We start from the raw sequence: 119,201 nt of genomic DNA, 5'->3' as shown, positions 1-119,201 counted from the left end.
TCTTTTAATATCTATCTGGCATAATTCTGGAATGGAGGACAACACGGTTGTCTAGTAACTCTTCTAAAGTATATCTGTGAGGCACTGAGCTGTGATTATCATAACCGCAGTAATACGTCTTAATGACTGCTTTCGTTCGCTGGTACTGTGTGACATTCAGCATGTGTTTAGAAATCCCAAACAAGCATGGTTCATAAAAGAAAAATATATAAAGTTAGAGGCAATAATATAAAAAACTAATAATACCTATTATTAGAATATTAGCTATTACTAATCAGTAATAACTATTCAAAAATGTTATTTTTTAATATATAAACTATATATAAATTTGTAAGTATGTATGTATGTATGTGTATATGTATGTATATATATATATATATATATATATTCCAAATAAATGCTGCTGTTTCGAGCAAACGTATCACGGTTTTCCGAATATTTAAGATGTATTTTTTTGTCATTAATTATGAAAATCTTTAAAAGTATGTGCTTATATATCATTTTTATAAAACTTACCGTGAAATATATTCACTAAGGTAAAACGAGTGCCAACTACCCCCGTATCATGATTAAGATGATAAATGATTAAGATGCATTTAATTGCCAAATGTCCGATGAGCACATTCCACATTTTGAAAATGGCACGCAGAGCTTTAGCTGCCACTTAGAGAGACACAATTATCAGCGAGCGCAGGTCTTCCTCAGCTGACAGGAAAGGAGCGAAATGTCACAGTCTACACTCACACTGCTGTCTGTGTCATGTTGAATAAGAGGATGTGGAAATGCAACCTGACAGCCAAAACAAACAGGTGACCTCTGCAGTCACCATTCAGAATGATTATCATGAAAAGACTTGTTAGCTTTAACAAGCTCTCTTTTCATTCGCTCATGCTAGATAAATAATTAAATCATCAGAAACAGAACCGTGAGAGGTGAGAAAGGGACTTTCGATGCAGCAAAAAAAAGTCCTCAAGACAATATCTTGCCAAGGCTAAATCTCTCTTGATTTTAATGGAGCTTAAGGTTTCAATTAATTTAATTGATCTAATTACTGACTCAAGTGCACATATTTAACATTTGTAAAAATGTTTAAAAGTGGATGATTGAGAATGTGAAGAGACACCTCCATAAAACAAGGCGCTGTGGAGAGTACAATGGAATTTTTCCAATTAATCAAATAAGAGCACCAATTAACTAAGTGAGTACTCTATGAGAGCTGGGTGAAAAGGACAAAGGAACCTTTCATAAGTGGCCAACTCTTCATATTAGTTAAAGAGGGTAGATAGACTTTATAATATAGATGGAGATATATATAAAAATGGGGTTTGAAGACCCTGATCTTAATTGTTATTCAAAGTACTGTTTGAAAATATTTTATGGGTGATAGTTTGTACCTTCAGTTTGGACACTCTGGTTACATGTATAATGTTTAAATGTCATTGTAACACTTTATTTTACAGTGTCATTGTTACATAATTATGTTACATGTAGTTACTAATAATAACTATACATTATGCATAATTACATGCAACTAACCCTAACTAACTAATTCTAAATACATGTAACTTAATATTACTCACTTAAATGTATAATTAATGTGTAACAGTGCAACTTTTCAAGCAAAACATGTCACAAAAGTTAGATTTAAAATGATAAAATATATAACAATAAATATACTGTACTGTTCAAAATGAAGACAAAAAGTATTTAGACATAGTTGTCAAGAACATGTCTATTGACATGGACATAGACCAATAAAATCACCTTTACACCAGCTGGTTAAATGTCATTGCAAAAATGGCTCAGAAATGCTACTTCTGAAAAAAGTCTTTTTTTTTATTAATAAAAATATTTTTAAATAGTATATATAAAAATATTTTATTAATATATACTAAAATAACATATTTCTAAAATATATAATGATATCTTTTTTGTATCTAATGTAATGAATTTTATACGTTTTAAGTGTGATTTAAGTGTCCAAATATTCTTAGGGTTACTGTATATTTCTACATGTTTATTATGTTAACGTAAAAAAATATATTTCCTTATAAATTAATTTATATAGCATTTTGTGAATGCTACAGTCAAACCTTGTGACCTCAAGATCAGATTTGAGACATCCAATCAAGAAAGCATTTGATTGGCTTTTGCTTGGATTTAACAGATGGTGTTTCCATTTTGAACTTTTTGCAGTAGAGCAGAAAAAAAGAGCTTGGAAAGTCAGGCTGTTTTTCTCACATCACTGACATGAGCTGTGGCTTAGAAGAAGAAGACGTGTGAAATAATTCTCCCTCGCAAATTTGCTCACCAAGCTCACTAAGAGACACCGAGCCAAAGCAGGGCTATAGAGACCATGCAGCATAATTATTCACCAGTCTCCCAAGCTGAGCGATGAAATCAGTTGCATTAGCTGTTGATTATTGCCCTACATTTTCAAAATTCAAATCATTTATGTGAGCAAACCATGAATGTAAAGACCAAACAGGCATGTCTAGATTTGTATGTTTACAATATGTTAGCAGATATAGCTGAAATACAGAAAATATTTATAGTATAAGTATATGTATACATTGTATAGTATGCAGGTGTTCTGAATGACGAGTCATAATTTCTAAAATGTGCAATATACAGAGCACGCTGCATGCAGGATCCCATAATGCAATGCACTCAATTTGACCTTACATTTCTATGCGGCAAATGAGCCGGAAATAATACCTACCATATTCTCTTTTCTAACCATTATTTGATCAAACTGCAAACAGTATCATTTATTTTCAGCTGACTATTTTATATAGCCAATGTATTTTTAAAAAGATTATGGTTTTTAAATATTTTAAAAATTCAAATATATTTAGAATCATATATTTTAATGTTATTAACATATTATTTAAATATATTATTCATATACATGTGTATGTGTTAATAATAAACAACACATAATATTAATATTTTATTATTTTATATCATACACAAAATTAGCTTAAAAAAAATTGCAAAATAATTTACAATTAAAAATAAATAATAACTAACTGGACAGCACTTTGTGAATTAAACATGCAATGTAGGTCATGTGACAACAATATATCATAAAAATAGTAGCAATGTACACTGGGTTGGCTAGTATTCCAACTCAAATTTTATTAGATGACCCATACACCACCAGTCAACCCGTGCCCCATATCTGTGACATCATGTACCTAATTTCCCCCTAAAACCAATGGACCTGGCTCGCCCACATCGCCACGAGCAGCGAGGACAGCTAGAGAAAGATCACAGTTCAAAACCAGTCAGACGGAAAATATGGAAAACAGGGGCGGCGGTCAGTGCATCTCACCCCTGATGCAGCAAGCTGCCACAGTTTGACTGACAAACTGACTTTTGGAGAGGCCCGTGCCCATTCTAGTCAGAGTTTATTGAAGGTGATTTTGATCTCCTCCATGCGGCCACAGCAGTAGCTATGCCATCTGTCACCTTGATTGCATGGCGGTCTCTCTGGGGGGAGTGCTATGGCTCCTGATCGTTTACAGATTGCACTGCTTTCTCTTCCATAAGGACCACATGCACAGAGCCAGATGGTGGGTATACACGGTTATTATGAGTCTTTATCTCTGTGCAGGAAGGAGTGGAACCATTAGGCCTCCCTCAGGATCCCCACTCCTCTCTGCAGCCATGCTGTTCCTCCCCAAATACAGTCTTCTTCAGCTGTCAGCATCCTGCGCGCGACGCTAATAAAAAAACAAACAACAATGTGCTCACGCCGTTTAATATGAAGGTAAACACGGGAACGCGCGCTTTGTTTTCGTCCGGAAATAATGAGAGTTGTTGAAGGCTTTGCAAAATCCTGAGGATCCGTGTTGATATCAGTTGCCATGGAAACTGTGACATCAAAATTTGGCATATCAAACCGGTTGGTTATTATGGGAATGAATCTTTTGCCCTGTCTAATAGGGGTGGGCGATATAAACAAAATCTTATATCACGATAGGAGTCATTTTATTTCATGATAACGATATATATCACAATAGTTATTTTTGCTTTAAATAAGGTTTTTATATCATCCAAATTGTTGATACCATTGAAATCTCATAATTCTTATCACCAATTTCAATCTCACAAAAAACTACTGGCCTATGGGGAATATAACTCAAGTTTACTGCAGACAAGTAAACAGTCAGTGATAAAATGACAACAACTAATTACAAGGAACAGGACAACAAACTACAGAACAAAGAACAAAGAAATATACCTACCTTCAGCAGAAATAAGAACTATTAACCTTCATAAATTATATAAAGAAATCAAATGTATAAAAAAACACTGAATTTCTTCACTGTAAATTAAATATATACTTGTATTCTTATTATAGTAAGACAAAAGTGATACAGATTGAAGCATTGACAGATTTTATCTTTTTTGTTGTTTGATGACAGTAGGTTTATTAGGCTGTTGTCACTTTAACACAGAATATACGGATCCCATTACACATGCATTTTCTTTCTCAACTGTTTAGGTTCACTTGAGACATAAATGACTGTGTTTACGAGAATACTTGCAAAGATGGGCCTTTTGACACATAATTATATGCATTTAACCGTTGAAGCCAAATGAGGCGACGAAAAGATCTACTCACGCGCTCTTTAAACACGGGAACGCGCTCAGAAAACATCTCTCAGACATGTAGCGATAGTCCAAAGTCTCTACCGGTTAATTGTGTCTAGCGGTATATCGCCCACCCCTACTGTCTAATATGGCCTTTTGTAACTAGAAAAATAGCAAAATAGTTGAATTATCGCAAAATCGCAAAACATCATGACCATATTAAAGAATGACGAATTTGTTATGGATATTACAAGGGGAAATCTCACAACATTCTCTGATTGAAGATACATTGATGATATTTTGCATGAAAAAAACAAATCTAATTCTAACGAAGAGTTTCTCTCACACAGATGGTTTAATGTCTGCCTCTTTTAGTAAAAGTCATTGGGCATAAAAGCGCCGCATTCAAAACAGACTCAGCCTGGTATGAAATTATGGCAGGCAGTATGTGTTCCAAACCCAGACATATGTAGAAGATGACCAGGAGGGTAAAGGACAATGTGCAGAAAGAAAATAAGACATGTGTAACATCAATGCATATTTTTCACGCTTGTTTAGAACTCAGTTCATTTGCAATACCACTCAGCGAAGCAAGTTAGACAATTTCACACTGAGCAATCCAATTCTTAGACAAACTGTACACACACATCATGCCAATGTCATGTCACATCAGAAAGCAGACTTTGAGAGTTCTCGAGTCTTAAGAGAAGATCAGAACAAGAAGAAACTGGTCAGCAAATATCTTAAAATGTCAATTTCGGTTACACTTTATTTTAAGATGTCATTGTTACAGTGTAATTATATATTTAAGTACTGAGTAATATTAAGCAACTACATGTACTTACTATAGGGTTAGAGTAGAATTAGGATTTGGTTGAGGGTTAGTTGCATGTAATTATGCATAATTTACTGTTATTACTATGGTAAGTACATGTGACATATGTAACAAGGACACTGTAAAATAAAATGTTACCAAAATGTAATATATTTAATATGCAGGCCAGGCAGGTAATATGCAAAATGTGAGAAACACCTCTTTACACCAAAGTATTGGCACTTCTCACAAGGAGTACAAAATGGGATTGTGTGATGTTTTGCTTTTTGTCAATAAACATCAAATAAACATTAAAAGAAAATGAAAAAAATATATATAATATAATATAATATGCCAGGACAGGCCAAAATCAGTTAGTTACTGTAGGTTAATTGATATGTATACTTTCACAGACAGGGCTTAGATTTAGCCTGGATTAGGCCTTAGTTCAATTAGAACATTTAAGTATCTTTTATAAATGTACCTTAGAAAAAAACATTACTGATGTGCATCTTGACACAAAACAATGGCACTGACATAATTATTTTAAGATATATCAGTGCAATTTGCTTTAAGTTAAGACAGCTCAAACATGCATTTTAGTCTGGGACTAGGCTTAAGCCGGGTTATATAAAATATCCAATAATCCTAACATCAACAACCATCTGATTTATGCTTCTAAAAAAGTTTAACCTTAAAGGGATACTCCACTTTTTTCGGAAATATGCTCATTTTACATCTCCCCCAGAGTTAAACAGTTGAGTTTTACCGTTTTAGAATCCATTCAGCCGAACTCCGGGTCTGACGGTACCACTTTTAGCATAGCTTAGCACAGATCATTGATTCTGATGAGTCCAGTAGCATTTCTTTCAAAATGACCAAAGAGTTTCAATATTTTTCCTATTTAAAACTTGACTCTTCTGTAGTTAAACCGTGTACTAAGATCGACGGAAAATGAAAAGTTGCGATTTTCTAAGCCTATATGGCTAGGAACTACTCTCATTCCAGCGTAATAATCAAGGAACTGTGCGGCCGTACCATGGGTGCAGCAGGCGTAGTGATATGACGCAGCGCCTGAAAATAGGTCTAATAGGTTAGACAAACTTAGTCCCGGTCACGTTGGAAGAAGTTACCGAGCTGGGGACTATTTTCAGGCGCTGCGTCATATCACTACGCCTGCTGCACCCATGGTACAGCCGCACAGTTCCTTGATTATTACGCTGGAATGAGAGTAGTTCCTAGCCATATAGGCTTAGAAAATCGCAACTTTTCATTTTCCGTCAATCTTAGTACACGGTTTAACTACAGAAGAGTCAAGTTTTAAATAGGAAAAATATTTAAACTCTTTGGTCATTTTGAAAGAAATGCTACTGGACTAATCAGAATCAATGATCTGTGCTAAGCTATGCTAAAAGTGGTACCGTCAGACCCGGAGTTCGGCTGAATGGATTCTAAAACGGTAAAACTCAACTGTTTAACTCTGGGGGAGATGTAAAATGAGCTTATTTCCGAAAAAAGTGGAGTATCCCTTTAACGTAGAAAACTACAACTGTATCTGTTTTGACAGCAAACAGAGTGGCATCTTGACAGCCTCATAAACCCAAGATACTTTAATTGGTTCGTTTCATTCTCAAGTAAAGTCCTGTTTGGCTCAGCTCAGAGGGAATAAACAGTGTGGAGACCTTGTGCATGTCATTGTTCTTTGCTGTTCCTGATTCCCTGTCCCAGGGCAATGTGGCAATATGTTGCGTTGTTTAGGACAACAGCCGGCTATCTGTGAGCATGAGAGCCCTTGTCAGGCTACAGCACAGTGCTCACAGTGACACGAGCCTGTGGTCACAAATGTGCACACACAAAAAAGCCATTTTATCTTCCTATGTTCATCCATGCCCCTAAAACAAAGTCTCACCGTAGCTAGACAGCATCAATCACTATCATGCAATTTACACTAACTTTGAACGAAATTTCCGATTCACTGTGTTTTCTTACATTTAAATATGTCAGTTTGTATGTTAATATATTAATGCATTTTCACATTTTCTTAAAGTATTATATTTAAATTAATATAACAATATTGACATTATTTTAAAAGCATTATATTTAAATATATATGCATATTATATATATTTTTCTTACAATGAACTTTACATGTTTGTTACACACACACACACATATATGTGTGAACAACAAACATGTAAAGTTAATATATATGTGTGTATATATATATATATATATATATATATATATATATATATATATATATATATATATATATATATATATATATATATATATGAGAAGAGTTCAGATGCAAAAGCCTCCAAGTGCCATCTGAAATTTTCTTCTTGATTGATCATTTTTATAAAGCTTGTATATTTAAGTTCAGTAATTTCACTTAAATGACAATTAATAGGTAATTTGCATTGCCATTTAAGTGAAATTACTGAACTTAAATATACGAGCTTGATAAAAGTGATCATTCTAGAAGAAAATTTCAGATGGCACTTAGAGGCTTTTGCATCTGAACTCTTCATATATACCCACACACAAACACACACACAAACCTACACACACACACCGTACAGAAACCGTAATTAATTTGTTTGATTTTCATTATTTTAAATGTTGAACATGTGAAATGTGTAGTATGACCCAAAAATAACCACCCCACGAAAGAGGGTCAACTGCCCCTTTAGGGTACCATGTTTACCTGAACTGGGACCTAGTTCAGATCTGTGGGTGGCCATGGAAACTGGCATGAGCACACTGCAGCAACAGAACCATACCAGACTGAGGATGTCACCCAGAAAACAGCAACGAAATTAACTTCTGGTGGCTGAGACTGCTCACAAATCTTTTGGCACGAGTCGATTCAGAGTAGGTTTTTAATAAGCAATGAATGTTTAAAAATAAAAATGGAATAAATACTAAAATAGTACTAAACACTAAAAGTGTGTTCCATTTACATATGATGAAAGTAGCCTAAGTTTACAATAAAAGCCAATTTGCATGTCATAGATTTTGTAGTGGATGCATGATTGTGGCATTTAAAAATACTAGATTGATAAATAAAAGAATAATAACTGGATTTGAACAGTCCCCTAAACACAAGTATTAAACTTACAGTATGTGCATAACCCATCTATTTTTATGTGCTATATGGACATGAATGATACCTCAAATCATGAAGCCTGTTGAGAAGAGCTGCAAACAGACTGAATTATAAATGTGAATTATAAAATAGAATTACACAGGGATTCTAACCCCTTCTAGGAACCAGAGAGTTTGGTTCGGAATCTTTTGGACTAGACAACCCCTATAGCAACCACTCAGAGCACCCTAGCAACAGCAGAGCAACATAAAAATTAGTGTTGGTTTAATTAAAAAAAGTATGTCACCTGGTTGCCTTAAAATTGTAAGTTCTTTGAAATAAAAAAAATGAGTTAATACAATGAAGTAGATTGATTTAATCAACAGAAATTCAAAATATTATGTTATCTGAATCGCATAAATTAAGTTGATTTGACAAAATAAAAAAATTTGTGATAAAAAATCATGAAAATACAGTTTTTTACAGTGCACAACATACTGAAATATTTGAGGTGAAACTTTGCCAGGGCAAGCAGAACTTTTTCAGTGAATCTAAAAATCCTAAAAAGATTTGAGCAAAACCTGCTAATCGGAGCAGTCCGGCCGGCACAATGACTCAAGACCCTTCACACTAGAGAGCATGAGCCTTGCTCTGAGGAGCTGAGTTACTTAGGAGAAGCTTTTCCATATATTTGCTCTGGAATGGGCTCATGGTGCACACATACAGTCTAAGCCTCTCTTGTCTCTCTCACCCCTCTGCATCAATCTGTTCCCAAGCTGTTCCCACATTTTGGTGAATTTCCCAGGCTAATTCCTTGGCACAGACAGAGCAGAAAGGCTGATTACTTCAGTGTGAACCCCACAAGCCTTTCCAAGCCTGTGAAATTCAGGCGTTCAGTGGATGAGAATCTCTTCTTTGTCTGCTTTAGGAAGCCTGTGGAATGTGCAGGGCAGAAATTTGGATTTTTCAAATATGATTACAAGCCATCAAACAATCTGTGTTTCTTTGTATTGGCCATAATTACTTTACAACTTAACTAAACATCTTTCCGAAATACAGCAAAAATGTAGATTTTAAATTAAAATATTCCTTGTTATAATATGGCAGATGTCATAGACTTACTGGAAAAAAAAAAAAGTGGCGTGGGTGAAGCAAAAGCAATAATTTGGTTCATAGAAATTAGCTATTTAAATAGCCATATATAATTTGTTTTATGAGTGAAAGAGATCAAATAAATAGTAATAGGCTGGTCATCTGATTTCAATATGTAGTCCGCCATTTGTGGCAACCTAGAAGAAAACAGCTTTTAGTTTGTCACAAATATTAATATATCATATAAATATGATTAATTTAAAGGTACAATTTAAAAAAAAAAAAAAATGAGGGGGGGAAATGAGTATACCTTTAAGACTCTTTAAAAACAACCACATTCATAAAGTGCAATCAGCAATTAATCAAAACTTTCTAAAAGATTTCAATTCTGAAACCTGATCCACTGTCAATTTATTCTTTTTTTTCCCCCTCATAAATTACATTTCCGGGGCTGTGTGCAGATATTACTAGGCCGCAGGACAGCTGTGTCCCATTAAAATATGTGATGGTTGCTGATTTCCTACAGCACATGGTCATCAGGCCAAATCTACAGCCAGTAATTAGGAAGATGAAATGTTTAATTGTGCCTTAATTTTGATAAAATTTATCTGTCACCCATCCTATAATCAGCCATTATGCTTACAAATCAATGTCAGTGGATTTCAGCAGGGGGGCATTCACAATTCTGACAGAAATGTCTGCATGTCACATCACTGCTCATTCCCGCCGCTTCATGACCTGCTATACGCCGTGCTCGTGTGCCATCTCTTATCATAGATCGTCCTTAAGAAATACAGGGCAGCAAAAAAAAAAAAAAAAAAAAAAAAATTCCAGGTGGCTTCTAAAATTGAGATACTGTCGCACATGCTAAAATATGGTAAAGGTGAAGCGTCTACCTTCTGCATTTTTCAGTATTTTTGTCAAGTTTTTCCTGTAAAAATATCTAAACATCCTGAAAGCAAAAACAATTCACTTGAGATGCAAAAAAGTATGAACATTTCTTGCTATACGATTAATTTAATTTTTAAACAAGCAAAACCGTATTTGCCAATGGGCAAGAAAAGCTGCTTTAACCCTTAAATGCATGAATGTTTCGCCAATCATTATTACATATTCGGGTCTTTAGCGACCCGGATCTATATCTAACAGGGATTTATCTCTACCGGTCACGATAATATAAAACTCTCCTTATATTAAAGGAACTATTACAAAAGAATAAAATAAAGCATATTTTTAGCTTGGAAGGGTTCAGTTCCAAGCTGATGTGGCTTGGAACTGCCAAATGAGCTGATGTTTTATACCATTATTACAGTCCTTTTCAGAGCTTATTTCCCCATTTCCCTCTTTTAGCATTTTTTCCCCCTTGTTATATTGTCTATAATGAATTGATTGAGGAATACTAACAAGGTTGATGTCGAACTTAAAAAACATGAATAAGGAGGAGGGTTGTGAAATTGAACCACGGGGCCACAGGACGAAAATTATGTCATGCGGACAGTGCGGCCGAAGTATACTTGGGCTTTAGTCGAAAAATATTTACTTGAAATACCCCCTGAAAATTAAAGGTGATATTTCAGTAACTTAATGATACCTTTACATGTTAACGTTTCTCTAATCTATTAATTTAGTAAGCATTTTATTTTGAGTGTTTTCACTTCAAAAAAAATCTTTATGCACATCTTTCCAAATATATATATATAAAAATATTAATATAAAGAATATTAATAAATTATATTTCAATTAGTTTTGCTGCCCCATTTCTTTATTTTAATTTTACATTCAATTTAAATAATGATTAGCTTTTCATCTACTCACGAACCCCCTCCACTTCCCTCACAAGTCCCCAGGGATTCACAAACCCCCATTTGGGAACACATGATGTAGACATTACAGTAAGACAAAAAATAGCTGCATTTCAGTAAAAAAATTATACAATTATTGCATTGCATTTTAAACGTGCATTCCTAAATCAGGCTAACCGCTAGGTTATGGCTCCAACTTTGTGAATTTTTCAAATGTTTTGGATGATATTAATCTGAAACAATGCATGACACATGACTAATAACTGCTGCTCAAGGCAACACCTCTTAAAATGACATCAACGCCGAATCAGACCAACTAAACTAACTGAATTAGCCTCCTCACATGCTACAGCACAGGAACTTCTTGTTTCTGAGGGACAGAAAATGTCCATCCTCTGTCATTATGGACAAATGGACAGATGGACGGAGGAGGCAGAGGAGTGGGAGAAGGTCATCGGGAGAAAAACAAAGCTTTTCATGCAACATGATGGAGTGTGATATTTCTAGGCAAAAAGCACAGCTCTGCCAAGAGCATCCCAGCCAAGCTCTGCCGAGCTTGTAGCAGTTATCAATGACAGCATGCTTGAGGGGGCACCCGAAACCCAGTGGAGAAAGGGAGGAACGTTGAATGCCTTCTACTTCGGTTTGTAAAGAGGGTAGTGCAATGTACCAGTAGCATTCATGGATCTTTGAATCTGGGGAAATCAAGTGGAAAATATTGCACTGAAACGCAAACCAAGTCAAATGTGTTTGTTCATTGCTCATTTGTTCTAGTATGTTCAACAACTTGTTAGCCAAGCCAATGAGCGTGCAAAATCAGTTGTTCTGACTGAGACAAACCTAGTTCGTTCAATTAGAAATAATGTTAATGTCACATTGAAGAAAAATGTAAACATTTCCTCCACATTGCTTTAAAACGGCTGACAGCTTAATACAAGCATTCCATACAAAACTATGGCAGACAATTTGGTATTTGGACAAAATACTGTAAATTATAGCCTAATATATTAGAATTTTACCTATATTATATAGGCATTTCAGTTCATTTTTTCCATTTCAATTCAAAGTTATGAAACGATTGCAATGCATTTCAAGTCTGCATTCTGCAACATCATTGCTCCAGCTCTTTTTGACTGTTTGGATTATATTAATTAATATATAACTGAATTAGTAGACATCTTTTGTTGATATAGTTTGTCTAAATGAACATTTTTGCTGCGCTGCTTTAAACAATTGACTATAGGAAAAAAGTAAGAATTGCGGGACTCTGCATATTAATGAGCTCTGTGCTTCCCAGGAGGAGCCGTCCCCTCCCTGGAGAATTTCGGGTGATTATCGTCAGTTCAGTCCTGCCAGTAATTCACCCCACGTGTCACATGAGATGCATCATTACAAAAGGTAAAATAGGGCATCAGATCTGGGGCAGGACTCCAGCAGTACAGCTTTATAATCACAGAGTCCAACTGTTCCCTTCCACATTCACTCAGCCACAATTATACGTGTGGATTTTTCTAACTTCTGCAATGGTAGAACATTCTGCTTAACATGTGGCACCCATAATAATTAACACAAAATTAACACATATCATTTTATAGCCCTTCTGCTGCCAAGCTTTGCCAAAACGGGCCCCTTGTTTGTGCAGTGATCTCTGGAGCGCTTCATTACGCCCACCCTGCTTCAACATGTCTTACTCTGACAATGATTTGGAAAGACAAATCCTTGAAGCTGCTATAAGAACATTGCAAGTGTTTTATCCAATCCTATCCTTATATGCATGCATACATACATACAGTATACATACATGCATACATACATACATTCATACAGCATGCATGCATGCATGTATACATACATACATAGTACCGGTCAAAAGTTTGGAAATATTAAGGTTTTTAAAGAATTTTTTTTTTTACCAAGGCTGCATTTATTTGATCAAAAATACAGTAAAAACAGTAATACTGTGAAGTATTATTACGATTTAAATGTACCGGCTTCTGTTGTAATCTATTTTAAAATGTAATTTATTCCTGTGATGCAAAGATGAATTTTCGGCATCATTACACCAGTACACTTCATAAATCATTCTAATATGCTGATTTGGTGCTCAAGAAACTGTTCTTGTTATTATCAATGTTGAAAACAGTTTTTGGAAACAGATTTTTTCCCACAGGATTCTTCGATGAATAGAAAGTTCAAAAGAACAGCATTTATTCACTGTAAAAAATTTGTAACACTCCCAAATCAAAAATTTCAATTGACCGATAACATCTACATTTTTCAATTGGCCCAAGTGAAATTCTGTAAATTCTAAAATTAAATGTACAGATTTTCACTTGGGCCAATTGAAAAATTTAGATGTTATCGGTCAATTGAAATTTTTGATTTGGGAGTGTTACAAATTTTTTACAGTGTTTTAAAGCTGCAGTCCGTAACTTTTCTTTTTGGGTTAAAAATTATCAAAAATAAATTTTGAGCAAGTACATAACCAGCCAGTGTTCAAAACGATCTGCTTGCCTTAGCTCGATTAAAAACGGTAAGCTTGTAATAATGTTTCTAATTCCAGTGGTACTGGTGGATTTCCGTGGGAAATCCGAGCGCGTCATTACGTCACATCTGTACACGTAAAGAAGGAGTAAAGAAGGAGTCTCGGCTAGTAGGCTATATTGCGTGTGAGGATGTTGGAGGTGGAGATTTATAGCCTTTTCTCACAGCACTTGATGTAATTAAACTTATCAATTTGATGGCGGATCCAGAAAGGTTCAAACGACAATCACAAGTGACAACTGGAGATTCACCCGTTGTAAAATGCGAAAAAAAAAAAAAGAGACTGCAACCGGGCCCATGCGAAAACAAGGATAAATATCGGAAGGGCATTTGAAAGGTGGCGTGAACTCCGTATTTTGAAGGGGTTCAAAACGGACGTAAAGACGGCTTTCTTTCTGCTGGACAGGTAAGACATAAGCGATCGATAGATTGTGTTGTTGGTCACACTTCCAAAAAGTAGAATCTGTGATTGCGAATGCCAGTATCCACACCGGAGCTGTGACTGACAGCCGCACATTCTCCTCAAAACATTGGATTCATCCGCGCTGTGCCGTGCCGAGACACAACCCACGTAAAGTTGAGAATTCCGTGAATAACTGCAATTGCAGATTTCGAACAGAGATGGAAAAACTACGGACTGCAGATTTATATAGAACTTTTTTGTAATATTTATTGATTTCATAAATGTCTTTACTGTCATTTTTTTTTTAAACAATTTAATGTGCCTTTGCTTACCCCAATCTTTTTAATGGCAGTGTATCTTGATTTCAGCGTGGAAAAAAAGGCAGCTAAAACTTTCATTGATAATAATAAGAAATTATCTTAGAATGATTTCTGAAGGATCATGTGACACTGAAGACTGAAGTAACGGCTGCTGAAAATTCATCTTTGCATCACAGGAATAAATTACATTTTAAAATACATAACAACAGAAACACGTTAATTTAAATCATAATAATATTTTACAGTATTACTGTTTTTACTGTATTTTTGATCAAATAAATGCAGCCTTGGTGAGATTAAGAGACTACTTTAAAAAAACAAATGTTTCCAAACTTTTGATCGGTACTGTATATTTATGATGTCTTTCAGGTGGGAATAATAAGTGCTGTTAAAGCTAAAACAGAAAAGGTGGTTTTATAGTAAGATATCACTCCTCATCCTGAGAAAATAGAGGGTATATTAATGGTATGCATATGCATTAAAGTGATCAAAAGTGACAGTAAAGTAATTTACAAAAGATAAATAATAATGCTGTCAATAAATGCTGTTTTGTAGCTTTCTATTCAAATAATCCTGAAAAAAAAATTCAACATTGATAATAATAAGAAATGTTTCTTGAGCAGCAAATCAGCATATTAGAATGATTTCTGAAGGAACATGTTACTGAAGACTGGAGTAAATTCAGCTTTGCCATCACAGGAATAAATTACATTTTAAAATATATTAAGTAGGAAACAGTTATTTTAAACTGTAATCTTTCCACAATATTACAGTTTTACTGTTTTTGATCAAATAAATGCAGCCTGGGTGAGAATACTTTTTTTTTTTTTTTTTTCATAAATAATCTTAACCACAATAAAAGCGCATGATTGAATGACTATTGTAGGGAAAAATGTGTGACGAAAACACCGTAGCTGATGAAATTATGCATTATTGGCAACTTTGGATGGCAACTTTAGGAAGTGTCCAAAACATAATCCACAGATCTTATTAACCATTACTAAAAACAAGCTACTGAAATGAGAGACAGTACTGGGAGAGTTACTGTATAGAGGCACATGTGAAATTGCATATGACGGTCTTGCAGCTGGCAAGATAAAACGCTTTAAATTTGGTTCTCTCTAACAGCAGGACGTCTTTTCTTTAGATCACAGAGAACAAGCTAGACTGGATTCATGCTTCTAGGTCGAGTGAGCAATGACGCTCAGACGCGTCAAACCATTGTGGCCCTCGCTCAGATGCCCCACTGATGGCGAGAACTACAAGGGAGGGTGTCTTGGTACAAAGAACAAATCTCCCGCCTGTCCTTGATTTTTGTTCTTTGATTAAAGAAGAACATTTGAGATTTGCATTTTAAAATATGATGATCAAAAACAATTATCGCTCCGTCTGTATGTCTTACAACAAATGAATTAGATTATAAGCCTTCGTGAGCACCAGTTTCTTGTTGCGCTGACAGTATTTGAAGTTTCCTGCGGTAACTTCATTACCCATATTTTGTCCAGAATTAGTGGAGCGTGCTGAAAATTGCTAATGACAGATGTTTCACCACTCTGTCACACTCCTTGTATCATTTGATTTGGAAAGCAACATACGGTGTTCTGGTCTATCAGTATGTCACAGACTGTCTGCAAACAGCTGGTCATAACTCAGTTCAGTGAAAACCATTACTTTCCAATGAAGTGCTGGAGACAGTCCAAATTGTGTTTTGGCATGGCCTCAGCCCTCTAATGCAGGTAGGGAGGGACAGGCCGAGTGCCAGCATCTTCAGCTAAACAAAGCACGGCGCTAGCAGGAGGGGACACAAGTCACCGGGAACGCTCTGAACACGGGGACGTTTCATCAAAAGATGAATGTTCGAATGGGGTTTGAATGAGGTGATAATCTTTGACCTTTAAACAGAATGTGGAGAGAGAACGTCATGCTGGGTAGCGCAGGAAAGTCAAAGCCGAATGTCAACTCAAATGCAACCGTGAGCAGGCTAAACGTCTCCGATGGTTTATTTAATTAAAGACAATGTTTAAAATGTGCTGAGATAAACAGGCTGAAAATAAACTAAAATGGGTTGTGTCCAATTCAGAACTCAACTGAGAAGGAATTTCTGAATTTGATTAGCCAACACAGGATGTAAAATTGAATTTAAGGAAGTAGAATTTAAATTTAAAGTAATTCATGTAACTAGTTTATGTTTAGTTTTTACTAATTACCTTTGATCATAAATCAATCAACATACACTCTCAGAAAAAAAGGTACAAAAGCTGTCACTGTGGCGGTACCTTTTCAGAAGGTACGCCTTTGTACCTAAAGAGTGAATTTAAGTCCCTCAAAGGTACATATTGGTACCAAACGTGTACATATTAGTACCTGAATGGTACATATTAGAACCCTTTTGAAGGGTACTGTCCCAGTGACAGCTTTTGTACCTTTTTTTCTGAGAGTGAATGCAAAATTTCAAGAAACACGATTTTCTTGACTGTGCAAAAATCAATATTTAGATGTAGATTTTTTACCACATTTGTTTTTAATAGGCTACCTTAAAACAATAGATAGATAGATAGATAGATAGATAGTTTCTCATTTTTCCCACCACCATAGTGACTGTGATATTTCACTTCCTGTCATTTATTTAAATTCTGTTGTTTGGGATATTCACAATTTAGGACAGTCCAATTCCATTTAAATTCCAACAGTTGAGAGTAAAGCCAATTCTTAAACACTGGTCAAAACATTTCATAATTGTAAAATTAAAAATTAACACGAAAGCTGAATCTTGAAGATCACAAATAACAATGGCATTGCCCTTGAAAGGAAATGGGCTTTATTATTTCCTACTGCCAGCGAACTGATGCTTGAGGTTTGTAAAGCCAAATCTTCCATCAGTAATATCATCTGTAAGCTATTTACTTTCTTGTTATTTGTTGGTTTGACAACTGTAAACTGACAACTGTTCTATTAGCGCCCCTCTAATAATGATGGCTTGAAGGTCAAGAGCAGCTCCGATGTGTCTGAGCATTGTTAATTCCCCGTGATTCAGGCCAGGATTTAAGTGCCTGTTTTTATTCAAGGCCCACAGTCCTCATTTTCCCTACCCCTTGTTAGCATTGTGGGCTACAAGACTGACAAAATAGATGGAAATTGCATTAATGAATGTTTGCTGCTGTGAATGAGTGAATTCACATGGATAAGTGTGACCCCCTCTTTTCCTGGCTGTTGATTTCCTTTTTGAATTACTGTAATAAGTATATGTCCCTATTCTCAGCCATGTCTCCAAATACATGGTCTGCTCTAACACTAGGAACCATGGTCCTTCCCATGTGATATGTTTGTCATGTTTATCATCGTATCATGTTTATCTGCACATGCTGACTACAAGTGAGTTAATACAGCTTAAAAACGCAGAGATGACTCCAAATAAGGTAAAACACACCTGTATCACTACAGTCAAAGTACATTAGGTGTGATTGCTAACATATTTTCCACAAAATACATATAATCCATTTAAAATGATTCACTTTGCTCCTTAATTTAACTTTAAAAAGAAGAAAATAAAATATTTAGAAGTGAAAGATCACTCCACTTTCAGCATTCGTAAAGGAAATTATGGTAACAGTTTAGAATAAGGTTTCATTATTTAACTATATTAGTTAACACAACGAACAATCTATACAGCATTTATTAATCTTAATAAATGCCCCAGACAGCATAGTCATAGCGTTGGCCCAGATCCGGCCCATATATGGTACGCATGGAATCCATGTCTTTTTAACATTTACTTTTTAAAATCCAAAGTTGTATTTGTTAACATTTATTAATGCTCTGTGAACTTTAACATGAACAAACAAACAATAAACAATTAGATTTTTACTAACGTTAACAAAGACTAATAAATTCTTTAAACAATATATTGCTCATTGATAGTTTATGTTAGCTAACGCATTAACTAATGTTAACAAATGAGACCTTATTGTGAACTGTTACTGAAATTATCTTACATTTGTGAAGAAAATGATCAATACAAATTCTTTAGACTTAATTTGAATTAATTTGATTGTCTATTTAACATAACATAACATAACATAACATAACATAACATAACATAACATAACATAACATAAAAACCTGACCATCACTGTAATAATTGATAAGGTAGGCTGTTGTAATGCTGTAAATAATTCAAAATGAACCTAAATGCCAATAAGCAGTCTTACTAGAAATGTGAGCGTTTGCACTTGAATTGTATTATTTTCATGTGCTTTTGACCCGATTGCTTTAATGATTTACCCCATTCATGTGCTCATCTGTAGTCTCTCTCAAGCATAGCAGGACCATCTCTGTCCTGCCAATCAATGTGACATGCTTCAGGGATTTCCCTCTATTTCACACCGAGCTTGAAAGCTTGAAACAAAAGGTCACATTTATTACCAATAATTGCCTTTATGTGCTTACTGTAATCTGAGAATTTTCATTTATTTATTTATTACTTTCCTTCCTTTTCTTCCACTTCCCCCCCCCCCCAGAATTTGTTGAGTGTGTATGTCCAATGCGGAGGCACGTATGCACTCTTGGAAGGTAATCTAAAAGCGAGTTGGGCCATGACAAATGGGGACAGCTGGCCTAATTGAATCATTTGAGCTAAGACAGCTCAACTTGGTTATCCTCTCTGCTGCCCATAGTGATATTAGCGCGGGAATCATTAGCCATGAAATCATGTCTGCGTTCTCGTCCTGCATCCTTTATGACACGTCAGCCAGCACAGCCTGCCTTGGGTTTTTTTTACACCAATGAGAGCCTTTAAGCACAAACAGTCTGGGTAGATGAGCAGGATACATCCATCATGCATACAAACGAGCTATGTGATATCATTCGCGCATCACAGTTTTTCAAATCCATTGTATAGGAGAGACCAGGGATGATTGTTGTACTGGGTGAGTTATAACAGTCAGTTTACCACTTAGAATTTAGTCAAAGATCATGCATGACATCCTCCTAAAATAAAATAAAGTAAAAAAAAAATTTTGAAAAATATATTTGATTTTGTGATGCCTGTTAAATGACAAATGTGAATCATCTGACTCAACAGGTTCTCTTATTTAATTTGATGTATAACATTTCACGTTAAAGTAAAAGAAAATTGTAATAAATGAATAAATAAAAATCAAGAAATATCATGTCTGAGCAGACGGGATTTCATTTACTTCTACTGGACCCACTAAAAACAAACAAAATTAGCCGTCATTGCACATCAATGTCAGATATGTATTTTAATTGTATTTGAATTTAATTGATTTTTAAATGTAACTTAAAAAAGTGAGGAAACTTGTTGCCTTAAAATTATTAAGAATAATAATAGAATTAAAATGGGGTGGAAAAAACAAAACAGAGGTACAAACATTAAAGCAAAATGTGTTACAACCCTCCCGCACACAGTGATTTGCACAAGTTGCTGTTCTTGGAACAACATTCCCATCAACCAATCTGCTCATAGGAGTATGGAATGATAGGAATGTTTCAGGAAGAACAAAGTATGTGTGACAGCCCTAACGGTCAAACCATTATTGGTTAATGGGAGTGTTGTTCTTGTTTATGTTAGTGTTGTTCTTGTGTTATGCTATTTACATTTACATTTGTTTTCTCATTGCCGTGTTTGATACAAAGGCTGCCAACAGAGTTCAGGAGAATTCTGTGTATGAAAAATATTTAATCTTTTTTTTAACCACGTCACACTCCAGAGCTTGTAATGAGCTACAATTACATTCATTCCTGCAGACCATTTGCTGGTAATGTAATCAGGTGCGTTTCATATGGCGCTCCATAGATGGGCTCCTCAGCGGAGCACCTCGTGTTTCCAGACCTCTCATATCTCCAGGTCTGGTTTTGCGGTCTTCCTCTCTTCCTTTCCACAGCAGACACAGCATCTCCGATCTCCAGTCTCCTGCGCATGTGTTATCTGAGGACGCATGGACCCTTGCATTGTGGCCCTTAGTGGAAGTTCACTCATGACAGAGTGATTTAACGGTGCTGCGTGTGGGATCCCCGCCACGTTCGGGTCAATTTCCATTCCGAGGGTGTGATGTGACCCCAATGAGACGCCTGCTTTAGCACCGTAGCATTAAATGATGTCCCAGATTCCCCTGAGCAGTGCTGTGCAGAGACCTCAATCTCACGGGTGAGCTTGACTGGAGACGCGGTCGACAGGGGTACGTACGCGAGCGCGCGGCCCCTGGGTACGTTCAAGAAAAATTTGCCATGAGCAATTATTGAGAGTTTTAACATGACAGGTCTATTCCAGGTTTAAATCCGGAGCAGAGAGGATAAGCGTACTGACAGTCATGTGAAAGGATGGAATTACCGCCATTCCTGCTCTCGGATGACTCTCTCTATCCTCTTTTCTGCCCTCAGGGCTTCTGTGCAGTGTGCCTTTTGGATGTTTACACATCATTACCGGCATCTCTCACATAGTCCTGCAAAATTCGTGCATCAACAGCAGAAAAGGAGTCAAGCGTGAGAGAGCGGAACTAGTGCTGTAACGTTCGCTTATTGAAGATGATACATCGCCTGACAGCGCAACATCATGGTGTTCAATGTCAATTAGTCATTGTTCTGCAATGTAAAAAAAAAAAAGTTGCTGCCTTAAATTAAGTACAATCAACTTGGATGTTGAAGTCATTGCAACTTAAATTTCATTAAACTGATTTAAAAGATGAGTTGAATCTTGTATAACTTATATTAAAAACGTTTTTTACAGAGTGCCAATATTATAGGGCACATTTTTATTGTGTATATAGCAGTAAAATTATAGATTTGGTTTCCTGAAGTAAAATACCAGTGCTTGCAAGGAAGCAAAAGAATAGCATTAAAGCTGAAGTGTGTAATGTCCGTGCCACAAACATTAACAAATGGAATTGCAAAAATAATAATTGTTGTTGAACAGGTTTCCCAAACACTCTGTAGAAGAAAAAGTTGTTATATAATACAAATGTACAAAACTTAATAGCAGAAAATACTATTTTTAATATCAGTTTGAATCATTTTCAACTATAAGAATTCTTAAATGTACATCATTATCATTGCCTTGTCATTCAAAGATGAGTAGTAAGCCATAAGTGATTATGTATTTAAATTTGTATTAAAAAAAGCCCACTGCCATTTGATAAAGATTAAAGCAGATCATCAGTAAGATTCCTAGCAAAAGAAAGTCATTCCCTTCAAAGTATCAGAGCTCAGAGACAGAGAGAGAGAGAGAGAAAGAGAGAGAGTCTGGTGGGCTGCAGACACGTTAGACAACAGTGGCAGTGAAGCATTGGCAGAAAGTGATAATTGTTTTAATTAATGATAATGGTTTTAATGATTCAACATTTTGGCTAATTGATTATGATTGATTGCACATTACTGAACAAGGAAAGTGAATCAGGGAGGTAATCAGGGATATGACAGCACAGGTCAACACTGCAGCGCGAGAGATTCGAGAACATACAGTACACATGCTAATCAGGCCCAGAGAGATGGCAGTCTGTCTGTCTGCCTGCTTGCACTACACCGTCTGTCTGATCGCCTATATAGCTGCCGTTACACTAGTTATGGCCATCGTCCTATGTTTGGCCATTGTCCTGTAACTGTGCCCACACTTTAGCCAAGCAAGCAACAGAATAAGAAGCTGTATGCAGTACCAATATCTGCCAAAATCGCCTTTGAGAGAGACAGTCAGTTTATACCGCATTATCCGGATGAGTGATTATTATTTATAAATATCTGAAGTGAACGCTGCTATTGACCAATCAGAAGCAAGAATTCCAGGGTGCAGTTAATACGTATCTAGATGGACAATTAAGGGGGCGTTTACCATTTTCAACTAAAAACGGAAGGCTTTTTATGCGTTTTGGCCATTCATTTACGCAACGTTTTGGGGGCCAGAAAATGCAAACTTTTGAAAACGGGATTAAAAGTGCACGTTTTTGAAAACTACACTGTTATCGTCTCTGTGTAAACTACAAAAATGCACATTTGTGAAAACGGTGACATCATGCGTATTACGTGTTCAGTCTATAGGCACGCAGTGTTTCTTTACAAAGTGACATCGCCAACTACTGGCCTGGCATGTATAATACAGCGTTTTTAGTCGCTTCGTGGATCCGGGTGAACGAGGATCATTTTTGACAGCGTTGTCGTTTCTATGCAAATAAACTCAAAGGAAAAAACGTTTCTGGTTTTAGTACCCCAGAAAGCAACATAGTGTCGGCCCAGATCCGGCCCACGTCCAGTACGCTTGACGTCGCTGTCGTGTAAACGTACCCTTAAACACCCAAATTTGTGGATCATTACTAAAGTACATTCAGCTCTAAGTTCTGAAGTGGAACACCTCAATTGTTTAACATAAATAATGTTTTTACAAAAAAAGACTATTTTTTTCCTCATAATTAGTGGGTTATGGCGGTTCATATTTTATATTTTTAATTGTGATCTTTTCTGCTGCCGTTCGGATGCTCATTATATGAACCTAACACTGCTGCCACACCTCTTATGGTGTTAACATTTAGAGTACAGTCGCATCTATCACAAAATCGTTTTGGATAAACACTCAAAAACTGTTGGCAAACACAAGCCTTCATTTTCACATTCCTCTACTCACTATAGGCCTAATGAGCCGCACAGAGTTTTTAGTTTTCACTGGACTGTATGTGCAATTTTTCTCAGTTTTGCATGAAGATGCATGTGTTTACAAGAGTGTGTAAAGTGCAAGCTACCTTTGATAATTGCAGTTGTTTGTGTACTTGAGAAAATGGCAATCTTGGTGCAATAAATGGGGGGCATGGAGGGCATTCTAGAAAGAGGCACGCTTTTAAGCCTCATCACACTGGTGTCCATGACAGGTACCACTCATCCAGGCCACTCTATGTTAATTTGGGGGGCCACTGAGAAACAGAGGAGTTGTTTGAGCCTTGTTGTCCTATGTTACGCCTAGCCCAGGATGTAATTGTGCCTTCACCTGTTCCTCCAATCTCCCTGCTGTTAGCCGCATTTGGAGGACACTCGTCAGGAGAGGAACCCATCAAAACCTGCCTGCCAGAGTTGCCTCAAAAGCCCTGTACATGCAAATATAGCACCCCTTTTATGTCATGTTGGAGAGTGGAGTGACCTTTGCCCTCTGCCCTCCACTCTCAACTACTTATCCCTTCTGCATCTCCCCTCTGGAGGTGGCACCTCTCCGAGGAGGTTGACTGGGTTAGACTTTAATTAATGAAATGTATGATAATGTGATTTCTGTAATAGAATGACATAGTCTAATGGTGTTGTGTGATTATGATTAATACAGCACTTTACAACATGAAAATCCAGCCAAGGGCTAAATGACGGCCCTCTTTGATTCCCGACCTCGACCCACCAAAGAAACTGGACAGACTGACCCGATCAGAACGAGTTTACTTTACAAGTTCAAGCTTATTTCAGATCCTTTGATTTGATATTTACATGGTTAATCTAAAAAACAACCCAAATGTTATCTGGACGAACATGACAGCTCTCATTATCAGATTTTTTTTTTTTGAAGGTTATGCCAAGGATACAGACAAACCGTCTCCTGGAGGAACGCAGAACTTTCACAGGTGTCTGCGGAGGAGCGTTAGTCACCCTCATACCTTGTGAATTCGATAATTAATACTGTAATTCAACTAAAACCACTCGGCGTGAGCCGTAATGAAAACTGATGTAGCTACTCAGCACAGTGAGCATCACAGGTGGGCCCAAATTAATGTGCAAATAGAGCTAAATTGCCTGTGCTTAGTGTTTTCGTCAGCACCATTTCAGTTTGTTGGAACTATCAGTAATTAATTCTGATATAACAAAGTCGTAAATTTAAGGTTAAACGCCGGGATTACCTTCAGACGCAGTGACGGGGGGCTCATTTGAGAGTCCCAGCTGGGATCCAACATCTCACCATTACTGAGAGATCAGATAAACCCTTTGAGATAAAGAACAACTACAAAATGCTGTCAACTGTGGTTAGTGGACTAAGATACTCTGATCCCCATGTAGATAAAAATAAAATAAATTGTGACGGCTTTGTAAAATATCAGTGTTGGCTTTAAAACCATTTTCGGATTATTTGACATGAAGGGTAAAGGTTAATTCTGTTTTGTTTTAGACAAGTTCTGTGTGAAAGACGTGAATCAAAACATTTTTATTCTGCTTCTGCTTCTTTCTTTTTTTTTTTTTTTGCAGCAAAGCATCTCATTTACTGAAAATGGTGTCTGAAAACAAACCACAGACAAATCAGAGAAATAATCACACATTTATGAATATTTAATATCATAGTCACGGCAAATAAGGCAAGTAATTAGTGGTTTCCATAAATTTGCAAATTGTTATTTCATGTTGATGAAAGAGCTTCAGTTTTCCTCATAAATTATTCATACATCAACAAAAGTTTAGCGGAAAGAAATGAAAAGGAATGAAAAGTGAAAATTGCTGGACTATGTTAACACACACACACACACAAATGCTGGAAAATATATTTGACAACAAAATGTTGATACTGAGCTCAGACAATAGCATTTATCCTAGACGTACAGTGAGATTTACATCTTTTTTTTTTTAAGTAGTTTATTGTCATGTGTACAAGTACCGTGTACAAAGCACAATGAAATTCATGCAAAAAAGAAATAATAAGCATAATCAAGTCCAAATTTTTAAGTCCAAAACCTTAAATCACCTACATGGTGAGGAGCAGCCAACAGCCTTTAAGTAGAAATAGTGTTAAAAAAAACAAACACAAAAAAACAAGATAATGTCTTAATAAAAATGTAAAAATGCAAAAAAGGTTTCTGAGAGGGTTAGGACATGAGTTTTCAATCTTTTAGATGCCACAGACCCCGAAAAATGATCATATTTTTGTGAGGGACCCCCATTCTAAAATTCTAAAAAAGTATAAATGTAAAAATTTTCAAGTATAAAGATATATAAATATGCAAAATATTTAGGTTCTATTATTACATTATTACATTTTCTACATTTTTGCTCACTATAGTACTGTTAGATGTATCTATTATATAAATCAAATTTATATTATTATTTAAAAAAAAAATCATGTTTTTTTCTAAACTTTTCCACTGACCCCCTAGACAACATGACAACCTGACTTAGGAGGTAGAAAATATCATTTTCATCAAACCACTAGAAGACCCGACCATTATAAAAATAAAAATTAACATTTTGGAAGCAAATCTTTGAATTTCCACGAGGCCAGATCGTCAATCCTTTCCACATCCTCCAAAGTAACTCATCCACAAACAAGGAACATTAGCGAAAAGAGCCTCTTTGTGATTGTTGTCGGCGAGTGTGTGTGTGTGTGTGTGTGTGCATTTAGTGGGGTGGGGTGCAGGGGTTAATGTTTCGGTGGAGCCGTGAGACGCAGTGAGTCAGAAAACAAGAGCAAAACAAATCTGTGATCTGGAACTTCCCAAGCACCCACTCAGGAGGGATTAATGAGGAGTACACTGCTGTGAAATTACGTGCCCTTTGAGTCAAGAAAATGGCCTTAGTGGTGCATGACCTTGAAATGAGGTGAGACAAACCTCACCTGAACCACAATTAACAACGTTACATGGGCCGAGTTTGACATTAGCAGACAAAAGAATACAAAAGTCAATATTTTATGTGGAAAAATCCGTTTTCAACCCGCATCGGGGCTCATTTCCCAAGGCCCAACGCGAGCAGCCTAAAACCACGTTTGATTAAAAGGTATTACGGAATAGGAACACTTGCTCGCCAAGCGGATGTTTGTTTGTCTTTGTCGACCGGCGGCCGTTTTTATCTTTTGTGTAATTCTCTGTCTGCTGAAATGTGTTTAAAGAGATGAATTGGGATTGGAGGAGCCGTCCTGACATGATTATGAAGGATTCATCGGGAGCCATCTGCCATGGTTATGAAAGGGGGTGAGGGTGGGTTCGCACGGCGAGTGTGGAGAGACAGCGGACCTTCTGTTCAGCAGTCTTCCTGCTATCACACAATAGACAAGCCTTTTGCGTGTTGAATTAACACGCTTGCGCATCCAGCTCGCCTTCGCGAGGGACAGTTGTGGGGTCGGGCAGACGAAGGTACGAATTCGTACGGATGCGGCCAAAAGCGCAGAAAATCTGTGATGCTTTCCCAGAGCGAAGTCCAGGTAACAGAAGGACGAGGGTTCTCGCTGAACATATAGTTTACGTCATATTCACACACCAGTTGGAGGAATTTAAGGAGCAGATGGGTTCTATTGCTCATCAAAACGTCCAGTTGCTCTTCAAAAAGGACGAGGCCGGAAATGAAGCCAGCGTGAGCCTGTTTGATGGCATATAGGAGATATGCTTGAAAATCACACATTGTTTTCTCTCACTATTTAAATTTGTCTTCGGGTAGCAACTGACTGTACAGGCCAACATAAATCTGTCTCTGATTGGATTATTACTGTATTAGCATGACGCTGGTTTTCAGATTCATTTAAGTCTTTATACTTCTGTTTTTTTTAAAATCATTTTAAAAAGAGAGAGGTGGATAAAAACAAGTACACATGCACTGTAGAAACAAGATTCTGGCAAAATACTAAAAAAAAAAACATGAAATGACACAAAACATGAAATGTGAAATAAAACACTATAATGCTCATAACTGACAACAAAAACCTTTTAAAAAATACACTATCAAATGATACTTCATGCAGGGACTTCTGGGAATGTAATATTCTCATATTTTTTACTTACAAAGAAACAATTTTACTAATAGTATAATGTAAATGTACTTTCTTATTATATATACAGTGTAAATTCGAATTAGATTCATACTTTCTACTCCCAAAGCTGTATAAAATACTCCATTCTGCAGTATTTTACAATAAAATTACAGTTAAGGTTAAGCAATTAACACATTTTGTATTGTAGCATTTATATATTGACTAAATATTGATAATCCAAACTATATGTATTTTTGACAAAGTTCGACAAACCAAATATTCAAGATAGCGTCGACCAAATGGTAATGTTTTAAAAATCAGTCACTGAAAACCCATATTGATGGACCACTGTTCTGAATATTGGGGGTGACACATCCAGCTGAATGATTTTAAATGATTTTAACATCAAAACCAAACAGGTGAAATGGATGTAGAGGCCAGAGCCAGATTTACTGACATGATTCTGTTGCATTAATAGTCCAACAACTTTTATTTCTGCTACTTTAGTCAGTTTTGAGCGAGCAGTTTCTCTTTAAAGACCCTGCATCGCGTTTCACTTGCCACCGATGCTGTGGACATAAAATCTCACTATAAAAAGATTTATATCACTCTCTTTAAAACTTGATTTATATCACACGTCTTTAGACCATTTCTCCTCTCAAAAAAACTCAGCGATGTGCACACAATAGACAGGACGATCATTACCACAGTAAAAGGTGGTTGTGGCAAGTCTTTTCATCCTTGTAGGAGAATTAAATTTCACATGACTGAACCTTAAAAATTTCAATTGAATCATATATCGTCAGCTTAGCTCGAGGCAGAGCAAGCATCACGTCCAAAGTGATCATAACTGCTGTGAATTGTGGCCCGTAACCTCTGAAGTAAACGGTCAGAAATCTCAGCGCCGTCTGGGCATCTTCTTGACAGCCCGTTACGAAGATAAACCCAAGGAGAATCAGAAGCAAATAATCCCCAGTGATCCGCTCTCTTCCCTGCATTGTTTTAACATAGTGCCTCCACCTATTACAATCCTGCCATCACTTCACATTACAGGTCAAAGTTATGGTGCTTAATTACATGCCGCCTGCTCCCCGCTTCTAATAACCTGTCATTTGGGGGGAATTTGAATGTCACACCATATTGTGGAGCCGTAATGGCGTCCGGCAGATCCACTGATGGGACGTTTTAGGACAATTATAGGAGATATTCAAATCGCAGGTGGGGTATTGAGTGACCCGCAGCATATACAGATTTTCCGTCACTGTCTGAGACACACACACACACACACACTTCCTCCTCCACACTCAGAACTTGACCCCGTGATCCTCCGCGCTTGACATTGACAAAATGAACGCCTCTGCCGCCGAAATAGTTTAACTGTAGCCTGATCGCTTTTATTATCCTTCTAATCCAGATATCAGCTATTTCATCAGGCCGGAAGATATGCATGTCATGAATTATTTTGACACGGGGACCTTTTAATTTTCTCCAGCAATATTTCATCCCACCAATCAGCGGCTGAAGTCAGCGGTGCCGCGCGGCCGTGGCGGTGTTAGAGGACAGTGCTCTCCCGACGGCTTCAAATCATCTGGGAGCTGTAATGAGCTATGGACACAATTATTATCATCTCCTGTGCTCACACATTTCATCAGCCCAAGGGGGGCAGATGCAAGATCACACGCACAGGGAGCCTTAAACAGAAGCTATTCTATGTAAAAGTGTTATGCTCCATGACATTCTGGGATAAATGTAAACTCTTTTGATGACATTTATTGGAATTATTTTGAGTGAACCTTCTGTTTATAGTAATGCACTTTGAAAATCTAGGGGCCGACATAGCACAGAATTTTCCGTGTTTTGAAAGTGTAGCAATAATATCAAGACATAATGATATAATAAGAGGAGGAGACAAACCACAAAAAAGCTATTTAAGAAACCATAACACTCAATATGGCGGCTATAAGAATGGAAGGTGAATGCAATTTCACCATGTACAACATGATCCTGGATCAACATCTTTGTTGACCCTGGAACAACATTCCAATCAACCAATCAGATAAGAGGGACACGTTTACAGTTTAGGTGAAGCTTAGGCTTACAACCAGTGTCTTTTTAAATAAAGACCACGCTAAATAGATCCGGGGACATTCACAAGATGGCCGCCTATGGTTACGGAAGATTTTAATGAATTTATCTTGAAAAAGCACAAAATGAAGTGTTGACTGAATATCACATGACCCTGGTGAGAGTTTATTCTAGAGTTGGGGTGGACTGATATTATATATCTTATTGTGAACGATTTATTCATGTCTATGTATGATTGTTTTGACATCTTTTGACCTCATAATGTTTAATCAAAATGTCATAACTTAATCTTCTGGTGAAAATGGCAGATTTCTGACTGGTGACGTATGCTGCTTCTCCATTCATTTAGTCCACTTTAACCCCACCACTCCACAATGGACTGCAAGCTTGCATTCATTTTTGTGTGCAACGTCCTACATTTTTTTCTTTGGTGATAATCCATTACACGCTAATGTTCATCAGAATAAGAAAGAAAATACTTTGGCCGTCAACACGTTGCAACTACTTACAACACAAGCAAATACAGAAGTGCGTTGTAAATACTCACAACGCAACCAAATACGGAAACGCAATGCAAATACTCAAAATGCAACCAAAAACAGAAACGCACTGCAAATACTCACAGTCACAATGCAACCAAATACAGAAACGCACTGCAAATACTCGCAACTCAACTAAATACAGAAACGCGCTGCAAATACTCACAACGCAACCAAAAACAGAAATGCAATGCAAATTACTCACAACGCAACCAAATGCAGAAACGCAATGCAAATACTCAGAACACAACCAAAAACAGAAACGCACTGCAAATACTCACTGTCACAATGCAACCAAATACAGAAATGCGCTGCAAATACTCACAACGCAACCAAATACAGAAACGCACTGCAAATACTCACTGTCACAACGCAACCAAATACAGAAACGCACTGCAAATACTCACTGTCACAATGCAACCAAATACAGAAATGCACTGCAAATACTCACAACGCAACCAAATACAGAAACGCACTGCAAATACTCACTGTCACAATGCAACCAAATACAGAAATGCACTGCAAATACTCACAACGCAACCAAATACAGAAACGCACTGCAAATACTCACTGTCACAATGCAACCAAATACAGAAACGCACTGCAAATACTCACTGTCACAACGCAACCAAATACAGAAACGCGCTGCAAATACTCACAACGTATCCAAATACAGAAATGCGATGCAAATACACACAACGCAACCAAATAAAGAAACACAATGCAAATACTCACAACGCAACCAAATACAGAAACGCTCTGCAAATATTCACAACGCAACCAAATACAGAAACGCTCTGCAAATACTCGCAATGCAACCAAATACAGAAACGCGCTGCAAATATTCGCAACGCAATACAGACACACGTTGCAAATACTTGCAACGCATCCAAATACAGAAACGCTGAAAATACTTGCACAGAAACCAAATACAGAAACACGCTGCAAATACTCGCAACACAACCAAATACAGAAACACGCTGCAAATACTAGCAATGCATCCATATACAGAAATGCACTGCAAATAGCACAAAGTTCAACACGCTGCAACTGAAGAAAACACATGCAAATAGAAAAAACCTGACCTGAAAGGTGAGTTTTGGTGTTTATTTTAGCATCCTGAGTATTTGCAGCGCGTTTTGGTTTTTGGTTGCGTTGTGAGTATTTGCATCGTGTTTCTGTATTTGGTTGAATTGTGAGTATTTGCAGCACATGCGTTGTCAAACTTATGAAGATGTTTTCTTAATTTGCTGTTGTTGTTTTTTTCTATTTGCATGTTTTCTAGAGTTGCAGCACGTTGAGCACTCTCGGCCACCGAAATAAAAAGCTTGTATGCTACTTCCATTAGTCCACCTTCAACGGACAATTTAAACAACGTTACAGATCAAATGATAAACATGTTTACTGAAGATTTGTATTTAAAAGTACTTTAACCAAAAATACAAGCTTCAATTGTATTGAATTTATTTAGCTTTTAAACACTCCAGAATGTCTTGTCTCATAGACAAGTCTCTTGTCTCATGTCTTGTCTTGTCTCAACTTCCATTGTAAGTGTGTTTATGTATGTTTTTGGAGGTTTTGACAAACAGAGATGATTCGAAATCATTTTTGGTGGTAATCAACAATCAACAGTGTGCATAGATTGCTTTTTTTATTTATTTAACAAAGAGTATATTGTTTTAAGCTTGCTAATTCCACTCAAATAAATATATACACAATCATAAAATATTATAAAATAAAAAAAAAGAAACAGACTGCCTTAAAATAGTAATCCATAATTTGAGGGACCACAAGACCCTAGACCTGTGTACCATGTTTCTGTCTTGTTGCATCTAACCTCACTGATTTCTGGAGATAAATGTATGTGGAAAAGCTGATCTCATTCCTACATCTGTGATTCTATGACCTTCTCCCAACCAGGTGATGACCCTAGATTTAAAACGAAACATTAAAGAACATTACACAAGACGCCATTCCATCAGCCTTTGAGGAAAAGAAAAATGTTTCAATTAAATCTCCAGTATCAGCACCAGCGCTGATTACACACACACTTTCACATCCTCAAAAAGTTATTTGACATAAATTACGGGTGTCACATCATTTTCCAGCACATAGAATGCAATTTACGGCCGATCCCATTGACTGGGAGCTGAACCTCGAATAAAATCGCCAAACTGCCTGGGCAATAAGATGCACCTTTCTCTCCCATCAGCACACAATCAGTCCGCCGGCCACAGGCAGATTAACAATGCAAATACTGCTCATGATAGTAACGACACATTTATGCACAAATACTGAGCTGTGGTCGATATCTTTCAGAGCCAGGAAGGTTTGGAGCCATTGGTTTTATCAGCTTCCCTCTTCAAATAAAATGAACTGCCTAGTAAGAGGATGGAAGAGATGCATCTGTAATACTCAATAAATTAAAACATGTTTTAGTGGAGTTCACAGCATCACCGTATTTGTCTTCAAGGTGAGTTTAAAGGTCTTAATGACAGTTTGTTTTTCAGTCAAATGTCAAACAATGAAAACTTCAGTTATTTAAATTAGCATATATACACTCTACATCGCATGAGTCTTAAATAACAATATTTCTATAGGTTGTTTTCTACGTCAGTATTGTATTTATGAACCAATTTCAGTGAATTTATGAATGTAAGCGGGACACTTAATGATGTGTCATTGTATTATTCTTCCATTAATATTTTTTGGAATGGGATGACATTTAGCCATGTGTATCATTTTAAAAACAACAAATCCGAAAGTGCCTCAATTTACTCTCCCAACCGTTGAGACCTATTTGACATCAAATAAAGCATGAAATGGGCCTATTGTTTCATGGTTGCCAACTCATAAGTTAGACATTAAAGTGAATATGATAAACTCATATTGTCGGAATGACATATGTACCTTAGGTTGCTGAAAACGTGGCACTTCCTGTTTACCTTTGTAGTAACTGCCAACAGCTGAAATTGTATCAAAGCTCATATATCAAATTATATACATTTCTAAATATAATTTTGAAAAGTTTTAAAGTATTAATTAGTTCTAAAATCTTTAAAATAATGTACAGGTTTGACATAATTGAATTTCTCTCATAATTTGTACTTTTAGGCTTTTTTAAAAAATCTCCAAAGGATCCAAACTAAAATTCTCAAAAAATGATTGTGCAAGTGGGACTTATATGGATTATATATATTATATTATATTATATTATATATATTGACTAAAAAAGTAAATAAATATTCCTACTTGATCTAAATAACTTTGATTGTTGGTTAAATTTGCCAGGATGATTTAGTCACATTACATAACATTTTTGATTAGAATATTATTCTAGTCCATACCATAGAATAATGTTACCATGTGAGCAGTTTTTTTAGGTTTCCTGAAAAGCACTTTTTACAGACCAGGATCTTTTTATTTTATTTTATTTTATTTTTTATCCCATTAGGATCTTTGGTAACACTTTATTTTGATGGTCCCTTTTGAAAATTCTGTTGACTATAAGTAACTTTGCAACTACATTGCTACTAACTTTCATTAGAGTATTAGTAGACTGTCTGCTTAATATCTGCTAACTCTTCATTGTGGTCCTCCAACAGACATTCTACTGACTATAAGTAACTTTACCAGTCTTCTAATACTATAATAAGAGTTAGTAGACATGTAGGTGCAACGTTACGTTATTTAGTCAACAGAATGTGTTAAAGGGACCATCAAAATAAAGTGAAACCGGATCTTTTAGGGTTGTTGGTCGCAAACAATGACAGGAAATTCATAAGGTGGGAAGGAGTCATGTAAAGAATGGGTCTTAGTCTCAATAAACACTTGCACACGGCCCTCATAAAGCTGTCATCAAACACTTAAGCGCTTGACAAGGCAAAACATGCACTTTGTCCTTAACTGTGATCATTTAGTTAGGAAGCAGCACTTCACTGAATGAAAATCATAGCAAACCAGCGCCTCCTAGTGTCAGGACTGACACATTTGCTGTAATAAAAGTGTCAGACGTTTCACCAGAGGCTTGGAGAGGTCTCACTGCGTAGCTCTGGCTTTTGAAAGCCTATAGTACTGACACAATTACCCCCAGCTAAACCTGCCATACGAGCACAGTATGGTAGCCATATGCATGTTTTCTAGGCCCGTTGGCCCAGTTGCAGTAGCTGACCCACTTCACATCACGACAGTGCCATAGGGGTCTTTCAGAGATGAAGGTGTGTATGTTGGAAAAGGTGCATGGTGATGATTGATGAGGTTTCCTGCGGCTTTCTCTCTGCAAGGCCTGTTGGAAGAGCAAAGCAGACTTTGCCCTGATATGCTGCTACACTTGTTTCAACAAATCTATATTGGACTTGGGACTTGTTGATTTCCTTATTAAAGCTCAGTGATCTAACACCATGTACAGAATCCTAGCTGACCATGTCTCTGCTATCAGTGCAGGGCTGGAGGAGGTGGGTGTCCCTTATGGCTCTTTACACCAACCATCATGAACAAAACAGATTTCCTGCCCTCCGCTCTCTTTCTCTTCTTCTACTGCAGGACATAGAGAAATTAATACTAGAAAGGATTAATTAAAGGGATAGTTCAACCAAATTTCTATCATCACTTACTCACCCTCATGTTGTTCCAAACCTGTGAGTTTCTTTCTTGTGTTGAACAGAAAAGAAGATATTTTAAAGAATGTTGGTAACCAGACAGTCGACAGCAACCATTGACTTCCATAGTATTTTTATTTTTTTTCTACTGGAAGTCAATGGCAACCGTCAACTGTTCGATTACTAGCATTCTTTTAAAGATCTTCTTTTGTGTTCAACAGAAGAAAGAAACTCATACAGGTTTGGAACAACATGAGGTGAGTAATGACAGATTTTTTCTTTGTGGGTGAACTAACTCTTGAAATTGATCAAATTGACAGTAAACACTTTAACATTATTACAAAAAAAAAAAAGCTATTTTAAATAAATGCTGCTCTATTCCTAAAAGAATCCTGAAAACAATGTATGACCGTCTTCACAAAATATTAAGCAGCACAACTGAAATGTTTCTTGAGCACCAAATCAGAATATTAGACTGATTCCTGAAGGATCATGTGACACTGAGGACTGTGATAATGCTGAAAATACAGCTTTGATCACAGGAATAAATTAAATTTTAAAACAAAATAGAAAAGTTATTTTAAATGGCAATATTTCACCATAATACTGTATTTTTGACTGAATAAATGCAGCCTTGGTGAGCATATGAGACCACAAACTTATGAATGGTAGTTTAAATTATATTAATAACTGTTCGATTGAACAGACAATGAGTTATTGAAACGAAACCTTACTTTTCACATTTCAAATTTCACACACACCAATATAAGCAATATATGAAAAATACACATTTCTAAAATGCCTTGCCCCATTATTGTAAAAGCAATTTGTTTCTACAAACTGAGGCATGAGTCAAAATTATTTGCTATGGTAATCAACATTTGAAACCTTTAAAGCCATAGTAGTTGTCATTCACGGTAAGATCAGATTCTCAGGCGCTTCTTCTTGGTGTCCGTGAGCATCCAACTTTAATAAAAAAAAAACAAGCAAGTTGATAGTAACAAATTGGTGTCACCAAACCTAATGAAATGCAATTTACAGTGAAAACAAAACACAACAAAGCAAATTTATTTTATCTATTTAATAATCCTTGTCATTACTGTGAACAGTCAAGAACTGTGTGTTCTAAAACTCTTTGTATATAACAGCGAATATGCCCTGTACATGAGAAGCGACTAAAATCTACCGTCTGCCATGGGCTCTGGTTCTGCGTTCCTGGAGTAACAGTGAACAGTAGCTTAAAACGCTTCAAGGAAGGATGATGATGATGATGATGATGTACAGTACAAGAGGAGGGAAATAAAAGTACAGAAAATGCAAACCTCATTTCAATTTGGACTTTGTTCATAAATATAACACTGATGGCCTCTCTCTCATCTTGCACCCAAGAAGCACGCCACTGTATGGAGAATCAATGCTGTACACTAATAACAAATCCTTAATGTGAACAGACATGATGTGAGTTCAAATAAAAAGTATCTTAAAGCACTGCTGATTAAATTGTCAAATTAGGAAAAAATACAAAAGTGTGCAAACACTGATGCTTCACAACAACCAAAGTTTTCCAGCATAATAAGGTGAAAAATGAAATCGATTTCAATAGAACTAGTTACATTTAGAAAAGGGCATGTATTGGTTCGTGTAGACTCGTTTTGATATCGATGCGCGAAACACCCCATACTGAACGCAATGGTGACGTACACGAGAACATCAGTTGCGGGAGAACGTACACACATCCTAAATGCGATACGTGAGGTCAGCCGATCGTCTAAACTGTTAAAAGACACCATAGGTCAGGGAGATCTCAGAGAAAGGGGCGAGGGGTGATGGTCATGCAGAGGTGACAGGCACATATCCTGTCAGATTTGACCGGATCATGCATTTGGCTAGCAGGAGAACCCACACTGAAATGATCATGTGTATGAAAGGCCCTGAATTTATGGTTACCCATTTATGGTATTTAGGAAAACACAGAAAAAAGAAAAAAAAACATTTATAAATGGTCAGTATGGCATAATGGAAAACTGTATTGACGCTTAAAGGTAAAAAAAGAAAAGAAAAGAAAAGAAAGACAACCTTATAATATCAGTTCCTAAAGGGTCAGAGCTACTTCACAACATTTTAGCAGTGTAACAAAGGTTATCTGGTGTTTGGCACATGCTGTAACAAACAACACACACACACACAAAAAAAAAAAAAAAAAAGGTTAGTATTACACACACAATAACAGCCATTTCGTGGCGACTTCCCTTTACTGGAGACATTAAACCGCTAATTATTATTACTGCACACCAACCAGTGCTGGTGTTTTAATGATGTATCATGTGAAATCAGGAACCATCACTACGCATTTCAAATTCAAACCTAAAAAAAAAAAAAAGAAATATCGTCTTGAGAAGGCTTTAGAAGTTCAGCCGAAGCAAATAAGGAGGATTTAAAACCGTGAAAATGAATCACATCAACAAGCTACGTAGTAGAGGCACACACAGAAGGAAAGGGGTTCAAAAAAAGGCATCAAAAATACAGCATGCTTTGAAAAGCACTGATGAATAATAACATTAGGATTATTAAATAATTGAAAAAAAAAGCAGTTGTTTAAAATGTACAAGAAGGCTGAGATGAAGGGTTAGAACACATCAGAATACACCCAAATTCATAGAAATGTAGAAAACCTCAAGGTACGACCCACCCAGCGAAACCCCCGGGCCGTTGTTTAGTCTCAACAGAACCCGCAAGGAGGATCAGGGGCGAATCGTTCGAAAACCTTCTCCCAACCAAAAAAAAAAAAAAAAAAAAAAGTGAGTAAGAGAGAGCAGATACACACAAAACTCTTTCTGTGAACTTCTCCCGGTTGCTCTCAGGTTTTAGTGTCTCGTGGGGTGCGTATGCAGCGTTAACGTGAGTTTGGGAGCAGGTTGGATCGCGTACCATTTACAGCCGCCTGTCATGGTGTTTTTATAAAGTTGGAACACGGTTATAAGTTTATTGCGAGATGCGCTCGGCAGTCTGCAGGCTGTAAAGAGGCGGGGCATGCGGGGAGTCGTCGGGTCACCAGTAAAATGAGCGGGACAGGAAGTTGGCGGCCGTGCTTAGCCAGGTCACACCATCTTGCACCGAGCCCAGTCGCGTCACAGCCTTGTGCTGCTCCTGAGACGGGCTCTCGTCCTCAGGCAGATAATCCGGCAAATTCACGTTCTGCTCGACCACCACATCAGAGTCCTCTTGGAATGGGATTACAATCTGGATGAGAGGGAAGAGAGAATGATGGGAACAATGCCCCATTTTGTTTTGATTGCTAAGCTAGCAGTACAAAATGGAATTAAATATACAAGCAACCAAAAACAAGTAAATCAATTAGCAGCCAAAACAACAAAACAGAAAGCAACCTGAGTAAATGTTTTTATACTTTTTTAACTATTACAGCAGAGCAAATACTTAGATACAAAATATTATTCAAATTGTATAATATTACATTAAATTGATCAAAAGTGATAGCATTTATTTGAAATAGTAAAGATTTCGTCTTTAAAATCCAGTAATCCTGAAAAAGATTGTTTCCACAAAATTAGTAAGCAGTTTAATAATAATAATAATAATGATGATGATGAGGAAACCAAATCAGCATATTACATCTATTTCTGAAGGATCATGGTGCTCTGAATTTTAAAATATTGTATTAAAATGTTGAAATACAAAAAATATAGGTGCATATGATAAAATAATAATAATAATAATAATATGGATAATCATCATAATAATGTTATTACTATTACATACACTTCTTTAGTGAAAAACTAATTAGAAAACCTACAAATATTTTACTTCTAAAATTTGAAGTCCCCCTGTGGTCAGTTTTATCCCTTAAACCCATCTTTGATTACCAAAATTACATATTTAAAAGTTGTTTTCCTGTGAAAAAAAATAATTCATGCCTTAAAATAGCTTGAATGTAACTCATTTAGTATACAGAGCCATGAATAAGCAAATTAGTCCCCGCCTCCACTCACTCACACCAGTTCAGATATCCACTCGCTCAACTTTACTGTAGTAAACACTGCATGATGGCAAGTGGAAATACTGGTTTAATTCAGCCACATGTGTTTGAACCAGAAACTGATTCAGAAGAAGTGGAAGAGTAAATTATACAGGCTCGTATACAAGTCGATGTATCAGAATGGTAATGCGTTATATGTATCGCTCTCTAACACGTCGGACACATAACGGTAATAATTATGGATAGCCTTTTACTTGACTACATTATCAGACAGCTAATAATGTGTTGCTAATATTACACAAAGCATGTTCACGTTCACCATCTCAGAGTCAGTCAGCTGCCTTCAAACAATCAGTATTCCTTAAGAACATCAGTGGAGAAAGGCATAGTTCATCATAACATCGTAATATAAATTCACCAGAACAGTATAGCTATATTGCTAAATGTACACAATTTTTCATATCAACAGAAAAATATACCAGGATGACCTGGCTTCTCTTGAGACCCCTGCTTCGCAGCACTTAATGATATGCTAAAGCCCGCCCCCCTCATGACGGGATTGTTTACAACATATTTGTGAGGTAGAGAACAAGGGCGATGTCTTTTTTTCACTGCAGTTTTAAGGAGAAATACTCATCAATGGTGATGCCTTATGAATTTGCACATGGTTAGTATTAAGTCATATTAAAAACACCACAAACATATAAACAACATTAAAAGCTTGACTTTCACCACAGGGAGTCTTTAACATTTTGAATCTACTAAAGAATGGCCGTTTGGTCAAAATTATTACCATTATTTAAAAATAGCTCAAATATCACCATAGGGTTTAAAAGGTTAAGACATTTTATTTTTAGTAATATATCACTCTAGCCCTAATTACTATGTAGCTTTCTCTTTGTGCCTGTTCAAGCAGAAAAAGTTTGATCAACAAGTCGATATCTCAATCAACTGCGCCACCTGCTGGTTGTTAAAGGAAGTGTGTGGTAAAGCAGTGTTCCAGACCGCAGGGCTGACGGCCACCGGAGGTCATGACTGTGCCGCTGCAGGTAGAGATCGCCCTTCCAATTCAACCAGAGAGGACACATCTTTCTTTAATGACCACACACTGCATGCAAGAGTGTGTATGTGTGTGTGTATCTCCAGGGCCCTCTGACGCAAGGTTTCAGGGGGAGAGGGACATCCTGAGTGATCATGTGATGAGGGGAAAATGAGTAACTCTTCTGAAGGGGAGGAATAGATAGACAGCACCAGCTCCACATGACAAACTGCATTACGACGACAGCGTCGGCTAACATCCTCAGGTAGAGGTAGTCAACAAAACTTAACGCAGCTTGAGAAAGGGATAGCTCATCCTAACCTCAACACTGTTATATTATACTTACTCTCTCATGTCATTTGAAACTCATTTGATTTTACATGGAGTGCATAAGGAGATCAATTTTCAAGATCTTTTTTTTTTTTTTTTTTTTTTGAAAAAGGAAATTATATAATAACGGAGTCTGTCTAGCCCCAAAAAGTGACATGAAGATACTCATATTTGGTTTAACTATCCATTTTTAGATGTGTTTGTTTGATTTACTCACCTCCGATCCGTCTTCCCCCCTCATTACCTGCTGTGCCTTCATGACTTTGGTTGAAGCTATAGCAGTTCCCAAGGCCTGGGGAATGAAAATAAATGCATGAGAATGCTGAAATGGGTTTTCTAACAGCATCTCTGATCCATAAAGAGTGATTTGTTTATTCAGAATCATTTCCTTTGGTTCAGTTGATTTATTATTCTTTTTTACGTCACCAGTCAAAATTGTTCACAGACGTCCCAACCTGGCATCTTAAATGTATTAAAATATTAAAAAAAATTAAAAGTCACTTATGCTCACCAACGCTGCATTTATTTGTTATGTGACATACAGTAAAAACAGTCATATTGTCAAATTTTATACTTTGAAATAACTTTTCTATTTAAATATATTTTAAAATATAATGTATTCCTGTGATGGCATCATTACTCCAGTCTTCAGTGTCACATGATCCTCCAGAAATCATTCTAATAAGCTGATTTGGTGCTCAAGAAACATTTCTTATTACCATCAATTATTAAAACAGTTGTGCTGCTTAATATTTTGTGAAAACTGTCATTTTTTACAGGATTCTTTGATGAATAATAGTTTAAATGAACTAAATGATTTTTTTTGTAAAAGTATATAAGTCGTTACTGTCACTTTTGATCAAATGCATCCTTTCTAAATAAAAGAAAATATAAAAAAAGATTGTGTCCCAAAATCGAACAGTAGTGTACATGTAGTTAAATATTAATGTTTTTTACTTTATTAAAACTCAATAAAAATACAAGACATCTAACCAATTTTTTATTTGAATAAAAACAAACAATATACTCAATCAAGGCATCACTAGTTTCATTTTTCACAGGCATTCTTAAATAGTCTGTAAACAGTCATGTTGTTTCTGCTAGATTGTGATCTCACCTCGGCCTTCAGGTCCGAACGGATCCTCACCACGCATCTCTTCACAGCCATTTGGAAGGTAAAGCTGATGACTCCTTTGATCTTTAGCAGTGCCTCTTCACAAAGACTCCTCCGAGTCTGACATAAACAGATACAGTGTGTCAAATTGTGCAAATATCTGAACGCTGCGATTAAACGGGTTACAGTACAAGTTGTTTGATTGCAGTTACCGAATCATCAAGCCCGTCGATCTGAAGCACCACCGTTTTGGCCCGTTTGTTCGTGGCGCCCAGGAAAAACTGAGCTTTTCTTCGGCACGAGGCGGACGCTCCCGCCTGTTCGGCCTCCGCACTGCTGGAGTTCTGCAGGATCTCGTAGATCTCAGAGGCTAGCAGCTTCGTCTCGCCTGGCGACGTGCCCCTGGACGGACACATCACAGTTCACTGTAGGATTTTCCATTATGACAACAGATGAACAACTAACAATAATGGCCACTTTCGATGAACAAAGAAATAATTGAGCAGTCTAGTCTTTTTAAAAGAGCATGTATTGTACAATTCAGTGCTTGTCGGTGCTGATATTTGAAAAGGTCACCACTCCGGCAGACAAGGGGACATGACACAGATCTGTGCGGGGGGTAATCTGCACACATGAGGGATACAGTAAAGAGCTTGAACCAACTAACCTTTAATACTGAAACAACACTGTGATTCATCCAGAGCCGTGCATTCCGTATGGTTTAATATCACAACGAAGTATAATAGCATATTGAATGTAAAGTACACTTGAAAATTAAGAGATTGATGCATCATAGCATGAAAAGCCTAAACAGAAAATATACTGTACAAAAGTAGTACATAAAATAAAATAAAAAATAAATAAAATGAATAATAATAATAATAATAATAATAATAGGGAGTGGGACAAGCTGAAAATATGCCTATTAGGGCAAGAAGAAATTAAAGTAAAAATAATAGGATAAAAGGATGTCTGTCATCAACTGAAATTGTCTATAACAAGGTCAGAGAAACAAATAAAAAAATATTACATAATAATAATGATAAAGAAAAGTTACACAAACAGCGTGAACGAGTTACATTTCAAATAAAATCTGGACAAAAATGTATGCAAAAATAATAAAACTACAACAATACTATTTGTATTACTCTTATATTATAATAGTCTTATTGTGCTGCGGAATTTTTAAAGCAAACATAAAACTTTAATATTCAGAATATTTAGTTTGACATTTTTTAGAATAAATGCCTAATATTCTCATGTGTATCTCTCATCCATAGGCAGTTTTAGATGACTGCCCCTTGCTAAATATACTGTCACAAAAATTATGCACACTGCACCCTTGGTGCATCTTACCCCCATCTCCCCTATGGATTGGGGGATAAAAAGGCCTTAAATACAGAACAAGAATAAAAACAAATGCAAAGTTATTAACATTTTCTATTTTAGCCAGTCTGTTTCTTGCTGGCTAACTATAGTCAAGTGACCTGTTCGTTTAATGAGGTTAAAAAAAACAGCAGTTCATTGACATCATTTTAGATCAGGCATGACATCAGAATCTTGATTTGCCCTACAGGCGCTAATGGGGGAGATGCAACTCTGCCATCATTCATGCAGAGCTACAGGAACGGGCATCTGCTCACTGGCATGTCTGAGCTGCCAGACCTCCAAGCTTCCCATGTACACCTGAGGGAATGCTGACAGCACCTATATCCTCCGTCCAAAGCCAGTTGTATATCAACTTCTGCAGCCAATAACAGCACATTCATATACAGGTTTTGGAAATGACCAAAAAAAGAGTCAGAAAACACTGAATGTTCCTCATAAAAACAAATACAAGCATTAGCCTAGCTTAGTTCTGAGCTCTGTCGTCTCATCAGGGGTGATGAAGGATTTCTTCACTTCCTCTAGCCACAAAATTTCACAGACTGGGGCGATACACAACCTCTACCCAAAGTCGTTGTGCCGGAAATAGTGACGGGCAGCTTGTGGAACTGCAGGGCACTCCTTGATGGCATCTGTGCTAACTGAAGTGACTGGTGAATGGAAGGGGGCGGGCAGGGAGTCGCCCTGAGAGAAGGATAGGCAGCTCTCTGCCAACCATCGGCACTTCTGTCTGTGAGTCTCCATGTAAACAGAAGGCACTCGCCGTCTAAAAGCCTGCAGACTTTCGCACTCGAAATAAGCCCGAACTGCAGTGAATATATACATATACTTGGATATTGCGCCTCTATAGTTAACCTTGGGGTGTAAAAAACATGCAGTTGTATGAATATTTAAAGCATCAGCTGGCATCTACGCTAGTATTGTTTGACATGTGAGGTAAAAGAAACCCTGAGTAAAAGAAACCCTGTTTTCTCAAGCATAATCTAACAAAGGCTCAACAGTACGGATTTTTTTCCTGTACTAGATCAGATTTTTCACTGGCCTTATCACATCACATATAATATATATATATAATATATATATATATATATATAATATATATATATATATATATGTGTGTGTGTGTGTGATATATATATACACACACATATACACATATACATTTTATATATATATATATATATATATATATATATATATGTGTGTGTGTGTGTGTGTGTGTATGTATATATATATAATATATATATATATATATATATATATATATATGTGTGTGTGTATGTGTGTGTGACATCACAGGAATAAATAACATTTTAAAATGCATTAAAAAAAATTTGAATCTATGAAATATTTCAAAATATTACTGTTTTTACAGCATTTTTGATCAAATGAGCATAAGAGACTTCTTTAAAAAAAAATACTTGTAATAATAATATAAAAGTAGAAAATACTACATTTTTATAGACAAAAAGATAAAACAAACAATTTGAAAAAAATAAATAAAACTTTGTGAAAGGTTTTTATTGACAGCTATAATGTAACTAAATGACAGCTATAAATTCATAAATATATTTGCAAGACAATTGTGGCTTCCTTATTCTCAAAGTAAAAAAACAAACAAAAAAACATCAGTTTGCAATGGATAAAATTTTTATAAAATTAAAAATTTGCATAATTGATAAGTGTAAGAACTTGAAGTACAGAAAATGCAACACTGGCCTGGATAGAGCAAGTCACAATGATGTCACCAGGCCCTAAACTCTCTCACACTGGCCATCCTTACTGTTGAACCATGAGTTATGATTTAATTTCCCTTTCTTGTCAGGAAAATGTATAATAACTGATCATTGAAAAACCCACATTGATCAACCAATATTCTGAATATTGGCACTGAACATGAACTCCTTAATGTCAATGGTGGTATGATTTTCTCTTTTCTCTCTTAGACTGACCTCTGCTGGACATCAACCGATGGCGAACCCAAATCAGGTTGCTTGACAGTTCGCATTACGCTTAAACAGCAAGATCGCATCATCGCTCCCATTTAGTTTCAAAACAGACAAATCCGCTTATGACAGTACGACCTTTTATCGTGCTCTTAAAATCTGCCCACCTCACACATTCACTTCAACTAAAGCTGCAGGATGAGGATTTCTGCGGAAAGTGCAAAGCGAGCTCACGTTGCCTTCATGTTTTGTGGCAGAATGATGGGAGCGACTTACTTCTGCATGACGTTCTGCAGGCTCAGCATCATCCCCAGCTCGCCCTTCATCTTCTCCCTGTTGGCGTGGCATTCTGCCAGGTAGCGCACCGCCTGGAAGGACACAGAGCCATTAAGGGTCACACAGGGCCATTACAGAGGCATACCGCCAGGCACCGCTGTGATAACAAATCCATTAGCACAACACCAGGCCTACTCGGGTCAGAGCTACTGCGCGTGTGTGTGTGCGCGCGCGTGAAAAAGTGTTATTCAAATATTCTCCAAATGTCTTCACAGGTGTGATGTCCTTCTGAAAGAGGTCAAACATACAGTGGGGTACGAAATTCTGAGGGCACATGGAAAACATGGGGTTCAAACCTAGCAATGACGACAATATTTCTAGTTCAGCACTATTTCTAGATCACTAATCAAATAACTAAATTTGTTTGACCAAATCAGCAAAGATGCTCTGTAACATTCTCGAATCATGCTGGAGAACATAGATCATGTCCAGATTTCTCTATCCGTCTTACAGAAGAAGGGAGGAAACACTTCCTGTAGAAGTTAGGCTGAGCTTTGTGACAATATTGGACAGCAGGTGGCAGTCTTGTGACTGTCTTTGGACAGCTGGGAGGGCATGGAGTGATCTGATTGGTTGATATGAATGCCTTTATCAAACAACTGATGTCAGACTATTTGAGTTTAATAATAATAACAACATTATTATAGTTTATTATAATTACAGTGTTATAATATCTAATAATAAAAATAACAGCTATATTAGGTACAAATTATTATTCTTATTATTTGAACAAATTTGAGTTTAATAATAATAATAAATATACATAACAATGTTATTATTAATATTATACAGTGAGTACAATAATAATAAGCCACAATATTAGTTACAGATTGTTATTATTGATATAAATGTTATTTGAATTAATAATAATAATAATAATATTTTTATTATTAACAATAAGCCATTATATCAGTATAATATCATTATTGTTGTTATTATGTATACAATCATATCCTTTTTATTATTATTATTACCATTGGTTACAAATAGGTGGCAGTCATGTGTCATGCATCGGGCCAGCTGGGTGTGCTTTGAGTGATCTGATTGGCTACAACAGGGACATTTAAAAATGACTGGAGGTATAAAGGAGTTCTAAAATCATAATTGCAACCTATTATGCTTTATATTGGGATGTCTGAATCTGAAACTGAATCTAGCAGAGACTGCTTACTGTACACTATAATAAACCATTCATCAGATTTCCAAGAAATGTGGAAACATTGCTATCAAAACATTGCTGTTTATTAGAGAACATCAACATATATAGAAATTATACAAAATATTCATGATTATTATAGCATAACATCGAAGCTACGTTTGAGTTCCTGATATGAACCCTGACTTACTCTACTAACATGGCAGAGAGCATCTTACAGGTCGCTATAGCAAGAATGTCTGCACAATTCTTTCAAACTGGATCTTACCAAGAGCGCCGAGTAGACGACTTGTGGGTTGGGGTGGTCGAGGAAGAGAATGAGGCCTGGCAAGCAGCCTTGATCTTCAACAATAACTCGCCTGTTGAGGGGGTCAGCAGCTAAGTCCCTCAGCTGATTCACCACAGCCAAGGCATCAGGCTCCCCACTCATGGTGCTCCCACACCAAGGGCCATGCACAGAAAATACACTGATCTTAGCTGAGGGGGGATAAAAACCACAATTAGATCATTTCTGATACCATGGAACTCTTTGTTAATGACAGAAAGCACACTAAGGTCTATGATAATAATTAAATAACATAAAAACTGGTTTAAATTGAATTACATAATTTTCAGTCTGCATAATCTTTTAAAAAATACTATTTTTTTATATTTTAAATATATTTTTTAAACAAAAAAAATAAAAAAAGGAACCGGAGATATACTGCCTGACGTCACTCAGTCAACATGCATTTTTGTCTCGCGACACCTTAGCATTGATTTACTGATTATCTTTTTACACGTGGCTTATTTGTGGCTTTCATAGTGCACTAAATGGCCCATGATATTCATATATGATTCACATAGCATAACGAGGCCTTTAACGGGGCCTGTGCTAACCGGCTAACATTGACACGGCATCACAAGACAATGACACTCTTGAATTTTCATATGGGACATAAAACGGCATGTAAAAACTAACATTTGGCGCTGATTGCTCATTCATATTTAGTGTACAGACATCAATACGGCTGTATCTGAATGTCTACACATCTGAATGTATGAACAAAAACAATGACAGCACGCAAGACAGAGAAAGGCAGAATCTAACGGTACTTATATCGGGTCATATATAAAAATACACAGATATGTAGCCAAATAATAATGATAAATGTACAATCAGTGTATTAGTTTCTGATGTTCGTGGTCTCTATCTTGTTAACCTTGTGTGTGTGTTGTGGCACTGTTTGTCCACGCATAACCTTACAGCAAACACGCCCAGGACGGCTCCTCGCTTCAGATGATCCTGTCCAGTCAAAGGATCCCAACAAATGACCTGCTGATGGACACGAAACTGGATGTAGCTCGTGTAATAACGACGAGAGTGAATATGGTTAAAAGTCTTTATGACAGCTGTTCTGGTCCAAATATTTGTCCATTATCTGCGGAGCTTTAACACCCTGTACAACACTTCCTGGAATTAGACAGACTGATTGGAGGATATGGACTATGACATCATGCGTTCTTGACCAATTAGAGAGGGTTTTACTAAGATACATATTAATATTTCATAATAACTGTGCGTGCTTCACATTCAATACAAGAGAGCATTACAGATCAACAAATCAGAACTAAAGCTTGCTAAAATATTTGTGTGTTTGGCTGCTGTTATTTTTTGTATTGTAGGAATAAAATGAATATGAAGCAAGTTATATTTATATTGGGCCTTACAAAAATGCATAATCGCTTCACATTACATGACATCATTTGGTTCTGCAGTGAGCACCACTTGGAAGCCGGTAGAAAATGTCCAGTTCTTATATGAAATGACACTGACATCTACTCACATAGTTCACATAGAACTCACATAGTTCACTGACAACAGGGCAAACGTGTACAAAAATTCTTCCAAGTACACGCATTTTATATTCAGACATAAAACAACGGACTAGGGTAGCAACAAACACATAAATAAATGTTTGATACTATTTCATACAACTAAAGGTTTTAAAATACTTGGTTGCCATAGTCAACCAGACACCACATAGTTTCAAAATAAAGTCATACTCCGTTACACACCTATGCATGCCTCGTGTATTTGAGTCATCGCTATGTCATGATTTGCCAGTTTAATTGCCTATCCACCATTCTAAACCAATGGTTGCCTCAATACTTCTAGAACCCACCCATTATTGGAACATTCTCAATGCCTATTGGCCAATACTGTAAAGACCCGCCCCTCTAACCATGCGAATGCTCCCACACTGTGGAAATGAAAAACCATGGGAAAAACATAGGCTAGGTTACCGCTGGATTCGGTCTGGACAGCATTAGCATAGCACAGCACAGCACAGCCAGAAAGGTCCACTAGGAAGGTCTGTTACACTACGGTTTACATGGTAAGACATCGATATTTCCCTGTAATGTCCTATTAGGAAACCCGACCATTTTTGTAAACAACTAAGAGCGCGTTTAATACAACGCTGAAACAATAACGCGTGGGCTTTAGCGCATTTGATTAACTGTAATAAAGTTTTGTAGACAGTTCACTTGTCCTCTGTTTGTGACAAATACTCTCGTGCAGGAAATAACATCTAGAAAATGTAGTAATTATTTGTTCCCCAGGCAAATATCAAGGTGAACAATGGCTGTTCGCCACATAGCAACTGTTTAGGAAAGTAACGTTAGGAGTGGAGACTCGTTTGTACAAGATACTCCTGAAGATCTTAATTAGCTGCTTCTGTTGTGTTTGATCTGAGCTGAACTTTGCAGAAAGGTACAACTCCAGGAACAGGATTGGGCAACACTGGCTTACAGGGATCATAATGTTTTTATGAGTGGAAACCACAGTACTGTATTAAAGATGAGATCATTTAAAATAAAACATGTATGAGCATAAAACATTGTTTTTGTTTAGGTTTTGATCTGAAGATGACTTACACAGATCCTTGATGATGAGATAGATCTGTGGCTAACGCACAAGATGAGCGGAAATCATAGACGGATAGAAATGGATCTGGTAAGTGCATGGAATCATGTACAGCTTTGGCTAATCTCTAATCCTTATAGATGAATGATTTTCTTTATGTCTCTCTTAGGCTTTATCATCATCATCGAAGCCTTATGGGTCATCCCGGAGTATTGTCAGAAGAATTGCCACAAATCTTCCATTGGCGCCTTGTGCTCGTGTCCATTTTCAGGTAAAGCGTCAGTTTTTGTTAATTCAAATCACCCTCCATCTTTGGCCTCCTCAGAAGTCTTCAGCTTTTCATTTTTCAGTTCTCCCGTACCATACAATTTCTGGCCTCTTCTCTGCTTTGATTCCATTATTGTGCTGACAATAAACACTGAAGAATCACAGGGTTCTGGCAGCTCACAATATCTAATCTATCCTTTTCCCACTGCATAACCTTTAAAATTACAAGTATGATGACATTAAACCCACCTTGAAACTTGTATTACTGTCTCTGTTTCTCTCTTCTCTGCCCTTCCTTCCAGCTGTCCTGTATGTCAGGAATGCAACATGTCTGCTTTAGGTCAGTTCTCCGGTTCATTCTTGAAAAATCTAGGCCAAGGGCTCTTTTAAAAAGCTTGAAGTGCTTATTTATTAAATAAATTGCTTGGCACTACAGATTTCCTCTTCATAAAGAGTTGAATGACACTGTAATGTTCTAATTTGCACTTAGGTGATATTTAAACCGGTTTGCCTGGTGTTATTTACGTTACCGTGCTGTAAAAACATTTTCCGCTTGCTCTGCTGTTGTGGTTCTGACATGGTTTGAGTGCTTGAGTGTCTGTGAGGGTTTGTTTGTCTTTGTTGTGAGACTTGAAGCAGGTGTTGTAATTATTAACTGTCCTTTAAACTGTCTTTGGGCCGCGTAGCTTCATCCGTTCACTTCAGGAGTGGGTTTCCTCAACCGTTCAAACGGGCCAAATGGCCTTGTGGCCACACTCGCTGATGTGGGCTGGATCGAAAGAGAAGAGAGCGATAGCGCTGGCAGAAATAGGTGAAGAGCATTTCTGAATTGAATTAGGAAACATAAATGTTGATGTGTGGTGTTTATCATGTGCGTATCTGCGTGTCCTGCAGGTTTGAGGCGGATTCTGGGCTGTTTTTTCGCACCCAGCACCGCAGGCCCCTGAGACGCCAGCGGTCGTTACCCAGCTTGCACCAGGCTGAACCTGCGCCACAGAGCCAGACGGTCATCAACGATGAAGCCATTCAGAAGATCGGCGTTCTTGAGACTGAGCTGGCCAAACTCAGGGCGCAGATCGCACTGATAGTTCAGGCGCAGGAGCAAAGCGCTCAATGCACAGGTTAGATGGGCAGTTAATGGATGTGTGTGTCCATGGTTTGCAGTGCGTGTGTGTTCACTACTGCTAATGTGTGTGCACTAACTTGGATAGGTTAAATGCAGAGGACAAATTCCGAGTATGGGTTACTCCATACTCCATGTCACTTAAAAAAAAACAAGTTGCAGTGTTACTCTAGCATAATTTATATAGTATTTATTAATATGTTGAAAAAGCTTTTTATTTTTATATGTAAAGTTTACATCCTAATTTGATCTTTTTTGTCATTTTTATACATATTTTTCTGTTTAGCTTTACTATTTCAGTTGTAGTCTGCTTCAACTTGTTTCAGTTAGTTGCCATATGTAGTTTGTGTGAAACTGATTTTTAATAGTTTTAGTTAATAATTACAGCACTGGTTGGTTGTTCTTTATGCCCCAGATATACATGACTTGTCAACACAAGCTTTTGAAATATGTCGAGACTACAATTCATAACTTAACGCGAGTACGCATCTTACTGAGCAAGTTAAAGTTAGTTAAATGGTCAAAATATTTATATTTGCGCAACTGAATAGCACATTTAACATTAACTATCACCCCAATAATGCCTGTGCATGTGCAGCCGTTCACACTTTCCATGTGCTGATATGACTAAGTGACATGATGTTAGCTGCTCATTTTGTTCCAGGGCCAAAAAACGGTGAAATTTGGATACGTTTTTTGGGCCACTAAAGCTTTTTGCAATTATTTAAAATAAATCTGGTCACTGCACAATAATCTAGAAACAATGTGAATCAACACCACATAACTGAAATGGCAAACTTTGCTTAACACAAAATTTGTCAATGCGTGGTCTAGCATTTGCGTACTTGCTTAGTGTGTTTCTGACCACAAATCTATTTTAAGTGTATAGATTTAAAATTCTGATACTTTGGTATTAGTCGGTTTTACTTATTTAAAGTCGTAATTTTTGTATAATTTCAGCTCCAGCGCCAGGTGGTCCCCCTGTACCCCAAGCTCCACCAATGGCTCCTCCTCCACCACCCCCTCCTCCTCCATGTCCTGCCCCAGGCATGCAGAGAAGCTATTCCGCCATTGACCTCATCCGAGAGCGCCGTGGGAAAAAAGCGGGGCACAACACGGTACTGGACTCAGAACCCAAAAAGCCAGAGCTTCCCAGCATGCTAGATGTGCTGAAAGACATGGGGAAAGTGAAGCTGCGCTCCGTTAAGAGGCGAGTATTACTGTTTGTTTCGGTCTGTGATATCATATACAGCTTACCAATAGGGTTAATTTGTCCTTTCGTTCGCAGTCATCAAGAGGACGGCCACACGAAACCCAAACCGGTTGAGCCCACGGACGCTGCAGCGTTAATCGCAGAGGCCCTGAAACGCAAGTTCGCTCACCGCTATCGTAGCGACAGCGAATGTGACGGCACCTTTACCTTGCCGGCCCCTGAGAATAAGACCCATGTGGAAACTCCGCTGGTAAGAGAAATCACTTGAATTTTTTCTGATGTACGCGGTCTTTATGCTGTAATGATTTTGTGATTCTTTTGCAGTTTGGACAGCACATGTTGAAATCAACTGGAAAGAAGAAACCGTTCTAGGATGAGGCTGAGCCACGTTTCTTCGCTGTGGGTTAATGGAGTTAACCTGATGACTCTTAATTTAGCTAACTTTTCTTGTTAGCTCTTAAATTTTATTCGTGTTCACTTTTAAGAGAGCATGCACATGCTAAAACACTACGCAGTCAATCTGGTTTCCCTATTGATATTTTTGTAATTTTGCACTTTGAAAAGTTCATCTCTGTCAGTACATGTTGTACCAGTCAGTTACATCATCAATGCCAGTTACATGGAAACATGTTTTTTTGTTTTTATGTGTTTTTATTTGTGAGTTTAATTGGATTTTAAGTTCAACAGTGCAAGTATTCGACCTTGTTGAATTCCTCTTGTTTGAAGGGATAATGTTAAACGAAAGCACCAAAGTGTATGGATGGATTTTTTTTTTTATACAAGTAGTTTTATGTGTATTTTTAACATCTGTTTGCACAGAAGTTCTTTCTACTTCAAAGGTACAATTCATAATTGCTGGAATTGTAAAATCAGTTTTTTTCTGTCATGCTGCTACCACTATAACAATTATGAAGCACTTTTGTGATCATAAATGAGGCTTAGGTGGTGCCGTCAGTAGTATTTGCTCTCTAATGTTGAGAGCTAATTTAAAATGCCTATTTAGGTTGTAATTTATTATTTTTGGAACATTTAGTTATTTAACCAAATCACTTGAATAATGTAGTTTTGTTTCATGTGAAGCCAATGCACAGGATAGTATGTATAACAAGTCTATTGCCATTTAATCATAATTTAGTGTATTAGCAGAATTGTGACAGTGTTTGTACCTTTAAAAGGTTTGTTCTTTTGCACGTTTGACCAAGTCTAGCTGATGAAACCAGTGCATACAAGATTTCTCATTTCAAGGGTTTATACTGAATTTAAAGGGATAGTTCACCCAAAAATGAAAATAAAGAAAAAATAAAGAATGTTTGAAACCAAACAGTTGATGGTCCCATTGACTCCCATAGTATTTTTCCCCCCATCTATGGAAGTCAATGGGACCATCAACTGTTTGGTTACAAACATTCTTCAAATATCTTTTGTGTTCAGCAAAAGAAACTCATACAGGTTTGGAAGGGATGAGTAAATGACAGAATTTTCATTTCTGGGTGACTCCAGCACATAGGAGCAGTACCTCAGCGGAGATGCATTTCGTTTCATTATAGATTGTGATAATCCAAATGGTTGGTTTTATTATTTCACACTACAGAACCATTATGAATGGGCTTTCAGTTCTTGAATAAACCTAAAACAATTGATGTCTTGTCATTTGTGTAATGGTGCTTCTGTTGGGCTAAATTTCAACCACAAGATATTCAACACATGATTGGGTCTGGTTTGTACAGAACAGCATGAGCTCATGCCATCCGGTAGAGAAACATTTTGTGAAGATTTATTCATCAAAAACGCAACTGCAACAAGTATGTATCAAAAGGTTATACGGCAAAGCCTTTACAAAATGGCTTGACACATAGGTCGTCTCCCCAAAATGGCTGTTACAACAAACTGTAAACAGTTTTTTTTTCTTAAATCAACAGTCTTACAGCACTTACAACAAAAATACAAATCACCTAAAATAAAGCACCTCTTCTCTTTCCGAATATAAAGAGAAGCACAAAACTGTCCATTCTGTACAGAATCCAAAACCATACACAAAAAATGGAATGTTCAGTGTTAAAAATCAAATTAAACCAATACTCTCCTCCATACTGTATATAAAAAAAAAAAAAAAAAGTCCACGACGAAAGGCAAAGGGTCAGACAGTGCACTAAATGGACAATGTGATGGGTTTAAAATGAAAATGACAGCTGGTTTGGTCACTTAGCTTTGTGCATAGTTTTAAGGCATTGTGTAAGCGGTCTTCCGAAGAGACGAGAGTGGCTTTGAGACATTCTGAGAAGGACTTCTTATCTTCTTTTACAAAATACAGAGGAGAAAGAGAAAGAGGGGGTGGTGGCTACCTACAAAAGGCACCTGTACTTCCTTGTTTCTCCCAATAAGCAGGTCAGTGAAACCCTGAGCGAAATCCATGGAGAGTCCGTTCAGCTACACGTCCTGTGACAAGATCCTTCTTCCATGGTCGAAAGGGTTCATCGCTGCCACCTTTCACGGAGTGACGTTCCTTCAACACGGGGGGGCACTGTCTAAAACACAAGGGAGAGAGACGCAATGGCGCACAAACGGCATTCGTATGGCATCTGACGCGTCACACCGGCGGGGTTGCAGTCTGACAGATTTTTGTTGATCATCAGCAGTAGGTTTCGAACAAAATGTACAAGTGGTTCTTCACATCTGTGCTTAAAAGGCAATAATCACAGAACTAACATGATTCAGTTAAAAAACAACATGTGTAAACAGTCTTCAGAGGCAGCAAAAGGACTGGGCTCTTCACATTTGTATTTTTGTACACAAGGAGGAAGATTGATTTGCAGAAGCACTGGCACACGCTCACACACACACGCTCGCACGCATTCAGTTTCACACACATTGTCTCTTGGTGCAGTTGTAAAAACCTCTCCTATAAATACTCAAGGTGTTTCAAATGACTTTCAGAGCAATTCATTGTTTCAAAACGGCACTTTAAAGCCATAGGAGGGGGTTCCTTCCAACCCCCACATTCCCTTACAGTCTTTAATCAAAGCATTGGAGCTGAATTAGTAACACCCAAAAGAAAAGGAAAAAAACAAAAATAAGGTTAAATAAATAAACCACAATAATTAAAAGGAAACAAAAAAAATGCAGCAGTAGCCAAATGAGGTATCTATGTATTGCTCTATGTCGAAAAGGGTAAATGAAATTTAAAATTAAATAAATTAAATCCACAAACAAACGAAAAGAAGAAAACAAATCATCAGTGGTTGGTTGGAGATGGGTGGGTGGGCGAGCAACTCAAAATGTGACGCAAGATGTTTGGCTGAGGGCAGTAGAGGTGTTCTTCCTGTTGGGGTGTCATGACTCTGGGCTTCCCTGAGATAAGGCTCTGGAACTGGGCTCTTCGGTGGCTCGGGTCGGCTCGGACTCCCCCTCTTCGGAGCTCCCTGACGCCTCGGGCTCCATGGCACTCCAACTGGCCTTGTTCAGGCCCAAATGACCGAGCATGGTCTGAGAGAGCCGCGTGTCTGAAAAACGCGCCCACTCTGCAAACAGAGGCTCCACCACGTATGTCATGAAACCTGGTAGCAGAAAAAGAGAATCAGAGGTAGATATCACTAGATCAGCCAGACCGTAGAAATAAAGAAATATATTATAATATAATAAAAAAAAAATTAGGATTATTTTATTATATATTTTTGGACACAGAATTTTAGATCTCTTTTTATCACTCTATAAATCAAATAATACTGTAATATATAGTATTATACAATACAATAATAATAAAGTAATTAAAATCTACATTTGAAAATAAATAAAGTGTAATAAAATAAACACAAAATAAACACTTTTGGATGCAAAATTGAACAAAATCTCTATTGACCAGCCAAACCAACCCAACCAACATGCAATTATTATAATTTAAAATATTTTAATTAATTAAGAAATATCTTACTATTGCAATAATACATACTTTTGTACTGTAAAAAAATAAAATAATAATAATATTATAATACAATTATGTTAAAATAAGAGCATTCATTTAATTGTTATTATTATTGTTTGTTAATAATTTATATTATCATTATATCATTTTATTTTTACTTTACAGAACAGTAAAATTACAATATTAACATTTACGGTTCGTTCTTAATTTCTTTGCTTGCAAACGTAAAACCATTGAGGTTTTATTTTGAGCTATTGTATTTACTGTGAAACATGCAGTGCGACAAGACTATACATTTATAAAATATGACAACCATTGCGATTTAATGTTTGCACAAAGCCATATCACATTCTCACAACCATGCATTAGCAAAATTAATAAAAAACCAGGCAACTGGAAAGTAACGCGGTTTCAACACTGTTTGGTGCTTTTCTGTCCCGCGAGCTCATGCAGTTTATTTAGTAGCGATTTCAATCATCATACAGTAAACACCTCCCCACCTCAAAACATTTTTTTCTCAGATTTATGCAATTCACATGGGTCATACTTTTCAGGTCGGAAAAGTAAGAAAAAAAAAAAGAAAAAAAAAAAAATCACATATCACATTATATTATTTTTATTACTAGTCTCTTCCTCCCAAATTCAGGGCGAGCACTGAAATGACATAAATGATTGTTCCGGTTCTTACCGATTTGAACACTGGCTATGGTGTTGGCTTCACTGTCACACAGTGGACTGATTTCAAGTTTATGCTTCTTTTCAATGTCACCTAAATAAGAAGACAATGCCAAAGCACAAAGATTAACTTCTGAACACAGCGAACTAGTAGCAAAAGCAAAGAGTTTGGTCATCATGAGTACTTGGGTACCTTGGTGGAAAAATTCCTCTGTGACCTTCTCACTCCACTGTTTGCTGAGCTCCCACGGTCTACATGGGTTACAGATATCTGCACACTTCAGGGCCATCTGGAACACGTGAACACATGTGGATTTGTTTTGAAGTGCCTAAAAGTGTCTTTCTTCATTTAAAAATATGATGCGCGATACCTGTGGTAACGGGACTCACACAGATCTTATCACATCACAACTTAATTAGCATTATAGTAACTAAAACAAACTAAAATGTATTCATTTAAAAAAAAAAAATTTCACTCAAACAATTTTAATACAAATTATTGTCTTGGTTTTGTTTAATAAAAATAATTCATATTTAAAAGATAATGGTCCTCAGTCAAACGAAAGATTTTGGTAACACTTTACAATAAGGTCCTACTAATAATGAATAAGTATTTATACATTTTTGTTTACATAATTAATTAAAAAAAAAAACACAGATTTTATAGATTTTTTAATCAGGTTGATAATAAATGTTGAAATTAATATTAACTAAAATTAATAAATATTTTAGAATAGATTTTCATTATTAGTTCATGTTAACTAATGGATTCAACTAATGTTAACAAACGCAACCTTTTACAATAAGGTTCCATTAGTTAATGCATATACTAATATTACCTAAAATAAACAATACATTAGTTACAATACTTATTAATCTTTGTTAACATTAGAAAATAAAAAAACTATGTTTTTTGTTGCTTCATGTTAGTTCAGGTTCATTAACCAATGTTAACCGACAAAACATTTGATTTTAATCATGTATTAGTAAATGATGAGATTAACATTAACTATGATTAATAAATGCTTTAGAAATATTTTGCTTGGTTAGTTCATGTTAACTGATGTAGTTAACTAATATTAACAAATTAAACCTTATTGTAGTTACCGTAAAGTGTAACCCAGGTATTATTTGCAATAATCAATTAAGATATTATGACTTATTTTCGGAGATTGTATCTTGATTAGCAGTGTATTTAGTTCAGTTCCTTTAAAGCAAACATCTCAAATGTATTCTAAAAGCCATTTTGGCATATCAATTGTACATAGAAATATATATAAACTGTTTTATTTATTTTATTGAAATGGATATTGAATACCAAATTCCCACCTGCAGAGAGAAATGCCGATGAGAAGACTGTCCTAAACACAGGCTGTTCTCATCCAGATGTGTCCTGAACCGGGACAGGTACTCATTCTGTCGGCTGATATCTGTGGCCAGAATCAGTGATCCCAGCTGCCTCTCTATACCCAGACTGTTAGAGACCAATTAAAGTCAGTCAATCATAAGTAACAGAATCATTTACAAGTCTTTTATACTCTAGGGGTCAAAAAGAGGACGGAAATGGAACGTTTAAAAAAAAAAAGGATGGTTTGTTTGTGGTGTAAGAAGCTCTAGGCTATAAAAGAAATGCTGAGACTGACCTGTCCTCAGCAGGAAGATGTGAAAAGAGATCGGTCTCTCTGAGCAGACCCACTGCAGACCTCCAGTGATGGTTCTCCAGAACTGAGGTATTCTACAGAGCGACACACACACACACACACACACATGTCAGTGCTGATCGTCTTTGAAATATTTACAAATACAGTAATTTACTTAGAACATAAAGAGGATTGTGGAGCTAATGATATGCTTAAATCCCATTGGATGGTGCTCTAACCCGGTACAAAGCTGCAAGGTAATGGTTGGTTTTGATGAGGAAAGGCTGGTTGACTCCAGGGTGGTCCAGATCGTGTGTGGCCGCTGCCAGCAACCCTAAGAGGATGTCGAATGATGTGAGGGACTGGGCGAGCTGTGAACACAGACACACAGAGACAACCGTAAGGCTGTAAGTACAGTTATGTAACAAGGGAATAATGGTACATTTAATAAAAGGACAATCACCTTGGGTTCTCTCAGGTAACAGTGCATGGCCTGGGTGACATCAGCAGCATGGACTGCATTATGGTAAGGGTTTTGATTGTGGTAGTCTTCTTGAACCAGAACTTGAAACCAGAGGACAACGGTGTATCAAAGTAATTCAGCAAAGTAATTGGAGGTCACAGCCAACCCAAGTTTGTTCAAAGTATGGAAGGATTTTATATTAGATGCTTCAAAAAAACTCATAACCAAAACATTTAATATGTCCTTCTGCTGTTTAAAGTAGTTCAGATGTTTTTCCTAGCACATAACCTTGACATTTTATTGATTATATTCTTGAAAATATTATAAATTCATTATAAAATGTAAAATACAAGTATTTCCATTTTGCAAAAAAAGTTGTTGATAAACTACATTATTATTATTATTATTATTATTATTATTATTATATTATAATATATAAATAAGATTTAAACATTATGGTTATTTTTTAGCAAATGTTGACAAATATTTCTTGAATGAAAATTAAATGTATAAATAAAAAAAGTTTAATATTTTGAATTAATCATGTTGTCAAATATTGCATTTATGTTTAAAATGAATGATATTTCGCTGAAATGTTACATAACACATTTTTTATTAAAACAGTAAAGTAATTACAAACGTGTTAAAACACCTGCAATTAAGTTCATATACATTCATACATTTATACAGTGCTATGCATACGTTTAGACACCCATGCTAAAGTTGACTAAAAAGAGGAATAAAAAATCATATTTTGGAAATTGAACTTAATGCCTTAATTTAAAAAATGAGGAAAAATCCAACCTTTAAGGACACCAATTTTCTTTGTGAATGAATAATGTATCGTAAATAAATAAATGTTCTTCCTTAAAATACAGGGTGCATAAGTTTGGACACCCCTATGTTAAATTCCCATAGAGGCAGGCAGATTTTTATTTTTAAAGGCCAGTTACTTCATGGATCCAGGATACTATGCATCCTGATAAAGTTCCATTGGCCTTTGGAATTAAAATAGCCCCACATCATCACATAGCATTCACCATACCTAGAGATTGGCATGGTTTTATTTCAGTTAGCCTAATAGCTAGTTTGATTTGCATTGAGAGATGATCTTATGGAAAGTACCCCATGCCAATCTCTAGGTATGGTGAATGCTATGTGATGATGTGGGGCTATTTTAATTCCAAAGGCCAATGGAACTTTATCAGGATGCATAGTATCCTGGATCCATGAAGTAACTGGCCTTTAAAAATAAAAATCTGCCTGCCTCTATGGGAATTTAACATAGGGGTGTCCAAACTTATGCACCCTGTATTTTAAGGAAGAACATTTATTTATTTACGATACATTATTCATTCACAAAGAAAATTGGTGTCCTTAAAGGTTGGATTTTTCCTCATTTTTTAAATTAAGGCATTAAGTTCAATTTCCAAAAGATGATTTTTTTATTCCTCTTTTTAGTCAACTTTAGCATGAGTGTCTAAACTTATGCATAGCACTGTATTTGTTTTACAGCCTTCCATTTGCACACTGTTTATAGCAGATTACTGTGCAAAATGTGTAAAGTATTTTCAATAAAATAACTTTTTTTTATTCTTTTTTTTAAATAACATAAAAAGGGGGGGGGGAAACCATCAAATTAATTGATCAAAAAGGTAGTTAGTATCAGCCCTAAAGCATTTTTATTCTAAAAAAGAAATTAAAAACACTTACCTAGAAATCGACGCACTTTAACCATGTCTAACTGGAAGAGCTCGATGAGGCCATACTGGTTCAGCAAATGAAATGTCAAGAAGACGAGACTGTTTCCTTAAAAACAACAAACAGCACAAGAGGAATGAGGGCTTGGGCAAGGCAATGCTTCATCCTCAATATTGCACATGCATTATTCAACCAGCAGGTGGCAGTGTTCACAACAAAAAGTTAAAGGGATACTCCACTTTTTTTGGAAATAGGCTCATTTTACAACTCCCCCAGAGTTAACCAGACAGTTTCTGGTCTCATTGACTTCCATAGTAGGAAAAAATATATACTATGTAAGTCAATGAGACCAGAAACTGTCTGGTTACTGATATTCTTCTAAATATCAGAAACTCGGCTGAATGGATTCAAAAACGGTAAAACTCAACTGTTTAACTCTGGGGGAGTTGTAAAATGAGCCTATTTCCAAAAAAAGTGGAGTATCCCTTTAAGTAATTATACACTGGACTGCTATAGTGGAGGGAAAGCACAAGACTCACAACACACACACAAAAAACAGAAAATATTTACCATTTGTAAGTCTGTCAAAGAGGAATATGTCAAAATTCCAGCATCCAACCTTTTCAAGCATACACTGTGAGAAAATGACAGTGAGCACAGATGAAAAATCAAGACCTGATTTAAAAAAAACACTACAATTATTGAATATTCAGGGTAAACTAAAGTCACTGCATCTGAAATTGAATACTTCCCTACTCTATAGGATGTGAAAAACAATATGCCAAAAAAAGTAGTATGTCCGAATTCACAGTATTCGAAAAACAATAGGTGAAAAGTACCCAATGACCTCCTGCTACTTCTGGCAATATTCTGAAGCACGCATTCGACGGACACTTCATTATCCCATGAGGCCACAGGAGAGGATTTGCGAAAGCTAATGAAGCTATGCAACTGATGAAGGTAGGTCATGTGACTAATAACATGGTGGATGTAGTACATCTAAATTTCATTCATACTACCTATATTCATTCTAAGTTCAAATTCAAACGTAGTACAGACAGTATGCGATTTCGGACGCACTGAGTTTTTAGCATAGTGTGTGTTTGTGATCCCATACCTTGGCTTGACCGCAGTAGTCCTCATCCAGGATATGGAGGGTGTTGAGGTGTGGCGCTCCTCGTAGCAGACGTGACGAAAGCAGGTGTCGCTGGAAACTAAAGAGCCTCCGGATTCTCCGAGCTGGAATCGACCCTGCTGACTCAGCACGGGCTGCTCACACACACACATACACACAGAAAAGAGAACATGGAAATTCCATGATGCAAGATGCCGGATTCTCAATAATTAGGCTGAATTATTAGCATCTTCAATAATTAGGCTGAAACTGCCTTCACATTTTTAGCATTTAGTGTCTTTAGCTTTGGTTCCTGTCAAAATCACCGCCCCAGCCCAGCCCCCATGACTGGAACCCCTGCTATTTTAAAGTTTGGTTGCTATCGTTGCGATTGTGTTGCTTAGGCAGCCTACGAGAGGTCACGCCTGACCGAAACACAAAAGGCAGGAACAGTCCGAAGAGAGTCTTTAAAACAGGGTTTCATTTCACCATCGCAAAAGAGCAACAAATCTTTCAATGTGCCCTGTGTACATTCTCCTAAATTCAGTTCACCTAGTATCAACACAGAGAGGGACATATGCACCACGAGAACTGCGTGTGCAAGGCTTAGCCTTCCCTTGGCCACGGAATTGAGCCTAACGTGGCATTTTCTCACTCAAACCACTGCCTGCTGCTGCTTCTGATTGCTTTTAGAGGGAAAAGCTGCTCATAACTGCTGGTCTAGGATCAGTTTCTCCGTAATAATAGCATGTCGGCAAGCGATCCAGTGCGTATCTGTGTTTGCGCTCTGGAGACCGGCAAAGGTTTCTATTTACGCGTTTTTGCAGCGTTGAGCAATGTAGCCAATCACTGAAGTATTTGTTGACTTTAACGCAATGGCCAATCACAGGTGTTTAAAGGCCCCCTGAAATAAAAATTTACGTTTTTTAGCTTTTAGTATGAATATGTTAGCCTTAAGGTTATGAATAAGCTGGTGTGTTCCAAAACAATGACAAAATTCACATTTAGGAGATAAAAGCATTCAAAACTTAGTCTCTCACTTCCGCTAAAATGGATCACGGATTTTTATGACATCACCGTGGACGTCAGCTTCTCATCACATCTTCCGTCCAATCAAATGCTCTCTAGAATCTAAAGCGTCCCGCTCCCTATGCTATGAATATCACCTGGCCAAAGAGACCATTGATACGTCGCGGAGCAATATGGGTTGGAGATGGGAACTGTACGTTGGTTAAGAATGAAATGGCTAGAAATTATTCACACCTCTACTATTGAATCCAACGTATCATCAGCGCTCTGATTCGCTTCCATGGTGCTGTCAAGTACGACTTGCAGTCTGTGAGGTAAACTAAATGCTATTGGCTATTTGAAAAGGGGGAGGAGCCATTCAATCTGTCCTGCCTTAGCTTCCTGTTTCAGTGGAAATTACGTCAACGCATCATACAAAGCTGCGCGTTCCGACGCACTTCAGTGGGCCTTAAGGTTAGGATCCACTTTCCACTCAAAGTTTTTCTTCTGCACACTCGCAAATCCTCCAATTTTAACAAAGTGTTGACATGTAAATAAGAGATCCATTGTGCAATGTAGACACCTTCCTTTATTATAACGAAACTTCGTGAGATCGAATCACCGTGATGAAATAAGATAAGTGACAGCTTTTTAGTGATTTTCTACGCGATATATAGTTCAGAATTAGAATAAACGTACACTCAAAAGAACTCAAACTATTCACTTTACTCATGTGCAGTGTGTTATGGGATGAGCAGCTCATTCTTTCATTTTGTCCAATTTTTTTTTTTTTTTATCAAAACTTTTGACTAATTTCAGAACCGGTTTAAAGATTCAAACACTTTCAAATACCTATGGAGAAAAGGAAAACTTTCAGAACAAAGCGTCCCTGTAGCACTCTGCTCCACAGAGGTAGGCATGTGTGCATGTGCTGGGCGGTCTTAATTTGGTACTTACAGTGCAAAGTGCGGAAATCGACGCCCAGGTATGGGTGCGAGCCTCTTCGTTCAGGTTCAAAGCCTACCTGACTTCTCACTCTCACATCTCCTAGAAGGCATCAACACACAGGTCCTCAAGAGATTTGTTTGCAAACACAACGTACAGCAGGTTACAGGCCTGGCTACAGGGGGACAGAGACACAGACATACACACACCGCCGATGGATGTGGAACAGGGAAAGACAGGGGGACAAGACCATGCATCGCCATGCCAGAGGGACTTATGCATTAGTATTCAGACGGCTAGGAGCAAAGGAGGACGCATGGAAGAAAGACAAGCTTGTGCTTCAGCCCAGGACAGAATGGAGAGGAAATCAGAGGGACTTCAACGAGGCTGGCCAAAGCTCTAAAGTCACATCTGTTAAAAAGTCATTCAATAGGCCTTTTCATCAAACTCTGGCTGTGTGTGTGTGTATTTGCATGGAGAGGGAGAAGGAGGGGGTACGCATAAACTTTTACTGAGTAATGGCAGCCTCCGACATGTCAGTCACTACTGATTGGAGTTCATGTGCAGTAAAAAAGTAGTCAACGTGTAAATAAGTCAAACAAATAATAAAACAGCCTCCCACCAGTATATTTACTTACTTGAAAACAGCTGTTTGAATATTACACAAGCCCCTATCAAAATACCAAAACTGTGAATTACAATTACATAAAAAACACTATTAAAATGAATAAGACAAACATGAGTTTTAAAAGAAACAGAAAAAAAACAAAAACAGTAATAGATACGGACCGACCTTACAAGTGTGTAGCACAATTGCACACATGCAACAGGCGAATCAGACATTTAAATAAATAAATAAAAACCAGACGGAAGCTATTCGGACATGCAGAAGAAAAGCCGCAGAGGTCGAGGAAGCAAGACCACATCCAAATTATGGAACCGAAAGTGCGCTCTTTTGTTTTGCGCCAAACCTCTCGTACGCAACCAGAACTCATCTCCTGACCCACAAATATAATTAGAAGACATTTTAACGTGAGAAATGCCACTGATTACACTGTGCCCACTGATGCAGGTCTTTAAGGAGGAATGGTGTGGAAGAGTTATTAAAGGGATAGGCCGTGAAAGCGAGTGAGCGGGGGGGGGGGGGTTTGTCTCTCCTGGTGGTGAGATGTGTTGGTTCATACCTGGTGTAAACACGAATGAGGGTTTGATTGTTTTGTTTGTCACAGCTTAAAAACAAAACAAAAAAAGAAATTACGATCAAATATTAGGTCAGGGTTAGCTTTACTGGGTTTTTGGCTACATGCTGATGTTACTGAACGTGAAGATACTCCAGGTTAAGATGTTCTTCTAGTGTATCGCTAATTCATGGTACAGTGACAGAAAGCAAAGCAGTCATACGGAAGTGGTAAACTCGGACATGATGAACTAGTCTGATTGTGTAAACGCCAGTCAGTCGGATTTAATGTATGTGAAACCACCGCATTCTGGCGTGATGTGTATCATTTCTGATGCGTATAATTTCTGATGCGTTTCATCCCAAAAGGGTAATTGCTCGAGGATGAATCACACAGAACACATTTGGTGTACTGTACACACAAAGTTTTTAAAGGGGTCATATAATGCCATTTTTGTACAAGTTAATATGATTCTTTAGGGTCTAAATGAAAAGTTTGTAATATACTTTAATAAAAAATTCTCATTAGTATTGTAAGAAAACACTAATTTTACCCGGTCAAAAACAGCTCTGTTTTCAGCACGCCGTTTAAGTGCATGTGTCTTTAAATGATAATGAGCTTTGCTCACCCCGCCCCTCTGTTCTGTGGGGCGTTTTGTGACACAACACACGTGGAGTGTTGCCTTGACAACAGTTGAGGGTCTATTTTGGAGAAAGAGTGGCAGCGGGAGTCTCTGAGGACACATCTGTGCAACCGTATCAATTTGAACCGGAGTCGGACCCGGAACAAGATGACGGGCCCGAAAAAGTTCGACAATTAAGGCTCGAACAGGACGTTTCTGAATGGTTGGTTAACGTAATGTCACTTTGATCTATCTTTGTATGTACTGGCAGGGTAGAGTAGTGAGATACGAACGCTATGCATTTACTGATGTATACGTTAGTTCATTGACGGATTGATGTTACAGCTAATGGTCATGAAAAACTTTTTTAATGTAAATGTAGGCTTGCCAGTGATGCATAACGTTATCTATGCAGTGTTAGGTACAACTGTCAGGGCTGAAGCACTGACATGAGGTCTCGGCAGGAATGTTTCTTAGCAAAACCAGCTTTATACTGACCCTCGTTTATAAAGCAGTCTGGTGAGAAATGATTCGCGCAAACATGAGAGCATTGACGTTGATCGTGGGGAATATTCCCTTCGAAAACAAAACTCAGGCACTGCGTCTTCAGCGGTTCAGATTTAGGAACATCAAAATGACTGCTGTGTTCGTTATTGCACCCAAGAACAGAACACCACAATCGCTTAGACGCCATTCTGCTCCAGCGTATCAACAATGCGGACTGTGATGACAGCTCGCTCAGGGCGGGTCTGTGTTGAAACGCTGCTGTCAATTAACAATCGTGGGAGGGGCGTCCGACCGTGTGCTCAATTTGAGACGGGAAAATATATAAGGAGATTTAAAAAAAACACTGGATGGATTTTTATCATTATATGATGGTTGTGTACAGGCACTGCCAACACACACTTCAGTACAATCAACTTGTAAAAGTGCATGTACCATTATATGACCCCTTTAAGATTTGTTAGGGATGCACAGATACTGAAATTCTGATCATTATTCTTATATTACGGCCAATACATTGTTATTATAAATCTATAACATTGTTAAAGGGATAGTTCACCGAAGAAAATGTATCTCATCATTTACTCACCCTCAAGCCATCCCTGATGTATATAACTTTTTTTCTTCCGATAAACGAACAAATTTCTGAGTCCACATAATGCCATAGAATGGGTGTCGCTCGGTTGACGCTTAAAAAACAACATAGCGATCGTGACGGTAATCCATACAACCTCAGTGGATGAATCAATGTCTTTTGAAGCGAAATGTGTAAGAATACTAGAAATCATCACCAGTTTTCTGTCATACAAGTGTTCTTGAGAGGGACGTTGCAACACGTAACTTCATAACGCACTTACATTTCTGTCAAACCGAACTTGTAAACGCCTAGGACAATTGGCTGGAAATGAAGGTGTATAGTTAAAAGAGTTTAAAATTAGTATTCTTACATTCACCAATAATTATTTAAATAATACAGCAAAACATTACATGGACGCACAGAGATTGATTATTTTCCTTAAAATCTTCATTTGTGTTTATCTGAAGAAAGTCAGTCATATATATCAGGGATGGCATGTGTGAGTAAATCATGAAAGATTTTTCATGTTAGGGTGAACTATCCTTTAAAAAAATAAAACAAACACGACTGTTACATGCAGACGGCAACTCTCCGACATGCACAGTTAAAGAGAAAGTGCTCTTGAAGGCTTACATATTTGTGCAGTAATCTATTGCTATCTCTTTAAATTAGGAAAACTTCATTTAAAAATATATCCGATAACCAGGTGATAAATATACAATAATTACCAATCAAAAAAAAACAAATTAACATAAAAAGAGTAATAAAAACTGATTCCAGGTGATATATAAATGCAGAAATATGTGCAGTTTGCTTCCGTTTCATTTCCCACCCCATCTACTTTAAATTATTTCCACATGCATTTTGCTGTCCATTCACAATACTTCTGCATTTAAAAAATACCAAAGCAATACTAAAAGTTTCACCTGTGCCGATAAGTGTGATGATATACTGCAATATAACTACTTTTTTAACAGTATCTTTGTCTAGTTTCCCCATAAACTGTCTAAATATCCTAAAAAACGAGATGGATTTACTTGAAATCAAAATTGCTAAACATTAAACAATGACTACAAGCATGAACCTAAAATGCTTCATAGGTTAATCTGACATTGGATTACGTAAATTTTTCGATTTGCAGTTTGTTCATATTATGCAGCATTTAAACATCAGGCCTTTTCAGTTCTTTCAGTGCTGTCCTATAACCTCAAAGGGTCCCCAGGGTCAGCAATCAGGCAGAGCCAGGGTTTGATAAGTATTAAATCAAAGAAAATTTCAGGGAAACACTAAGCAATTCCCAGTTGAGGAATGACTTAAGCTGTGGATGTAATGACGAGATTATCAGCGGCTTTTTGACTGATGTTTGAGGCTCTTCATCCCCTCTGTTACACAATCTGGCGTATAACGTGCTGCGCTCAGTAACTTCCAGTGCAGAGTGGTACATCTACCCTGTGTCTGCATTTGTTTACAGGTTGAGTGCGTGTGTGTGTGTGTGTATTAGACAGGGAAGATGGTGCTTACCTAGCATGCGAATATACAGAGCTGTTTGATCAGAGCTGTCATAGGAGATTGCTCCGCGTCTCTGTGGGAGAAGAGATGCAGATGAACGTCAGTATTTGCATTTACTCAAACACGTGGGAAAAAACTAATATAAAAGCCAAATGCTCAGCAGTGTATATTCAAATAAGGCTCAAATAACCACCAAAACCTCAAGAAAGAAAATCAGCTATTGTTTATTTTCTTTTATACATTGTCATATTTTGCTGTTCTTTGAAACCATCAGTCATCTGACACACCTTACATTTTCGTTAAAAAAAAATCCCATGCAAATATGCTTTTATATTATACATTTACAACCGATTTAATGTAAATGGGATTTTAAAAATGGAAAAAGATGGTTTTAAAGCACCATGACAAATAGAAACAGCACAAAGATAAACAATCCAAACTTCCTGATGAAAAATGAAATATCATGGTATAAGACTGATAATCATTTATTAGCATGGTAACAAACAAAGTGCCGTAACAACAACATTTCAGTACATCTACAAGTATGCTATTGAACACACTTAAGGACACACCGATATTGATAATCCACTAATTATTTTATATTAATATTATTTTATAAAACACTGATCAATGGCTGATATTAAAATAGTGTATTTTGTATAAATAAACTGACTAAAAACAGCATCAATTAAATTAAAATACAACATTAAAACATACAGTATGAAAAATAGTATGATGTTTATTTGGATTTTTTTCCTAACATTTTATTTGCTGCTATTTACAGTGTTACTAAATTCTAAGGTGTCTTTTAAAGATGAACTTTAAGGGAACATTAGATGGTAGGGCTGAAGCGATTAGTCGACATTGTCGACAATTGACAAAATATCTTGTTGTCGAGTAGTCGTTTGATCTCACGTGACCTAATGTAAGGGCCTGCAATATCGCGATTTGACCGCTACGGCGCTGTAGCGCTAGAGTGTAATGCAGCCGTTACAAATGCTATAGAGCTGGTAAGTCCCGCCCCTTCCGCTAACCCCACTGGACCTCTAGGTTGAAAAATCGTCAATGCAAGTGAATGTGAGAAAATAATTATTTTCTGGTCCCGTTTGAATTTTGCCATGGATGTGAACATATGTTGTCTGTGAATTTTTAATATCATTTTTCGTGTGAGTGCAAACGAATCCGACCTAGCAAGGTGTGTGAAAGTTTCACAAAACTTCAAACCAAGAATGCTGTCGTGTGCAATGTGTGCAATACATGCAAGGCGGAACTTGCTTTTCACTGGACAACAACATGCATGTTAAAGCACCTAAAGAGGAAACAAGAGGAGCCGGTGAGAGGTGAATGTTCTCAAGCTGGAGCTAAACAACTAGCAGTAAATTTCTTTATTAGAGAATGCAATACAACTAATAATATTAATAATATTAACAATAATAATATATTTACAGTAATGTGATGATTTATTTTTGCATAGAATAAAGCTTGATCGAGCTTAGGAGTCAGGGCTGTTTTTATTATTGTAACACTATTAGGTATTACAGTCTTATCACTTGCCTGTATTTTGTTCCATATTCATGAAGACTTACAAAAGGAGATGTTATGAAGAATATCATGTCAGTTACTTTTTCATACTGTAAATTAAAAGGTGAATGAGAATGTCTCTGTCAGCTCAATTGTCATGTCAATTTTTTTATTCTTATAATAATTTTTTGCAGATTAAGTTTGTCTGTAATGCAGCTGATTCATTTGTTTCTTTTTTTTTCTATTGAAAGAGAACAGAATATTTAAACAATGCTTAGAGAGCATTTGTGTGTGATTGGAGTTGGACAGAAATCTGAAAACTTAAAGAGAATGACCTGTTTAGTTGGCTCAAAGTTCATTAAAACAACCATTTCAAAAGCTGAAGTGATTTTCTTTTTTATATTATAGTTAGAATATGTATAACTCAGTGTTTTAACTAATTGAAAAAGCTGAATAATCGTTCCAAACTTACTGATTAGTCGGTGAAATAATCGATGATTAGTCGATTAATCGTTCCAGTAATCGTTAGATTAATCGATTATCAAAATAATCGTTTGTTGCAGCCCTATTAGATGGCAGCAAAGGTAATCTCAATGTAAAAATAATAAAAAAACATACATCTAAATATCCAATAAATAGAGTATCCCTAAACATGTACATACATATATATCAGATTAAAACAATGGCATGAGTCCTCACTTTAAGTACTCTATTTAAGTTCTTTAATTATTCAAGTAGTCATGTAAATGAAAGAGTGTGATAGTTGCCCTATATCTCTAAACGCCTCTAATATGAGTGATTGGCCAATCTGTGACTCAATCCTTCTATAATCACGTGAGGGAAACGCACATGCTGGAGGGTTAAACGTGAGCTCAACTCTGTTACCAGCCCAGCCTCCAGTGCACACACACACACACACACACACACACACACACACACACGCTGCAATTTCCCAGCAGCAAGAGGAAGCTGGAGCGGAGAAGCTTGCTTCACTGAATTAAGCGTGCATCATCTGTCCAGTGTAATCTGTTCTCCTGTTCATTACACTTCCATACAGGGCCATTCAGAGATTAATTCATGAACAGAGTCGCACCACTGCTCATTATGCAGATGCGAGCGTGATTGGCCGCCTGAGAGCGGTGGGCGGAGCATTCCCTGCCCACAGTACTCCAAAGAGGCCTTTGTGTGCCGAACACGTAGTTTTCGCACTTGTCGTTTCTTAAAGGTAGCACAGGTTTATCTTTTAAGATGTTACAGGCACTCCTAGCACAAAGCACAACTAGAGGACAGCATAAGGGCTTGTAATAAAACGCTTTGTGAGAGAAAGAGAGGACTTGATGAATACGTCAACCTTTCTATGTCATATTTTCTTTGTCTCTGGCAAGTACTCATCCATGTGAACTAAAAAAAACATGCATAAATGAGAAGATGAGAAGGAGAAAGGTTCACTGTGAAAACACAAGACCTGGCACATTTTGTGCCGCCATATAACCAAAAAGAACACGTGCATACGCAGACAAAGACAAGCACTTCAGCGCAGCTTTTAGATGGCTGGTCAGGGTGTCCCCAGATGGCATACAATTCAGTTTCTGACGTCAATGGACTGAACCAATTTGCATACTTGATTTTTATCCATTAACAGCCCTCCCGCGCCTCGAGCCTCTGCCCAATAAAACTGCAAATGCACAAAACTAGAGGACTGTCACTAAAACTGGAAGATGGAGCTGAAGAACCTTTCATCCATGCGACGATATATCTCAACGTTTATATTCAGGTTTTCAGTCCAATTGTTTCAATCAAACAGCAATTGTTGCCGAGTGCATTCAACATATTTTGCAAATAAAAATAGAGTAAACATATTTAAAAAAAAATGTAATAATAATAAAGCTAATAAATAAGTTGTTTAATCATTTAGTCAAAATCCCACTGTTTTTACTAAAGGAATTGAAAAAAAACATTTGAACATTCTTACTAATATGAATCAATATAATCATTCATATTAGAAACAGCAGTATTTACCAAAATACTTATACAACAACATTTTAGTACATGAAAAATGTCAGACATCAGATAGAGAGAGATTAGAATAATTTATATTCTAATCGACATTCAGCTTTATTTCAAAAGTGAAAATATAAATATAAATATATACACACACACACAGTATCACACCAATGGTATGTAGCCATTAAAACCCTACACATGACTGCGAGAAGCAACTACAAAGATGATTTTAGCACAATATGCTCATGTAATCCTGTGGCAAAATGCATTTATTAAAAATGAAAGACAGAGGGTCCGGTAAGCTCCAGGCAGCACTATTCGGTCAGGGTTTTAACGCTGCTGGAGGCTAGTCTGCAGTTTGCGAGGCGAACAGGCCTTAACTGATGCCAGTGCTTTGAGTTAAGTTAATAACCAGTGGAACAGATGAACTGTAAAACTGCTAAGTGAATATACAGGCTACAAAAACAACTGTACCTTGCAGTAACCCTCATACAACACTTTGACATCCCCTTTCTGCAATAACCACCATCAGGCCGGTGAAAAACAAGCCTCGAGTCATCCGTTATTGCCACGGCAGTATTTTAGTATCAACAAGCTCAGTGTTTACACACATTACTTGGTGTTTTTTGCGTGTGAGTAATTTCCACCAGTGAGCTGAGCAGAGCATGACAAACCACCCAGCCGTGCCCATATGGGCTCAGCACACGAGCGGCATCAGCGCAGCCGGACATGGAGCGGGAACGGAGGAGTTGAATTTCTTGGAGAGGCCAATGCCGCTTGTACGCCAGAGAGGCGTGACAGTCTGTGCTGTTTTGCTGACTTTCAGCTAGCAGGCTAGAAGACCAAAAAATTATAATACAATTGGGAGTTTAGCAAAACCGACAAAGATATTTCAGGAAAGCTGACTTCGAATCTATATCAGAACAATTTCCTGAATTAAGCTCACAACAGGAAACACATCAAGAAAAAGAAAAAAAGTCAGTCTTCACCATAGACTGTAAAAAAAAAATACAGTCTTCACTCTTCCTTTCATGGACAATTTAATCTTTATTTATATTTTGAGTAGCTAAATAACTAGCTCAATTAAAAAAAGTTGTCTGTTAAGGGGTTAATGAGCATTCTTTAACTTTTTAACTACTACAATGTCTAAACACATTTTAATGTCGCCCACAATGCTCAGTCTAGTTTTTTAGGGGGGTAACAATGTATAATCAAAAATATTTTTTTAACATAACTGGGCAGAAGTAAAAATATACCAGAGCCTAGATTTTTTTCTTCTGTACATTAAAGGGTTAAAGGCTTTGAATTATATTACTACAGTAAGTTTCTTTAAAATATGTATTACAGAATACATATTAGCCACAATAATCTGCACTGAACCATATTATGTTTCAAAAAGCCGCCTAAACACTGTTGCGTCTGTCTGACAAGACTCTCCATTGCCTGAGGCGAACCTGAAACTCAAACCCATCCAGCTAGTTTGTTCAACAATTCATTCTTTTATGTGTCATTCAATGAACTTTCTTAAATACCTCATTGAGACATGTACAACTAAACTATTTAGACGATCAACATCTCGTGCCTCAAAAATGCATTGTCACGCCTACTTCTCCGTGATACTAGCTATTTACAAAGCAAATGAATGGGCTTCATCTAATCGTAATAAAACAAACAAGCTCATGACTGGACAAGCAGTCAAGAAAATGAGATCTGTGAACATCTGCCATTTATCTACCATTACGTAAAAGCAAAACATTTCGTGTTTTATCTCTAGAATGAATCCTGGGCGTTAACTCTGTTTACAAGATGGATTATTGTGATATGTTTGGTTTCACAATGCGGACAAACAACTGCTGTCACCATTTACATAGTTTAATATGTCAAATGTTTGACGTGCCTTTTTACCTTCCAACTTCCAACTACACTTTCAGCATTGTCTGATCCACTGTAATTGTAAAGATCTTTCAGGTGGAAATGCAAAATATATCAAGACCATGACAGTTATCAAACATTATATAAATGTATTGGTATCAACTGATATTAGATATTTCATTTAATTCAGAATAAAATAAAGATTCACCCAATCAACTTTGTACATGCATGTTATAGATCTTATTGTGAACAATTTATCCATGTATACTTTGTTTTTTTGTTGTTTTTTACCTTGTTAATCAAAATATCAAAACTCGATCTTCCAGTAAACATTAGACTTCTCTCTGGTGTCATATGCTGACTTTCTCCAATCATGTAACCCTGCTTAATTCCCAGGCCCTTTCCTACAATCAACTGCAAGCTCGCATTCATTTTTGGTGCAACAGCCACATCTAAATATCCAATCAACAAACAATGGATAAAACTAAGTAGCTGGCCAGATTTTTTTCTTTTTCAATAACCTGTTACTATGGAAGCTTGTTTCCACCACGGAACAAAAATTAAAAGATAATTGCGTCTTTTTATCTCACAATTCGGACTTTTTTTTTCTCCGAATTTAGATATAAACGCGCAATTGCGAGAAATAAAAAAGGTCTGAATTGCGAATTTATGTCTCTCAATTCTGACTTTATAACACGAAATTTCTTGTTTATCACAAGTCTGAGAATAATCAGAATTGTGAGATAAAAAGTCGCAATTAGCTTTTATTTTATTTTATTCAGTGGCGGAAACAAGCTTCCATACATTACGCTCGGATATACATCACAATACTTTTTTTTTTCGTGCAACTTTCCTTTCATTGTGACTAATCCAATTACTCAAGTAATAATTTTATTCCAAAGCAACTAAAAGTATTGCAGTGACTGTAGTGCAACTACAGCTAATCGTTCCATTTGGGAAACCAGATGTCCTGCTCAAAAGAACCACAGTATGATAACAAAGTTTACTCAGAAACTGCCAACTTCATAATACCTATTGCTTGGAAGTTATCCATCAACTTTTATGTTACCAACTCCACTTGATTACCATTAATTATCAAATCTGTGTGTCCAAAGGCTAATAAATATATGTACTTCTTGCTACAGCTAACCTAGGGACTGCTTTGATGGTGGTAAAAGGCACGATTGCCACCTTTTATGAAGCTCTTGAGGAATTTTAGCAATGCTTTGAGAGGTCTATTTGAACAGGTTAGCAGGCCTACAAGCCAATTATTGACACAGTGTTTGGATGCGAAACAAGTTAAAGGCTTGTGTGAAGAGGGATGGAGCCCAATCAATTCACCAAGAGACTTCACAGTAACACGCCACAACCACAGCGGACTCAGTTCCACACCACCGTCTCCCGCTGGAGGTTCGACTGAGGCCTTCAAACAGGGGGGAAACACCATCACCACTTCCTTTAAACTAGTCCAGGAAAAGGCAGTGGGAAAATTATTCAGCACTTTGTTCCTCTTTGTTTACCGCATGGATCGCCTGAGAGAAACACCGTTCAAGATGAACTTTGTAATTTATTAAAATAACCAGTCAGACCAGACCAACATGTGTAAATGTCTATAAATCAAGACATGAGAATTAACTACACAAACTGAAACCGTTTCGCCTCCACTTAGGTTAGTCAGCTAGTCAACTTCAGCACATAATTGAGGAAAATCATTTTAAATATGGTAAAACGGAGCAGATAGTAGTACATTTTTAGATTAAAGTGTGATTAGCCAAAATATTGCATAATCCACTGCGCAATGGGTGAGGATGTAGTTAAAGATAAATAAAAATGTACCCCATCTATTTTCTAAATGCATGTTATTAATCTCATTGTGAATGATTCATCCATGCAAATTTTAATCAATTTCATTCATCTATCTTCCAGTGAAACAGACTTGTTTCAACAAACTTGATGTTATCTGGACTTCTCCAATCATTTCGTTCGCTTAAGCCCCGCCCCTTTCTTACAATCAACCACATGCTCACATCCAATCAACAACCGATGGAAAACGCCTCTCCTGATCCTACATCTTTTTCGATAATCCGTTTCATTAAATTTGTCCATCACAATACAGAAGATCTGTCCCTACTTCTGTTTTATTGCAACTTTAACAAGTTAACGAATGACAAATTAATGCGAGCATTGCAAGCATTGCCGCCTCCGTGTTTATTTCTGAAACAAAATAACACATTTTACCATATCAGAATTAAACTTCAAAAGCCTAAATAGTTTTGATTAGTCTACACAAGATGTTCACGGTGGTATAAGCAAGAGTAAGACATTCTGCAAATCAAATACACAAAACCAAACAATTAATTTGCTCTTCCCAAGGTGACTGCTATGGCTTGAGCCATGGCGATAGGGTCTGTGTGCATTTCGGTGGGGTTTCCTCACTGACTTTTAATCACTACTTAATAAGCGAGCCCCACGTGAGTAACTTAAGTGAAGTTCTGTAAGTCTGAAGTTCTTGATTCACTTCGATTTCTAGACGAAGAGTTTGGGGCTATTTACAGTCGGTTTTTGCTTCAAAAAAACAGACGAACAGTTGTCAAAGGTTATCGTGTAATAAAAGCTGAGCCAACAAGGAAACCCACCCAAACCTACCTTAGAAAAAATCCATCTGACAAGGACCGTGATTATAGACCAAATCAGAGCTATTCCCATTGGACCTTGCGAAAACTGTGGATCATAGTCTCTATGTCAGTTTTCGTGCAGGTGTTGCAGTGTATGTCAGTGTGTGGGTGTATGGATTTGCGTACGTGTGTTCGCATGTGTGCACGACTAGATGACCGGAGACCAGCTCAAGGCCCAGACAGAATGTGTGCTGAGCTTAGTGCAGCTGTCTTAGTTGTACACACACACACACTTAAACGAACTGTCCGTGTTAGCCCTAAATGTCTCTTTCTCTCTCTCATACACACTCTCACACACAGCCACCTAGCAACAACCAACCAGACCAGCAGAGCCACTGACGCACATGGTGGGAGGGGCTGGCAGCAGGAGAGCATGTTAGAGTCTCCTTATCAGCAGTGCAGAGAGCAGACTGTATGCTTTATTTTCTAAACTTCTCAGCCACCTTGTAATCTATCACTATCATGAAGCATATTTATTTTCATTTGCAGTCCTCAAGGACTCACCTCTCATAAGAACCTGGTCTTCATAAGTCTCTATTTGGGGCAAGATTTATTTATTTATTATTTTACATCTAGTTTATATGTATGTATGTATGTATGTATGTATGTATGTATGTATGTATGTATGTATGTATGTGTATGTATATATATATATATATATATATATATGTGTATATGTATGTATATGTGTGTGCACGTGTATGCATGTATGTATGCATGTATATGTATATATATATATATATATATATATATATATATATATATATATATATATATATATAAATAAATAAAAATAACATACACACACACATTACATATTATATTATTTATATATAAGCAATTATAATTATTTTGCTAACTATAATTTATCATTAATATACATAAACAAACTACTCGTTGTGTGAAACAGTTGTCACAAGAGGAAAATTATCCATTATTATGAATATAACATTTTAAATGTTTTAAATTTTTTAGGATAATTGATGTTTTTAACGCTTATGAAAACGCAAACTTAACTTGCAATTTTACTCAAGTACCAGACCATCAAATAACAGGCTACATTACTCTGTGTTCGTTTATTGCTGCATTAATTTAACTGTAATAGTTCAAATCAACGAACTTAAAACTTTAACAAACGTTCATGCTTTAATGTGAATGATTGATCAGTGCAAAATTCAAAAAAATAAAAATAAAAATAAAAAAGTCTGTTCAACTTCGCGCAGTTTTTCATCAAAAAACATACAAACATGTTCCACCTCTGAAATGATCTTTTTGGGTGAATTTTTCAACTCTTTGCATCTAACTACCACTTATATGCAAATCACTTTCACTGTGCACAGATAGACCCCAAGTGGCACTCAAGAACCTGCCCTTTTGGCCTCTGACTACATACGTAAGTGCCCTTTTTGCAATACATTTTTTCATTTTATATTTTTTGCTTTTGTTTAAATTTGGCTCGTGGCATCAATTCTCAATCAATTCTTATTGTGTGCGCAACAACTTATTCTTAATAATTCTCTGAGACCGCATAAGCCCCTCCCACTCTCCAACATCCCTTGTCACAACCACCACAGTCACACTTCCCAGACCTGCCTTAATTGGTGACAGCCAGGTAACGATCGTGTTGGTCCTAAACTTCTGCAATGTTTGCCACCGCTGTGAAATTAAACCACTATTACCATTTTAAAACCTCTCAATACAGCCAGCCTAACTTAATAGGCAATAGCACTCCATTAAGCTTAACAAGCAAGTTAGTCTGGTGTCCAAATTCCAAGATAAATTGCCTTCATATATATATTAATTATAACATAATATATTTAAGCAATATCAAATGAGCAAGACTGCTATTTTCTCGAATATCAGCATGATTGCAAAATGTGATATTAATTTGATATAACAGTTCAATAAACAAATTGACGATCTTGAGACGCAACGTTGTCAATTCTGACAATGACAATTATTACGAGAAAGCAGAAAAGTTGCATATCTTAGCAACTCTTGTTTCGTTCTTGAATGATTCACCGTTTTTGAGCTAATCAGGTGAGTCAATGATTCAATGACTCATTCATAAAGTCATGGATACCTGCCCCCCAAAATGTGTGCAACTTTTTGGTTGAATATTCACAATACAGTAATAAAATGTGTTGCAAAAAGCATTTCATGTTGACCTTAATGAAGAATAGTGTCATTTTCAACAAAATAATGTGAATCCATTAAGCACGAGCCAAAAGCATAAGCCTAATGATTGAAGTTTGGGGATTTTAAGTGTGGCTTGGACTCATTTTAGGAACAGGTGTAACACAAGCTCCCTCTCTCAGACCAAAGTTGGCCTCTCTTAGCAGTGACATCACCACATTTATCTGCGGAGAAGCATTTCCATAAATAGCAGAACGGCGAGTTGGATGAGCCGAACCCCCGCAAACCACAGTCACAGAAAACAGACTTTCCTTGCATCTCAAAGACACTAATGGCCCCGTTTCACAGAAGTGAGACACATTCGACCCTGCTGATAGCATGCATGGAATGAGCACCGCAATCGAATATCATTCCTATTTAAACATCCTCGCTTACAGCCCGGGAAAACCCCACCGCTGAGTCCAAAACCCAACATCCTCTCTGCTTTGAATGTTTCTCCCAGTACAGACTTACTGGCACTCATGTAAATGTGAGATCAATGACATGGGAGTTGCACGCTGGGTCACATGTCTAATAAACAGCACAGCTGACGATGTGCGTATTTGCATTTCGAGAGCAAAAGAGCCTAGCGCTTGAGAGAGGGGCCATCGCAGCTGTGGATTCCTGAGTCAAACACAGGAAGTGTAATGATGGAGAGCATGACGTGGTCCTCATGAGGCTCCTGTTCCTGACCCCGTGCTCTCGGCTCTCAGGCCCGGGTCCAAACAAAAAAACCCTGACAGCACGTCATGAGGGGAGTCAGGGGTTTATATACTTGGCTTCATTTTTGTCAAAGTAATTCAGCCTGTTCGGACAGAAAAACCCATTCAACATTACTGAGTGATCTTGATTCTGTTCCAAGGACTGCCCCACAAAGTCTAATTACAGTTGTTGTCGATCAGCTCTTATCTGCACCACGTTTACAATCTTCCTGTCTGAGAAGCTTTTTGAGTGAAAATTTGTGAATCTCTCAAAATAAATGTATATCAATGGAAAAGGTACTATCATACCATTTTGAATTTGAAGTAATTACTCATGAACAGACTGCTCAATTGTCATGGAACAATGTTAATAAAAATGTGTTTATATCAAACTTGCATTAAAGTCCATTGTATAAAAATCATCCACATGTTTTGACACTAAAGCCTATCCATGGTCCCTAACAGGTGTAAATGTCTACTTATGGAATAAAATTTTCTTTGCTTAATATAAATGTTTTTTCTTTTCTCCCCCAGCACGTTTCCACATTTTTTTTCTTGAAAGCGATAACGGTCAGTTTATAGTCAAATTATTTCTTCCTCATGTCTAATTGCAGCAGAGAGAAAAAAAAAAAAGGAGTGGGTTCATGACAGTTCAAGCAAACAAAAGAGGAAGCTAGACAGATTCCCATTAAACCTTATCCGACATTGTACTTCTAAACTCGCTCAGATTAAAGGAACAGGCCTCGAAGAGGGCTCATAAATTCAAAGCGTCCTCATGAGTTATAACACCATGCTGTGAAATGCTGGATAACGGTAGTGCACATTCCTGTAAGTGCCAAGCCATAAACTCTGTTTTTACTGCACAGGCTATAGAGCCGGTCAGGTCGCAACATAAACTAACGTATTACTTAAGTACACCTGCACTTTCTTCATGCTGATCCAAATCTGTAGGACTTCCTTCTTGAAATGTGTTTTTTTTGTTTTTTTTACACATTGAAAGTCAATGGGGTCCAAAGTTGTTTAGGGCCCCACTGACATTTATTGCATGGGGAAAAAAAACAGTTGAAAGTCTTCAAAATATCATATTTTGAGTTCTGCAGAAGGAACAATGCCATACACTTTTGGAACAAAACGGGGGTGAGTAAATTATGACATTTTTGTGTGAACTATTAAGCAATACCAGTAAACAGAATGTGGAACATCATGTGGTTGCCTTTCCCTTCTATAGTTAAACTTCTCAACGCGTTGTGTAACAGATCTCGGTGTTCTTAATGTCAGATCCAGTAGTCTCTCTCTTAGATGGTAGCATAATTCGCTGATGGCCGTTTTGTGGTGTAACAAGGATTAATGTGACAGGAAGTGAATCAGTGTTACATTATTTGTGACATGACATTCAACGGTCATGACGTTGAGGCAACAATGGAGTCGACAAACCAAACCAGAGCACAACGCAAGGGATCGTTTTTTCAGAAATGCTACCCACCCATAATAAATATGATCAAAGAATTTTTTATTTATATATTAATCGATTAATAATCAACATTAATATATATTATATTAAGATAAAATAAAAAAACACTTAAATTTAATTGAAAAACCACTATCACCTACAACCATTATTCTGATTTGGAGTAATGAGTGACATCATAAATAAGAATTGCACAAGAAAAGTACAGTGTGCTGTACATTTTTGCAGAAATGCCACCCAAACTACATTTCTCAGAGGCCCATACGTAAGGGAAATGACATCAAGGAAGCAGAAGAAAAACTTTAAAACGCTGAAAGCCTGTCAACAAGGGTGGAGATTTGCGTCACTTCTAAATAAACACAATACTTTAATGCACAAGATCCGCCATCCTGATGTGCCTCAATTCAAATGGCATCTTTTAAAACTCACTGACCTGAACCACAAAAAAAAACAAAAAAAACAGAAACCACAAACTCTGAACGAATGCAAAAGCAACTGACTGTTAATGGTGAATGTGAAAGCACTCTAGGCAGTGCAAGGGTTACTCACAAATTTACACACACCAGCAGCAGCAAGTTGTGAAATACTGAAAACCGAACAGCTCCCTCCACATTCTTACCACATCCTGAAACTACGTCAGTCTAACAACATGGCACAAAAAAAACCTTATCGCATGAGTGAGATAAACAAACTCCTTCAAAAAAAAAAACCCTCCTCACCCTGTCTGCACCACCAAACACGGCTGATATGACCTCCAACAAATGCACTTCAAGCAAGCATGTCGGCCTTCCAGCTACACACACACACACACACACACACAATGATGTGATCTACCTTTGGCTCTCCACTCGCAAACTAGATGCCAATGGTGTCAGCGAGAGCCCACAGATATAGAGGACACACCGGAGAGCCGCAATGCTTCACATGGCGTTCGGGAACGGGCTCTGCCTAAATGGCAAAAACATGCTGTCGACCTGCTGATAAGTCATTGACGCAGTAAAGTAATGCAGCACATGAATAAGTGTGTGATTCACGAGCGCACGCACATCAGAGACACGGGAGGGGAAAAAAACTCACATGCACCGTACAGCTGCCTTAACCTGCTAGAAAGCACATCATAACCTGGCACGAGACTCTTGAAAACACATGTTGCAATACAAAACACAATGAGAACGGCGTTTTTTTTCTTTCCCAGGTCTTTGTTCTTTCAAGTATGTTTCAGTCGCATGCATGTGTAACACATAGACCGTGACTGATAACACAACGCAACACCCTCGGCTTTTGGGAAGACGTTCGTTTTGTTCATTTACAAAAAGCGTGTTTGAGAAAAACAAGTGTGGGAGAAGTTGAGAGGGGAAAAAAGAGTGAAGAGAAGAATGACGATAGAGAGCGAGAGATCCTGGCCATCTGTGATGTTGGCTGCAACCCAAACCACTGCCCCCAGAGTCCAGGCACATGCTTAACTACCTCCCTCTGCACTGGAAGCCTAACAAACACAGCAGCGAGGGGCACCTACACACACAAGCGTTGCAACAGTCACTTATGTTTTATGACTGCACAAACACAAAAATTCAGTGTTTACAAAAAGATAATTGCCCTGCCTCTACAAGGCTGCAAAGTGTGCATATAACCTTCTGAAACATTACCGTTCCAACTCTGAGGAACCGTTTGTGACATTCAGCAATCTGTTGAACGACGGGCTTTAAAGCTGATGGCACTTTGTCTTATCTGTGCAGAAAGCATTCTTAATTTTAGTAAAAAATAGTGTAAAAACCGCTGTGGCTTTCAACGTTATTCTGTTTGAACGACCCAATGTGGTTTTGGCACCAGACAAACTGTTTGGCGCTTTAAAACCATGAAAATAAAAATTTTGTTGTGTAGCTTTTAGTCTGTGTTTTGATGCCATCCATATTGCTGATGGTGTACTTTACAAATTAAATACCGTACAACGCGACGTACATTCACATTACATGTTTAGCAATAGCAACGCAGTAGGGTTATGCTCACATGACAAACGAAAATGTATTATTTGCATACGTATTAAAGCTTTGCCAGTTAAGTTCTGACATAAGCTCTGAGCGCGAACATCCGAAGCACGGACACACTAGAAGCCTGTCACTATGCATGTGAGCACTGAACTAAGTTCTCTTTTGTGTCTTATTGTGTTTAAACTGTCACATACACGCAAGGTTTACATAAACGGTCGCTTATATCTTAAGCAAATGTAAAAAGTTCAGAGGTGTATCAATTTAGATCCGTGCATTCGGTCTTAAAGTGACGGCCGCCTAATAAATCTGCTGCTGTCAGTCTCAATGTTAATCAAACAACAAAAGACAAAGAGAAAAATCACTCTCTTGACTGAATAACTTTAGTAGCTTTAATAAGAATCATTGTATATTTAGTTCAGTGACATCTATGTAGTGTTTTATTTTTACACTTGTTTATTACATTTCTTACTTGAATGCTACTGTTACAGTAAATACATCTACTGTTGCTGAAAATATTAATGCACTGTTTATTTAATTTGTGTCTTATATTGAATTTGTCCTTTTATTTGTCGTTTGCATCTTTGTTCTTGTTTAAAAAATATATATAAAATAATAATAAGATTTTGGTCGTATCACCCACCCCTATTTTTTCCTAAATGGTTTAATATTCTTTTTTTCCTCTTGTTACCTTGTAAGAAAAATAATAATAATAATAATAAAAATAAATAAAATAAATATATTTTTAAATAGGCTCATTTTAAAATGTTTAATTTTTTTACAACTAAATTAGCTGTACTTTCATGCAAAATAATCTTCAAAGAATTGTGTTAAGATTGTGGATCATAATCCTGCCTGAAAAAAATCATGATATAATATTTTTGCCATATTGCCCACCCTGACTACAACTACTACTACTAGTAGTAGTAGAAGTAGTAGTAGTAATAATAATAATAATAATAATGTTTTCTTTTTTCTAATTATTACTATTGTATTTGTTTGCATTAAATGTAAAGTACAATAATATAATAATAGCACATTAAATATATTTTAAAATGTTACACAATGTCATTTACAATATTAAAATTGATTTCAATAATAATTATTATATTATGATTTTAACTGCATAAAATGTATACTAATAATAAATATTATTTTATTATTATTTCAGTTTCTAATTATTTTTCTAGTAGTTATTTGCATTAAAAAAAGTAAAAAAAAGTAAATGTGCATACAAATATGCCACTTACGATGATTATTTATATTAATATTGATAATATTAATACTTAATATTTCTACCGTTATTATTAATTGACTTTTAAAAACATTAAACTACTACTACTACTACTACTACTAATACTAATACTAATAATAAATAATAAATATTTCCGTTCCTAACTATTATTATTTGCATCAAATGTATACTGTAGAAAAAATAATGAAAGATCGTATAGCAATCAAATGCCCTATAATGGCCAACGAGTAATGGCAAATAGCATGGTTTCTTGAACGTAACATCACATTACTAAAGCCTACATCAACCCAAGAAAGAAACCGGAGCTTGTCAAGCAATTTCACAGGGTCTAGAATGATTTAAAATGAAAATACATATGACAGGACCAGAAACGGTGACCCTAACTTGGTGGAAAGCTGTGCTACACGGTGCTGATCTCATCTTTTCATGAAAATATTGCTCTAAGCCGCTGCACCGAAAGCTGGGCAAAGAACAGGCTGGCGAATGTTACCAGCTTATTCCTAACTACAGACATTCAGAATATGCGTCCCTTCCATACGGAGGGAGCACAAAGGCCTGGACTTGTCAAGACTGAGGGCCAACAGCCGCTCCGGGTCTATCCCACATTCCACCCACGGATGAAATTCCAGCGAAAATCCAGGCAGAGCTTTGCTGGGTTTCAGAGCAAGCTCTCTGGGAGGCACTTAGTCAGGCATTGTGTTTTTAGAGAAGGCGGTTGTAGCTGCTGGGCTTTCATGCATGCAGCCTAACAGACAGGGATAAGAGACAAATGCTTTTTGCACAAAGCTTGCCAAAGCAATGCCATTAAGAGAGGCAAATAGGTCTCAATGCATTCTGGGTCAAACTCCCAATGGACCTGGAAATTGTATTAAAAACCAAGGGAAACAATTTTTCTGCTGGCAAAACACCTGTTATGATAGAAAATCTATGATATAATGCGGACACTGTTGTTCGTAATAACCCAAAACATTCAGCAGTCGCTAGTTTGACTAGAAAAGCAGCAGCCAAATACATTTGCATATGTTTGACTTTAGAGATGCTGATAGCATCAGACAACCAGGGGCAGTTGGGGCAATACACTGGACAGAAGGGTTATCTAATCTAACTCTCAATACAAGCGGTCGCTTGGTGACATGACCCTTATTATTGACTGACTACATCTTAAATTCTAGGCCTCAAAGCCCTGCAGGGCTTCTTTCACTAGCGAAGCATGTTATCTCCCACTGTGTGAGCTTGCTGCAAGACTAGTAAATTTATCAAGTACAGTGAGTAACAATCCTTTGACCTGGAGATATGCATTATCTCAAATTAAAGATTAAGTACAGGCCGCTAAAGATTACAGTTCATCTTAAAAGCATCGCTTATGCACGCACTGCCTTTATATTTGATATCTAACACATGATAGCATTGTATTACTCAATGTGCAAGCAACTGTTTTCACAGTTCCATGACATAAAAAGCAAGAAATACATTATTATGGCCATTTTAACATGGTTGAAAGATGCAATGCTGCATAAAGCCTCTACTGTATCATTTCGATACATGCATTATTTATCAACATGATTAAAACTGCTGAAAAAACCTGTTGCACACCATCTATGCCTTCTGCCCTCTGATTGATAGTTCATAGACCTTTTAGAAAAAATGTAAAACTTAGTAATACTTGTGTATCTTGGCTGTGAAATCTAATGGTTTTGAATAACTTTTAAGTAGTCATGCTTTAAGATGAACATTTACTCGACTGAAGCAAGGTTTCTTGCTCTCTCTTTTTTGGGGAAAATCATGTTAAAATGTATGTCAAATATGATACAGCCGGCGTTTGAGGATTGTTTATTTGCATCGCTCAATCATCATTGCATCGAAATTTCATATTTTTAGCCATATATGTAGTAACATCTGCACCAGATTGCATCTCTCTGACTTTTTTTTTCTTTTTTTCTCCTGGAGTGAGATCCATATTCTCACTATATCATACTGGGTCATGCAGGCCTGATGCATCAAATATGCTACAAACCATAGAAAACGTTATTCTTATATATTAATTTTGTATATGTATATTTTAGGTCTTTTTTAATTATTTTGTCTATAGGTTCTATAAACTGTTCCAATTTAAAAATATATATTTTGTTACTATTATTTAATACATCAGGCTTTACAGGGTTAAAAGCAGAGAAACACCTCCAATTCCCCCAATGGACACTGAGTAACAAGTTGCAAGAGGGCTGTCCAAGAGAATCCCCAACAAATTCAAACATTGTGTGTGTGAGGGGGAGAGTGACACACTTTCAGCCTGAAAAGACTGTCAGCATGTGGCCCAAAGGGACAACAAAACATATTTTGTGTTGCCAACACCGCAGTATGACAGCGACAACAGACAATTAGGGAAAATAACGCTCTCTTGTCAAGCCCTGACACTTGGGGACTTCAGAGAATCTGAGTAAATAAATCAAGACCCTGAACAAGTACAAGAATAATTAAGCATGGAAATAGATATTGGGCCTCGTCTCAAAACCTTGTGAGCTGCCTACATAGGGTTGTGCGCCGAGAATCAGTTGCTTTAATAAAAAAATACATTGGATAATTTTTAATGACGTTCGATTGCGTTAATGGTCCACGAATGTGCACAAATTACACTTTGCTAAAATAATCTGCGTTTCCTAAATCTGCATCGTGAAACGATGTCCAATTCCCCAAAGAATGACTCTTATGATCCGGTTCCTTTTTAGAATCAAAAGTACTTAAGAATCAGTCGGAGCCGTAGCTGAATTATTAAGATTTCGCTATGTCCGACTCGAAAAAACAAAATATGTTGTACTTAAGGCATCAGAGACTGTTACTGACAAGTTGATATATGACAACGAGTAGCCAAAGATATTGACAATATTGTATGAACGAACAATTTACCAATCATTAAAGAGTCATTTGATGACAGAGCAGTAAAAGCAGCATGAATTACCCTTCATGAACAACACTAACAGAATCGTTAGTTGAACCGTTAACGAATCGAATTCGGAACCTTAATTGATAAATTCCTTACACACAGGAAGAATTTGAGCATCATTTGAACGTTCCGAACATGCGAATATTTTGGATGCTCCAAAATGATTCGAACGAACGGTCTGATTCTCTAGGTAGCAGCTCTCTAGGTTTTGACACACAGCCCAAATGTTTTGTTCTTTACCTGTGACAGCTGCCTCGGGTCGGGGGCTCCGAATAAAGAGGAACTGGAGCTGAAACTAATGGCTCCCCTCCGGCTGAGAACATGTTTGGGAACCGGCCTGTCTAGAGGCAAAACCGGTAACTGATAACATAATTCCATTGAATAATATCAACGCTATGGATCCGGATCAAAAATAATTCAAACCCGCTGAAAGAAGTAGTAAAATAATCAAAGAAATCAAAAGAAGGCGGAGGGGAGAACTTGCATGGAACTTGAGCGCTGTTTGGAACTCTCAAAAAGCACGGGAATCCCCTCTCCTTTAAATTGCAAATAAAAAAAATATCAGTTTAAATGCTCAAGAGGCGAAGTGCTTCATTTTGTTCGGATCTATCTGGTTCTCGCGCACACCGCCGTCGTTATTGATATGGTCCATATTTCCCCACGCGCGTGTCTCGTGCTCCATTTCACTCGATTTTTATTCATCAGGCTCGTTTTTCTTCCTTTCTTCTCCCTTTTCCCATGCACAGATCACGGCCTGCGGAACGACGAGGCCTCTCCTCTATCTTTTTAGTATCTTTAGAAAAAAATGCTTCCTCATTTTTTAAACTCCGTCCAGTCGTGAATCATCATCATCGTGCAAATGGCTCCGCAGTCTCGTCTCCCAAATTAAAACAAAAGGCATGACCACTTCAAACCCCGATGCTTGTAGAAAACTGAGAGATCCTGCGAATATATAAATAAATGTACGTGAAGTTGTATCCGTTTAACGACGGATTTCATTCAAGCTTTGCGGTGCATGAACATTTATTCTCGCTCTGTCTTTTTCCTCAGTGCAGACACACAGATAGCACCCGTAATTCAACACACACTCAATGCAGCACTGTATATCAACCAGAAAAAAGTGGCCTGGGTGGAATAAAAACACGCCCCGCGACCACGCCGTGCGTGTGTTGGCACATGCTGTTCGGTCAGTGTCAAAAAGAAAACGTAAAACGGGAAATAAATTACAAGGATAACATACGACAGTCTCAGTTCGTCCTGAACATTGCAAGCTGTTTCCGAACATGCACCACCTGCGAAAGAGATGGGGTTGTACAGAAAGCGTTCGCAAAACGTCCTCGTCTTAATGAGCCAATAGGCGTGCTGCAGTTCATGTAAGGCCGCTTCCCATTGGACTAAATCGTACAGCGCTATTGAGACGGCGAATCTCATTGGCGATGCTTTCTAGAATCATTTATGCACTCGTTCAGTGACTGTACGGACCTCAACAAGGGTATTCCACTACAACGGGGTTTGCCCTGCAGCCGGTCTACATCATTGCCAGTGATTACCTTTTCTCTGTATGAGTCATCCAGTTCTTCGTGAGCAGTGAGCCACTGTTAACTTCTCTCAATAATAAAACCCATGAGTAAACGGTTTTTTTCTTCTTCTACTTTTTAAAACAATTTAAAGGACCCTGCTAATAAACATATCTTAAACCAACCTAAGTTGCTTTCATAGCCTGATCCAGCTAGTGTTCAGCTGGTTAGCTGATCACCGAGACCAACCGACTAAAGGGTGCCTAAAACCACACTGGGAGACCAGCTTAAACCCATTTTAGGCCCAGCAGGGTATAGAAACCTGCCAATCAAAGGTATATAATCCAGTAAACTAAATGTCATAGTTAGGCTATATGTTATAGTACCTATAAATAGCGAATGTATGTGATATACAAATAAACGTGCTTCTTTCTTCCAGTTTTGCCTTTAGGTTTTGTTTGCTTAAAGGGTTAGTTCACCCAAAAATAACAATTTACTCACCCTCAAGCCATCTTAGCTGTATATGACTTTCTTCTTTCAGGCAAACAGAGTTATATTTGTTAAAAAAATACCCTTGCTCTTCCAAGCTTTATAATGGGAGTGAATGGGACAAATTTTTTGAAGGCCAAAAAAGTGCATCCATCCATCAAAGTAATTTATACGGCTCCAGTGGGTTAATAAAGGCCTCCTGAAGCAAAGCGTTTTTGTAAGAAAAATATCCATAATTATAACTTTATAAACTGTAATCACTAGCTTCCGGTAACGTCTGTCCGCACTTTAACGAGAAAGTCGAGTTCCGGCATATGATATAGGCGTAGCGTAAGCTTAGGTGAGAATAGACGCCTCTCACGGTTCAAACAAATAGGGCATCCGACATTTCTCTTTATAAATTCTCGTTTTAGACTTTTTAGACTCGCCTACGTGTTTGAGGATACGCCATTCGTCAGATCAGAGGTCACTCTACACTGACTAGACTTGCGTACAGCTGTTACTAAAGCTAATACAATTACTAAAGCTGTTACGGAAGCCAGTTATTAAAGTTATAAATAATATATATATATATATTTTTTTTTTTTTTACAAAAAAGCATCGCTTCACTTCAGAAGGCCTTTATTGCCCCCCTGGAGCTGTATGGATTACTTTTATAATGGATGGATGCGCTTTTTTTTGGGCTTGAAAAAATGGTACCATTCACTCCCATTACAAAGCTGGGAAGAACTAGAATTTTTTTTTTTATATAAATGCAATTGTGTTTGGCTGGAAGAAGAAAGCCATATACACCCTGGATGTTTAGAGGTTGAGTAAATTATGGCATAATTGTACATTTTTTTTTGTGAACTAATAACCCTTTAAGACAGAGGCTTACCAGAGAACCTTGTAAGTTTAAACAATAAGAGTGCTGTCAGGCATTACCAGGTAATTGCATGACAACACTAGTCAATAGCAGTCTCTAAGTATCACATTGTGTGCTGAGGTACAATTTGCATGGAAACGCACTTCAAAGTCATCATCATGAACTAAGGCTTGTTCCAGTTTCAATAAAACTATTAATGTAAATAAGCATAAACTTACGTTTACCAACTGAAATTCATCCTCATGGTGATTGTGTGGGCCAAATAGTGTAGTAATACATGTTATGTCATTTTGTACAGTTATCCTTTCTTTTGCAATCACATAAGTAGTGCCTATTTTTACCTATAGAGGGAAAATAATCTTTGCAAGTTCGACTCACTCTCTTTAATTCATCAATTTATGTCGTAAAGCTTTGCAATGTTAGCAAAGCTTTAGCAAATGTTTTAACTCGAGTTGCTGGAGACCAGGGGGACAATAGTGAACTGTGCCATGGCAACAGAGGCCATATGCCAGTAGTGAGTATAATTGCTCCATCCCACCCCCTCCCCGTCGCTCACAATACAATTCTACAGAACCAAACCCCACACCATGCAGTCCTAATCCGTTTCTATCCTGAATAAACGGTGCCAAAGCGCACAGATTACTAGAGTGCTTTACCCCGGTGAACTTCTTGGAAATATGATATAAAAGCATTAAGATTTAAATTATTATTATTTTTCTAGAAAAACGCATTGTTGTTATAACTAATGTTGATATATGAATGGTTCTAGTGTGATCTATGTGGTCGCTACACTCAAAAATAAAGGTTCCAAATGGAGGTTTGTGAATGATGCAATAGAAGAACCATTTTAGGTTTCCCAGAGTAAACAGTTCTTAAAAGAACCATTTTTTTAATACTCTGAAGTACCTTTTTTCCCACTGTATAAAACCTTTTTGTGCAATGGAAAGATTCCATGGATGTTAAAGGTTCTTCATGATCTATTGATTCAAATAAAGACCCTTTATTTTTAAGAGTGTACATGAAAATGCTTAAAGGGATACTTCACCCAAACAATTTGTCATCATTTACTCATTTCTTTCTCCTGTTGAACACAAAAGATATTTTAAAGAATGTTGGTGACCAGACAGTTGACTACTAAGTCAATGGGTGCCGTCAACTGTCTGGTTGCCAACGTTCTTCAAAATATCTTCTTTTGTGTTCAACAGAAGAAAGAAACTCATACAGGTTTGGAACAAGTAAGTAATGACACAATTTTCATTTTTGGGTGAAGTATCCCTTTCATCCTTCGCTCTTTAAATCTAAATGTTGCTAGAAAGAATTAAACATCAGGACCAAACAGAGAAAGCAAACACAACACACTTAACAAGATAAGACGTCTGGCATCATGCATATCTGCCAGTGTAGTTATTAGCGGATCTGTTCATTCATTTACTTTTACGATACCGTTTAATCAGTGTCAAGGACTGCTTCCCGTCCACTACCGGTGGCCCAGCGTGTTGCTCATTTGGGAGTCTCACATTTCCTGACTGAGGGGCAATCATTTCATTAATGGTTTGTTTCTGAGGCTTAGTTTGCCACAAATGACATTCCCCAGGCAGACGTGCTTTGCAGGAACAGCCTCCCGAGGAGACAATGATGAGGGGTGGCGAGCAGCACACCTGCTTAATTCCCCTCGAGACTCCATGTATCCACTTGCAACACGACCTGTGCTATGCAGCAGTCATCAGGAGATCATAAACAAGGGGAGCGCATAATTCCACACTGCTGGTTGACGTCAGTGATGATTTCCCCCCTTGTTTTGACTGCTGCATGTGTTTGGGATTGGGAATATGTGATTAGTTTTGTCATATTTTCCATAAAACGTCTATGCATAATTTAAAAAGATGTAGGAATATGAAATCGTTCAGCATTTAATGGCATTTTTAAAAGGGTGAGTAAAAGGAGTGTTATAGAAAAGTAACTTTTTTTCCATTAACCACTGGTAGAATAAAAATTCATGCTCAGATGCCATCTTGTGGTGATACAAGATAAGTGCTAGATTTTTTTGCTACACAACAGGGATTTTCAGGCGGCCGCAAGGGAGTGTAAAAATTTTGAGAAAAAATTCAAACTAATAACAATAATAATAGATAAATAAATAAGTAAATAAATAAATAAGTAAACAATACATCTAACAGTACAGTACTATAGTAGGCTAAGTAGAAAAAAGTAATAACGTAACAATAGAAACTAAATATTTTCAAATATTTATGATGTTAATTTTTCACTGTATAAATTGGGTCTTTATAGACTACATGAAAATGTATAGCTGCCTTTTAAAATGTAGAATGTGGTCCCTTGCAATACAACAACAAAAAATGTGTGGATAAAATATAGCTCAGTGAATAAATTGGCATTATATTTGGCATCATCTCTGTTCTGATAAGATTTTCATATTTTGTATCCATTTAGAGTTACAAAATTAATGTTAAAGGATATCTTTAGTACAAATTCCGTAGGCCTCCTCTATAATTTAAGTATCGTTCTAGATATGCATTTACTTATTCAATGAAAAAAGCCTAATATTCACATACATTTTTATAAAACATAAAAAATGGTCACAGAGTCGAGTGACCTAGGACTAAGACCTCATTTCTTAGTTTAGAAACAGTTCTGTTTGTTCACAAATGACATTACGTGAATCAGTCTTTAGTTTCTTCCAATATACAGTATCAAAATATGAATGTCAGAGTTTATTTTAGCGAATGTGAATATATTGCTTAAAGGGATAGTTCATCCAAAAATGAAAATGTTGTCATCATTTACTCACCCTCAACCAGCCCTTTAAATATTTGAGCAGCGCATGCGCACATCTTCTGACGTGAGTTAATATGGCGGTTATGCTTATTAGTCTGGACATTAGTTTTTATAACTTGAGACCAAACTAATTATAAGACTTTCCTGTTTTACAATTTTTGTTCGAGCAAAATTTGCAGTTTTTTAAAATTTGCATTTGGACGTTTGCAGAAATGCGCCGCAAGATGGCGATCTTGCTTCAGAAAGGAAATGGACATTCTCAAGCACATTCATGCACGCACACAAGACTCTAGCTGATTCAACCGTATAGACACGAAACCTAACCTTTTTATCCTCCTCAGTCCTCATCATGGAGGTTTAAAAGTCAGTTATGGCAGATAACGTGTGTCCATACTCAGAAACCAGACAGTGGTCATCATCAAACATCTTCCATCGAACACCAGGCGCTGAAACCTAATGCACCTTGTTGATAACCATGTTAAACTGGCCTAAAGTTACCTGAGCTCATGACTAGTTCCATGTATAATTTATCTCCTCAGTAATCTACTTGCCTTCAGAGAAGGAACCTGACTCCATTAGCCTGTCTACCTGCACTGGAGAAGGATTTAGGTTTGGAGTCTGTTAACAGGTAAGAAAACGAATGATCTTCTTTGAGATTAAGAGCAGCATTGCTCTTATTGCCTCATTTTTGCTTCTCACGTTTTAGCAATCAGCCATTGTAAAGCTCAACAGAAATATGAAGGCTGTATCATTTTTTAGAACTATTTAATATTCAATGAAGGCTCATTATGAAAGATGGAATTATCCAGGAGTGGGGGTTGGTTGGAGGTCGTTTTGGACAGACAGGTATATATTATCTGCAATAACCTTTCAATGGATGTCTTTTCTTACAAAGAGAGGGATTGCTTGCAAACTTATGTAAACAAAAAGTCAACCAGGTCTGGGTTGTTGTGGAAAGAGTGACGTTGTAAGTCTCAAACCAAACGCCAAACGTCAACATATCTTGTTCACCACACAGGAGAACCGGACCTGACCTACTGTCTTGTGCAATTTATTGATGGTTGATTTGTTCTTTTGATGTTAAGGTAATGGTTTAAGATCATGGCTGAGCAAAGGCAACGGGCCCTGTCCACATCAGGAGAGGCTCTGTACCAGGTTCTTGGCCTTGACAAGAACTGCACCCATGATGACATCAAGAGATCCTACAGGCAAGACATGATTCTCTTATTTGTCCCCAGATGCATTTACTTTGGGTTCTGGTTACTGGGTAAGAAGTTCAGATGCTATATGTAGGAAGACAGGGGTAAACGAGGGAGCAAAATATGGAGAAAGTGCCAAACTGTGACACGTTCCTCTCTATAATCTCAGTCATCAGTTGCAGTGGAGCTGCATGAATATAATATGACTTCCACAAAACTGAAATATTCATTATGCTGAACAGATGGCATCCTTTATTTTACTGGGATCAGGAATGATGGAAGAATCTCACATACGAGAGCATGTTCGTGGTGCACGACGTGTGTATGTGCATGAATGATTCTGCACTATAAGTTAGATAGCGGCATGGAAACGCGACACCATTGCCTTTGGGAGTAATATCTTGACGTTTAATATCATAACTTGTAGGTAACTATATATGAAACTGTTTTTTTTTTTTACAGTTTTCCTTTTCTGTGGCTGCACAGCTTCTTCTGTATCTTGTACACTAAAACATGAAGGCAACAAGTAGGAGAGCTTCATTAGACAAGTGTGTTTCAAACGCCACCCTGATGTTCCAACAATCATAGAATCTAATTGCTCTAATTTACACGTTGTTCAAGGAGGCATTTAAATGGTTAGCATTTTAACAGCACTTGTTTGCTGTTAATGAATATGTAATCATCACAACTCTTGCAGACGGCATTGGCTTAATCAAAAATTAACAAGCGAGCGTGCTCGGAGAATTATAAATTATACATACATTTTTTGGGTTCAGCAACAACAAAAGATATGTAAAAAATAAATAAACAGAGACTATGTTCATGTAATGTTTTTAAGATTCAAACTCTTGGCTATTTTTAAATGGTATAAATAGATTTATACTGCTCTCCGTGGCTTTTACAAACTACTATAAATATTTATAGTTTGATATTCGATCATCCACAACCATTTGGAGCTGAAGGATATTACATTTCACAGCATTATAAAATGTCAAACTCTTCCTTAATGCTGCAGAGAGTTTTGAAAAGTCTTACGCAGAGTTTGGGACATGCTGGCATTCATTCAGCGCAGACCTGAACTGAGTCAGAGACAGAGACATTTGCAATGCACTGCTGGTTCTAATGGGAAAAAAAATGTCAACCTTGGTGACGTTCCTCTCTTCACCACCCCTCGTGTGCCGAGGCGCTAATGGGGTCTGCGGTCTTGCCGACACACAGACAGGTCAAGCAGCGTGCGCAGAAGACAGCTAGCCGCTAAAGATCACACCCTGCTGAGATCATCAAACAGACAGACACAGCATTTTAAACTGGCCACATGGTAATGAGTCTCCTCTCACTGTGTGTGAGACCAAAAGTATTTGTGTTTCCTTTTATAACGGTTGTTTTATGCCACTTTCATTAGGTGGCACACAAAGGGCACATTCTGTATTTCTGAGGTCATTTAAATATATTTCCTGATTTTACATATGTTCTTCTGTTTCATTCCTAATATGTCTATATGATCCTCAGGTCAGTTATGCTTTTTGCATTGCATGTTTCAAGGAAAAAAAAATTATCTTTAAAATGTCCTCAACCTTTTTTTTTTTAGGAAGCTCGCTTTGAAATATCATCCTGACAAGAACCCCGAGAACCCCGATGCCACTGACAAATTTAAAGAGCTCAACAATGCCCATGCGGTGCTGTCTGACGTTACTAAGAGGAACATTTATGACAAGTACGGCTCCCTGGGTCTGTATGTGTCGCAGCAGTTCGGGGAGGAGAATGTGAACACGTACTTCATGCTCTCCAGCTGGTGGGCAAAGGTGCGGTATCAGTCTTGTTTCTATACAGACATTTTTTTGAAAAACTCTATTTTTTATATGACCTGATACTTAAAAAATTCTCTTGTTGGTATAATCTACACAATACATTATTTTAATTATATATCATGTAAACACAATACTATTAGTCATATTAAATAAATAATATTTTTGCAGCAAATTTAGGTGGAGGTTTTTTGGTTACCTGAAAATATATTTTTACAGTGCATTTTATTGTCTCTTTTATTCTTGCATTTTTTTACTTTATATACTTGAAACCATGCTCAAATATTTGTACCTTATTGTGACGTAAATCCGAGTGAAACGGCTTCTCGGACAAGAAAAAATGTAGGGCGGGACTTGATTTTATCCATCAGGAATTGATTGGATCGTTCGATCGTTGTGGTTCACTATTGCTGTGATGTCATGTGAGAAAACATGTCATTACAAGTTATTTTATTTTTTAATTTTTTAGCTTTTATTTAACCAGGAGAGAACCTCATTGAGATTAAAATCTCTTTTACAGGAGTGTCCTGGCCAAGATAGGCAGCCCAGTTATACTAATACACATATAACAAACAAATGATTAAAGATTATGAGGGCACACAAATAAAAAAAAAGATGTGCACAGATAATTGATTTATAATAAATAGTGCACTATTCCATAAAAAAATTATTTCATGGTGACTTAAAGGCAGGGTAGATAGAAATGGTCTAAAAATTTTATTTTTCACATTTGTTTAAACTTTACGTACATATCAATACATAATTAAAATGTAAGTACTCTGAAAAAGAAAGTATCAAAATCGAGTGTCTGTAGACCTCTCACGACTGTTTTAAAGACATCTCATTATTTCCATTCACTCCACCCCCTCATTTCTGTGCTTCTTCCAAAGCCACGCCCCCAAAACACATGAACGCGCGACTCCGACCGCTGAGCTAGAGGACGCATTATTTACCTGAGACAAGCGGAGGGGAAGGGGCATTTTTTTGCCTGGTTTGCCTTCACTAACTGCATATGCCGGTACTGTAAATTTAGATTGCTCTTTCTCTGCCATTGTTTTGGTATTCCTAGGTTCAGTGCCTTCTTCTTCTTCTTCGATAGATTTTATTGGCAGCTTGCAAACATAGTGCATTACCGCCATCTACTGGACGGAGGTGTGATCAGGTTCCGTGCCTCTCGCACTCCTCAAATCAAACGGTCGCGCGCAAGTGGGCAGGTGCTGTGTGGCAAAAGGGTGGTTGCCATGGTTGCGAGAGAGTGACAGTCGCCTAAGCCAATCCTTTGATTCGTCCCGAATCGAAATAATGAGCTGTGTTTAATACAGATTAAACGGTCTAGAGTCACTTGATTTTTATACTCTTTTTTTCAGAGTTCTTACATTTTAATTATGTATTGATATATATAGAAAGTTTTAACAAATTTGGATCTTTAATATTTAATAAATCCTACCTACCCTGCCTTTAAATGCTGGAATATAAATAAGAACTAATTAAATTCCCCCTGTAGTCAATAATTATATCCCTTAAAACGCGATCTTTGATCACTGAAATGACATTTCATTTTCATAACAATTTCTTCATGCCTTAAAGGTATAGCGGAGGATTTTCTTTTTCCGGGTGGATCATCAAGACTATTGGTCCTCCTAAGTGTCAATCATTCTGGTGATATGTTTACGTAAGGCCGTCGTACGTGCTCGTGCACACGATTCACACAATGGCGTGCGCTCAAAACACAGGTTGGGCTTCCCACTGATGCCTCAGTCGCGAAGTTTCTACTTGACAGGTAAAGTTTGGCATGCTATTTGGAGAAATCACTGCTAGTAAAAGTTAATGTAAGCTATGATTAGCTCGTGCATGCTCTCTCGTGCACACGTTTAATAGGCGTTCCCTCTCGGGAGCAGGTAAAGTGTTGCGCATGTGCATTTTTTCAAAAAGTGGAGAGGGCAGTTCTTTTCTAAAATTCGGGAAAATCCTCCGCTATACCTTTAACTTGAATGTAACCAGAGCCCGTCTACGGAGAGCCTGGCCACTCCCTATTAAGTCCTATTGTACTGAATTTTGGTTGTAGTTCCACCAGAGTTCCACTGGGGGCGATCACCCATGAGTGCAAAATGAATGGGAGTCTATGGAGCTAGACGGCTAAATTTGTCTCTTTCACCCGATTGCCGTTGAGAAATCTCAGATTTGATCGTAGGTTTTGCAAGTTCAACATGAGTTATAGGTCGAAAGTTGAATGAACGAGTACTTATGTCCTTTCGATTTCTTACAGGTTGAGTTGTTGTTGCCCATAACACGCAAGCATTCTGCTAATGAACGCTGATTGGTCAGTGAAGGACTGATTGCAACCAGAGATACCGCTTGATGGCATCGTGTGTGTGTGTGTATTTTCGGCGTGGTCTTTTAAAACAACAAAACAAAAACTCTTCTAGCACGTGTATTTACCTGTGTCAGCTGTGTTGTCGATGCCTCGAGAGAAAAGAAAGTGCAGAGCGCGAAAGCACCAAAGTGACTGAAGGATTGCCGTAAAGCAGTATCTCTGGTCGTACGATGTGTTGGACGTCATTGACATTTTAAAAGACTTTTTAAAGCAAATAATCTAACACCCAGCAATGTGTAATTGCTTTGCATCTCCTTTCGAATACAACATTCAAATTACTAGACAAAAAATTATATCCTGAGAAAAGTGGATTTTGATCGGTATAGCGCCATAGACCTCCATTCATTCTGCACTCGTCCTGTGAGCGCCCTCATATGGAACCAGAGTGGAACTGCAACCAGTTCAGAAGCCGGAAGTGTACTGAGAGTGGAAGTTCTCCCCTTATTAGACATTCTCTGATGTGACTCTATACCCTGGCCTCATTTATTATACGCAGTTCTATGAATATGCAAATTAGCCCCGCCTCCACTCACTCACACCAGCTCAGAGATCCACTCGTTGGCGATCACGCATTGACGTGATTGGTTACAAGGTAGTTTCTGACGTCAGAAACACCAGCGTTTTTGAGACCGTCTTTGGTTCACTGCAGTTTTAAGGAGAAAATAAAAAGACCAAGCTCAGTCTTTTAAGATTGAACATTGGTCTGGGGAGTGTGCTATGTATTTTCTATTGCAATACTAGTAGATAGTATTGCCATAGTATTGCAATACTATGCCCGTTGAACTATGATCAACGAGCATAGTTCAAATGACTCTGTACGCAATTGGATAGTCCTTCAACCAATCAGACCAACGATCCGGGTGACGTACTTTGCAGAGTGACGCGAAAACTCCAGGCAGGAAATGTGTAACCAAACGTGTTGATCAGCGGTTTGCAGAAACGGCAATGGAATCAAGCGATTTTTGCAGGTTATGCAAAAAAAAACATGAAAGTTAGTGGTATTTGGATTGGAATATAAACCCGCCAATAGCGCGCCAGGTGGATAACCCAGTTTGTGATTGGTTCCCGCAAATTTGTAAAGGATAAATGTACAGGCTTCCAGCCTGAGGTGCAGGGCGAAATCAAATCGCCGGCAGATCAGGCTGGGTTTACCAAGTCTAACTCAGCAATGGTGTTACATATGAATTTGCACATGGTTTGTCTTAAAGCATATTAAGGACACCACATAGACATATAAACAACATTTAAAAGCTTGTTTTTCACTTTAAATATTGTTTATGCAAATGGAGCTACTGACTTTAAAGCTGTATTTTATATTTACATTATAGTATTCTGTTACAGCATAATTATATAAGTGTTTACTGAGTAATACTACTAAACTACCTGTATCTAATTAGCAGTTGGTTTAATAAATATTGCTATTATAAAAGTTGTATAACTTCATATATATATATATATTTGTAACTTTTTATAACATAATATTATATAATATGGACACTGTAATGTAGACATTTTAAATGCATTTTTATCTAAACTAAACCATGACGCTGTGTGCCTGTCTGATTTCGAACATTCTCATTTATAGGGTCTGTTTGCCATCTGCGGCTTGCTGACAGGTTGCTATTTCTGTTGTTGTCTGTGCTGCTGTTTCAACTGCTGTTGTGGAAAGTGCAAACCGCACACACCTGGAGAAGAGGACACTGAGTGCTATGTGTCTCCTGAAGACCTGGAGGAGCAGATCCGTACGGACAACGAGAGAGGTAAATGACATGCGCAAACACTTTAGATGTGTTCTTCAGGTGGTCACACTCAGTTTTGAAATGGTATATGATTACAGAACATGCCTCAGTCACTCTACAGCAAGAAAAAAAGTGGATAAAAATGATTAGAAGGGACACATCCCAAAATTACAGCATCACATTCAGTTCTCGATAACAGCATCTTCTTCATGTCTTAATTGTGAATGTACTGCTGGTAATCTTCAAAATAGATTCTTCTATGGAAAGCGGAAAGACTTTATAAAGACTTAAATATGACATTATGCAACTAAATCTTCCTATAATAATTTGAAAAAAAAGCCTTATATGATAATTTACTAATTAAAAAACTTCATGAAATATTTAAACAGAAAAATAGGCTTTGATGTAGCAGATCATGGCTTATCAGCTGAGGGAAGAGCTTTCAACGTATAAGTCACCCTGCTTACAAAAATAAATAGAATTGATACTTCTGAGCCAGATGTTTGGATAAAATACGCCGTTCTTCTGCCAGTGAGCTGTAGGAGTTTTTACATCTTGTGCTGTAGTCCCTCACAAAAGTGATAATTGCCATCTGAGTCATTTCTCAAAGTGCGTTTGCATACTAGTTTTTAATAGCATTCTCACAATAAAAATAAACAATGTTTTCTTTCCTTGCATTTCAAAGGCGGCATGCAAGATGGTACTGACAAAAATGCCTTTTGTCTTATTTAGACCCTAACTACATCATCCATGTAAAAATACACTTTTGACTTGCTCTTCTGTTTTAGTTCACTTGCATTCACCCAAACAACCTGAGAACACAAAGGGCACAATATCCTGCTTTTTAATATTAATCAAGTATAGTGTACGGCAACTTGTTTCCACCACGGAATAAAAAAAAAAAAGTTATTGCAATTTTTTCATCTCACAATTCTGACTTTTTTCTTTCGCAATCGCAAGTTATTATATAAACTCGCAAGATATAAAGTCGCAATTGCGGAAGTCAGAATTGTGAGAGAAATAGCCGCAATGACGTTTTTTAATTGTGAGTTCATATAAACTGAGTTTAAATCTCACAGTACGGACTTTATTGCGACTTTAATATCTCACAATTCCAGAAAAAATAGTCAGAATTCCGACTTATAAACTTGAAATTGTAAAATTTAAAGTCAGAATTTCAAGAATTTTGACTTTTTTTTGTTGTTGCAATTTCAAGGTTATAATGTGCAATTCTGACCTTTTTTTTCTCATGTGCTAGTTTATATCTTTTTATAACTTAAAAAAAATAAATACATTTTTAAATCTCACAATTAAAAAAAAAAAAAAAAGTCAGAATTGCGATATATAAAATCACAATTCTGACTTTATTTCTTGCAATTCTGAGTTTATACCTCTTAATTATTTATTATCATCATTATTATTATTATTATTATTATTTTAGAATTGTGAGATATTTGGCCGGTTTCACAGACAGGGCTTAGATTAAGCCAGGATTAGGCCTTAGTTAAATTAGGACTTTCATATTAGCTTTTATAAATGTGCATTCGAAAAAAACATTGGTATGAATCTTGAAACAAAACAATGGCACTGACTTATTTTAAGATATGACAATTGCAAGTTGCTTTTAGATAAAACAGCTCGAACATGCATTTTAGACCAAGGCTACGCTTAAGCCTTGTCTGTAAAACTGGAGGATAAACTCACAAATGCAAAACTGGAGGATAAACTCACAAATGCAAGTTATAAAGTCCAAATTGTAAGATATAAAGTCGCAATTCCAAGAAAAAAAAGGTCAGAATTGTGAGCTAAAAAGTTGCAATTACATTTTTATTTTTTAATCCGTTGCGGAAACTTCATGATAGCGTGCATGCACCTGTTCCTGTTTTATAGCATTTATATTAGTGCAGTGAAAAAAGTCATGCCCAAGTCATATCCTGCTCAAGTAGTCTCTAAAAATTCACCCATGTGGTCTTAGAATCTTATTTTTTCAGCATTAGGTAAGTCAGTGGACAGTGGGCTGACCTTCAAACCAGTGTTACAGAGCCAGCTCAATGAGGTCATAAAAGTGCAGCCAGCAGGGGCAGGCTAACGGCAGATTGCTGGGACGTCCTTGGAGCGTACAAAACACTTTTCATTTCAGCAGGAAGTTCAATTAGGAGTGTGAAATGGCATGACATTAGACAGAGTAACCTCTTGTTTATTCCATATTGATGATCATATGTGACCTCTTTTACCTGTGATTTTGTTTTTTTTTCAGATGGCGACACTCCGATTGTACTGCAGCCAACCAATGCTAGTGAGAAGACCCAGCTGATCGGTGATGGACACAGAACATACACCTAAATGCAAACGAGTTATTGATAGATACTAATTTTAAAATTCTTTTTGAATATATTGATGTATTTTACAATATACTGCTTCTTTTAGGACAGAGAAAGCAAAAAATACTCACCTTCTTAAGCTTTGTTTAGTCATGCTGTCTGTAAATAACAGATATTATATTATTCTTATGCTTAATGTGCAATTAAAACAGATAATGTGATTAAAAAAAAATGAATGGTTCTCCTTTAAATAATAAATGTATGTCTTAAAGGTTTTCAAAATAAGAATTCAGATATTTCTGTACCTTGAATATAGATTGGGGTCTTGTTTCAAAAAATCTTCATGCAATATAATGTGCACAGAGCCCTTTGGTCTGTCCTCAGAGGTTTTATCCACTGCAACAACATTGAGTTTAAAAAAACTACTATCAAAATTCAAAAACTATGTTTCCTTCGAGCCGGATTCGAACCAGCGACCTAAGGATTACAGTGTTTCCTCTACAGTCCTCCGCTCTACCAACTGAGCTATCGAAGGAACCCGTTATATGGGACTCGATCTCCGGCTGTTGTAGGTCAAAAATACACCGTAGTCTGTTACTAACCTCAAAGTGATAACTGAATACGCGAATAATATTTTTAAGATTTAATTTAAAAAAAATGTCTAAACTTGGGATATTGTTGTTTACTTACAATATTTGTTAGTTTAAAATTTAATTGTAATTTTTTTATTATTATCGTTAAAAAAAATATCTGCCGACATTTGCACTGCCAACCAATCCGCAAACAGCCGCTGAATGTCTGACGGCACCAAGGTTGTGCTGTTGAGGCTCGCGCGGCGCCTCATGAGGAGAAATGGAAACAAATGAGCGCGTGAAAGAAACTCATGTGGAGTTTTTATGTTTATAACATATGATGATACAGCAACATCACAGGACCGAGAGTGCTGAATACCATCACGATTGAAAATGTGACACTGATTTCATATGACAGTTCAAAGTAATTCATATTAAGTCACTTACATTTTAGACACAATATTGACTGTTTTTTCCCTTCTATTTCAGCAGCGAAAATAGTTCCAAACACAGATCATAGCAGAACTTAACGCATCTCACCGGAACACATAACCGTGTTTTCATTGAATGATTCGGCGTTTTGAACGAATCGGTTGAGTCAAAGATTCAATGACCAATTAAACTGCCTCATTCCTGAACGAATCAGCCGTTTGAACGAATCGGTTGAGTCAAAGATTCAATGACCAATTAAACTGCCTTATTCCTGAACGAATCGTTTGAATAAATGGCTCAATGACTCACTCATTAAGACGGTCACCTGCCGCCACCTGGTGGTTTAGTTTCGTGTTCTAAAGTATAATTCTTTCCAATATTTCAATTTTGTATATTCCAAAAAATATTTTAAACTATTTTAAACAATCTCATAACATTATTTAATGCAGTTGTAATTTTTCAGTGTAAATTATTTAATTTGATTGGTAACAGCCACTGGTGAGGGTATACGGTATATCCACTTCTAAATCCCCTCTGATGTGCATTAGTAGCTAATCCAATCTCATATGAATAAAAAACACCCAGACAGGGCCGTACCCACCAATGAGGTCCCTGAGGTCCGGAGTGTAATGAATGTATTTAATTTGTATATAATTAAAGTTGTGAAATAATTGCATAATATTAACCCTAATTTGGTGCTGCAATGATTTGCCCACCGCGACGATAACTGACCTTCTCATCTGAGCTGCTTCAGCACTCAAACACCTGCTCGTCAATGTCAAAATGTTTGAGATCAATCAAAGCAAGCGGGATTTATGTTCACAGAAGCGCGAGCCGAGCGCGAATCCCAAAGCGACGCTTCACGCTTCAGTTTACGGTCATTACAGTGCGAGATAAGATGCAAGTAGCCTAGCTAAACTAAACAGCTGTTTTTCGATCGAAGTTTTAAATGACCGACAGAAATAATCAGTTTGATCAAAGACAGTGGAAACTGTAAGCTCAATTTAACAACACAAGCACCCTATTAAATATATTGCCATTATTATTGTATAAATATATTTGTATAACGTTACCTCGAATGTGTTCGAATATTTCCCCATCAGCACTAGGACTTTTCACTGTTTGTATCACTGCGCTTGTCTCTGTCTGCGCAACTTGCATCATTTAGCCAGAAGGTGGCGACAAGTGACTGTCTTTATGAGTGAGCAATTGAACCATGATTAAATGAACAGATTAGTCCAAAAACATTGATTAATTTAGGAAAGAAAAAGCTGAAACTGATCTTTGATGCTCATACTAATTGCTCATATGCCTCTGGACACAGAAGGATTGCATTGGCATTTGTTTGAAATGTAACATCTATGCAAAATAGGCCTAAACCTTGAATCATTTCTTATTTAAGGCCATTCCCGTTTCGAATATATGATTGTGTATTATTGTCAACAATAAGCGTAAACATTCTGCATTCCCATTTTGTAGTGTGTACGGCCCTGCACCCAGTAAAGACAGTGATGCAGTGATGGCTTGAATGGTTGTCCAATTTTCATGTGTGGATTGACTAAGGAACAGTCACTCAAAATTCATAATTATTTAGTTGTCTCTTCCTAGTCTGTGGGCCAGTATTAATAGCAAAAACAGCACCTCTTCTGTGGCTAATATTAATTTCATAATGATCCTTTCTCCTTAAAGTCAAGCTGCAAAAGTTAAGTGATAATGTGCAAATACTACTGGCTCATTTGGGGGTGAACTAATATGCAAGACGAGTCTTACATGTCACTGTTTATAACACAGAGCGTTCATCCTTTGTTGGGACACTTCAAAAAATATTGGGGGCATAAATTAAGAGTATACCCACTTCTCCAAGCACCACTACATCACTGGTAACAGCCATGTAGTGTCTTATTTTAATTAATTTATTGATTAAATTTAATATTTAAAACGATCAGGGGAAAATGCCCTTTATAAAGGTTAAAATAGCATAAATATGCAGATTTAAATATGTCAAAGCTGACTGAATACTGATGAGATTATTGCTTCAGAATATTATATTACACCCAGTTTTTCTTGTGCACACCCAGATACTCTATTCTGGCTACGATAGATATTGAAAATTAGATCTTTTTAACTGATAATCAGTTAATCAACTCAAATGTACATTTCTGTAAAAGAAGCCCAGAAAATAATGGTTTGCGCCGTTAATTTTCCAATGTGTAATTTCTAGACTAAAAAGGAGATAAATTATATTGAATTATCCATTGAATTATCAACAGATTATTTTCGTTAGAAACAACAACCGCGTCGTTTCATCTAACAAAACTGAAAGGCAAAAATAATGTAACCAAATGTTCAACATTAGCTTACAAATACTTTCACAAAAGTGCAAAATTGAGATACATTGATACATGATGATGGTAAACTATTACAACAATTCCACATATGAAATAGCAGAAGTAATCTGTCAAGTAAACTCGGTAAACAGTTTCGTCATTTTCTTAGACCTAGCAGTGAAGCTAGTCCATATGGGGAATTAGCTCAAATGGTAGAGCGCTCGCTTAGCATGCGAGAGGTAGCGGGATCGATGCCCGCATTCTCCAGACCTTTTTCTAACAGCGTTGCCATTATTGTACTGTTATATTCTCTTACCTGAATTGTGTTAAAAGCCAAAGGTATATTGTAAAGTCTATAACAACGTTTAAAAAAAAAAAAAAAACGTTTAAATGTTTTTTAAAGCGTTTTTTTTTTTCTTGGCACTTGCATAGGCTACTACTTCGTGATTCATTGAATCGTGTGTTTTCATTACAAGTCTGTCATATCCTATTAGCATTCCAGTACAAACATTTAATTTATATTTAGGTTTAATTATGTTTTTGTTTTTGTTTTACGCATTAAATATGTTTAAATTCGATGTTTCTATGAATTCCCTGTGTTTGTTACGTTTAATAAGAGATGCAACAGTCAACAGTATCATTTTCATATATGGGCAAGTAAACATGGCATCCTCTGACGTGCGGCTTTCTAAAAACAGCGCTCGCTGATAGTGGGCCCTGGCGTGGGGGAATGCCAAGCCTCATTATAGAGGGTACAGACAGGCGGTTGGGCAATGGCGAGGGCCTGAGTTCACCCCGTTCACAAGAATTGGGACAATTTAGTTTCCTCGATCAACAACAGTCTCATTCTCAACTTCAGTGGTGCCGTTGCTCGTCAAATCAGGATGGACAGCTTGGAGAAGCAACTTATCTGTCCCATTTGTCTGGAAATGTTCACGAAACCGGTTGTGATTCTCCCTTGTCAACACAATCTCTGCCGGAAATGTGCTAATGACATTTTCCAGGTACAGTTTCAATATTTTTTTGTTTCTCAACATCATTTAGCCTTATTACACAAACATTGATATCCCATATTTAAAAAAAAAAGTAATACATTGTTTTAACGTTGTGGATGTTTTCATAAATTATTTTGAACATTTTAAAATATTAACTATGATTTGTATTATAATTTATATTACTGTGGTTTTATCATTGGTTATCGGAGTGTTGCTACGGCTCATTCACTTATTTTAAAACAAATTGGCTTTTTTGGGATGTACCTTACACAGAAAGCTAAAATATATGAATATTTGTAAATAAACAGTCACATTTGCTGTTCTTTACACACTCCCCATACAGTCCTCAAATCCATACCTTCCCACCAGAGGAGGCTCCGTGACATCCGGGGGCCGTTTCAGGTGTCCATCCTGCAGGCATGAAGTTGTGCTGGACCGCCATGGTGTCTACGGTCTGCAGAGAAACCTTTTGGTGGAAAACATCATTGACATGTACAAACAGGAGTACATCAGGTTAGATCTGGGAAACGGACACCTCAGGAAGCTCTAATAGGATGTCCATGTGGTTTAACAAGATCCCTTGTGTAATACAGAATGAAGTAGGTTGAATCGTTACAGAGTGCACAAATGACTCTTGAACCACGGGTCATTTTCAGTTTGGTAAATAAATCATAGTGACACAAACACTCGGTTTCACAGATAAGGCTTAAGCTAGTCCCAGGCTAAAATTCATGTTTGGGCTGTTTTAACTGAAAGCAACTTGCACTGGCATATCTTAAAATATGGCAGTGACATTGTTTTGTCTCAAGATGCACATCAGTAATGTTTTTTTCGAAGGCACGATTGTAAAAGCTACTTGTCCTAATTGAACTAAGGCCTAATCCTGGCTTAATCTAAACCCTGTCTGTGAAATCGAGCCAAAAAGTCATAATTATGAGACAAAAAGTTGAAATTGACATTAAAGTCATAATTATGACATTAAAACAGTGAAATTAGGACATTAAAAAGTCAGGATTTTGACTTCTTATCTCATAATTCATTTAGACTTATGTAATAATTATTACCTTTCTTGTCATAATCATGAATTACTACAGAATGATTTTTTTCTCTTATGTGGTGGAAATGGGCTTTCATAGTTACCTCTTTTGTTGAGATATACTGAAAAACCTAAATATATTAATTTATACCAGCAAAAAACTTTTTTGATTTTAAAACAGCTGTTTAAAGTTATAATTGCAGGTTACAGTGTAAGAATCCTTTATCCTTTTATAAAGTGCATTGAAATTAAGAAACCTGAAGAAACTCAAAATAAGAGCAGACATGCTTTTAAGAATGAAATTCCCCGGGGTTGAACTATTAAGTTCTCTACCGCCCCGTCACTTTGCATAGCACTTAAGCGTTTCACTTTATGAATTCAAAAATAGCTTGTTTTGGATGAGAGGTTTGTCTTTTAAAGCTTTATAATTCAGTCAGTGTCTGTCAGTGTGTACAGACAGATTCCTCTGTGTCCATGTGACTCCGAAGACCTGTGAGTCAGACAGGTCAGAAGACTAAGGATGACGGTCAGCTGGCAGGAAACTTATTTTTAGTTCCACCACTCAGTGTTTAGTCTCCTAGGCAAGGCATACTGACACACATCACAGACCTTCAATATGGCCTTGTGAACCCTAGTTATTTCAGTAAGCGTTGTTTTGAACTCCTGTCCTCATCTGAGGCAAAGCCGAGAGGTTTCGAACCTTTGAAAAGTAAAAGTCTGACTTGAATTGAACATGTGTGTTTGTTCATTGACATTGACAGCAAGACATTGATACTCATGGATCTGTAATTCTCCACAGCAGCAGACCGTCTCCTGAGAGGAAGGATGACCAGCCGATGTGCGAGATCCATGAGGACGAGAAAATCAACATATACTGTCTGACCTGCAGCGTCCCCACTTGTTCAATGTGTAAAGTGTTCGGCTCCCATAAGGACTGTGAAGTGGCCCCTCTTAACAGTATTTACCAGACGCAAAAGGTAAAAAATCTAGCGCTTTCGGGGCATATTAATATTTATGATTGTCTGCATAAGTACGCCAGAGTTTGCATCAGCGTGCATGCGTTTGTCTGCGCAGCATATATTTTTACAGTGTGTGTGTTAATATGCTTACCCACGTCCTCATCTCCAGACAGAGCTCACGGATGGAATATCAATGATGGTGGGCAATAATGACAGAATCCAAGGCATCATCAGTCAGTTGGAGGAGACCTGCAGAACCATAGAGGTTAGTCACCCTGTGTGGGGGCTTCTCCCTCCCTAAAGCCTGGCATAAGAACAGGATTATTGATGAGGAACGTAAGAACGCTTCCTCTGACAAAAGATGCACGCGCTCTGGCATGGACGAGCAGGCAGGCGGGAAGCTGGATTCTCTCCAGACCTCACAGTTGCGTTCACAGAGGCTCCATGATTGACAAGCAAGCAGAAATGAGCCGTCTCTGTTGAGCATATGGCTCCTCTGACAGAAAGTCATTGTGAGCAAGGTTGAGGGTTAGATGCGGTCGAAGGAAAGAACAGGTAGTCAAACTATTGATTTGTAAAGTGAAAGTTTCAAACCTTAATCTTTAAAAAACTATGGTGAGCCATAGTTACATTGAAGGTGTGTTCCAATCACCAAATAGTATCCATGAAGTGACGTTCTTCAGTAAAATTATATGCACAGATTATGCTATATGTAACAGACAGAGGCCAGTAAGAGCTGTGTGGGTAAACCTCACTCCCCTAGCCTCACAAGGCACGCCAGAGACCCCGGTTTGAATCTCGCTCGGAGCGGGTCGAACAGGACTGGTTACATTTGGTGCCGTGACCCGGATGGGAGTGAGATTTAGGGGGGTGAATGTAACGGATGTAGGCCAGTAAGGTCTGTGCGAGTAAACCTCACTCCCCTGGCCTCAAGAAGCGCGCGAACAGTCTTTAGCGTCCTTGTTAGCCCTCCCACTCTGAAGACGCCGGTTCGAATCCCACTCGGAGCGGGTTGAGTAGGACTGATTACATATAGATACATTATATACACTACCGCTCAAAAGTGGTTGGTAAGATTATGAAATGATTTTGAAAGAAGTCTCTTATGCTTACCATGGCTGGATTTATTTAAAAAAAAAAAAAAAAAGTTATATTGTTAAATATTATTAGTTATTACTGGTTTCTAAGTAATTTATTCCTGTGATGGCAAAGCTGCATTTTCAGCATCATTACTGCAGTCTTCAGTGTCACATGATCCTTCAGAAATCATTCTAATATGCTGGTTTGTTGCTCAAGAAACATTCTTATTAATATCAATGTTGAAAACAGTTGTACTGCTTAATATTTTTGTGGAAACCATGATACCCTTTTTCAGGATTCTTTGAAGTATAAAATGTACATAATATACATATACTTTGATCTTTTATATACTGTACATTTATAAATACGAATGTATTCATATTTACCTGTATATTATTTGTATATTTACAGGAAAATGGCAGGCGACAGAAGTCCAATGTGTGTGAAAAGTTTGACCACTTGTACGCTATCCTGGAGGACAGGAAGAGAGAGATGAACCTGAAAGTGAACGCTGAACAGGAAGAGAAACTGAATTACATACGTGGCCTCATAAGGAAGTATGGAGATCATCTGGAGACCATGACCAAAATCATGGAGACAGGAACACAGACACTGGAAGAACCTGAGATGGCTGTTTTCTTACAGGTCCTTTAAGATGGATTATAGAAACGTACACATTTTTTAAAGCATAGAAAATTCATGGAAATGAGAAATGTACTATTTCCTAGGTTTACTTGCTCTAAAATATTTGTAAATGTTTAGAGAAAAAACCTTCCCCTAAGCTAGTGTGAAAATATCGTTCTGTCTGTTTAAGGGTCTTATTGGAGGCATTCGTACACTATTAAGCATAATTATTTAAATCTATGAATGGCATGCAAATCTATGCCAGCAATGAACAAGATCATGAAAATTGATGAGTGGGAACCCTATAGAAATTCAATATATTTTATTCATACTTTTTATGTTATCTTGTTGTAAAATAAACTTCTTTCTCTCTCATACATGCCATTCAGAGTTCCAAACCCCTCTTTCAAAAGTAAGTGTTGATCCTTTCTGCAACATTAATGCGTATTTCACGTTTTGTACATCCCCCTGAATTGGTTTCTTGTTTGCAAGAATTGCAGAGGCATCGAATACCTCGCACCTGGAGAGAGTTGAGCGTGGCTATGAGAACATGGATCTTTACTCTGTGAGCTTCAAGAAAGAGTGCATGGCCCTACGCAATATCGACTTCGCCAGAGGTACGGCTCGCCTAAAATGCTCATTAACTTTTGACTATCAACATGTGGGTTTAAATCAAGTTAGCTTGTTGAACTGATTACTGTTTGAAAAAAAAAACGTTTTCATGTGCCATTTAGAAGTCTCTCTAAGCATGTTTTCAAATTGCAACTCAATGGGCAACCAGTTCAAAAGCCTCCCTGGCTTTTCAGTATATTAATCAGATCTGAAAGCCAATTTTATACAAAATCCACCAGCTAAAAACTGTCAGTCCTGTAGATGATCATCAGTATGGGGTTGATGGTATCTTCACACTTGAGAATGGGTTGAGGAAATGGAACTTTTCCAATTTAAACTGCTAGAACGTGTTTTTGCGGTTAAAAAAGATGCGACTTGAACTTCTTTTATCTTGAGCGCTGCATTTTTAGAACAGTTTATGCGAGAGACGCTGAACAAAACGCAAATCAATGGAAAAGCAGTACAGTGGAATGCAAAAACGTGTTTTGTGTGAATGACCCTTTATACTCTCATCTTTTGCAGATGATGATGATGATGATGAAGAGGAGGAGGATGAGGATGATGTGCAGCCAGCTTCGGGAGATGCCGATCCACTGGCCCAGTTGAACGAAACCCTACCGCCCCTACAAACCCTGAGCGCACGCACACCCGCCACATCATCCTAACTGCACATGCCAACACACGTATTGATCCAACGGTCTTTTTGAGACCTCTTCACAACAATCACAGACCAGTGAATTTCAGATGCTGGTACTGTTTTTGTGTTTGTTTATGTTTCAGTTACTTTAAGTCAGCACGTGACTAAATATAAATGTAGACGACTTCCAAGATTTGTGGTGTTGTTTACTGCTTAGGGAGTGTTCACGTTGGCGCAGCAGTGGTATTTGAGTTATGATTTGCTATAAATGTTCTGGATTTCATATTAATGTCAACGACGAATAAAAGGGTTACCCTTGTGTAGTGGGATCATTTGTAACATATTTAATTTAAACCAACATTCAAGTCAGTTCAATTTGGACTGAAAGCATTGGTTTATCACACATACAGTAGATGCCCGGTCTACTTGAAGGAACATCCATAGCAAGGCGTGAAAGTAATCTCCACATCTCATTGCTCACAGGATTGTCTTCCCCTGGTTTTGCAGGCGAAGAGTAAACAAGTGTTGTTCACACATCTCGGTGGTCGAGCTGAAATAACGATGCCAGGACATTGCGTAATCCATATATTCTGGCCCAGTGGAGGATGATCAGTGACAGGATGTGCATCTGTGGCTGGATTCACACAGAGAACGTCTACAACGAACATAATGAGGCCCAGGGAGCACAACCCCAAAACGTGTGTGGATTCCACCTCTGGCAAAGAATGGATCTTTTGTGGTGCTGCATAAAACATGAGGTTTAAGCGAACTGAAATGTTCTTAGTTCGCATCTGAGTTTTGATCGATATAGATGTGCTTCAACCATCAAATTTAGGACGTGGTTCAGTGAAACTCTACACCCATGGTTTTTCTAGTTGCTGCATAGATAGAATGAGTCACCACACGTCAGTTATTTGGTCTGGTGTGAAACATTTCAGTCAGCACCAGTGTTTATACTGCAACTTTTTCATAATATGCATGGCTACTGTTTTTTTGGTTGTCCAGTAACATTTTGCCCAAATAAAGTGAATTTTATTTGGAGACATGCTGCCAAATCCAGACAGAATTCAATGTCCTTTTTGAAAAATTAAGTATATTGCAAGCAAGTATGTTGATTAATAATTCAGTGTGTACAGTATGTGCAATATACTCTGAGGTTATGTGTTTATGACTTGTTTTTGAGCTGTTTTTAATTAGAAGGTTATCTGAAGGTAGGTGGTAAAAATGTACCTTCTAGTGTTGTATGGTCACATTTACCCTTTTAATTGTAACTGAAATCATGGATTGAATTCTTGGGGAATATTAAATATGAAGGAAGAATTGTTCTCACCTGGTAAAGCCTAATTAGCAACAAGATACATGTCAATTATCTCACTCATTCATTGATCATTAATGCCATAATAGGATTTATCATGGTTCTTTGCAGTTATATTGACAACATGATTGTATTTATAAATATATGTACATGTAGTGATTGTGAAATATAAGGTGATTTATTTTTTTAATTATTTAATTACTTTTTCCATGTCAATAATCTAGACAAGAGGTGTCAAACTGGCTTTCAAATTTTTATTGAAAAATATAAATATAAGACATTCTCTTGCACAACAAAAATTAATGGTTGCTCATTAGTTTATTAACAAACTTAAACAATGTACTGTATGTTACAATGAAACTCAAGTCTGTCAGATAAAATAATGCAGTACTGGAAAATAGTTTTTTTTTTCTTTTTTTTTTAAAGAAACCCAAACGTTTTCTTCATCTACAGTTTTGAATGATCACTTATACAATAACATTGATGGAGAGTGATGACAGTTTTGCACTTCTGAACACTTTGATTCATATACACCTACTGTACTCTATTCGCCTTCGTTGAAATATCTACAAATAAATAAGTCACCGGTATAAATAGATCATGATGGAAAAGCAGCACTATGGTACAGAATATTCATGTTTGTGCTAAATGTAAAAATATCTTTGGCTGATGGGTTTGCTCGTGGTTACTTCCCGAATATTTCCATCATTTTGCGGTTGCTGTGAGCTTGCTGGGCCATTTGCTCGGCTCTGGCCATCTCCAGTACTTCTCGTAGCAGATGAAAGGTCAGATCCAGGGAAATCGGTGGCTCCTCCGACCTGCGCTCTCTCTCCATTGAGTCGAGCGCCCGGAGCGCGTAATTGCCATCCAAACGGCCGATGTTTCCAACTTTCCCCTCCAACAGACGCTGCGTTAACTGGAGCTGCAGTGCTCTTTTGGAATACTGGGATGTCTTTGAGAAGCTGTCGGCTGAGGATCGGGGAGAATTCTGGTTTCTGTTACCGAGCCGGATGAAGTACTCCTCCCCTAAGCGTGCCAAAACCGGCGGGGATTGTCGCTCTCCATCGGGGTCCGTGGCTGGCTGGTTGGAGCTGCTTTCGATGGCTCTACATTCATACGGTGGTGGAAAGGCAACGAGCAGAGCCACGGTGGTGACGAGAAAATTGAGCTTCATGTCAAAAAGTGGCGAGGAGAATCTGTGGGAGAAGTGAGTCAATTATGCGCACGAATTCAACTTCTCAAAAACTGTTTTGCGCACTCTGGGACAAAGCTCAATTTATGACAGATGTATATTTTTTAGAGACCTTACTGAACATTTACATTGCACAATTGTATATTTTGAAGTCCACTTGGGCATTTACGCGCGCCTTAAAGTTGGATAGATGGGTGCCTCATTGTGCGCAAAACACGAAGACGCATCCATAGCAATACAAAACTGACTATAATAAAGATTACCAGTGTAACATGTTATTTGCTAAGGTTTAAGCTACCTCGATACGAGCTGTCTTATTCTAAAAAAGATGTTGCGTACCTGTGCGTAATTGGTATATCCTTGGATGGTTTTTGAACTTTGCGAGGTGCGTCTCTCTCCCAGTTGTTGCCTACCAAATTACTTTTAGGACTTCTTCAAAGGAAGGCTGGAGTTTGCATTTATATAGGCACGGTCAGCGACAAGTGTCACGCATTTAGTAGCTTGCGTCTGCGCAGAGGAGAGAGAGAGCGGACTTGAATGAACGTAAGTGAACAGTTTTCGGTTTGAATGAGTCATCGAGGTGTGTGTATGTGTATGAAAGAAGATGCATAAAACAACGGTATTTAGGATCCTTTATATTGATCTTTTCTCCTCTTTAATGAATGAAATGTAAGACGGTGTCCTCTAAATATTTTGCAAGTTTTATACCTTGAAAAATGTGTAGGCTATAAAATGCATTGTTCGAATTATGAGGCTCAACTTGAAGCCCCCCAAAGAAAGTCAAGACAAAAGTCATAAAAGTACAGTTTATTTAACACAAGTTCCCTAAGTTAGATTTCAAGTAAAGCAGAATGCACTAAAAAGATGTTAGGGAAGAGAAGTCCCGTTCGAATGACTAAGTAACCATGGCAACAATTCGCTGCTCGAGCCCTTCACGTTAAGATCACTATGGGATGGTACGTCGACTTGTACGTCATAGTATTGTTTTCATTAATCACTTTATTACAGGTTTACATATCACAAATATATTACAAAAAAAGTGTTTAGCTTTTTTTATATATATATTTTAACGTCTTAAGACGGTTAACTGTAATTGGCGCCAAATTGGCCTATTTGCTGTGCGCGAGAACAACGTCAACTGGCTTGAATAATACAAACATTGATAAAATTCGGACTGAATACTTTTATGATTTTCTGTTATGAATCCATAATCTTTACTTAAAGGGATAGTTCACCCAAAAATATAAATGCTGTCATAATTTACTCACCTTCAAGTTGTTCCAAACCTGAATGAATTTCTTTCTACTGCTAAAGAAACACAAAAGAAGATATTTTGAAGAATGTCTGTAACCAAACAGTTGATGGGCCCCATTTTTATTCCATAGTATTTTTTCCCCATACTATGAAAGTCAATGGGGCTCATCAACTGTTTTGTTACCAACATTCTTCAAAATATATATATTTTTTGTCATACAGGTTTGGAACAACTTGAGGGTGAATAAATGATGACAAAATTTTCATTTTTGGGCGAACTGTCCCTTTAAATGCAGCGTGTTTGACCAATGTGGGTCATTGACTGGTTTTGAATATTTGGTCACATTGTGATCTCTGCTTAATTGCTTATTCATCTCTAATTACCAAAGATGCATTTTAATGTGGTGTAACTGCAGTAGTCAATTCCTTGGTCACAGTCCAGGTTGTTCCCTCCTTAAAATCATCATCAAATACGTCACGCAAAACCGCAGGTTGTTAAGTTGTTGGAGACTTCGGGCAATGTTCTAGTGGGTGTCATTTATCCAGACAGCACAGACAGAGCTTTGGGTCCCAGCGATTACAGATGCGCAGCGGCAGGACCACGTCACTCTCGCAGTCACTGCTGTCAAGTGCTGTCCTCCCCCCTCTCTCTGCTCTGGCCATGAGGGAGGCTGGGAGATGGAACACTTGGCTCGAGCCCCTTCACACCTGCTTTCAGAATGCCAATCAGATGGCATCCCAATCAGCTTCTAGACAATACATGCTAACGTGTAATGAAACAGAGGTTACTTATTTCCCAATAGATTTGAATGGAAATTCCACATTGATGCTTTGTCCTTTCATCCAGTCATGTGGGTTATCCACTAAAGAAACAGGCAAAAATAGAAGTAATTATTAGGCATAGGATGGATAGGATAAAACAAGGTCTAAAATAGAGTGGAACAGTCGGGTTCCGGAAGTTAAAACTCCAGCTATGAGGCTGTTGATCCATGATATTTTCTTCTTTTGAAGCCGTCAACCCGCGATGTTTCAGATTATCGGCTTATATAATCGTATTTAACAGCAGATTTCCTAGTGAAAAGCTACATTACCCATGATGCTGTTTACAGAAAATTACACCAATCAGTGAGTCGAAAAAAGCAACACATGCCAAAATAACTCTTTAGCTCCACCCACTTTCATTAAAGGGGACCTATTATGCCCTTTTACAAAGTCTTGATTTTGTTTTTGGGGTGTACTAGAATATGTTTTCATACTTGATTGTTCAAAAAACGCATTATTTTTCACATATTTGTGTTTGGGAAATGTCCGCCCCTCCATAACTGCAAGTTCTGCTCTAGAGTAATTTCGAACCAATTCAATCCCAATTCAGACCCTGACAATGTTACCGTACAAGAGGACTGTGCAGAACACATTTCATGCACATGCTTTGCAAGCACGGATTTCACAGGACATTTCAGAGTGGTGTGTTTTTTTGTAATTTTGTCTTACAAAAGCGAGAGCTTACAAAAACAACAGAGAACAAGCTGTTCTTCATAAAATGTGCAGCGCACAGATCAACGTTGTGGTAATAATGTTCAGGAACAGTGTTAAAAATACATTTTAACCACTCTAAGTTCGTCAGCATTAGGAAGGTCAAACAAATGAGTTTTAGAAATGTTGTGGAAAAAACTGTCTCTTTGACATAGCGACAACACTGTCTTCTCTAATGCAGCTCAACCAGACCTCGTCCCCTTTTTTTCGTATTCCGTGGGCGGGGATTATTTAAACGAATACCATTGTGACTTCATCAAATCGGGAAAAATCTCGTTGTCGTCCAAACGATCCGTTCGTTGTAGTCCTTGAAAAGGGGATTCTGTGAAATAAAATGTCTCCCTTTGGAGTGGACTTTGAGCTTTGTCACCTTGCAGATCTTTTTTTTTTACACTCAAACAGCAACATTACACACTAACTAAAGTGGAAAAGCATAATAGGACCCCTTTAAGCACTGCCAATGGCGTAATCAAGTTAATCTCTCTAAGCTCTTAAAATACTTAAATATTTGTATTTTATGCATATTTTGCAAAAAAAAAAAAATATATTGTTTATATATATATATATATACAGTGAAGAAAATAAGTATTTGAACACCCTGCTATTTTGCAAGTTCTCCCACTTAGAAATCATGGAGGGGTCTAAAATTGTCATCGTAGGTGCATGTCCACTGTGAGAGACATAATCTAAAAAAAAAAATCCAGAAATCACAATGTATGATTTTTTAACTATTTATTTGTATGATACAGCTGCAAATAAGTATTTGAACACCTGAGAAAATCAATGTTAATATTTGGTACAGTAGCCTTTGTTTGCAATTACAGAGGTCAAACGTTTCCTGTAGTTTTTCACCAGGTTTGCACACACTGCAGGAGGGATTTTGGCCCACTCCTCCACACAGATCTTCTCTAGATCAGTCAGGTTTCTGGGCTGTCGCTGAGAAACACGGAGTTTGAGCTCCCTCCAAAGATTCTCTATTGGGTTTAGGTCTGGAGACTGGCTAGGCCACGCCAGAACCTTGATATGCTTCTTACAGAGCCACTCCTTGGTTATCCTGGCTGTGTGCTTCGGGTCATTGTCATGTTGGAAGACCCAGCCTCGACCCATCTTCAATGCTCTAACTGAGGGAAGGAGGTTGTTCCCCAAAATCTCGCAATACACGGCCCCGGTCATCCTCTCCTTAATACAGTGCAGTCGCCCTGTCCCATGTGCAGAAAAACACCCCCAAAGCATGATGCTACCACCCCCATGCTTCACAGTAGGGATGGTGTTCTTGGGATGGTACTCATCATTCTTCTTCCTCCAAACACGTTTAGTGGAATTATGACCAAAAAGTTCTATTTTGGTCTCATCTGACCACATGACTTTCTCCCATGACTCCTCTGGATCATCCAAATGGTCATTGGCAAAGTTAAGACGGGCCTTGACATGTGCTGGTTTAAGCAGGGGAACCTTACCGTGCCATGCATGATTTCAAACCATGACGTCTTAGTGTACACCAACAGTAACCTTGGAAACGGTGGTCCCAGCTCTTTTCAGGTCATTGACCAGCTCCTCCCGTGTAGTTCTGGGCTGATTTCTCACCTTTCTTAGGATCATTGAGACCCCACGAGGTGAGATCTTGCATGGAGCCCCAGTCCGAGGGAGATTGACAGTCATGTTTAGCTTCTTCCATTTTCTAATGATTGCTCCAACAGTGGACCTTTTTTCACCAAGCTGCTTGGCAATTTCCCCGTAGCCCTTTCCAGCCTTGTGGAGGTGTACAATTTTGTCTCTAGTGTCTTTGGACAGCTCTTTGGTCTTGGCCATGTTAGTAGTTGGATTCTTACTGATTGTATGGGGTGGACAGGTGTCTTTATGCAGCTAACGACCTCAAACAGGTGCATCTAATTTAGGATAATAAATGGAGTGGAGGTGGACATTTTAAAGGCAGACTAACAGGTCTTTGAGGGTCAGAATTCTAGCTGATAGACAGGTGTTCAAATACTTATTTGCAGCTGTATCATACAAATAAATAGTTAAAAAATCATATATTGTGATTTCTGGATTTTTTTATTTTTTATTATGTCTCTCACAGTGGACATGCACCTACGATGACAATTTCAGACCCCTCCATGATTTCCAAGTGGGAGAACTTGCAAAATAGCAGGGTGTTCAAATACTTCTTTTCCTCACTGTATATATATATATATATAAATAATCAACATTTGTACATCGTTTTTAATTTGAGTATGCTGTTCGCAATGCTTCATGGGATTGTAGTTCTTTCCCTCACCAAAGCCATTAAGCCAACACAGTCTTTTACTTTTGTCATTTTGTCTGATTGCTGAAAACATTTTTTGCTTCAAATCAAAGTTTCTAATGTTATGATTCACCTTGTAGCTGATTGGCTTGGTTTCATGGCGTATTCTTCTTTAAAGCTACACTGTGTAATTTTTTAAGTTGATTCTTAGCAAAAAACACTTTGTTCTTTTAAAATGATATGTGCTCATTCATGTGTAATTACTTCTACCAACTAATCAAGTGTTCTCATAAGCGTAGAATCTGCCATTTAGAATACATACGAGCGAGTCGCTCGAATGGCGGCAGCCATGTTGCGCCTCCATCTTGAAAGTACATTAGCCAAAGAGGGACATACCTGGAAATTCAAGCTTCGCCTTTCGCGTTTTTACACTCAGTGGCTCCGTGACGAATGCGAGGGGGAGATTACTCGCGACTGCCAGCAGATTTGAAATAATACGGCCACCGTAGGAGTTAAAACGCCCTCGGAATGGGAGCGGCTAGAAAGTTATATTCAGTTGGTAGTCATAAACAATTTCACTGCTAGATGGGAGAAAATCCTACACAGTGTAGCTTTAACAAAGACTTTTTTTAAATCCCTATGGGGAAAAAACGAATGGAAAAAATACAACAGGTGGAATTGTTGAACTCTTCTTTTTTCTCTCAAATGGCATTGAAAAGAGGTGCTTAACCTTCAGAAAATGCTAGCTGTTAACCTGAGAATTCCAAACTAAATATTCTACAAAAATGATTTTTCAAAGTTGTAAATGAAATATTAGCTTTACAAGAAAATACAATATCGCTCTTTCTACATCAAAATTTCGTGTATAATTCATTGTCACTTGCCATTTCTCTGTAAATAATTGTGAAATCTTACAATGTATTCAGTGTTTCATGCTATATTCTGTTTATATAAAATAAAATGAAAAAAATACTACATTATTGTGGGATTATAATTGTTGGATACAATCGTGAAATCAAAGAAATCACCAAAATCACCATTTTAAGGAGTGATACAGATATTTAGCCAACATATCATGCTTATGATATTCAATAGTTCTTACAATAAAAGCATGGGATTTGTGCAATTTAAAAAAAAAGTTATGGGGCGACAATTTGCACCCTATTTGTGGAAAGTGCCATTACATTTATGATATGTGGGATGGGGAAGGCTCAAGGGAAAAAGGGTGACGGTTAAACAAGAAGAGTGGATTCATCCCAAGAATAACGTTATTATGGATAATGACTGCATCCATCTACGATAAAGCTGACAGATGAAGAAGGTGGCAGACATCTTGGTTCTATTTCCAGCTCCTCAAAGCACCTAGTCCCTAATCCACTCAAATTTACGCCGGTGATTCACTCGGTAAATTAATTATTATTATATTTGCCCC

The 119,201-nt window shown here is 37.3% G+C and overlaps 6 protein-coding genes across 25 annotated transcripts; 3 read left to right on the top strand and 3 right to left on the bottom strand.

Moving 5' to 3' along the window:
• Positions 1–35,656: 35,656 nt before the first annotated feature.
• Positions 35,657–47,361, bottom strand: armc1 (armadillo repeat containing 1). Its single transcript, XM_084399340.1, has 7 exons — positions 47,138–47,361; positions 46,160–46,368; positions 44,676–44,767; positions 41,280–41,469; positions 41,071–41,187; positions 40,171–40,245; positions 35,657–37,830 (listed from the first exon to the last, which is right to left on the bottom strand). The coding sequence occupies exons 2-7, from the start codon at positions 46,319–46,321 to the stop codon at positions 37,639–37,641; spliced, it is 828 nt and encodes a 275-aa protein (XP_084255466.1). The 5' UTR covers positions 46,322–46,368; positions 47,138–47,361; the 3' UTR covers positions 35,657–37,638.
• A 714-nt stretch (positions 47,362–48,075) lies between these two features.
• Positions 48,076–52,681, top strand: mtfr1 (mitochondrial fission regulator 1). Of its 2 annotated transcripts, XM_084398260.1 has the most exons (8): positions 48,076–48,269; positions 48,788–48,889; positions 48,969–49,070; positions 49,753–49,877; positions 49,961–50,187; positions 51,150–51,399; positions 51,478–51,652; positions 51,727–52,681. In XM_084398260.1, exons 2-8 carry the CDS (start codon positions 48,854–48,856, stop codon positions 51,772–51,774), a joined length of 963 nt encoding a protein of 320 aa, XP_084254386.1. In that variant the 5' UTR covers positions 48,076–48,269; positions 48,788–48,853; the 3' UTR covers positions 51,775–52,681. The 2 variants fall into 2 exon arrangements, with proteins under 2 accessions (XP_084254386.1, XP_084254385.1); XM_084398259.1 differs by having other exon boundaries at positions 48,114–48,269; positions 51,150–51,652.
• A 429-nt stretch (positions 52,682–53,110) lies between these two features.
• pde7a (phosphodiesterase 7A) lies at positions 53,111–87,171 on the bottom strand. 17 transcript variants are annotated; one of them, XM_084398240.1, is made up of 15 exons: positions 86,095–87,157; positions 67,270–67,330; positions 64,052–64,096; positions 63,506–63,538; positions 62,880–62,969; positions 60,918–61,069; positions 60,371–60,434; positions 59,813–59,908; positions 58,100–58,200; positions 57,876–58,007; positions 57,640–57,731; positions 57,326–57,470; positions 56,190–56,286; positions 56,010–56,090; positions 53,111–54,956 (listed from the first exon to the last, which is right to left on the bottom strand). In XM_084398240.1, exons 1-15 carry the CDS (start codon positions 86,230–86,232, stop codon positions 54,733–54,735), a joined length of 1,551 nt encoding a protein of 516 aa, XP_084254366.1. In that variant the 5' UTR covers positions 86,233–87,157; the 3' UTR covers positions 53,111–54,732. The 17 variants fall into 17 exon arrangements, with proteins under 17 accessions (XP_084254366.1, XP_084254375.1, XP_084254367.1 ...); XM_084398249.1 differs by having other exon boundaries at positions 62,880–62,966; XM_084398241.1 differs by lacking the exon at positions 86,095–87,157 and adding an exon at positions 80,508–80,611.
• Positions 87,172–91,571: 4,400 nt separating this feature from the next.
• dnajc5b (DnaJ (Hsp40) homolog, subfamily C, member 5 beta) lies at positions 91,572–101,396 on the top strand. The gene is made up of 5 exons (XM_084398209.1): positions 91,572–92,149; positions 92,607–92,729; positions 94,309–94,522; positions 98,485–98,659; positions 100,896–101,396. Exons 2-5 carry the CDS (start codon positions 92,623–92,625, stop codon positions 100,979–100,981), a joined length of 582 nt encoding a protein of 193 aa, XP_084254335.1. The 5' UTR covers positions 91,572–92,149; positions 92,607–92,622; the 3' UTR covers positions 100,982–101,396.
• A 3,393-nt stretch (positions 101,397–104,789) lies between these two features.
• Positions 104,790–111,686, top strand: trim55b (tripartite motif containing 55b). Of its 3 annotated transcripts, XR_014626163.1 has the most exons (9): positions 104,994–105,294; positions 105,629–105,798; positions 107,121–107,298; positions 107,450–107,545; positions 108,772–109,005; positions 109,374–109,396; positions 109,477–109,601; positions 110,119–110,346; positions 110,741–111,291. XR_014626163.1 is itself a non-coding variant. In XM_084399007.1 (8 exons), exons 1-8 carry the CDS (start codon positions 105,175–105,177, stop codon positions 110,259–110,261), a joined length of 1,089 nt encoding a protein of 362 aa, XP_084255133.1. In that variant the 5' UTR covers positions 104,790–105,174; the 3' UTR covers positions 110,262–111,686. The 3 variants fall into 3 exon arrangements, 2 of the variants coding, with proteins under 2 accessions (XP_084255133.1, XP_084255134.1); XM_084399007.1 differs by having other exon boundaries at positions 104,790–105,294; positions 110,119–111,686; XM_084399008.1 differs by having other exon boundaries at positions 105,033–105,294; positions 107,124–107,298; positions 110,119–111,561.
• Positions 111,687–111,789: 103 nt separating this feature from the next.
• On the bottom strand, positions 111,790–113,170 carry crhb (corticotropin releasing hormone b). Its single transcript, XM_084399009.1, has 2 exons — positions 113,080–113,170; positions 111,790–112,744 (listed from the first exon to the last, which is right to left on the bottom strand). The coding sequence occupies exon 2, from the start codon at positions 112,720–112,722 to the stop codon at positions 112,234–112,236; it is 489 nt and encodes a 162-aa protein (XP_084255135.1). The 5' UTR covers positions 112,723–112,744; positions 113,080–113,170; the 3' UTR covers positions 111,790–112,233.
• Between the last annotated feature and the right edge of the window lie 6,031 nt (positions 113,171–119,201).

The sequence above is a fragment of the Rutilus rutilus genome (assembly GCF_951802725.1).
Source record: "Rutilus rutilus genome assembly, chromosome: 24".
NCBI classification, from domain to species: domain Eukaryota; kingdom Metazoa; phylum Chordata; class Actinopteri; order Cypriniformes; family Leuciscidae; genus Rutilus; species Rutilus rutilus.
Note: the sequence above shows the minus strand (reverse complement) of the source record. Positions and strands in the feature narration are given on the sequence as shown.

What these genes read in the sequence shown, in the direction of transcription:
- mtfr1 (XM_084398259.1), top strand. Translation starts at nt 48,854, where the DNA reads ATGAGCGGAAATCATAGACGGATAGAAATGGATCTG. An exon ending in GACGGATAGAAATGGATCTG is followed by an intron (nt 48,890 to 48,968) that starts GTAAGTGCATGG and finishes TGTCTCTCTTAG; the next exon opens with GCTTTATCATCATCATCGAA. An exon ending in GATAGCGCTGGCAGAAATAG is followed by an intron (nt 49,878 to 49,960) that starts GTGAAGAGCATT and finishes CGTGTCCTGCAG; the next exon opens with GTTTGAGGCGGATTCTGGGC.
- crhb (XM_084399009.1), bottom strand. Translation starts at nt 112,722, where the DNA reads ATGAAGCTCAATTTTCTCGTCACCACCGTGGCTCTGCTCGTTGCCTTT.
- armc1 (XM_084399340.1), bottom strand. Translation starts at nt 46,321, where the DNA reads ATGAGTGGGGAGCCTGATGCCTTGGCTGTGGTGAATCAGCTGAGGGAC. An exon ending in TCGTCTACTCGGCGCTCTTG is followed by an intron (nt 44,768 to 46,159) that starts GTAAGATCCAGT and finishes GTGTCCTTCCAG; the next exon opens with GCGGTGCGCTACCTGGCAGA. An exon ending in TCGACGGGCTTGATGATTCG is followed by an intron (nt 41,188 to 41,279) that starts GTAACTGCAATC and finishes TGTTTATGTCAG; the next exon opens with ACTCGGAGGAGTCTTTGTGA.
- trim55b (XM_084399007.1), top strand. Translation starts at nt 105,175, where the DNA reads ATGGACAGCTTGGAGAAGCAACTTATCTGTCCCATTTGTCTGGAAATG. An exon ending in GTGCTAATGACATTTTCCAG is followed by an intron (nt 105,295 to 105,628) that starts GTACAGTTTCAA and finishes CTCCCCATACAG; the next exon opens with TCCTCAAATCCATACCTTCC. An exon ending in AGACCTGCAGAACCATAGAG is followed by an intron (nt 107,546 to 108,771) that starts GTTAGTCACCCT and finishes GTATATTTACAG; the next exon opens with GAAAATGGCAGGCGACAGAA.
- pde7a (XM_084398240.1), bottom strand. Translation starts at nt 86,232, where the DNA reads ATGGAATTATGTTATCAGTTACCGGTTTTGCCTCTAGACAGGCCGGTT. An exon ending in GTTACCTGAGAGAACCCAAG is followed by an intron (nt 58,008 to 58,099) that starts GTGATTGTCCTT and finishes CTGTGTTCACAG; the next exon opens with CTCGCCCAGTCCCTCACATC. An exon ending in ATCGGCATTTCTCTCTGCAG is followed by an intron (nt 56,287 to 57,325) that starts GTGGGAATTTGG and finishes CACGTGTTCCAG; the next exon opens with ATGGCCCTGAAGTGTGCAGA.
- dnajc5b (XM_084398209.1), top strand. Translation starts at nt 92,623, where the DNA reads ATGGCTGAGCAAAGGCAACGGGCCCTGTCCACATCAGGAGAGGCTCTG. An exon ending in GACATCAAGAGATCCTACAG is followed by an intron (nt 92,730 to 94,308) that starts GCAAGACATGAT and finishes TTTTTTTTTTAG; the next exon opens with GAAGCTCGCTTTGAAATATC. An exon ending in TCTCCAGCTGGTGGGCAAAG is followed by an intron (nt 94,523 to 98,484) that starts GTGCGGTATCAG and finishes TCTCATTTATAG; the next exon opens with GGTCTGTTTGCCATCTGCGG.